This window comes from Biomphalaria glabrata, chromosome 3 (genome assembly GCF_947242115.1).
Source record: "Biomphalaria glabrata chromosome 3, xgBioGlab47.1, whole genome shotgun sequence".
Taxonomy (NCBI): Eukaryota; Metazoa; Mollusca; class Gastropoda; family Planorbidae; genus Biomphalaria; species Biomphalaria glabrata.
The window spans coordinates 34,312,582-34,434,477 of NC_074713.1; the positions used below are offsets into that span (position 1 = coordinate 34,312,582).

Here is a 121,896-nt window from a genome sequence, read left to right on the forward strand (position 1 = left end):
ATTAACTCCAACTCTCCAAGAATATATCAATATTTTAATATCCAATATTGCTCAAGTAAATATTAATAAACAAAACACCAGTCCATCAACTTATAAATATATAAATGCATACATACCAGTCCAGGAAGTAAACGTCCAACCTTCCTGGACCGGGAGCAAGACCTTACTGACTAACACATTCTCTCGCACATTCAACATAGACTTAATCACTCAGTTCACAACACGTGCATAACTTCGCATTCATAACAAGGGGATATAACAATCATATCAAACTAGCATTCATTCTCGCCATACCTCTCCCTGTCACCCCCACCCTCCAAAAACTAAAGCAAAACTATAGATACCATTTTCTACCTGGCGCTGGACTCCATTAAAGAAGTCCAGTAAATAGCTGATTTGGTTTTTGAATTTTTTAGCGGAAGAATAGCAAGGTAGATACCTCAGAATATGTAGATACCTCAGAATATGCATTTTTTAAAGCTTAAAGTAACGGAAATAGCCTCGGACTCAGCTGGGGGAACTCACAGTGCTCCCCCAGACTCCCTAGCTGCCCTTGGCGGTGTGTACTGTCCTTCCACTAAGAAGAACCTATTCTAGGCTAAAAACGCCCGAAAGAATGAAGGTCAGAATGTAATGAAGATTATAATTACATACACATACACACTCATCTCTCTCTCTCTATATATATATATATATATATATATATATATATATATATTGCAGAGGGGGGTAAAAAAATCTCCCCCCCCCCCAACCCAAAAAATCCTGGATACGCATAGGCCTATGATATGACATGCCATTTGTTGGCCGCTTTATATGGTAATGCCCAGGCCGATATTTTGATACCCAGTCCGCCCCTGTGGTAACCCCAACCTAACCTGAGACAGCATACTCAAATGTAATTGTAGGCTGCCTTCTGGGGGTGGGGCACCTATGCAAGTAGTACACCAGTTACAAACAGTTGATTTTTAGGTCACCGATAAAGATTGGGATAAAACTATCATTGGCCCGTAAGATGTCGTTGTTAGCAACATGCTACTTCCGGTTTTATATGTTAGACTCTTCGTAATCTTCTTTCCAGAATAGTCGCGTAGTTTACTGCCTTGATAAACACATGCCGACCTGTGTCTATACAAAAGATTGGTTCGAAAGCACCGTCTGATTTTATAATTTCAATAAGATCTAGATCTACATCTATTTTAAAACGATATGGCCAAGTGGGGCGAAGGAGATCCCAGATGGATAGTAGAGGATCGACCTGATGCTACTAATGTTAATAACTGGCACTGGTATGCGATCTGGGATCTATTCAATAAAATTATTTATTATAATTATATAATATAGATCTAGATCTACATCTATAGTCTAGATCTAGATCTAGACTGTCTAGAGTCTAATTTTAAAAAAAAAATCAATTGATAATTTTATATTAAATATAAAAATTAAATTATTATAGACTCTACATTCTTCTATTTCTAGTCATCTACTCACTAGAATTCACTAGATCTAGATCTATAATTTTAAAATTAAATTTTAATTATCATTGTTATTTAGATCTATATCTAAAATGAAAAATCATTTCAAATTTCATGACACTGACTTGACTGACAGTTGTCTGAGTTGATAGATTATAGAATCTACATCATCATCATATGATCATCTATTCATCAATAATCAATAATAATCAATTCTATTTGGACTAGACTATTCTAAGTGTAGTATTACATATTAGTTATTAGAATGATTAGTAAATTTAGTATAGTCAGTATAGACCGAGACTCCACTAGATCTTTAATTATACTAATTATAGTATAGATCTAGAATCTAGACTTCAGACTATTCTAGAATATTCTAGATCTAGACTAGTAATGTAGATCTAACTATTTAGAGAGAGAGTAACAACTAGACTAACTAGTAACTAGATTCTTCAAGATCTAGATATTTAGTCTTCTTATCTTATATAATAGTGATGAATATTACAGATGTTACTTAAAAAGAGAAGTTGATTACATGCATTTAACCAATGACTTAAATTCTGCCAAGTCACTGGCTTTCCTGGCTGGCTCAGGCAACCCATTCCATGCTTTAATAGCGCTAGGGAAGAAGGAGCATTTACAAAAATTCTATTAGTATTAGAGAGATAGTAACTAGATCTACTTCAATATATATAACTCCATCATCAAAGAGAAGCACATTAGTCTCATTTAATTTGAACTGAAAGATGACAGTAAAGTCCATTCCTCGATTTAAAAAGTCGGCCACACACATGACATAAGTAAGTTGGGTTTTCTGCAGATAGGCCTGCTTTTACTCTCTTTGTTGGCTATGTGCTCTTTCATGCTGGCCACTCTCCTTGCCTTGTGTCTCGAAACTCCAACACTCCAGGCTTCATGCCATGAGGAGAGATTAAGCGCTAGTGTTTCCCAGCCATGAATGTCAGTCTTTGTATTGCTTGTGTTGACGCCCGCTGAGAGCACATAGCTCCCCATAAAGAAGTTATTTGGACAGATCTGGTAAAAAAATTCTGTTTAGAATATTCTATATAATAGAATAATAGATTTAGAATCTAATACTAGTAGTCTTTAGGTCTAGGACTAGTAATCTTAGGTCTAGTACTAGAATCTAAATATATCTAGACTAGATCTAGGCTATGTTACTATGTTTCATTGTTTGTAGTGTGCAGCTTTTAACCTACAAATTTCTAGTCTAGATCTAGAAATCTAGACTACTTCTAGGTATTGTAGATAGATGCTAGACATAGATCTCCTCTACTTATCCTCTAATAATCTTCTGAAATGTGCATATATATAGAACCTGGCTAGCCTCATATCTTAATCATTATTGACTCTTTTGTTGTTTGATTTTGATGAAAATTATCTTCATTTTTTTTAAATCTTTATAATTTAAAAAAAATGCACTATTTTGCTTATTTAAACTTAAAAGAATACTTTTTATTGACTTGTTAATTATTTTATGTTAGTGTATAGATACAGATATGGCTGCCTGGTCATGCAGTATTCGCTTTGGACTGTCAGCCTGCTGCCATCACTGTCTTTATTGAGGACTTTTGCGCTATAATGTACATTATGATATCTTTAACTCTGAAGGAACATCCTGCATTATACTGATAACCAGCTAATAGAGTATATTAATGCATTAAGATTTTTAAAGATGAACCACTATTTTACTGCACAAAAAAGCAGGCCTATCTGCATGTGTATAACGCGTAGGACATAATCATCTTCTTTTTTGAAGTATTGTCTGTATTATATAAGATAAGTAGATATAATATCTCAATGTATTTAATGACACATTTTCTGTTATTAAAGTAACAATTAATATATTTAGCTTAGCTCTCAACTGCCTGGCTTTTATAGAGATGTAGATTCATTTAATTTCATATTATCATCTATACTCTATATATTACAATGTTGTTAAATTAACTAAATTTTAATTGGTATTCCTAATGCCCATCAAAATTGTGGTTTCAGAAAGTGGCAAATAAGTAATTCTCACATAGCTATTTAATAAATATTAATATCTGATGTAGACCTAGATAGAATTGCTGTTGGTTACAATTAAAAAGCCTTTGATGAACTATATTATAAATGTTGGTATCTTGTATCTTTCTTTTTCAGGGTAGAAAAAAATGCTACTAATTGGTCAAAAGACAGAATTAAAGAATTACTGCTAAATTTAAAAGTTGAACATGAAAAAGGTTAGTTGTCTGTCTTATAAAACAATATCCAGTCTAACATCCACACCATATAAATAAATATTGTCTGTATAACATAGTTAGCAAGTTCAGCCTTTTACCATATTTTTCTTCCCATATCTTTTTTTTAAAAACCTCTTTAAAAAAGTCAACCCAATGAAAGCTGGTGGGCCTGATGGAATAAAAGGGCGAATCTTAAAAGAATGTGCTGAACAACTAGCTGAACCTTTCCAAGATATTTTTTCTACTTCATTACTAAACCATGAGATACCACCTGTGTGGAAGTCATCTATAATTGTAGTTGTGCCAAAGGTTTCCAAACCGAAAGAAATGAATGACTATAAACCTGTTTTACTTACTTCCATTGTGTCTAAATGTTTAGAAAAATTGGTTAAAATGTTTCTTCTGAATGATCTTTGTAATAAGTTAGACCCTTTACAATTTGCTTACCAAAAGGGTAAAGGTGTAGACGATGCCATCCTAAATATTTTAAACTGTGTCTACAAAAAAACATCTGGACTTACCGAACACTTATGTAAAATTGTTCTTTATTGATTTCTCATCAGCTTTTAACACTATACAATTTCATTTACTAATTGAAAAGATGAAAGCGTTGAAGATTAGTCCATACATAATACTATGGGCTAATGAATTTTTGACCCAGAGATCTCAGAGGGTTAGGGTAAACAATGTTATTTCAAATGAACGCATAGTTAACACAGGGGCCTGTGACATCGCCATTGTGGTTCATTTTGTACACCAATGATTTTCAATCCGATAGTCCTTTTTGCTCCTTCACAAAATTCGCTGATGATGCGGCTCTTCTTGCCCTGCTCTCAGAGAGCTCAGACATAAATGAGTATTTCAAAGAAATGGAACACATTGAAAAATACAGTAAAGATAATTTTTTATTATTAAATGTAAAAAAAACCCCCAAAGAAATGATAATCGATTTTCGTAGGGAAAATAAGGAAAATGATATTGTTTCTGTAGCTGGAGAGACTATTGAAATTGTGCAAACCTTTAAATACCTTGGTACTATCCTAGACAATAAACTAAATTTTACTGCAAATACTGATTATATCAGCAAAAAAAGGGCAGCAAAGATTACGATTACTAAGAAAACTGTCCTCGTTTAATGTTAGCGAAAAGGCCTTGGCTATGTTTTATCACGCTCATATCTGCAATATTTTACGTTTCAATATCACTGCCTGGTATGGCAATCTGAGCATTAAAAATAAAAATAAACTTTATAGAATCCTAAATGCTGCTGGTACAATCATTGGCAAAAAACAAACCCCATTTGGGCAGTTGTTTGAGACAAACATCTATAAAAAAGCTAACAAGATCCTCGAAATAAAGAATCACCCTTTGTGTCAGGATTTTGTGAATTTACCATCACAAAAGAGATACAAGACACAGATAGCAAAGACAAACAGACACAAACACTCTTTTGTTTCCCTGGCAATCAAATCATTAAATAAGAACAATCTGGTATAAACTTTGTCACATGTAAATTTTGAGTGAGTCTGGTGTGAATGTACACTTTGGTTTTTTATAGTTATAATGTTTTTTGTTTGGTGTAATGCACAAATTGTAAGACAAATTTCCATATGGACAATAAACATTATTATTATTAAAATTTTGTTTTTCCTTTGGGTACTTGTGAAATCAAAGGGTTAAAACCTCTTAAAATTTTTTTTTTCTTTTAGGTACTTGTGAAATCAAAGAAATAACAAGCATTGAAGGAGAGGCAAGTGCTAATAATAGAAAAGCCAAACTGATATTTTTTTATGAATTTGAAATCAAAGGAGTCTGGTCAGGTAAGGTTCCACATTACATTTGGTGTTCTTCAAAAAGTTGTGGCCTAAAGAGGAAAAATGGCAAATTTTATTTGTTTTGTTAGTTTGTAGTAATCTATTCAATTTTGTAAAAAGATCACAGCAGTACTTGCAAAACTCAAAATAATATGGAAAGACAAAGGCATAGCCCTTGACTCCAAAATCAGACTGATGTGCTCACCCTGGTCATGGCCACATTCTTATATGCTTGCAAGTCTTGGACGCTGACTGCAGAGCTATAGAGGAGGATCCTAGCAATGGGATTGAGATGCTACAGAAGGATCCTAGGAAAAAAACAACACAAACTAAAACTTTATGGCTACATTACAAGATCTTCAGGGCTTACACAGACCATTTTTTCAGGGAACAGTACCAGGAAAAAGAAGAAGAGGCAGACATAAAGAAAACAAAAGAATGGATAGGCATGCCAATGAAAGAGGTTCTATTCAAGACAAAAAGACAGAGAAGAACGGAGAATGATGGTTAACGAACATATTTTTCCTGGTGCCTAACAGTCCATCAGACTAAGGGATAGGTGAAGGTGAAAAATATCTTAGTCTTTTTTAAAGGGAAAATTGAAAATTGCTTTCATTCTCTTAAAATTTTGACAGGACTCCTCAAATTTCTTCCCAATTTTTTATATAGTTTTGTTTCCTGCTAAAAAAGATTTTAAAAGCTTTGTGTCTCTGGGCATTGGGATGGTATTATTGGCTGGCCAGTCTCTCGTGTACTGCTATCCCATATTTCACCTAGTAGTGTTCTCTAGCCAGCAGTTCACATGGTAGTATTGTTTAGGTTTTAAGAGTATAAAACATTACTTCAATGCACATTCCCAACACAGAGAATATAAATTATCATTGGTCAGTGTATAGGAAGGAATCTCTAAGAATGTGTCTTATTGAAAAAAAATGGAATAGCAACCATTTGCAATGCTCTTACATACATTTTTTAATTTAAAAAATGTGAAGTTTGAGGTTTTGGAATTACAGTCAAGTTTTTACTTGGTTTTAGGATATCTTTCATTACATTTTCTGTGAACATACTACCCCTGATGACATTGTTTCTGTTCTGGGTGGAATATGATCTCCACATTCAAATATCAGTAATTATGCATTCAAAAGCAGCCTTCACTTGGGTGTGTGTCAGGCTATTCTTTCTACTTCAGGGAGATACTAAGTGAACTGCTCTAACATATGTCTTTTGTCATCATTCCTAGAAGAAATACATCTGAATAGATCAGTAGTCATCCTTCCAATGTATTTATACAAAATAATGATTTCAGTCAACTTTTGTCCATTATTTCATTGTTTATGGCATGATCTCAAGGTTTATTCTCTTGTTAATGACTATTGCATTTGTTTGACTTGTCTTCATTTAGTGTGATAGTTTTTGTCTCCAGCCTGTGAGATTTTGAAATCCTAGTTAAGTCTATGCATGGCATCAAAAGAAATTGTTTCAGTGCTACCAAAAAGCAGTAAAGTAAATGTTAGCACACCAATGAACTAAATGCTGGTCATAGTACCAATAGAAATGAAGAAAGAGATTGACTAGCAGCAGCTGCATTTATTCCATGAACATTTCAGAGCAGCCATATAAGTTAGAACCAATATAGGATGTTTTAAACAGATCTTAATAACAAAATTAATGCAATAGATTCAGACTACTTCTTTTGTATATATTTAAATTTATGATATAATTTGGATTAAACAAATAGATTTTACCTACACTTAATTAATATTAGTATTTAATTTCCTAATTTGTTTTTACTTTTTTCCCCCAGGTATATTAAAAGATGATGTTAAATCCTACAAAGGTCAATTTGTGATACCTAACTTAAGTGAAGAGAATGATGCTAGTGAAATTGATGTTAGTTTTTTGTTGTTGTTGTTGTTGTTTTCATTTTTATCTCATTTTATCAGGATATTTATCCTGTTTCAAAAATTAATATTGATGATTGCAGAAATTTAGTGAACTTGAAAATATTTATTGTTCATGAGTTTTGTTTTTTGTGTAAGTCATTTTAAGAACATGCTCTTGTATTTTATTACAAAGCTTATATCAACTCACTCTGTCTGTCTGGCAAAAAGTTTGTACAAGTTATTTCTCCCACACCCATTCTTGGATTAAGCTGAAATTTTGCTAAATTATTTCTTTTACCTGACAACACAGGAAATGATAAAAATAAATAATTAAAAAAAAAAACAAACAATTAGTTAAGTAACTATTGGTAATTAATTATTTTGTTTGGTACCTTGAACAAGGGAAAGAAATAGTACTTGATAAATGTGGTGGTATAAGTTAAATTAGTCCCCTTGAGGACTCTTTTAATTCTAAGTGAACATTTATTTGTATGCATTTAAAAAACAACAATGTAACCCATTTCCCAATATACCCTCTTCTTCTCCTTCTCTTTCCCAACTGGTCCAGCAGACACGGGAGTAGGTTTGGAGAATGGAACAAAAACAATCAAAAATATTTCTAAGCGCACAGATTTATTGTGTCCAAGTCAGCCGGAAACGTAATTACATGACTATTCCAAACTAATTGATACAATTATACTTAATATAAGCGTCGTTTTTTTTTTAAAAATATTTGTATGTTTTTCTTGTTTCGATAAGTTTGTCATTTTTACTTTCATTTAGTGTCTGTAAAATTGTCATACAGCCTTGAGCCTACTTTATGTTTAGGAACAGCACTAGACTATATATTGATTTTTTTTTTTGTCAAGGTTAACGTTACTGCTGATAAAAGCTGTAATGAAGCCCATGAGCTGAAAGATATATTTAGGGTAGAAGGTGCTAAACTCATCAGAACTCAGCTAGAAAAATACATCACAGATCTCAAAACAGGTGATTCGTCTGTTTTTGTATTTGTCTTTATGATAAGAATTCTGTAGTAGACAGTTGTTGCTCAAAGATCCAAGATAACAAAGCACACAAGCTGTAAGTTCAATTAGTTCACTTCAATTGAAGCATAGGATAATTGACTTTTGTGGTAAGGTTGCAAAATAAAGACATTAGAATTAGTGCTTGATAAATTGTGCACTATGTCCTCACTTATTAAAATGTTATCTTCAGTACTACATTGGTCAATAGTGTATTGTACAGGACCATTCTCAGATGTCCTTTAACATAGTGTACTGATAAGTTACTAATAATTTAACATTAACAATTGTCTTTGCAGAGTATGGTCAAAATATAATTCTCCCAACAAAAAACAGTGATCAAACAAAAACACAAACTGCACAGTCAGTCAGCAATAAAGAAGTGAGTCTCTTTGTCCTTGTTAACATACATTAGATGTCACGTCACAGTAGGTCATGTTGAGTGAAACAATTCTTTATCACAGTAGGTTATGTTGAGTGAAACAATTCTTTATCACAGTAGGTTATGTTGAGTGAAACAATTCTTTATCACAGTAGGTTATGTTGAGTGAAACAATTCTTTATCACAGTAGGTTATGTTGAGTGAAACAATTCTTTATCACAGTAGGTTATGTTGAGTGAAACAATTCTTTATCACAGTAGGTTATGTTGAGTGAAACAATTCTTTATCACAGTAGGTTATGTTGAGTGAAACAATTCTTTATCACAGTAGGTTATGTTGAGTGAAACAATTCTTTATCACAGTAGGTCATGTTGAGTGAAACAATTCTTTATCACAGTAGGTCATGTTGAGTGAAACAATTCTTTATCTTTGTTTCAGATTAAACCAAAAGTGGAGCTGAATAAATTTGTCACATCAGAGACTAGTAAACCCTCAGATGTTGGTGTTCGTATTCATACGAAGACTTTAACAATGACAGAAACATTTCAGTGTCAATCTTCAGATCTTTATCGAGCATTAACATTTAAGCCTGTAAGCTATTATGTATTATCATTTTAGAATAGTTTATTCCCTTGATATTTGTGTAGATTTAAGTAGCTTCCTGGGTAAACATTGGTTCATGGTTTGACCTCTTTTTATCACCAGAACTAATGTCATATAGCTAAGTGAAAGCAAATTTTTTTTTTTAAATGTTGATTTACATAAATGTTTGATGCATATATTTGCCACATGACTTGTATGATACTGTGATGTAAAAATGGGGTAAAAAAGAAATATCCTCCATTAAAGAATGCTTTTGAGTTGTATGAAATACTTTCACTCTGTACAGTTAATTCTGTTTGTATGCTCTGTGGAGACAGCTTCTCCTAAGTATCAGACTACTTTAAGTGCCTTCCACTTCTAAAGCAAACTACAAGCTTTTAAAAATTGAAGATTAGTCTTGCATTTTTTTAACTTTAAAAAAATGTAAAATGCTTAGTTGCATGCATAGAACTTGAAAAAGGCATTCACTGATAAAGATGAATATTATTTAGTGATGGAAACTACTTCTAATAAAGGATGACCTAGGTCATTGCCAAATCTACAATGTTACTATGTCTGCATTGCAATTATCAAAAGCTAACTTTAAGAGAAGAGACATCAATAAAAAATAGTGGAGTATTTTTGCAAATCAAAAACTGTTAAAATAAAATGGCTGTTGCACCTAAAATTCCTCAGACTTCAGTCTCACCATTCATAACAAGAAGCACAAGCTAGTCATAATGCAAAGTCTACACCCCATTGAAGCACAAGCTAGTCATAATGCACTACACTAATGTCTACACCCCATTGAAGCACAAGCTAGTCATAATGCACTACACTAATGTCTACACCCCATTGAAGCACAAGCTAGTCATAATGCATCACAAGTCTACACCCCATTGAAGCACAAGCTAGTCATAATGCACTACACTAATGTCTACACCCCATTGAAGCACAAGCTAGTCATAATGCACTACACTAATGTCTACACCCCATTGAAGCACAAGCTAGTCATAATGCATCACAAGTCTACACCCCATTGAAGCACAAGCTAGTCATAATGCACTACACTAATGTCTACACCCCATTGAAGCACAAGTTAGTCATAATGCACTACACTAATGTCTACACCCCATTGAAGCACAAGCTAGTCATAATGCATCACAAGTCTACACCCCATTGAAGCACAAGCTAGTCATAATGCACTACACTAATGTCTACACCCCATTGAAGCACAAGCTAGTCATAATGCACTACACTAATGTCTACACCCCATTGAAGCACAAGCTAGTCATAATGCATCACAAGTCTACACCCCATTGAAGCACAAGCTAGTCATAATGCATCACAAGTCTACACCCCATTGAAGCACAAGCTAGTCATAATGCACTACACTAATGTCTACACCCCATTGAAGCACAAGCTAGTCATAATGCACTACACTAATGTCTACACCCCATTGAAGCACAAGCTAGTCATAATGCATCACAAGTCTACACCCCATTGAAGCACAAGCTAGTCATAATGCATCACAAGTCTACACCCCATTGAAGCACAAGCTAGTCATAATGCATCACAAGTCTACACCCCATTGAAGCACAAGCTAGTCATAATGCACTACACTAATGTCTACACCCCATTGAAGCACAAGCTAGTCATAATGCATCACAAGTCTACACCCCATTGAAGCACAAGCTAGTCATAATGCACTACACTAATGTCTACACCCAATTGAAGCACATCACAAGTCTACACCCCATTGAAGCACATGCAAGTCTAAACTACTGTGAATTACATGCAAAAGTCTACATGCCAGTGAATCAAATGCAAGTCTACATGCCAGTGAATCAAATGCAAGTCTACACCCCTGTGAATCACATGCAAGTCTACACCTCTGTGAATCACATGGAAATCTACATGCCAGTGAATCACATGCAAGTCTACACTCCTGTGAATCACATGCAAGTCTACACCTCTGTGAATCACATGGAAGTCTACATGCCAGTAAATCACATGCAAAAGTCTACACTCCAGTGAAGCACATGCAAGACTACGCCTCTGTGATTTGCGGGCTAATTGGCATACTTAGATTCTAATTATGTATTAAATGGAAGATTATTTTATGTTTCTTCGATGTGGTGCTATTTTGCAAAACTTTATTCAATCTCAGATTTTTTCTAAATTTTCATTTCATAATGAATATTTTGTAGCAGTAAATATACAAAAAAAAAGTATGTAATTGAAATTGTGCATTTGTTTTTTTGCTAAATTTTGAACTGAGGAATTGTAATCAGCAGATTTGAAAGTTTGTGTACTTCTATTTCAAGGTTGATTACAAAGAATACATGTTGAGTTTCAGTTTTTTTTTTAAACTAAGTTGCACTCCTGTTTGATAGGCTCATCTTGAAATAAGATTAATAATCCTTTTGAATTGGTCATAATAAATGTAATCATTTTTCAGTCAACTTTAACACAATAATATTTGATGGGTGGTTGCATTATAAAAGTGTTTCATTATTTTTTAAACCTTGATGCATATTTTTTAATCAAATTTTATTTGATGGATTTTTTTTTTTTTTTTTTCTGTTTGGTTATCAACTTTTGTTTGTTCATTGTCTGTTAAGTCTGTGTATTGATTTATTGTTTACTTCTATAGATGGTTGAAGCTTACATGGGATCTGGCATAACATTTGATGCGACTAAAGGAGAAAGGTTTTCTTTAGCTGGAGGAAATATTGTGGGAGATTTTGTTGAATTAGTAAGTCCTAAGTCTTTCACTTTTTTTAAGAAACATTGCTTTCATGTCTTACTATCAAGTAACCTACACAACACTGGCGGATCCGGGGGGGAGGGGCGGACCCCCCCCCCCCCCCACCCCACCCTGAAAAGGGGGGGGGGGGCGAATTTTAGTATAGAATTCACACAATTTGTATACGAATTTATTACTTATGTTAATAATATATACTAATTATTTATATTTCAACCTATTTTTAGATTATTTCGCCCCCCCCCCCCCCTCTAGTATTTTGGCCGATTTGGTAGGGTCGGGAGGGGGTGATGGCATCAATCCGCCCCCCCCCCCCCCCACCACCACCACCACCACCATAAGCTTTCGAGTGGGGGGGGGCGGTCCTATTTATTTGTAGAAATCACAGCTTGCTAACAGAATCAATTAAATATCTATATGATTAAAACTTGTCATTGGTATTTTAACCGGTCTTTATATTATGTTGTTCACCTGTTGGCCGATTGGAAGGGGAGGAGCGAATACCTCTACTGCCCTTCCCATCTAAACCCTTTGAGTGGGGGGGGCGGTCCTACATTAATGGAGAAATCATAGTATGTGAACAAAATTAGTCGAATATCTATATAATATAAACAGGTGGAAGTGCGATACATGCAATCACCTTCTCCCCATCGGACAAACCAATACTTTTTCTTTTTGTATTATGGTAAGAAATTACAAAATAAAAAAATCTGTCACTAATATAATTTATATATGCTATAAAGTAAATTCTTATATCGAGTCGCCCAAAATGCAATCATTAGCAGAAATTATAAAAAGGAGCGAGGATTAATCGTTTTCATTTAACCCCTTTCCAGACAGAGTTTGTGTAATTTCACATTAATTTATCATAACTATTTTAAGAAAGACTTTGCTTTGGAAAAGTTATAATTCAAACGAAATTTTTCAATATAACAGTCACGGTTGAGATGAGTTCAAAAGCCAGATAATCTTTTCCTAGTCGACTTTTTCCAACCTTTACTTTATCTCATATTTTTCTAGTTAAATAAATTTAGGACTATAACTCACAATTTATACTTGAATTCTATTGAATATTATTAATCGAATTTTTTTTCGGCGGCAATCCTCAAAGCCTTAATCTAAATATGTGGGGTATCTTATCTTTTCAAAGAACAAATCGGTTGTATTAGCAATGTATTAAGGGACTTTAAATTCATATTAGAATATTATTCAAAAGGTCCTTTATAATAGAATGAATAATGAGCTGTAGATGTCAGGAGAATGCATTTCTGCAGTGAAGAATGCAAGAAAACGCTTTTGGAGTCGGGGCTCCGAACCCAACTGAGGAAGCTTACAGCGCTTTCCGAGACCCCCAAGCTTGCAAGAGAAAGGCCTCAACATGACAGGTTTTTTATTCTTTTTTTTTTTCGCCAAAGATTGAGAAACAATCTTATTTTATTCTGATATATCGAATATATATATGTTAGGGTTTGGGTTTGGAAAAAATTGCCCCCCCCCCCCCCCCCCCCCACTCCAAAGTTCTGGATCCGCCAATGCTACACAATGCATTGTAAATAAAGAAATTACAACTCTGAGAACTACACTGTTCTGTGTGGCCCTGCAACAGGTTCACTGCTCTGTTCTGTGTGACCCTTCAACAGGTTCTGTGTGACCCTGTTGTTAACAGGTTTACTACTTCACTGTTCTGTGTGACCCTGTTGTTTACAGGTTTACTACTTCACTGTTCTGTGTGACCCTGTTGTTAACAGGTTTACTACTTCACTGTTCTGTGTGACCCTGTTGTTTACAGGTTTACTACTTCACTGTTCTGCGTGACCCTGTTGTTAACAGGTTTACTACTTCACTGTTCTGTGTGACCCTGTTGTTAACAGGTTTACTACTTCACTGTTCTGTGTGACCCTGTTGTTTACAGGTTTACTACTTCACTGTTCTGTGTGACCCTGTTGTTAACAGGTTTACTACTTCACTGTTCTGTGTGACCCTGTTGTTAACAGGTTTACTACTTCACTGTTCTGTGTGACCCTGTTGTTAACAGGTTTACTACTTCACTGTTCTGTGTGACCCTGTTGTTAACAGGTTTACTACTTCACTGTTCTGTAGGTCTACTACTTCACTGTTCTGTGTGACCCTGTTGTTAACAGGTTTACTACTTCATTGTTCTGTGTGACCCTGTTGTTAACAGGTTTACTACTTCACTGTTCTGTAGGTTTACTACTTCACTGTTCTGTGTGACCCTGTTGTTAACAGGTTTACTACTTCACTGTTCTGTGTGACCCTGTTGTTAACAGGTTTACTACTTCACTGTTCTGTGTGACCCTGTTGTTTACAGGTTTACTACCTCACTGTTCTGTGTGACCCTGTTGTTTACAGGTTTACTACCTCACTGTTCTGTGTGACCCTGTTGTTTACAGGTTTACTACCTCACTGTTCTGTGTGACCCTGTTGTTTACAGGTTTACTACTACACTGTTCTGTGTGACTCTTGTTAACAGGTTTACTACTACACTGTTCTGTGTGACTCTTGTTAACAGGTTTACTACTACACTGTTCTGTGTGACTCTTAACGGGTTTACTACTTCACTGTTCTGTGTGACCCTGTTGTTAACAGGTTTACTACTTCACTGTTCTGTGTGACCCTGTTGTTAACGGTTTACTACACTGTGTTTAGTACATGAATGGGAGATATTGGTGTAAATGACTACATTGAAATAAATGAAGAAATCATAGTAACTTAACAATTAAGTATAAACTTGTTGACATCAATGGTGTTTCTAAAGGCAGACTTACCTTCTTTTCCATTTCCAGATACCAGATCAAAAGTTAGTGATGAGATGGCGTGTAAAAACCTGGCCACCAGAACATTATTCACAAGTAACAATAGAACTTAGTGATAAAGAAGGAACCACAACTCTTAACCTCAAACAAACTGGTGTTCCAGAAGCAGAAGTCACAAAAACAAAAGAAGGATGGAAAGAAAATTATTGGAATCGTATGCGTCAAATATTTGGTTTTGGGGGTAGAATATTTTGATATTTGTATCAACATGCTTTTTGTTATTTCCATTAAACATTTTAGTACCTGCCCAGTTCAGAGAAATCAATCTGTGTTCAGTTAGTATTTATAGTGAAAATGTTTGTATGAGTCTGTCTAGCCACTAATTGTTTTTAATAGGGGACAATATTCAGGAAGATTCCAAAAACTCCAATTGTTATGCTTGGGTTTGAAGCACAATTCTGGTGTACAAATGTTTTTCTAAATTGATTATAAATAAACTTGTGGCAACACTCTCTCTGTTTACTTGTTTTGATTCCTAAGATTTAATGATTTAAGTAATAAAGCTCAGGCCCAGCTCTGGTAAAACCATACAGGTTCATTTGAAATTTCCACAAATGTAATAGTTTGGGTATATTTCTGAAATGGACATAAAAGACAATTTCTAGATAAAGGTTACTTGGTAACCATTTAGGTTGGCTATTCAAGTTTCAACCTGCTTCAACCATAGTATTGGGGATTTTGACAAAAATTTCCCAGTCATCTGTTCTTTGTTTACACTGATTGTAATATTCTGTACACTTTCTTTTAGCAATCCATTCAGTAAGAGAAACAATCAGGAAATGTGTTAAAATAATGGAACCTTTAAAAAAAATAGAAATTGAACAGAGTAAACAATGTCAAGGATGCCAGTTTGTTATCAATTTAGCACTTAGTATTTGCAAACACTTGTCAGTTTCCCTATGGGCCTTGCTTAGAGACATGGTACATGTAAGAATTGTTGTTGACCTGCATGGGATTAGTCTAAGTTTAATCTGTTATGGGACAATAGTTTAGTTAATAAATGTATTATTTATAGGTACTTTATTTATACCCATACCTTTTCAATACCTGTAATTAGTTAATTAACTATTGGTAATTCAAGGGAAGTTGATAACCATCTGGCCAGGGCCAGTTGCGCTTTTGGACGCCTTCAGGTGAGAGTTTGGCGGAACAAATCGCTCCGCCTGCCTACAAAAATCAATGTCTACCAGGGCGGAGGTTCTCTCAACCCTTCTATATGGCTCTGAGACATGGACACTATATAAAAAGCAACTAAGGCTTCTTGAGCGTTTTCACCAAAGATGCTTGCGCTGCATCATGGACATACGGGGGCAGGACAGCACTACAAACAGCGATGTCCTTGCAAACGCCGGTGTGGACAGTATAGAGGGACTTCTTATGGTCCGACAGCTACACTGGGCAGGGCACGTATCCCATCTGCCAAAGGCAGTCCTTTTTGGTGAGCTAAAAGGTGGTCGACGTAACAGAGGCGCCCCACGGAAACGCTTCAAAGACCAGCTTAGGCGTCAACTTTCCTTGGCTGAGATAGAAGAGAGCACCTGGCTGCATGCGGCGTCAGAACGAGACAGCTGGATGTCACTCACGAAGGCCGCAGGATACACATTAGAGACCAAAAGAAAATCTGCTGCCGAGGACAAACGCAGATGACAAAAAGAATATCTAAATTGACCACCTGCGGACAATGGTTATGCTTGCCATGGATGTGGCTGCGCAGCCACTGGAAATACTGTATTCCTCACTAATCTTCCGACTCGAAGACAAGCCTTATATTGGTAATTTATAATTTTGTTTGGTATCTCGAACAAGAAAAGAAATTGTATTTGAATGAAGTGGTGGTACATGCTGAATTAGTCACCTTTATAGTTCGTCATCTTGAGGCTTAGTGAACACTAACATGAAATAGGACAATAGAGAAGATAACTATACAATCCTCCCAGTTCAGAAGCTCTTCAGTAGCAGAGTGGTTACCATGTTGGCTTGAGAAGCCTTTAGTCTACTAGTTCAGGGGTCGGCAACCTTTTGAGTCGGAAGAGCCAAAAATTACAATTTTCAAAATTTCAACGTTTTTAAGGAGCCACATTTTTTTCCCTCCAAACAATAAATAGTACTCGCATAAATAAAGTTTATTTTGATTAAAAAAAAAAGAATCTATAAGAAAATGTATCAATTTATCTTCATATAAATAGTGTTTTTCACAACAAATTACATATATTTTAGATAATTACTTATTATTTAAGTATAAAATGTAAACAATTAAACATTTACATACAACACAAACATGTACTTCACTTGTACTTCAGTAGCAAAACTTTTTTAAACCAATTCAGAGGGAACTATGGCTTTGCATGGTTTTAGAAAGTTTGGATACATTAGGCTCATAACTTGTTGTTTTTAGTTTCAAGCAAGACACTTAATTTTCAATTGTTAGTTGACTTCTTACTTTACTTTTAATTATATTTGTGCAAGAGAACGCTTGCTTGCACGAATATGTCGATCCGAATATAGTCAGCCTTCCAAATACCAACTTTTTCACTTGACTGTAGCAATCTGGAAGACTATTCTATGCATCGAATTTAAATAAGCACCTCAATTTCGGCATTTTTTTAAAGCTGTCCACTTTTGTTGCGTTAGGTGCATAGGGTACTTTTCTGGTCCTTCAATTCTTCCAACTTGATTTTCAACTCTATAAATTTTCCTATCCACAAAGCTTTACTTTTTAAATCGATCCATTACATGTCTAGAGATCCAGTATCAACATCTAATGGATCAATGTGGATTTCGTTATTATTTGTGTTGAGAGGATTTTTTATAAATGCTACAATCGTTTTGTTAGCGAAAGGGGAAAAGACGCTATTAGTTTTGTGCGAAATGTCTGTCCGTCTGTCCCGTTTAGATCTCGTAAACTAGAAAAGATATTGAAAATCCGACATCACAATATTTTAGACCATTCAAAGTTCTGATGCAACGGCTACTTTTTTTTTCCTGAAAGCGAAAAATCTAATTTTTAAAATCAGATATGCAAGCAGTTTTTTTTAAAGAGAAAAGCTAATTAGTATGCATTATAAGTTAGACCTAATTTAAAACGAATAGTAATCTTGTCAACCACATTTTCCTAAATATTTTTGTTTTGGTGATTTTTTTTTTTTTTTTTTTGAGGATTCGAATAAGAGATTATGACAGAGATTATCAACAAAGATTGAGCCTTTTCAAAACAATGAGATCAATATAAGACATCAGTTAGGCATGGGGATGCGCGGTGGCTGAGCGGTAGAGCGCTTGGCTTCCGAACCGGGGGTCCCGGGTTCGAATCCTGGTGAAGACTGGGATTTTCAACTTTGGAATCTTTTTCACCCAGCTCTAATGGGTACCTGACATTAGTTGGGGAAAAGTAAAGGCGGTTGGTCGTTGTGCTGGCTACATGACACCCTCGTTAACCATAGGCCACAAAAACATGAACTTTACATCATCTGCCCTATAGACCACAAGGTCTAAAAGGGGAACTAGTTAGGCCAGGTTCACATCTAACTTTATATTCACTTTCACCTATCCTTTGATCTGCGGGACCGTTGGGGCACTACACAAGATCTGTTAACTTTACATCATCTGCCCTATAGACCACAAGGTCTAAAAGGGGAACTAGTTAGGCCAGGTTCACATCTAACTTTATATTCACTTTCACCAATCCTTTGATCTGCGGGACCGTTGGGGCACTACACAAGATCTGTTAACCTTCTTTCTCCATTCTTATCTCTCGTTTGTCTTTGATATAATTTCATTTGGATGTTCTTTCTGAAAATATTGAAGCCTGCCTGGGTGGACCACTTCGGGGGCCGATTTTGAGTTTGTGTTTCCACACAAACTGTCTTTTGTAACATAGCTTGTTTTGAATTACTCAAATCTTTCAGCAAATTCAAATTTAATTTTTATTTATAACTATGCTGAAGTAACTCGTGTCAACAGTTGCGCTGGTTTTATCACTATATTGCTTTACAAATTGAAAATGAATTGACCGCTCTGAATATCTTCTGCAAAAATTTTTTTTTTCTCAGAACAAACCAATTCTTCTACCAAAACATAGGCTGGCTTTCCCTTTCCCTGCAGTTTTAAATTCGGCTCAATTTATTTAGTTGTTATATCCACCATAAAGTAAAATTTGTGCAACCACTTATCGTGATTAATGTTTTTTTTTTCTTTAGAAATGTATGTAGATCTAATTCATTCAAGCACAAAGCTAAGCGTTTCAATACCATACCTTTGGAAAGCCATCGCACTTTATTGTAAAGAATGAAGTTGGAATACTGAGTCTCCATTTTGTTCAAAATACTTTAAACTGACGATGGTAGAGAGCTTTTGACAAAATGCTGTTAAAAATCTTGATTACCAAATTCATGACCTCAACTATTTTGGACGGTAATTTTTGAACACTAAATGCTTCTTGGTGTATTATGCAGTGAAACGTAAGAATTTAGTGGTTTATTTTGCGCAAAGAAACGTAATTGCTATTGAAAAGATTTTATTTATATTAATAATATTGTCTAAAAGGTATTTTTGCACGACTTTAGCTGTATCTTCTCCTCTTGTTTGTCACGATAGCGGTAGCAATCCAAGAAGTAGTTCTTCTGGACCTTCGGAAGACATATCTGACAACTTGTGACGTGTCTTGTATGTCACAAGACTCATATATATATCTAGTGATAAGGCAGAATAAAAGATGAATATCTTCCACCAACAAATATGATACATTTGAATACATGGGGAAGGGTGAAAAGCGAGTACAAGTAACTGAGAGATGGTGCCTAAAACTCGTTAATCGAATCAGAAAATTATTTTTTTTTCGATAAAATAAATAATATTTGCGCACGGAACTAAAGAGCCGCAGCTTAACATCCAAAGAGCCGCATGTGGCTCGCGAGTCGCAGGTTGCCGACCCCTGTACTAGTTTGAATTAGATCGCTCACTTTAAAAAAAAAAATACATTTAAAAAGCCATCACCCAGATACCACATTCTTTCTCTCCCCATCCATTTTCCACTGGTCCAGACAAGTGATAGGATCATAGCATATTAGGAAAGCTAGTCTAGATCTAATACAAATTTAATTACGACTAATCCAAACTAATTGTAAGATTGTAATATTTACATACTGGTACAATATTTGACAAAAAAAAAAAAAAAAAGAGAACAGCTCAATAAATGTTTTCTTTTATTGAAAATTACTAAGTATGAAAAAACATTTGTGTTGAGTTATTCATTTAATAAGTAGCCATTTTCACAATCAGTTGACCAACACACTGCAATGGTATTGAGACAAAGTCTTGGTCCCACAATGACACCTGTACAGATCTATGATACACTGGCAATAAGTTAGCTCTACATTCCAACATTTTGTACAACAATAGGACCTCTGATGAAAACAAATGCTGATATGGTAGCATTAAAAATGCCTCTAATGACAGAAAAAAAAATGTTTTGAGACACAAGTCACTGAACTAAAATATAAGGCACCACAACTCCAAGCAGGCAACAAAACAAAAACGTGTGGTACAAAGAGCCTGCATGAACCAGTGCTTGACAACATCAAGACAAAGTTTGTTTAAAGCACAATTTTGTACATGGTCTAAATGTCTTTCACTATCACTTGGTCAAATGAAGTTTTTTTAATGCAATTTTTGTAATATTCAGTGATATGGTTTTCTTTTTTTTTCAATGAGCGATGGCTTCAGGGAGACACTAGCGCCATCACAGCATCAGCACTTTTCACAACCTTCTCATAAATGTCAGCACCTTGAGAGCGAACACATGGTCCTAAACCTTCACTGGAACTGGTCCTGTGAACTGCTAAGGAAGAAGTCTGGCCTCTTGACTTTGGTCTGGGGCCAGCCTCCTCAGTACTGGATGTGATGTCCACTAATGTGGCTTTGCTAGAACTGCCCTTTGGTTCCTCCAAATGTTCCTCTATAGCTAACGAGGATGAAGTGCAGGGCTGAGGAGAGACAGGCTGGCCAGCACATTCCAATTGGTTGCTTTTACCTGCATTGGTTTTGCTGCTGTCCAGATGTTGACAAGGTGAGGCAGGGGCTGAGGGTGTGGGAACTAAAGTGTTCTCATGTTTGGACTGGATGAGAGATTTGTCCATGGGACTGCTGCCTATAGAATTAGCCTCAGATGAAGTAGATGGCTCTGATTGACTACAAATTGGCATGCCTGTGCTTGATGAACCAACTTTATCATCAGCTTCTAGTTCATTGGGGCGCCTCTTTTTCACTTGATCATCTGAAAACCAAAAATGTTGAAAAGGTTTTACTGATTAACTCTAAGCTACTTTGAAAGTGAACTAAAACAATGCTGTGTATTGAGATGTCTTTAAGTGCAGTCACATCTTTCTCATAAGATCAGAACTTAAGAAAATATGGGAGGCACAGTGGCTGAGCAGTAAAGCACTTGGCTTCTGAACCAGGCATCCTAGGTTCAAATCTTGGTGAAGACTGGGATTTTTAATTTCATGATCTTTGGGCGCCTCTGAGTCAACCCATCTCTAATGGGTACCTGACATTAGTTGGGGAAAGGTAAAGGAAGTTGGTCTTTGTGCTGGCCACACGACACCCTCGTTAACCGTGGGCCACAGAAACAGATGACCTTTACATCAGCTGCCCTATAGATTGCAAGGTCTGAAAGGGGAACTTATAAGCAAATATAGGGAAATATTTGAAATGAAGGTTTTAATCTTAGTGAGATTCAAAATAATTTATTGCTAGGAAAAAATTATTCTATATATAGTTTTGTATGTATTAACTTTTTACAAAGTTAAACCTTCAGCTCTAATTTGCTTATCAGTTTTATATATAATATGAGTCACTTATAAACCCCTGACATTGTCATGAGAGACTAAAATCTTAAAGAAATTATAAAGCAAGCTGGGTAATAACATTTCTTAGATTTACAACAGATTTGAATCATACAGTTTGACTTTCTAAATGAATAAGGCTTATCTTCAAGTCATTCCTAGCTGTGATCTACATATTTTGTTCTTTTCAAAGGGTGTTGGGGATGGGAGAGGGGAGGGTATTACGCCAACCACCTTTCAGCTCACCAAAATAGACTGCCTTGGGAATACAGTCATCTGCTACATTTCTATCTAAAAGTAACTAAAACAAACCTTGTGTAGACTGAGGACTGCTACATTTCTATCTAAAAGAAACTAAAACAAACCTTGTGTAGACTGAGGACTGCTACATTTCTATCTAAAAGAAACTAAAACAAACCTTGTGTAGACTGAGGACTGCTACATTTCTATATAAAAGTAACTAAAACAAACCTATATTTCCATATAAAAGTAATTAAAACAAACCTACATTTCTATCTAAAAGAAACTAAAACAAACCTTGTGTAGACTGAGGACTGCTACATTTCTATTTAAAAGTAACTAAAACAAACCTACATTTCCATATAAAAGTAATTAAAACAAACCTACATTTCTATCTAAAAGAAACTAAAACAAACCTTGTGTAGACTGAGGACTGCTACATTTCTATATAAAAGTAACTAAAACAAACCTACATTTCCATATAAAAGTAACTAAAACAAACCTACATTTCTATCTAAAAGAAACTAAAACAAACCTTGTGTAGACTGAGGACTGCTACATTTCTATTTAAAAGTAACTAAAACAAACCTACATTTCCATATAAAAGTAATTAAAACAAACCTACATTTCTATCTAAAAGAAACTAAAACAAACCTTGTGTAGACTGAGGACTGCTACATTTCTATATAAAAGTAACTAAAACAAACCTACATTTCCATATAAAAGTAACTAAAACAAACCTACATTTCTATCTAAAAGAAACTAAAACAAACCTTGTGTAGACTGAGGACTGCTACATTTCTATCTAAAAGAAACTAAAACAAACCTTGTGTAGACTGAGGACTGCTACATTTCTATCTAAAAGAAACTAAAACAAACCTTGTGTAGACTGAGGACTGCTAGATTTCCTTCTTCTTGTGACTAGTTGAGAATGCGTGTCCTCCTCCTCCTTGTCCTCACCTTCCTGGTTTTTCTTTAGGACTTCGTCTCTTTTCTTTCTCTCTTCTCTTTCTTTCCTGGCTGCCTCTGCATCAGCTCTGGCCTGTGCAGCAACTAGCATGTCAGCTCTCTGCTGCTGGTGTGAACGACAAAGTCGTATGATTGATTTGAGAGCTTTGGGAAGCAGTTCACTGGGATGCTGTTCAGGATGCACTGTTAGGATGAGTTGAATCGCTCTCAATTCCTAATGACACAAATGTGACAATGGTTAGATTAGGTTTTACTCAAGTAGGTCAAACTGTTGTACAATCAAGTTATTAAAACAAAACATCATGGTAAATTATATCAAGGTCTCAAAGAAGGAAACCTAACTCTTGGTTTCCTTGTATTTTATTGGCTGGTTGTACCAGTTTTCTCCCTGTATTTGAACTTACCCCTAACAATCTATTTAAGACAGGTAACACATCACGCTCAGATTCATTTCTCCGCAGGGAATCTGTTTCAGCCAAAATGGAGGCTACAAGGTTCATGAGAATATTTTGTCCACCATCAGCTATTATATGCTCATGAACCTAAGGCAAAAAAAACAAAAAAACTTGTACTGTGGAGACTTACAAACAACAGTAAAGAAAAAAAAAAGGTAAACAAAGATGACTTCAAATAACAAAAGAAAAATATCACACTTTTGCACAATTGTTAACACTAACAACTAAAATAGAATAGACACTTGGTTTACCTTAGGGAAAAAGTTTCTGAAAAACTGGTAAATGTGGTCATTGTTCAGAGATCTTCTTTCATCCATCAAGACAGTCTCAATGTAGTCAATAAAAGAATTGCATTTACATAAAGTATTGACAAGTGTATGATCAGGGTCTGTGGTCTGCAACATAAATAAAAAGATGTCTTAGTGTTATATCATGTTAAGTTTATTATGCCACATTTTAAAAATTAAGAATTTAGGTGAATACATCTGAGCATGTTATGTAGTCGCACTACATTCTAACATGTTAAGCAGGCAGTCACACTTTATCACTTAATTAGTCACACTACATTCAAACAGTTAAGTAAGTAGTCACACTACATTTTAAGAAAGTAAATAATCAAACTATATTCTAACATCACTAAACTAGACAGTCACACTACATCAAAACATCAATTAAGTAAATAATCCCACTCTATTCTAGAAGACACTTAAGTAAGTAGTCCCACTACATTTGAACATAACTAAAGTTATTACTTGAGAAGTCTCCATGATTTCATTCCACATTTTGGCAAACAAAGGAATATGAAGTGGAACACCTTCATAAGCTACCATAGCATCTATAACAGCAACAACAAAAAAAAAAAAAAAAAAGGAAATATTTTGTAAAAGCATCTTGGACAAAACTTCAACACAAGTTGACAACAAAAAATAACTCTACTGAACTAAGAAACTTTATGACAAATCTAAACTCTGATGATCTTAAAGAAAGGCAACAAAATGGTGCAGATACATACATAAATTAATCAGATCAGAATTAAGAATCTTGAGATTGATGGCCATTCTGCACATTCTGTCTATCAGTCTATGGTAGGGTTCATAATAGTTGAGCAAAGACTTATCATAGTCTTCATCAGTGCCCTGTAAACTCAGAACAAGTTGACATTGTCATGTAACATTTGTAGACAACAAGAATCTCAGTAAACACTGAACCAATAACAAGTGCAGTAGTACTTCAACTCAACTCTCAACTGCAGTAGTACTTCAACTCTCAACAGATAACAAGCAGAGTAATACCTAAGCACTAACTGACAGTATTCACCATAATTGGTACAGACACTAGTAATAATTTAATGTATAGAGCTCTGTTAACAAACATAATGCAGGCAGAAGGCTTTATAACAACATAACAGACATAAGCACAAGAATTAAAATGACAAACTAGTCTATACCTTGCTGACTTCCACCTGGCCTGCATGTAAGTACATTTGAAACTGAGGTCTGGAAGGTCTCACATTGGCCTTGTTGCTCAAACCTTGATAGGAACGAGTTGGGAAGAATGGGCCCACACTCACTGAAACAGAGTTAGTTTAAATAGTCTGAGATAGTATTGAAAAGAATCAAAGAATTCACTGAGCAAAAAAATTGACTAATTTAATATGCAGTCGCACTGATGAGAAGAAGTCAATACAAATCGCAGACACACAAAATGTATGAAAATGAAAGAGTCACTTACTGGCAGCATTGGAATTCTGGAATACTGTGTGTGCATTGAACAAAGTAGAAGTTAACAACTGAGTGATGTCTTTTTGTATAACTAATACCATCTTTTGTAGGACATCTGGGGAATGAGGAATTCATTAAAAATCTCAATCAGGACCAAAGTAAAGTATGGCATATCATTACAGTGATGTCACTAGAGACATGTTTGAAGCAATGATTTTTTGTAATGCAAGTACCTAAAGCTATGCTTCGCAAGTTGTTTGGAACAAAAGAGTTCAACAGAGTGAGTAACTTCTTAGCCACATCATTTCTTTCCTTCCACTGACTGATCATAGTTCTGATTTCAGCTAGAGATATACAAATAGTGGAACATATTAGTGTTAGTTATAATAAAATGAACAGAACAATAATAATATGTTTGAAACAAATGGACAGCTTAGAGTTAATTTGATATTGTAGGTCAATTAACCTAATGCTTACATACACAATACGATGTTAAAATGAATATCTTTAGCATACTATTATTTTGATGGCCTAATGAGACATTATATTTTTGGATATTCTTTCAAATTTTGTAACTGCTTTTAGAAATAAGTTGATCATCAAGAATTGAAATGCAAAACTATGAACCCTGAGTGTATGAAATAGATTCTCTTAGTTTCACTTCCAATTCCCTAACCCTATTCCCTTGCTAACATAAGATGTGCTATTATTTCTGGGTTTACCTTTTCTCTCTCCATCTTTGGCAGCTATCAAGAGAGAGTGAATCAACTGAAGCACATCAATGAGATCACTGTTCATGTGACAAGCTGTTGCTTCATGAAACATTGTGTAGATGATGGCAAATGACTGGAACAGAGTTATCATTTTATGTCAGTGTCTAACAAAACCAATCATTCTGTTATCTATGTGTGTCAGTGTCTAACAAAACCAATCATTCTGTTATCTATGTGTGTCAGTGTCTAACAAAACCAATCATTCTGTTATCTATGTGTGTCAGTGTCTAACAAAACCAATCATTCTGTTATCTATGTGTGTCAGTGTCTAACAAAACCAATCATTCTGTTATCTATGTGTGTCAGTGTCTGACAAAAACACTTTTTTATTTCCAGCTAGTATAGACTGATCTTTCATAAAATTAATATTTTTTTATTGATCACTATGCACTACTGCTCTGAGTGGAAAAAGTAAAGGCAGCTGGTTGTTATACCACATGACCTGGCAGCAATTAAGGTCTAGATCTTGGTCAATAGTTTTAAAATTAAAGAATCTAGATCTAGATCCAGAAATCTTATCTATCTAGACTGATTCAAATCACTATAGATCATTTACTACAAGACTGTTTAATAACTACAGAGGCCTGTCAGAAAATGGTGCTGTGTAATTCAAGACCTATCTAGTTTCTGTGTTACCTGGCTGAGAACTGAGAGCCCATTTTGATACAATAAGGTCATATAATCATCAGGAGTGATGACAAGAATTTTGAACATTCTGAAATAGAAACATTTCCTTTAGGTCATTGATTGGAAGTGAAGAAACTTGTTAGTATTTTTAAAATCTGAGTGACTAAAGTAAACATTTAGTTTCTTTTTAACTAGTCAATGGGCTACTGAAAAGAGAATTTATTATCAAAATAGTTTAGTTTAGTACATAAAATCTTATCAGAGAATAATTTGTACTCGCCAGATATCTAAACTGAAGTCAAAGCTACGTTTATAATCTAACTAAACAACAGAGAATATCAGAGAATAATTTGTACTCGCCAGATATCTAAACTGAAGTCAAAGCTACGTTTATAATCTAACTAAACAACATACGAGCAAAGTGTCTGCCACATAACCCTTGGATCTAGACTTTGTATTGACATCACTAATGTGGATTTACGGAAATTTTCAACTGCAGCAGCTTCTTCAGGAGTATGCTCCCTTTTCCTTTCTGCCATCATCTTCATCATAAGCATCAACTCTTCTGTGGCCTATTCATCAATACAACCAGAAACATAGTAGATTCAACCAAAAATGGGTATAGAGAACACAATGCTGTTTTTTTTTTTTTTTTTTGGTATTTCTACAACCATTAGCTAAAGAGACATTACAACAGCTACATTACATTGAATTTTTTTTTTTAATTTTCTTTGAGTCCTCAAGCTAAATAGGCAAAAAATCTATTTCATGACAAGGATATAAGAAACCAGCACTAAACCTACTCCTTTCACTTTGCCTGGCTGATGCCAGAATAAACTTAAAAATGTCAGTTAGGTAAAGATGTTGAGTTTTTAATGAATTTAAATTCAGATCCTTAGCCATGTGCAAGTTTAGCACTGGCATGTTTTATAAATCCGATAAACATTGTTCCAATTTACTAACTAATTTTTTTTTAATAGGGTTTAAACATTTTAAACTTACGCTCACATTCAAATTCTCTCCACACAGACACAAACCAGTCACAAGCTAGCTATTTATCAGGTATCTATCATACATAGCCAAACACAAGCTAGCTATTTACCAGATGTCAGTTTTATAAAACCAGTCACAAGCTAGCTATTTATCAGGTATCTATCATACATAGCCAAACACAAGCTAGCTATTTACCAGATGTCAGTTTTATAAAACCAGTCACAAGCTAGCTATTTATCAGGTATCTATCATACATAGCCAAACACAAGCTAGCTATTTACCAGATATCAGTTTTATATAACCAGACACAAGCTAGCTATTTATCAGGTATCTATCATACATAGCCAAACACAAGCTAGGTATTTACCAGATATCAATTATATATAACCAGACACATGCTAACTATTTATCAAGATATCAGTTATACATAACTAGTCACAGGCTGGCTATTTACCAGGTATTATCATTTATACATAACCAGACACAAGCTAGCAATATGGAGATAGAATAATTTTCTAACCCAAAAAATAATAATGAATAAAACAAGACTTAGAAACTACATATTAGGTGTTTATATAAGTCCTATAATGGAGGCTGTTTTAGTTTACTACAATTATCTATTAAGTTTCTTTACCTGGACATATTGATGAGGATATGGCAAGATATTCTTAAAAGCCCATTGCAAGTTCTGGTGATTGGCCAGTGACCTCATAAACTGAGGCGAATACTCACAAGCCATTCTAAGAAGACCATAATATGCTGGCAGCATACCACGGTTAAAAATGATGTTGTGTTCATCATCATGGTCAGCTCTGGATAGGCAGAAATATTAAAACATTAATCAGCGCTAACATTCTACAGCACTATTCAATAATTGAAAAGTAAATACATTATACAAAATAATTCAATCATTGAAAAGTAAATAAATTATACAATTCAATCATGGTAAAGTAAAATACATTTTACAGTACAATTCAAATTTTGAAAGGTAAATACATTTTACAGTAATTCAATAATTGAAAAGTAAATACAAGACACAAAACTAATGAGAACAGAATACTTACAGTATATAGTTGAAAGCTATATTTTTGCAAACATGTGGGTTAGAGACCATCTGTTGTAGATTTTCAGGACAGTCTTGACTCACAGTGAACCAAAACATCAGCAATGCCTAGCAAATGAGAGTTTCAAAAAGTAATAGTACTTGAATGTTGCTTTGGTGACTAGAAGAGTCAATTATGACTTGTTAAGTGTGTAATAGCAAACCTGTTTGTTGTGGTTGAGAGGAACTTGAGGCTCTAACATGAATGGATGAAACAGTTGCCAGAGATCCATGAAGTAAGGAGTAAACTGAAACATAACATGGCAGCCATCATCAGAACAAGTCTAAGAGAATTGAACATGGCAGCCATACATCAGAACAAGTCTAAGAGAATTGAACATGGCAGCCATACATCAGAACAAGTCTAAGAGAATTGAACATGGCAGCCATACATCAGAACAAGTCTAAGAGAATTGAACATGGCAGCCATACATCAGAACAAGTCTAAGAGAATTGAACATGGCAGCCATACATCAGAACAAGTCTAAGAGAATTGAACATGGCAGCCATACATCAGAACAAGTCTAAGAGAATTGAACATGACAGCCATACATCAGAACAAGTCTAAGAGAATTGAACATGGCAGCCATACATCAGAACAAGTCTAAGAGAATTGAACATGGCAGCCATACATCAGAACAAGTCTAAGAGAATTGAACATGGCAGCCATACATCAGAACAAGTCTAAGAGAATTGTTCTTTTGGACAAATATTAGCACCTACAAAACTGACTAAAGAAAATAATAGAGATCAAGAATGCTTAATTTAGCTCCACAAAATAATCAATGAATTGAAACCAAAATCAACTTAAAAAAACAGCAACAACATAATGTCATAAAGTATGATAAAGTTTTAAAACTCACCATTAATTTTTCTCTCCTTGAGTACAGACAATAATTTAATACAGAAAACAGAGACATGAGTTTGGCATGAGATGGTCCAACCAAATTGGTTTGATTGCTGTCATATGGAGCTATAATTAAAGATAAATAAAAATGTTGATCATATTTTTATTCAGCTAGCTTATAATTACCAAGAGTGCAAAATGAATGTTATAACAATTATTTACCTATATGAACATGGGCTCTCTTCAATAACAGAAGTAAATGTTGATAAATCTGAAGAAAAAAATAATTCTGTATTTTGTCTACACACAAGGAAGATAACTTGCCTAAAAAACTAAAAAAAAAACAATAAAAAACTTTATGACAACAGACCAACTCACCCTGTGCATGACTGACAAATCATCTTTACCCCACTGAAACAAAAAAAAAGAGCATACAATTATTACAAATATGATCCATGACTTATTTTAGAAGGTTTTTAAATGATGAAATGTATGATGTATCTCTATATAAATATATATATATATATACATACATATACATATATATGTGTGTGTGTGTCCCGCACGTTTGTGTGATACATTTGTAAAACATACACAAAACTATGCATTGGTATGCACTTATCAAATCATTTATTGTTACTTGATTTTGGGAATAATGAAAATCTTGCCAATTAACATCCCACTCAGAACAGAAACAATGTTATCAGCTGTGGTATGTCCACAGAAAATGTAATGAAAGTTATCTTTTAATCAAGTAACAACTTGACTGTCATACCAAAACCTCAAACAACCTTTATTTTTCAAAGATTTATTAAAGAACATTACAAATGGTTGCTGTTCATTTTTTTTTTTAAAAAGAAGAAACATTCTTAGAGATGCCTTCATAATGTTTGGTGGAAATGTACATATTTAGTTCCTGTGTGTATCTTATAGATACTAGAGTCATGGTGGACATTTGAGGTAATGTTTTATTCTTTTGTTAACTGTGCTAAAATCCTCCTCATGAACAGAGTCTGAAATATACAGGCCTATTTGTTATGTTTAGTTGACATTTGCTTACTAAATAATGGCTTTTGGATGGGATTTGGGGGGGGGGGGGGGGTATTAGACCTATTATTTTTTTTTTTTTTTTCAAACACAATTTCTGTTTCAAATATGTAGTTTCCATGTCTTTTATGACCGAAATAACTTTTACGGACTTTTCACAGCTGTGTGCGAAATATTTTCATTATATCTAGAATCATGATATGTCACTAACATTCGCAGACTTTTCATGGGTGTGTGAAAATTATCTTCACTAAATTCACAGTACATCTATACTATAGATCTAAGTCAATAAAATTTGTGGACTTTTCACGGCTGTGTGTGAATTATCTTCACGAATCTAGAGTCTAGATCTAAATTACTAAACTTGCTGAGTTTTGCACGGCTGTGAGAGAATTATCTTCACTAGATTCTAGTGATTTTAGCGTAAATCTAAAGCCTAGATCTAAATTACTAAATTCGCAGACTTTTCACGGCTGAATCTACCATAAAACTAGACTCTAGATGTAAGTCACTAAAATTTGTGGACTTTTCATGGCTGTGTGCGAATTATCTTCACTGAATCGACCGTAAATCTAGACTGTAGACTGTAGATCTAGATCTAAGTCACTAAAATTCACTGACTTTTCATGGCTGTGTGTGAATTATCTTCACTGAATCTACCGTAAATCTAGACTGTAGATCTAAGTCACTAAATTCACAGACTTTTCACGGCTGTGTGCGAATTATCTTCACAATTCTAGTGATTTCGTGTAAATCTAGAATCTAGTGTATTTCTAGAGTAATCTAGACATTAGATTATCGAGATCATTAAATTGACTAAAATTCACAGAGTTTTCAGGTTAGGTGCGAATTATCTTCACTCGATCTAAATTTAGATACTATTTCGAGCTAGATGATTTACGGGTTTTCCACATGAAGTCATTTTTACTGTTACTACTTAGAACTACAAGATTTTAGGTGAGGGCACGGAGGGGTGTAACCCACACATTAGGCTGGTGATTGCTCTAAATATAGACAATAGTCACTACAGACTAGATCTAGCGCATCTTCAGTCTTAACAATGAAAGGAAACAATCCTTTCTACGCTGCCTTCAGGTTAAATGCTTGCTTGAGCCAAGGTCGTCTTCAATCACGAAGTCGCACTTCACAAGTGGGTGAAAGGCGGTGTAGACGCGTCACTGGTCAGCTCATTAACACAACCAGCCCGAACGTCATGCAATCAGAATACCTAGTTATGCTATTTTTCCCCCCACATTTTTAGCAAGAAATAATCAAAATTATATTTTTTAAAAAATATTGGGTAAAAATTTTAGGAGAGTGGACAAAATTTTAGGAGAATTCTGACAATTTTTAGGAGAATATTAAGAGACTTCATTTTTTAGGAGATTTTAGGAGCACTACGAACCCTGAATGTTTTAACTCTAATTCATCTGCTCCATGACCTATTCATGACTAAATAACTCAAATGTAAGTAATTAGTCTTCTACCCTAAACAAAAAAAGAAGATACATGATCTCCAATAGAATGTAACAAAAAATGAATTGAGAGTTCATTGAGTAAGACCTAGAATAAACAAATGAAACTTACAATGATGTTACTAGGACAGGTAGTTATTGCCCTTGGCTTGTAACTGGATCTGAAGATTTCATTCGGTACCAGAGACACCAACAGCTGGGCACTTGCTGGAGACAACACAATACAAGCTGAGAGTCAATAACAACTAGTGCTATTTATCTGAGAGTCAATAACATGATTAAGCAAGAGATACTTAATTGACAGTCAGTAACAAGTGTAAACAACTGATTTTTTTGTATAGTCAGTAGCAATAGTCAACAAAAAAAGAGTTTATTTTACATGTTTAGAATATTCCTTCAGATCTGAAGATTATTACATCCAAGCCCCAACCTCTCACAGTACTAAGGAGTACAGTCCAGAGCACATACAACATGACCAGCAATTTATTAAAACATAGTCATTAACAATCATAACACTAGGAATTAAGAACTCAGCCTGTCACACCAAATTAAAACAATATAAATTAGACTTGCCCATTCTGACCAGATTGCTGTTGTATGCAACCATGTACAGCTCCACCCATCCATCCATGCTGTCCAATGTCCATTGTCTAGCCAGACGATTGTGCGTCACTTTGTGAGTTAGCCACTCAAGACATTGTCTAGGAGTGACTTTGGTCAACTAACAAAAAAACAACAACATAAAAATGAAGAACAGAAAATGTTAATATAAGAAAATGTTAAAAGTATTTAAAAACTATGCAGATAACATCTGTTGGGAACAATTTTAGTGTTCATTTCAGTAAGTTCAAGCACTCAGGTATTACTTCTGGGAAGACCAACATATTTGAATCATACAGTTTGACTTTGTAAATGAATAAGGCTTATCTTCAAGTCATTCCTAGCTGTGATCTACATATTTTGTTCTTTTCAAAGGGTGTTGGGGATGGGAGACGGGAGGGTATTCAATATTTGTTTACTATCAACCTTTAAAATTGTTTCACAATGCAATTATTAAACACAAAGATTTTTTGTTCTTCAAATGTGTAAAAAGAAAACAATGACGACAACTGTGGCCTGACAAAATATCAATGAGTAGATAATTCATTAAGTAAACAAGTAAAAGTCTTACATCCCACAGCCTGGAGACAATGAGTTGAGTAAATGGAGGGTAACCTTGAGTGCGCCCTGAGTATTCTGTCAAGTGGGTCAATAGATCAAAGAATGGCTTGGCTGCCTAAACAGTGATGGAGAATGACATTAAATCCATTTTGTTGGTAACATTGATTACAAAGAATCATATCATTTCAGGATATTTTAGTATACTTTGAATCAGCCACAAAAATTGGAAACTTTAGCAACTTGACATTCAATAAAATTTGTATATTTCTATTACACACACAAGTCACATGTTTACAACTAAATAAACAAATCCTTTAACAATTTGAATACTCACATCTCCCAACTTTTTAATGTTATTAAATATAGCTGTCACAATCTGTAAGATAAACAATGATAGTGTTACATTCAGTAGTAGAATAAATAAGCATTTCATGAGAAACTTCAAAGTAAAACAAACATAATTCTAGAGTCTCAATAAGTCTCTAGAGGACAAAGTTGTAAGAAGCTCAAATACTCACTGACACAGCTAAAGGTTCATTGAACATACACAGACTGACTATCAAATTACATGTGTGTTCAATGTTGATATTGTCTCGAATTTGATACATCAGAAAAGGGTGACCCTAGAAACAAAAGCAGTTTAGAAGTCATAGTCAATATGCTTGAATTCAATGTACTGGTCTAATAGTTGCTAAACTTAGTAATGTAAACAACATTTTTATTTTAGTAATAAACAAATTAATTACTGCAAGTACATACTCAGGATCTAATTATCTAAAGATAAGAAGTTAACAATGAACAAAGAAACAAATATTTACTCTTCCTCTGATGAGAAAATTCATGTCTGATTCACTCAGCTGGAGTATATGACCATCTCTAGAAGTCTCCACAAGGAAAGCTATTAATGAGATCATTTTACTCAAGGCAGTAGGTCGGCTCTCATCTGTAGCCATGACTAGTACTTCCTCCTCATCCTCTTCATCTGACAATATTTCCACCTGAACAAACAATTTTCAGTTCAAAGGTAAATAAAAACAAACACATCTAGCTCATTCAGTTTAATAATAAATAATAATAATTTTATTTATAAAGCGCTGTTAACAAACAAAATGTAGGCTCAAGGCGCTGTAATAACATTATAAACACAAACACGACAGCTAAAATGAAAATCTAATCTAAAAAAGTTATAAACAGATAGGTCTTAAAGTTCTTCTTAAAAGTGGTGTAGCATGTTGTCTGTCTGAGATCAATGGGGAGTGAGTTTCATTTTTATGGCTATTGGAAGCTGAATGGTTTAACTACTATTGGAAGCTGAATGGTTTAACTACTATTGGGAGCTGAGTGGTTAAACCACTACTGGGCGCTGAATGGTTAAACCTCTATTGGAAGCTGAATGGTTAAATCACTAGTCAGCAGAAACAAGACTAGAATTAAAATCATTGCGGACAATGAAATGTTCAATGTATATGCATGCCTCTTAAGGAGAGGAGTAAATGTGATTGGCAACATTCAACCCTAATAAAGTATTGTCCAGTAGATCAACAAAACTTCAACTGTCCTAATGTTCCTCAGATTCCAATGGATTTTTAAACAAATTGGTTTTATTTCTTATGTCTCTCACCTTTTTGTTTTAAACAGTTCATTACATTTTTTAGGCATATTATATAGCATAAAGATAAAATGATTTCTCTATTGATGTTATGTTCTTTATGATATTGAAGTACTATAACTCACATAGTCTGGCTGTGAAGATTTACTTCCCATGTAGAACCTGACCACCATACTAATTGTGTTAATAGAATTAAGAAATGAAGCTGAGGGGAAGTCTGTGTTGGAGTCTTGAAGCTTAGCAAATTCAAACAGGAAAGTGAAGTATTCCATCAGATATTTATTGGTGGGCCTCATGCCACACTCCAACTGTTGACACAAGAGAACAAACAAATCAAGAATGCTATTACTTCTAGTTTCATGTTTATGACTAAGAATATTAAATGAAGTTTAACTTACACTTACATTGGACAGAAGTTTGGTAATGAATCTGGTCAAACAGCTGTGGCCACATATGTCTGAGGGATCCATATCATTACTTGAACAAAAATAGTAAAGTCATTATAGCCAATGTGAACTTAAGATGTTTGAAGTATTGATTCCTAAATGAATTAGATAACAAAGCCATAACTGTGTAAACACTTACCCATGAACCAAATACTTGTTGGAGGCCTTACTAAGCTGATTGATCATCAATATGAGAAGACGCTGGAACATTTGTCGGATCATGTTGTTGGGGCACTTGATGAGTATGTGCTGGACCCACCAATCATCTTCAGCCATGTGATCAAGAAGCCACTAAGTGGTCAAACATTATGATTATTAGTCATATAGTAGTCATGAAATAGTTAAATAGTATCATTGAAAGATATAGTAGCACAAAATGTTATTATAATAAAATATCATTCTTATCATTTTCATAAGAACTGGACATGAAATATTGAGGCTAGTTTGTGTACTCCTTACCTCACATGGAACTAAACAGCTGCTGAATTTCTTCATCAGATAATCAATCCAGTTAGGCATGGATTTCTAAGGGAGATAATCAAACAGTGTTAATAGTGTAATATTACTTTGTGGGTAACAAAAACATGTATGATAACTTGAACAAAAGTAAGTTTCACACTATGAGTTAGCCTTATTGAATACTGAAACATTGGTTGCAATATCATTGTTTACCTTCTCCTTGGCATGAATAAAAGACTCCAGAAAAAAACAGGATGCAAGAATGACTGCTTTATGATTGGCTGCTTCAGTATCATCAATGTGTAATGTGCTAGGAATGTGAGAGCACATCTGCCAGATGTGACTGAAATACAAGCATTCAAAATAAAACCACAAGATCTACAATCAAATACATTCACCCATCAACTAAATCAAATTCTTTGGTTTTATCTATCAAAATACTATGTTCAAAAACTCCAAGATGTCAAAACCTGTGTGAAACTCTTTAACTTCTGCCCACATTTGTTCACCAACTGACTTCCCACACTTCTTATATTTGCTTACAGATGTGTGCAATGGATGTTTCATTTACAGTAATTATAGAAGTATCAGAAACAGGAACAGCATGAGAGTTTATCATTTGTTAGTTGGGCACTAATATAACTACTAAACATCTCTAGAAGACTTTACTTGAAAAAACAAACTAAAAAACAATGACTTGTATGAAGTCAAGAAAAGTCTAGTTATTACTTACTCAAAATACATTCGGTCAAATATACTTCTGTCTTTCAAAAACTGTGTATTATCCGTCCATATCCACTGTCAGGAAAATTCAGTTGTTATTATTGTAAATTATACATAATTTATCATAAGTAGTTTAACAAAAAAAAATTACATTAGAATCAGTTGATGCATTTAAAATTATTATTTTGAATAAACCAACTTACATTGGCTAAATCAGGGTTTAACTCAAAATTGTATTCCTCTTTCATTTCTGGTTGTTTTGATACTACTCTCTGATAGAACAACATGTAGGCACTGTTAGTCTGAGAATAGAGAACAAACGTTAATTTGTGGTCAATTCTTTTTTTTTTAAAGACATTTTTAACAACTTACTATGCAGGCATTGTCTATATAAATCTTTACCTTTTCAATGGGGAAGTCCAAATACTTTTCAGAGACCGTGTCATATGTTTTTCCCTAAAAATAACAAATAGTTTATGAATGACTTTTTACATCAGCATAGTTTGATTGAATTAGATACAATAGAAGTCCATTGCAATGTGGAATGAACAGAAAATAGCTTACATTCATCTCCCCACCAAAAGCTTCATTCGGGATATTACTGGCATCAAAAGGCTTCACATCAGCATCATTGAAATGGTACCTGAAATAGATGACAGTGTACTTTTGGTTTGACTTTTAATAAGTAAATAATTTAAACTTTTTTTCAACAAAATATGAATTACTTAATATGTTATAGTACTTACAAAATCAATTGATTAACTAAATGTACCATTTGTTGGTCTGTGTGTCTTTGATCAGGTTGTAGTAGTGACCACCTTCTGCACTACCCACATGAACTGTAACCCCAATCAATCTGTACTCATGGGACTGGTTCTCCTGGGATGATACTTCTACATCTAGAGAAAGATTTGTTTTGTTGTTGCATAGAGTGCACAAGACAAGTTTTAATACTACAACATTCTTACAATTCTACTTGAAGTGAGTTGACAAAAAGCAGGAACCTTTGATTTTATCTTTGCCAATGAGATTATGTTCCATGTAGCGAGACATGTCCAAAGTGTCAGGGAAGGAAAAGTGGGTGTTCACTTTCTCTTTCATCATAGTCAGCATGTTAAAAGAATACCTGAGAGTGTTGAAACACAAGATCTGGGGCAACTTACGAAAACATGTCCTGTTAAAAAAAAAAAAAAAATTAATTTTGTTTGATCTCAAATGGAAAAAAAAAGTGAGCAGTAACTTAGACATACGATGAAAGAGTAGGACTCACCTTTTTTCAGCTCTGACCTTTTTGTGACATTGGGAACATGTGTACATGTTGTCCCCTTCAAGCATGTCTTTGACTGTCACTTCATCTAATGATTCCTAAACATAAACATTCAGTACTTGTGATAGTATGATCATAAGATCAACAACTAAAAAATTGAATATTTTCTAAACACATCTTAGTGACCTATTGAAAGTCAGCTCAAAAACACACATAACTCAACTTACATATAAATCTTTCATGTGAGCCACACCACAGCGTACAGTATAGAATTCCTCAAATGTACGACTCACATGACTACAGTCCTGCTCAAATATAAGTAATGTTCATAGTATAAATGTTTAAAATGCTGATTGAAATTCTTCTACTAGTGTCAATATTAAAAAAAGATTCCATTGACTCACCAGAGACACAACATTGTTTGTTGTTTCACCACCAAACATTTCTTTAATCACAGTTTTCTGCAGTAAAAAAAACAAAAACAAAGTTTAACACAATACAATCATAAACAAACACACAACAGATAGCATCACATGAAAGTACTCCAGTACCACAACACTGCCTACCATTTCTGAAGAAGTTTCCTCCAACTTTGTAATGATGTCAGTGAAAAATTCTTGCATATCTTTTTGTTCTCCTGTGTTGAGTGGACACCTGTCCATGGTGTAAGTCTTACAAAAACTCTTGGGATTATAAGCTCTGCGTTCGCTCTCCTGATGGGAACAATGTTATGAAAACTTTGTGGCTTCAAATTTAGAAATGTTTCAATGCTTTCAAATGTTACTGTATTAAAAATGAACAGATTCAATGTATTCTAGTACATCTTTGAACAAAATTCAATGTATTCTAGTACATCTTTGAATAAGTCTTTTCAAAAAAAAGGTAATCACCTGAAGGTAAGCAAACATACGTTGTAATTCCATCATCATGGCAGCATGAGGTCCAGAGTCATCAGCCTAGTTGAAAAAAAAAAAAGATTTTATTGCATGACCTTGCATTCTAAAATAATCTCATTTAATGTGTAGTACTAATTGTTTGAACTCAAACCTGAAACTGAAGTATTGACTGTCTCAGCCTAGGAATCATAAACAACTGTTGTATAGCTGTAGCCATATAACAAGTGGCTCCCAAATTTGTCAGACCTACATAGCCACATTTTGCTCTACCATCCTCCTGAGGCCAATAGTCCCAAGGGTAAGAAACATGAGATTCTGAGAGAGAAACAAAATACTTTCTGACTAAATGTATATATATATATATATATATATATATATATATATATATATATATATATATATATATATATATATATATATATATAAATACATCTTTATGTCTTTTAAAAAAAAATTTAATTAAGAACCAATTAAAAGAAAATGTGTTTTTGAAGATAAGATTCAAGTTAGTTTTATGTATAAAAAAAAAACAACAACACTTTGTTTTAATTCAGTATAAAGTGGAGTTTAAGGAATTTATTTTTGTTGCCACTTAGAATAACAAAGCAAAACTAGGGAAGTAGCAAACCTCTGGAATTCTGTTTCCTGAATGTATCCACAGCTTTGGAGTAGTTTCTCATATTTCCACTACACATCTCAGCCACAAGGTCATAGGCAGCTTGCCTTGGTCTTCTGACTTTTACATTTAGGAAAATGTGGAAACTTGGGACTTGGCACCAGGAAAAGGAAGTCAAACAGTGCATCAAGAAAGCGCTGGAGAAAAAAAGGATTATCTCAACAATTCTTTGCTAAAGTTAGCAGTTAAGTGTAGTATAAAGAGGACACAAAAATAATCTCTGATCTGAAGCCGATTCTCAATGTCTCCACCAGGATTGCAAAGAGTTCATTGGACAAGATATTTAAAGTTCAAGACTAAATTAACAATTAACAATGACATTATCAAATAATATATAGTAAAAAAAAATATTTTAAAGCGCTTATGTTTAAAACACACTACTTGGATATTTTAAAAAAGACCATAAACAAAGCATTGGGTGTGTTTAGTATGAGTTAAGTAAAAAATACACACCTAACACTTTGATTTTTTTCTATTTTATGTACTACTTTAAAGTGCGTTTCAGTATAAGCATTTCTTTTTTGTTTTTTTTTTTTAGTCTTAAAACTTTTACTACCATTTTTGACCACTCTACTACTCAGAAAATGTAACAGTCAAATAAGAACTTACGTGTGTCACACTAAGGCCTTTACCATTCACCAATGCATAGAGGTGTGTAGTGTTATTGTTTAAGTGCCACCTACCACTTATCTCCACTTAGCTATTTTCTATATAAATAGCAAAATTAATTAATTGGGACAACTTTATTGACTAATTGGTGGATTTTTTTTATTGATTCATGTGTTTGTCATCTAGCTTGAGCTTGTATGCAAAATTCACTGATGATTGAATGAGAAATGGTCAAAAAATTTATTGCAAAATTCCAACCATACAAGAAACATACACTTAATAAAAAAAATAAATAAAGCTTACAAAGTTCTCTTCAGATAAAACAAATGCTGGATTGTGTCTGTAGAGAGCAGCTGCCACGTTAAGGAGCCCTATCAGTCCTTCATCTTCTTCATAGCCTTTATGGGTCTCATAGTAAGGTCTGTTGAGTATGTCATCTGTCACTTGTTTAAGCAGTACATTCATATTGATGTTGGGCTGCACAGACAAATTTTTCTTATAACAATACAACATCACTAGATCTATATTTTAAGCTAAAAGTATGTAGTTCATCATCTAATGTAAACTAAAGAAGTAGGAAAAAAAAAAACAACTAAGAAAGTTAAGTAAGAAATGAAAGTCTAACCTGTTGTGAGTCTAATTCATCAAGACACATTGGAATAAATAAAAAGTAGTCATGACAACCAGCACCATAGATTTCTTTTTCTTCTCTGGTGAAATCCATCTAATCAATATAAAATATCATTGCAATTAAAACTAATATCAAACTGTAATAAAAAAGAAATGAAACTAGGTTAAGCCTGATATTTTCTAATGAATTGGCTGTGGACAGACCTCATATTTTTTAGGCTTAAACAATTCTGTATCAGACAAAAAACTCAACAGCTGTTCAAGGACTGGTGCTAGAAAAGGTGTTCCTTTCTTCTCTTGCTTGGTTTTTCCTAAACACAATCTGTGCAAACCCAAGCAAGACTGTTTACGCACATGTGCCTGCAGAGTAAAAACAACAAAGTTAGATATGAGAATAAACAATTTTCATAAAAAATTCACCAGTGCAAGTAAACTGATCAAAAGTAACACTTTGCAATGAAATGAAAGTTCTAATAATCTGTATGAACATTCCTTTATTTGATCTATGTACAAGTGTGACTCTCATATATTTGTCATGCTGAGTGGCATATATCTATTTATAGATTTAAACAAATAATAGTAATGGCAAATCATGAACTCAAAAACAGATGAATACCTCTGGAGCCTCCAGTGTTAGACGTTTAAGCCAAGAATGAAAATTGTCAGCATTACACAGATAATTTAACACTTGATCACAAGAAAATGCCAATGACACCAAGAATGACATGGCATATTGCACAACTGAAATGTTAAAGACATAGATATTTTGGTTCCACAAAAGATGACCAGATCAAACATTAATTGAGCTATGAAATACAACAATGAAGTTCTTACCTTCCCGTCTACCCCAAGTACCACAATACAACTGATTGGAATCACTAGAATACAAATAACAACAACAACATTAAATACAAATTCATATTATTCTCTTAGCCATCCTTATAAAGCTAAACTAAAATTAGCTTAAAAAGTGAGTGTACCAATATTTACTAATAATAGGACATTTGCCTGGGAATGAGACATTGTCATTTCTTAAAATGCTTAGGATTTGATGACAGCACTTTTAAATCAAGTAATGTACTTTCAGTTGTAAACTTACACTGGCATTGCAGCATCATATAAAATTTGCATGAGTATTTGCACAACAGCTTGAACATCTAACTTGTCTAAGATGGACTGAAAGAACACAATACATACATTTAGTCTTCAGCAACTACAGTTTATATTTTCTATTGAGACCTGGCACTAAACAAAGTCAGCTTTGTACCTGTGAGATTGTTGAAATAACAAAAGAATTTCCCTTTTTGTTCATAGCTCTTTTGTTACGAGGACTAGTGCTACCTTCTCCATCTTGTGTAGGCTCATCAACTGAGAACTGAGAGATGAGCCGTAACAAGTAGCCCAGACATTCTTGATTCCACTAAAATACAAATACATTAAGACAATATTTTAAGCCTGCACAATTCAGATCGTTTCCAATGATGGTGTGAAACCATTATTTATAAAATCTGCTTACAAGAAATTATCATTTTTCAGGTTAAGAATGCACAACAAACCTGGCTCCATATATTGCCTTCTTTACACTGCAGAGATCCATTCATGAATATATCCATCATGTGACTCAATCCTCCTTTAGAGATAAACTAAATAGAAGAGTTCAAGTATTAGTTATGTCCTATAGAGATTCACTTAAATAGAAGAGTTCAACTATTAGTCATGTCCTATATAGAGATACAATTAAATAGAACAGTTCATGTATTAGTCATGTCCTATAGAGAGATATACTTAAATACATGAGTTCAAGTATTAGTCATGTCCTATAGAGAGATACACTTAAATACATGAGTTCAAGTATTAGTTATGTCCTATAGAGAGATACACTTAAATAGAAGAGTTCATGTATTAGTCATGTTCTATAGAGAGATACACTTAAATAGAAGAGTTCATGTATTAGTCATGTTCTATAGAGAGATACACTTAAATAGAAGAACAACTATTAACATGCTTGGTACTAGGAATGTAATGTGTATAAAATATTATTTCCTAAAAAGAAACTCTTCAATAACAAAGTCACCTTAATACACCACTGGGACTTGCTGATTGCCTGGGATTTCTTGTCTTCAGTAGCATCACCACTTCCTGTACGCGTCTACAGAAGAGTTAGAATCATAATTAAGCATGTATCACTATACAGTAATATGTTTAAAAACAAACATATTCCTTAGCTTATTAAAATCCTATTGTTCAGATAAAAGTACAAGTAACAGACATGTTTATATCAATCAATATTAGTTACTTCATTCATAACTTTATATTAGCAATAGGACATTTTTTGCATGCCCCCTCTTAAGTGTGTAGTACAGCTTGAAGACTTTCTGAGAGACTTTAGCTTACCAAATGTTTCTGAGAGACTTTAGCTTACCAAATGTTTCTGAGAGACTTTAGCTTACCAAATGTTTCTGAGAGACTTTAGCTTACCAACTGTTCCTGAGATACTTATCCTTACCAACTGTTTCTGAGAGACTTTAGCTTACCAACTGTTTCTGAGAGACTTTGGATTACCAACTGTTTCTGAGAGACTTTGGCTTACCAACTGTTTCTGAGAGACTTTGGCTTACCAACTGTTTCTGAGAGACTTTGGATTACCACAATTGTTTCTGAGACTTTAGCTTACCAACTGTTTCTGAGAGGCTTTAGCTTACCAACTGTTTCTGGGAGGCTTTAGCTTACCAACTGTTTCTGAGAGGCTTTAGCTCCATGTGCCAAGAACTCCACTGTCTGTAGTGAATAGTAAAGTCTATGGGGACTGTTGGGTGGTAACAGCTGTTTCCATTCTTCCTGAGTTACAACCTGAAATACAAAGACAGATCCACTTCTAGTATATAAGGAAAACAGCGCTATATCCATATGGTTAATTATATTAATAGTTTGGGAGCACAGTTGCTATGAGAGAGCAAATAATTCTTTATGGTTAAAGTTGTCATTGTAACAACAGCTAATCAAAATAATGGTGTCTTTAAGTCTTAGTGAGTATTACTGTTTCCCAATCAATAAATTTACCTGATCAGTTGAAATATTCATAAAACCATTCAAGAGACTTTCATTAGTTGGCAGCATCATCAAAAGCTCCCAAACATCACGAGATAGTCTTCTAGCCTCGGCTTGTATACTAGCTTTCCTTTCTCTTTCCTAAACAGACAAACTACAGTGGATGAAACAGCTTTAATGAGCATAGTTTAAAACTATTAGTGCATACGATTGAGTAAGCATGCCAGAGCTTCATCTGCAAAATTTAACAGTGCCTACAATAATTCACAAAAAAACTAAATCCAGCTAGGGGCATGAGCCATTGCTTGAATCTACATACCACATTCTCCAGTTGGGCACTTGGGTCACTCAGCTGTTCTAACAACTTAAACAGATGATCAAAATGTGGCTCAGCAATCAAAAGATTCATGGGTAATTTCTTCCTGTCTGGAACAGACAGACCAGAGGAGGGAATAGAACCATCACTTTTACGTTGCTGTCTGTTGGCCCCAATAGAAACAAAGACATGCTGAAAGACAATACAAATATATTTCACATTTATTCCTCATATTTCAACCAATGAACATACACTAAAAGTAATGAACAGTTACACAGTTAGTTTTGAGACATTTAACAGGCTTTACAATCCAAGCAGCAGAAAAGTTCTGTTAATTTAATCCAAGTTGAAAACAGGAGATTTAGATATACAAGAAAAGGGTATCGAAAAAATTAGCCAACAGAAAGCCAAATAAAGCATCAGGACCTGATGGTGTCCCAGCTAGATTGTCCAAAGAAGCCACAAGCTAGCACCAGTGTTAAAAATACATTTTCAAGTATCAGTTAAAAAGAGTAGAGTACTGAGGACTGGAATGAAGCTAACATCACTCCTTTATTCAAAAAAGGGAGAAAAATCTGATCCAGGAAACTACAGGCCAGTATCACTCACCAGCATCATTTTGTAAAAATACTAGAACACATAATAACTGTAGTAATAAATGGCTCTAAATCAACACCAATAACAGTAAACTCAGGTGTACCCCAAGGAACTAGGGCCACTACTGTTTCTAATTTACCTAACTGCATTAGCTCAGAAACAAAGGTTGGATTATTTGCAGATGATTGCATAATATATGGAACAAAAAAAACAACAACACAAGATACTGAAATGTTACCAAAAGAATTAGAAGAATTACAGAAATGAGAATCATATTGGAGCATGTCTTTCCACCCAGAAAAAATGCCAAGTAAAAACTACTTATTTTACTCATGGTAAACAAGTCTATCAGACTAAATAATCAAAATATCTAGGTGTAATAATAAATAAAAAGTTATCATGAAACCCCCATATTGTCAAAATTATTAACAAAGCATTAGGATTTATAACCCCTATATTGAAAAAAATTATTACCTTATCAAACAAAGCATTGGGGTTTTTTAAAAGCAATTTTTAGAAATTAAACAAGTACATAATACTAAAAAGAGTTTGATCTTGGTTAGGCCAATATTAGAATATGGTCCTCTATTTGAGACACCTCAATTCAAGAAAACATAAAAAAAGAAACTTAAATTTAGAGACACTTCAGAGCAGAAGAATAAAAAGTAAAGTAGCAGTAATATATACAACACCGAACCATAATTCACAAATACAAAAACAAACTCTAATAAAATACTCAGAAAGACACAAGGATAAAGGCACATTTCTGATTAGGACAAATTCATATAAGTGCTCCATTCTTCCTTAGTTATTAGAGCATGAAATGGATTGCCTGAATCAACCTGGAAAACCTAGGACTAAGCACTAACAAATATGTATCGTGAAAATTATGACATCCTGCTTTGAGACACAATATGAGTTACAAAAAAGTGTTGCTGACCTGTCCATCACTCATATGAAGATCTCCAAGAGTTCTTTCATCCATATCTACAAAAAGCTCTTGTCCAGAACTGATCATTCGCAGTGGCCCCTCGCCCAACATATGACCAAGTAGGGGGGACATGATTCCAGAGGTGGCTGTCTGTTTGGGCTGCTGTTTCTGAATGTCTTCCCACCAATGAGTTACTTCAGCTCTTAGTTCAGACACTAAATTGCTAGGATGCATCTCTATTTGAGCCTAAAAAAGGTTAGAAAAAGATACAAGTTTGCTGCGTAAGTAACCTTACTACTTAGGGCTTAAAATAATGCACACATTCTACAAATCTTAATACAAGAAGAAAAAAAGCCAACCCTAAACAAACAAAAAATAAACTCACCTTGTCAGACATGTCAGTATTCTGCAGAAAAATATTGATTGTCTGTTGCTTGTTAGCAGGCAGATGACTAGATATACCCACATTGTCTAACTGCCACATATGAAGGTGGTAAGCATAGCGTTGTCGAAAGGCATCTAGATGATGCTTGAAAAGAACTAGACCACGTTGAATTACTGATAACTTGGAAACAGGATCCTGAAATAAATAGTTCCACATAATTTATTTTCTGATCAATACCAATAGTACAATGAAGACTAGAACACTAGCACTCCTGATGTTAAACCTAACTGTGTACCCTTGAAGAAATGTTTTTCTCTTCTTTCATTTATGTATTCATTGAACAATGCCAAAAACATTTCATGGGGAAAAAAGTTAATTACCATTTAGAATTTGACAAAGAAAAAAATAAGACCAAAAGGATATGCTCCAACTGTCTTAGATTCCCCCAAATTGTGTATAGTAGTCTGATCTCTATTAGTCACACATATCTTCATAATACTTACATCTTTTAATGTGTCCATAGCCTGAATCAAACTATTCATACATCTTTCAACAAATTCTTCTTCTTTATCTAAAGTCCCTCCTCCATAGTTGATGTAGTAATTGTTTAAGATGTGAATGGCTTCAGTTGAAACAGATTTAGTATTGGCCTTTAAAGCTATTTCCCACAACTGATCCATACCACAAGTCTGAAATGATGTAATGACAAATTGAATGTGAAATCAAGTCACCAGCCTTAAACTAGGTGATGAAAACCAAATGTATATCTTGATGTTCCAACATACACTATACAAGTGTACACTGGGTCATACAAAATGGACCTACATCTATATGTATAACTTAAAACACAGAAATAAATATTAAATGAAATTTTAAAACTCCTCTATGCTGTCATTTTTTCAAATTAAAAATAAATTTTTAAATAGATATTCTTAGATACATAGCCATCAAATTAGTTCAAATTGTCAGCACTACAAACTAGCAATACAAAAATCCCATAAACTTTAGTTTCATTTATTGTCTTTCTTTTATACTTGCTAATACCCATGCTACGCTAAGGTTTAAATAGTTGTAAATATGTTTCTCTTGCCTTGAACACTCTTAAACCCATCAATAAAACAACCTGCATTATAATGCTTCCCCACCCGCTCAAATTCTGTCCTTTTTTTGTGTCTCTTTCATACTACAAACAAAAGGCCTGCAACCCCTTATTATAGATTATGCACAAACTCTTCTTAGGCCCATAAATTGTAGCCTTCCATCTCCATGTACTACAATACCCCCCCCCCCAACCAATTTACACACAATTTTCAAATGAAACGCCCCTTCCTGAGGAACAGTTAGAAAGAATAAACATTAATATTTGCAACTAGTCCACTATTTATAATTGTTATTATTATTTTGTCAGTCATATATCTACACCTTAATTAGAATACCCGATCTTCGCAAACTGTATTATATGCCCCCCCCCCAAAAAAAAAAAAAAAAACATGCACACACACTCACTTATATTCACTGTGACAATTTTTATGACTTTTAAATTTTGCTTTATAATAGAGGCATAATTGCAGATCTAGATCTAGTTGTTTTAAAATTGTTCTACACATTATCATTAGCTACAGTCTTTCAATTGAACAAAAGAAAGTTACACACCAAAAGTGTTAGTAAGTGCTTAAGCGGAAAGAATTATTGTTTTTGTACTTTATGACATTAAAAAGATGGCTTTCAAATACATAGTTGGTAGAAATTGTGAACAAAAATTATTTGTGGTAAATCTAACAGCTGCAGTTTTGATTTTGAAAATGGCTTAGCTGTCCGAGGCTTGCGTTAAGAAAAAACGTTAAATTTTTATATTTTATAGTCATTGGCTATTGGGAGAATTAGCGATTAATCAGTCAGTAGTCAGGACCTTTGTGTGTACCTGTTCATCTGGCAGAAGAGATTTTCCATGGACAGACATACAGGTAATGTTAGATAGCTGCTGGAAAAGATTTAAACCAATCATTGGCATTGTCTCAGCCTTCAGTTTAGGCATCTGAAATAGATATGTCAATTTGTTAACAAAAAAAAACAACATCTTACAATTACAAAGATCATGTAAACAATAAAAGTCTATAGTTGAAAACTTTCTAGAGTTAAGAATAAATTTGAATTTAAAGAAGAAATTCAAAGAGCAATGCTATAAATCTACTGATGCTGGAAACAATGAATGATGAGCTGTACATCATGAAAGGAGACAAAATCAATTACCTTAACAATAAAAATATGTTTCAGTGTGTCCAAATCAAGGGCATGATTTTCTTTACCACGAGCTTGGTCATAGAACCAACTGAGACAGTCCTCACAACTTTCTGGGTTGGTTGCTAGACACTCCCAGAGTTGATCAGTCTGTTCCTGGCTGAGCCCTACATAATATAAAGAATGTTACATAAAAATTGTGTACATTAAGTACATAGATGATGCTAACAAATATTTACAAGAACCACTTATTTTCTAGTTGTGTTGAGTCACTTTCTAGTCAAACTTTATTATATGGCATTGTTTTCTAAGGTGAAGACTATTAAAGAAAGAAGGTATAACATTTAGCTATATTTGTAAGGTGAAGATTATTAAAGAAAGAAGGTATAACATGTAGCTATATTTCTAAGGTGAAGATTATTAAAGAAAGAAGGTACAACATTTAGCTATATTTCTAAGGTGAAGATCATTAAAGAAAGAAGGTATAACATTTAGCTATATTTCTAAGGTGAAGATTATTAAAGAAAGAAGGTATAACATGTAGCTATACTATCTTCAATAAACCATTGGTGACTGAGGGCAAGCGCTATATCAGTGACCAGCTGAGCAGACAGACTGGTAGATGGTAACTCAGATTTAATATTTAAAATTATCAGTAGTCTGCAGCCCTATTAGAATTATGAGGATGACATATTGACATGCACAATCAAATCTACCTTACAGAAAATCTTGCAGTAATTTACACCTATTTTTACTTTTTTCTCTTTTTAAAAAACCTTTGTTTACTATTTGATTAACTTTTTGTGTGTTTTTTTTCTAGATCTATATACAATTGCTTGTTTATAAAATACACATCACCATGACTACACTAGAAGTGAAACTTGTAAGTAATTCAAAGGAGGATAAGGCCTTACATAAAGGAGTAAAAAAAAAAGGCATAGGCCTAAAATTGTAATGACTGAAACATGTTAGTACATTTAAAGCTGTAAAACTACTCTATTTAGAATTAGATTACTCAAAGGAAGTGACTTCAGCCAGTAGTTTAGTATTGTTCTAGATTATGAGACACTGTAAAGTCTTTTTCTCTCTTTTGTCCACTATGCATTGATCAATGCCAATGTTCTTGCATTATGGTCAGGAATACAAAAGATAAATTCAATGATCTTGAAAGGGGTTTGATTAACATCTGTATTATTGGACTCTACAAACATGTTTATGAAGGAGGTTATTATCTTCCTGCTATTGAATAATTTGTGTATTTAAACCAGAAGATATATGGAGGACTAAATTTGATTGATGGATGAAAATATTCAATTGCAAGATGACAAGAGTGAAAGATTTCACACTGTAAGTTAGAAGTTGGAACACTAAATATTGCTCTGCCAGGACAGATGACTGAAGACATTGACATCATTCACAAAGCAAAGAAGGAAAATATTGAGAAGGAAATAGAGACAAATAATCAATGGCTTAAGCAAGAGAAGTAGTAATTAGTGTTCTGATCCCAAATGTGTTTCATCTCACGTGTAAAAAGAAATTAAGAAATAATACAGTTGAATAATAAAAAAAAGTTTTTAAAATATATTTTCTTTGATTCAGTTATGTAGTCAGGAAACAAATATTTTCTGTCTTTGAACATAGCAAGGCCCCATCTTGACATCCAATTAAATTTTAAATAGAGAAACATTAAAACATCTATACTGTCAAATTAATGAGGTGCTATTGATATTTCCTTAAGGCCATTATGCCATGTTCACAGTACTTCCCAATTAATAAAGTGTCAAGAAAAAATATAGCAAAATGATGAGGTCAAGATCAGCTGAAGTCAAATAAGTTCTAGAAATTTTCATGAATGACAAATTATTTGCTCAAGGTTACTACAGCCAGCGGACCTCACAATTAAGTGGAGTTGCTGGCTTTATATAGTAGCCCTTTAGAAGAAAATTTAATTGAAAGTTTTGAAACATTTTAATATTTTTCACCAAATAAATTTATTTAAAACTCAAAATTTTAAATTTTAAAAATTAAAACATAAAACACTTACAGGGGAATAAAGTATATATAATTATAACTATAACAATTCAGTTTACTTTATGAACTAAGTTGATACTGTTCAGTTTTTATTTTTTCTTATTACGTAGAATTAACTCCCCATAGTTGTTTTTTAAATTAGATAGATTTTCATTGTTATTGCCCTTAGTTGGTAAAAAAAAAAATACACTATCATAAAGTAGTTTATATAACTCTAGGTAACGACCTCCCATGTGCTTAAAAGAGTGTGGCTTTAAAAAGGCTCTATTTTCTTAAGATTGATGTTCCAGAAAGTAGTGATGTGGGATAATGAGCTTAATACAATCTGTTCATGTTTTTGTAAATGTTATATATCTGAAAATATAATAAATATGGCAAGAAAAATATTTTTTTTATTAATTTGGCTCTTATCTTATCTTATATAATACAGACGTTACTTCAAAAAAAAAAAGAAGATGATTACGTCCTACGCGTCATGCATTTAGTCATGCATATTAACCAATGACTTAAATTCTGCCAAGTCACTGGTTTTCCTGGCTAGCTCAGGCAACCCATTCCATGCTCTAATAGCACTAGGGAAGAAGGAGTATTTGTACAAATTTGTCCTAGCATATGGGACGAGGAATGTGCCTTTATCTTTGTGTCTTTCAGAGTATTTTATTAAATTTTGTTTTTGTATTTGAAGATTATGGTTCAGTGTTTTATGTATGATTGCTACTTTACTTTTGAGCCTTCTGTCCTGAAGGCTTTCTAAATTTAGTGATTTTACTAAAGGTGTTACTCTAGTCAAATGTGAATATTCGTTTGTTCGTTTGTTATGAATCGCACTGCTCTATTTTGTGTCTGTTCTAGTTTCTTAATGTTTTCTTGAGTTGAGGGGTCCCAAACGGAGGATGCATATTCTATTATTGGCCTAACCAAGGTTAAATAACATTTTAGTTTTATGTTCTTATTTGATTTATAGAAATTTCTTTTAATAAATCCTAATGCTTTGTTTGATTTTTTTGTAGTTTCATCAATATGTGGATTCCATGACAGTTTTTCATTTATTATAACACCTAGGTATTTTGCGTTTTTAGCCTGTGTTACTGGTTTGCCATGAATAAGATAAGTGGAATTAATTTGTTTTAGTTTTTTTGTTACTCTTAACAACTGACATTTTTCTGGGTGGAAAGACATGCTCCAATTTGATTCCCATTTCTGTAATTCATCTAATTCTCTTTGTAAAATATCTGTGTCTTGTGTTGCTTTTATTGTTCTATATATTATGCAATCGTCTGCAAATAATCTGACTTTTGTTCCTGAAGTAATGCAATTTGGTAAGTCATTTATGTAAATTAAAAATAGTAGTGGACCCAAGACTGTTCCTTGAGGTACACCTGAGTTTACTGTTATCGGTGTTGATTTAGAGCCATTTATTATTACAGTTTGTTCTCTCCCTATCAGAAAATCTTTAATCCACTGATGCAGTGGACCATTAATGCCGAAATATTTTAATTTTTTAAGCAAACTATGGTGGTGAACTTTGTCAAAAGCCTTAGAAAAATCTAGTAAGATAGCATCTATTTGTTCACTATTATCTAAACCTTTGAAAAATCATCAATTAGTCCTATTAGTTGTGTTTCACATGATCTATATTTCCTAAAGCCATGTTGGTATGGTGTGAGGACATTATGTTTGTCTAAGTGGTTTATAATATTGCTACATATTATGTGTTCTAGGATTTTACATGTGATGCTGGTAAGTGATACTGGTCTGTAGTTTCCTGGGTCAGATTTTTCTCCTTTTTTAAATAGGGGGGTGACATTAGCTTCTTTCCAGTCCTTTGGTACTCTGCCCTGGTTAAGTGAAGCCTGAAAGAGTATTTTGAACACTGGGGCTAGCTCATTGCTTAGTTCTTTGAGTAATCTAGCTGGAATACCATCAGGTCCAGAAGCTTTATTTGGTTTGGTGTTGGCTAATAGTTTTTGAATTCCATTTTCTTGTACTACTATATCTTCTATGTTGTCTACTTGGTTCAAATTCAGTAATATGTCTTTGTCTCCTGGGGCTGAGAATGCTGATGCAAAGTATTTGTTTAGGATGTTTGCTTTAGTTTCATTATCATTATGTATTATGTTATGTTCATCTTTTAATGGCGCTATGCCTGTTGTTTCCATTTTCTTTGACTTAATGTATGACCATAGGTTTTTGTTGTTATCTTTAGATATTACATTGTTTATGTATTCACTCTACAGCTGTCTGCTTACTTTTTGGGTTAAGTGTTTAATTTTTATATACTTTTTGTAAACTCTTTCTGCATTAGTTTCTTTAAATTTTCTATATAGGTTTTCCTTCTGTTTACAAAGCTTCTTTAGTCTATTATTAAACCAGCATTTATTTATTTTGTTTGATGTGTATTTAGTTGGTATATGATTTTCTATAATGCTTTTAAGATGGTTTTTAATGAAATTCCAGAGGTCATCGACTGGTTGGTTAATGTCTTTTTCTAATAAGAATGTTTGTTGAAAGTTTAATGCAGCTTGGTGTAGTTGTATTAGGTTACATTTATTCCAAAGTAAGATTTTTCTTTTGGGTTTTGTATTGGCTACTGCTTTTATCTGACTGTGTATTTTTATGATCTCATGGTCTGATAGACCAGGGATAATATCATAATCAACTACTAATCCAGGTCTGTTGGTTAAGAAGAGATCTAATGTGTTGTTTAATCTAGTTGGCTTTTTAATGATTTGATCTAAACTTAGGTTGTGTAAAGTTTCTATGAAAAGCTCATTTATGTCCTTAAGGTTTTGGTGTTTATCTATGGTTAGTGTTTTCCAATTTATATCAGGTAGGTTGAAATCACCCATAATCCAAAAAACTGCATTTTTATTTGTCTCTTTAAGTGTAGTAATCTGATTACATAGTTCCTGCATGTATTCTAAACTAGAATTTGGTGGTCTGTAAATGCTGCCTATTATTAGGGATGTTGAGGTGGTATTAATTTTACAAAATGTTGATTCTATATTTTTTGAGTTAGGTAAGGTAATTTCTTCTGCTATAAGAGTGTTTTTTTATTGCTAAAAGAACTCCTCCATGATTATCAGCCCTATCTTTTCTAAAAATTTCATAATTACTATTGAAAATTTCTGCATTATAAATTATATCATAATATATCTTCTAGATATAGTGCTACAGCTATTGACTTGCTTTTAATGGTCAGTTTTAATTTTGTTATATAATAGTTACATTGGTAATTAGCTCAATAGCCACATGAAATATATATATATATATATATATATATATATATATATATATATATATATATATATATATATATATATATATATATATATATATATATAGTGCTTTTTTTGTAAAAAAAAAAAAAAAAAAAAAAAAATAGGTGCCGGTACTCAGTAATTAGGTGCCAAACTTTTAACTACTAATATATTAATAATAAACGTTAAAATACAAGAAAAGTAATAATTTTTTCCCCACATTGATAAAGGTACCAGTTGTGACAAGTCAAAAGCTTGCTGTCAGAGTCACTCTATTTTATCACAGCATTAATTATATTTTACTATTATTTATTTATTTTATTTTAATTAGTTCCCCGTCCTATCCCCAATTCTTCACCCGCCCCACCTTTTTCCTCGTCTCACTAGACTGAGTCCACCACCTTGGCCGCTTTTCCCTTATCTTCCCTTGACCGGGGTAAAGATAAACACACAGTCTCTTTTATCTTACCTGCCGGATGTCTGACGGCCGCAGTTGACACCAACTTGGGTGGAATACAAGCCAATCTTTCTTCCCCCTCCCCTACGTCTCTCTTTGATCAAAGAGATTACTCGGGTCAACACGCCTCGTGACACTCCAAGGTGCGACTCTTGTCGGATTCACCCACGTGTAAGATAATTCTTAGCCTAGGACATTTCCTATCCCCGCCCATATCTCCCGGCCTATATAAGGTAGAATAAGGCGGAATAAACACTCTCTCATTTCTCATTTTATTTCCTTTATCTCGGCTGACCGCCTTGATAATTTTACTATCGCACTAATACTGCGCTTAGAAAAGAGATATGAGTTATCTGCCCTGTAGTTTTCTACTTTGACTAGAGTTGCGCCCCTTGAACGGACACTCTCCTTTCAAGCGCACTCCACTGTTCTCGGCCGACGGCCATGTGTAAACAAACTGTCATGGTCGCTGACCACCGCCCATTCCGCCCCCCCCCCCCTTTTCACTTTCCAACTTGTGTTGTTTTTTTAAGATAATTATTTCCCCTTTTATGTACATTTTTATATTAGTATTTCCTATTCTACGTTCATTTTATATTGCTACTATCAGCCATCTATTTTCCAAATTGTATTCTAAAGCAATTTTCCAATCTGACGAATGCACCTCAGTCGAGGGCATCAATAAGATGCATGAGAGACATGTCCTAACTTGTCTTTATTTATCCGCAGCCTCCCTCAGATGTTTGCTTATTTTCTATTTGTTTGGCATTGTCTGCCTAGTCAATTGCCTACTTGCTATTGAGTATCACCTACTGCCTACGTGGATCTACTCAACTTTACTACTTGGCGCTATCGGATCTACTTGCCCGTCTATTCGACAGCCCACCTGTCAACTTATTAGGTGCGACGTCCCTATAGACCCAGAGTCTGTGCGAGACGTCATAGCTACGCCAACCCTCTGCAACTCACTGGACATATCCTGCTCACTACGCTGCCCACGGCAGATCCGCTCTGCCCGCAGTACACTTGTGCCCACGGTAGCCGGCCACCCGCCCTACTGTGCCCACTACAGATATCAGGACTTTGGATTGAGACTCCACAAGAACTGTGTCACCGGCATCCCTCTATCCGCTAGAACGCCACCTCCAGCTGCAGAACCTCAAGCTAGGACAGCCAGCTGCGACCCAAGCAGGACAACCAGCTAAGTTCATTAAGACAAAGACACTCTCTTATTAAGTGCACGAGTGATGATTAAATATATTATTGGAGCTAAAAAATAGTTAATCGACTTAATTAAGATTTGTAAGTTTTCTGTTCGGCACATGCGTGACTTTTCTAATGTAATAAGAGCGCAACATCAAGCTATTGGACTAAATCGCAGCTATAGCGAATGAATGTATGTAAAAATGCTTTAGAAAAACAAATTTGAAGGTTAATTTGATTAAAATATGAAATAAATGGACTATATTTAGTATGTTCATGTGTTAAAGTATAAAAATATCTTTGCGAAGAGTAGGTCTATCAACTTAGACTTGAATTAGATGTTGTAGATCTAGGGTTTGAGAGATTTTTAATAACCTTTTGGTTGCACGATGAATGGATATAAAGTACGTCAGGACAGTCAGGACATCTAAATTCGCAGAAATAATGAATGAACTTATGTAAAAAATGCTTATGAAACACAAATTTGAAGTTTAGTTTTATTAAATAATGAAATGAATGGACAATAATTTGCATTTTCATGTATCAACATAAAAAACTATCTTTGCAAAGTGTAGTTCTTAAAATTAGATCTAGATCTACATCCTTTTGGTCGTCTCATGTAAGCATGGCTATATTACCCAGATCCTTGAAATAGTAATACTTTCATAGAGTTGGGCAACTTTTTTTTTTTGAGGGTCTTAAGCTTATTTAGGGATACTTTATATACGGTCATACCATTTTGAATTCTGAGGGATATAGACACCTAAATACATACATGCGTCTTACTTTCTGCTTTATAGTGTATATATTATTATATTATAGAGGGCCTTAGTTTGTGCATTACTATTATAGAGGTCTTAGTTTGTGTATTACTAATCTAGTGGATTGGATTTAGATATGTCAAACTTAGCTAATGTTCCTTTCAAGTTTTTTCACTTTCGCCACTGAAATAAAAGTAGTTTTGCAAAAATGGGTTTACCCGTTATATGAAATACAAAATACTTTGCAAACACCTTTACCTGATTTGTTAAAATATCTTTAATAGATAAATTTAGCTATTAAAATGAATGAAGTGTGCAATGAATAGGTTATAAAGTATGTCAGGATGTCTAAATTCGCAGATATAAGGAACGAATTTATTTAAAATGCTTTTGAAACACAAATTTGAAGGTTAATTTTATTAAATAATTAAATCAATGGAATATAATTTGTATTTTCATGTGTCAAAGTAAAAAACTATCTGTGCAAAGTGTAGTTCTTAAAATTAGATCTAGATCCTTTTGATCTTGCCTCATGTAAACATGGCCTAGATCCAAGAAATAATAATACTTTCATAGAGTTAGGAAACTTTTTTTTAGGGTCTTAAGTTTGTTTTAGGGCTACTATACCTAAGTTACAGTTACAGTTAGAACCCAAGGAACATTTATGCCAAGTTTTATCAAGATTGGTCAAACAGTTTTGATTTATATGAATACTCCTTTGATTCAATACCAAATATATATTTCTAGGAACTAACAAAAAAGTTTAAAAAATTCAATCAAAGCATTTTTTGCACACTCCAGAAAAGGGGGGGGGGGGAATAATTATTTCCCTGAGTCATATAGTTAATTAAACAGGTCTGCCGATAAAAAATGAATGAAAAGAAATCTGAAAATAATTTAGGCAAGTATTTTGAACTATTAGGTGTACACCCATTTTGAAGGATACTTCTCAACTTACTGAAAGTCTCTGGTGAATACTGGCAAGAAAAAACACAAGACAAAAACACCAATCTAGAGGAAACTTCTTCCTTGAAGCCATGACTGAAATAGATTTAGGATTAATATATTCATAATGTGATGCAATGAAGGCAAATACATCCATTAATCATTCCAATAAACATGGATTTAGAGCTTAGAACTAAAGCTTTTTTATTTTCATAAAAAAACATTTTGAGATTGTATCCTCATGATATGCCAGTTATTCTGTTATGGGAACAGACCAAAATTTTCTTTTGTCTAGATTAAAACTAAATACTAAAGTCTTGAACACACAAATATCAAATTAATATAATCACAATACAAGATTGAAAAGTAAAGGTTTCTATGTGACTGTAGTATTTAGACTAGATAAATAAAGGTTCCTATGTGGTATTTAGACTAGCTAAGTTTGAGTCTCTATGTGACAGTGGTATTTTGACTAATACTAATATAGTATGAGTTTCTATCTGACTGTGATCTTTATCTAGATCTAAATTTAAACAATCAATTTTAGATCTAATAAAAATGAAACTTGGAATATGTGCATATTGGGGAAAACAATGAATAGTTTTAGTTGGCATCCTTCTGAAAAGTAAAACAAATTTTTTGGGTCACTAAATTGGAAATGAAAATTCAGAATTTTTTATCAACATCTAATTTTTTTAAATCCTGATTGTTTTTGTTTTTTTAGCGGCCCCCGTAAGGGGAAAAAGCCGCTATTAGGTTTGTGCAAAATGTCCGTCTGTCCGTCTGTCACACTCAGATCTCGAAAACTAGAAGAGATATGAAAAATATTATTTCATCATTAAATCCGGCTTGAAAAGTTTAGGTGCAACGGCTACTTTTGGTTTTCTAAAAGCAAACCGTTTAATTTATAAAATTAATTATGCAAGCGATTTTTTCATAAAAATACACCAATTCTAAAACAATTACGTAAATGTAAGGGAGGCAATGTTACAATATGCTAACAAAGATGGACAATTTTTGTGTATTTTCAGTATCACTAAGTCAAATATATTTTTAAAATGTACAGGAAATGTTTACAACAAATACAAATAATAGTTAAAGACGTTTTTTCTGGTCAACTAGCTGCTAAAATTAAAAGAAAACATTTCTGTTTGTTTATAAGGGCTAATAATGCACTTTGTATGTAAATATCACGCACATTTTTTTAAATGGACTTTTTATGCAGCGATTTTCGTGCAGTAGCGTAACGTCGCAACATGATCAGGTGCTAAACCAATTCCTTAAACTTTTTTTAAAAATCAGATTTTATTTATTTTTTGTTTAGTGCCCCCATCCGAATAAAAGAAGCTTATTTTTGTGCGTTTTGTCTGTTGGTCGGTCTGTCCGTCACGATTAGATTTAAAAAACTAGAACTCTAAAAGCTATTGAAAATCTGATTTACCCTTTAATGTTCCTCCCATAACATCTCAATAGTTTTAAGTATCTAAAATTGATTGTTCCGGATTTTTTTGTGCAAAACTAATCAACGCCAACAAATGTTTGTTTGCTCTTCTAACTTATATTACATTCAATTTCCATGCTTAAACGTTGCAAAAACACATTATCAATAATATGTTGTTCCGTTTTTTATGTAAATAGCATATTAATGCTAAATCATAATCTCTATACTGACTTATATTTCATTAAGTGTAAAAATGTTCCGGATATTGTTTTATAAAACATGAATTATGCCTAATGATTGTTTGAAATCGCATAAGGCTTTTAAAAAAAAGTAATTTACTAGAATTGATTACTGAAAATTACTTTTTAGATATTTAATTTTCTTGTAAAACATAACATAGAAGTTTTGTAATCGATAAAGAAAGTTCCGGATTTTGTTTCTTACAAATCGTCGCCAGAAATTTCCGAATTTATTTAAAAATCTACTAACGCCAAATAATTGTTTGAACTCCCTCTTCTAATTAATAAACAAATAATCTTCTCATTTACGAAATAATGTTTTTACGGATTTTTATGAAAAATATTTTAACTCACTACTCTCTTACAGTACATTTAACTTTCTACCTAAAACATTAAAAAATCTAATTATCGTTAATATTATGTTCCGATTTTTAAGGAAAACAGAATCCAAACACCAAAGTAAGGTATGAAAATCTCTCCACGTGGCTGTAGTACATCTAATTTTTATACGAGACCATCCAAAAAAATTAATTAACGGTATTACATTTATCTGAAATTCTCTTTTTCTTTTACTATTTATACAAACATCAGGAACAATCTATTATATAAACTTTTCAATTGTGTTCATACCTAAAAATTATTGCGATGTTTTGAAACGTAAAATAAAGGTTAATCAATTTTTAATAACTTTTAGTTGTTTTTTTTATATCAAGATAACGGACAGACCGACTGACAGACAAAACGCAAAAACAATGTGGCTTTGATCCTTTTAAAATAATATCTATTAGAACTCAGTGCACCAATGTCTATGAACTATCGTTAAATATCTCGTGTAAATAAAGACATTTTTTTTTATGGTACCGGTACTAGCCTATTGTGAGGTAATGGAATTTTTTTTCTTTGACGTCATATGAATGGACTCTTTAAATGTAATGTTAAAAGAACGCACTCGGTGCACCAATGTCTATTAACCCTCGAAAAAATTGCTTGTATTAATGAAAACATATTTTAGTCTAACTAAGCCGTGTGACGTAGTGTTTTTTTTTTCCTTTGACGTCACATGGAATGAATTCTTTAAATGAAATGCTAAAAGAACGCACTCGGTGCACCAATGTCTATGAACACTCGAGAAATGGCTCGTGTTGATAAAGGTGATTTTTAGTCTAGCTAGGCCTTGTGACGTAGTGTTTTTTTTTCCTTTGACGTCATATGGAATGAATTCTTTAAATGAAATGCTAAAAGAACGCACTCGGTGCACCAAAGTCAATAAACACTCGGATAAATGGCTCGTAATGATGAAGGCGATTTTTAGTCTAGCTAGGCCGTGTGACGTAGTGTTTTTTTTTCCCTCTGACGTTATATGGAATTAATTCTTCAAATGAAATGAAAAAAGAACTCGGTATAGTAATGTTTATTAAGCCTCGTTATGTGACTCGCGTTTAAAAAAGGAATGATATCTTGATTTAGATCTAATCTAGATTTTTTAAACTAGATCTAGATTTTTATCACAGTATATCTAGATCTGGATTTATATTCTAATTAAAATTATTTTAGAGTCTAGATCTAGAATTTCTAGATCTAGTTTAGACTAAAATAGACTAGATTAAGATGTAGAATTTCAATTTCTAAACTTAAAGTGTAAAAAAAAATTTTCATTTCCAAACGTTTTGATCAATATTGTAATGTTTTAATATACTAAAACTAATCTACTATTTTTTTATTAAATTTAAATTTAAATTTACGGCAAATGAATCTTTAAAACATTATTACTTTTGACCATCGGATGGCTGCCTGGTCGAGCGGTTTGCGCGCTGGACTGTCGTTCAGATTTATGGATGGCCCAGGGTTCAAACCCTGCCCGCTCCCATCCCCCGTCGTCCTGCGGGAGGTTTGGACTAGGAAGTAATTATCTTCAACTCTGAAGGAACATCCGAAACGTGTAAAACATTTTACATCAAAATTAAATCACCTCTTGAATATTATTTGCGAATATGCAGATCCGACAGGGATCCGACTTCGACGGGGGCCGCCTCTGAGTTTGTGTAACACAAACTCTCTTTGTAATCTTGTTATTAAATGAGAAAATGTTCAAATTTCCATACATTTTCTAAAAATTCCCATCCCTGAAATTCTTGGCACTACCAGTCTACAGATAATACAAGATAAAAAAAAACATTAATAATCTATTTCTTTTGATTGCACTAAGACGAATGTCAACAATTTGTAAATTATGGTTTAGTGTTGTATGCATTATAGCTACTTTAATTTATATTTTTCAGTTCTGATGTGTATCTAGATTTTGTGATTTTACAATCGAATGTGAATATTTGTTTGTTATAAATCTCACTGCTATATTTTGTGTTTCTTCTAGTTTCTTTATTTTTTCTTTAGTTGAGAGAGGTCTCAAACAGAGGATGCATATTCTAATATTAGCCTAACTAAGGTTAAATAGCATATTAGTATTATGTTCCTGTTAGGTTTGTAAAAATTTCTTTTAATAAAACTTAATACTTTGATTTTTTTAATAATATGATAATGTTTAATTTATGATTACACATAGATATTTTGGGTTTTTAGTCTGTGTAATTAGTTTAATGTGAATAAATGTATATTTTTTATTTGTTTGTAACTTTATAACTGGCATTTTCAGGGTGGAAAGATATGATTGCCATTTCTGAAATTCTGATTCTTTTGTAAAATTGTTTTGTTTTTATATTTCTATATATATTATGCAATCATCTACAAATAATCTATCTAATATATTATGCAATCAAAAAAAATAATCTATCTGTCCTATCTTTTTTAAAAATTTCATAATCACAATTGAAAATTTCTCAGTTATAAATTTTAGGATTCAGCCAAGCTTTTATTCCTGCAATTATGTCTAGCTTCTCAAGTTCTAATATAAATCAACAAGCTTAAACTAGTTAATAATTTCCAAAGGTGCGACACTTAATGAGACTTACTGTGAAGTCCATGTTGTTCTATCCTTGGCCTGTTCTGTAAAATAAACCAAATTATTGAAGAAATGGATCATCATGGACAATGTTTTCTCAGCCCATCTGAAAGAAAAAAGTTGAATAATTAATACTTTGAAAAAAAAACAATCAACTATTTAAGTGGTGTAAAATAAAGTATACTCACAGTACAATTTTATAAGATCCACCAATGGGTCTCATACTGTTGAAGGAACTGAAGAGTTTAGTCAAGAGACGCAATGAGACCACTACAGATCTGAAAATACATTTGTACATGTTCTTAATAGCTAAATATTACATGATTAATGAATATTATTAATATGTCATGCTCTAAACAGTGCAGCTGAATCATTAGCCAAGTCAATTAAAATGAAGACTTTTCTTGTTAGTTCCATGTAACTAATAATGCATGTCCAAACTGTTCTAAGAGTTCAATGTTTGTATGATTCAATGTTTAACAAACAAACACATTTAAAACAATCATGTTTCATTTCAGCTAAAACTTGTTATATTAAACATAATTTTATCAAACAGTTTTATCAAATTCTTATTAGTTTGGTCAAGAAGGGCTTTTTTTTAGTTACATTAATTTTAGTATTAAATTGAAAGAGGCATCAGGACTGGAAGTAAACACCCAATATAAAGGATGGAGAAAATAAACCTAACATAAAGTAAAAAGGCTTCATAGCAAATAAAGGTTCAAATAAATAGGCAATGTGGAAACAGATGTAAGATGGCTTGGATTCCACGCTGTAAAAAAAAATGGCCTGAATGAAGATGTAACACCCACAAGGATGGACATCTATTACATAGACTAACAGTTTGATATAAGGTGACCAAATTTAAAAATATCAATATACTTAATCAACACATTTCATACTTACTTGTTTCTTGCCAGGTTCTCTATTATGGCTTCAATAAACTTAGTTCTAATCTGACGATCATTAGAGCAACATAATAAATTGGTTAGCGCTTTTTCAGCTTCACTTGCAATGCCTTCGGGCAACTGATCCTGAAAAGAAACAAAATTTAAAGCTAACATAAATCTTTAGCCCATTCACCAGCTACTTAAAGATGTTTAAATTATTAATAATATTTTTTTTAACATTATTTAATTTAACACTAAACATAAACTATAATATAGTTTAAAATAAATCTGTTTACCGCCATATTGTCTTGCACCAAATCCCACAGCAATGTATGACCAGGCTTACAAACATCGCTTATGCTGAAATCTGATGCTGGGCTTTTTATCTTTAATCTGGGCCGTCGAACACCATGACCTAATTTCAAACATGTATGAAAATGGTTATGGTTACATAGTTTGCAGAAGATATTTCCTGTGAATCAAAAATGAAGGTTCTAAAGATGTGATGACTAACCTCTATGTGGATGATACAGTGCAGTTATGTGTGGACTAGTCTGATTGAATCTGACATGAGCATTGATTTGAGCCAGCTCTTCTTCACTCAAACCTTCTTCCCCATCAAAGTCTGCCATGTTTTTCTCTGATTTGTTACTGAGTCTAGAACTGTGACAGCTCCCTTCTTCATCATCAGGACTGAGAATACTAAGACCATAATTGCTGAGAAGAAATTTAATATGTGTTCAAGAATTATAATTGTATACATTTTAACATGATCATGGCAAAATAATGGACCACCAGTTAAGTAGGATGTTTGAGCACAATTAATATTGACCACAAAGTTAGAAAGAACAATGTCAGGATCTTTTTGTACACAAATAATATAGACCAGTTACAAAGAACAATGTCAGAAATAGGTTGGAAATAACAATGGCAGAACACTGGTTAGAAAGAACAATGGCAGAACACTGGTTAGAAAGAACAATGGCAGAACACTGGTTGGAAAGAACAATGGCAGAAAACTGGTTAGAAAGAACAATGGCAGAACACCAATTGGTAAGAACAATGGCAGAACACCGGTTAGAAAGAACAATGGCAGAACACCAGTTGGTAAGAACAATGGCAGAACACCGGTTAGAAAGAACAATGGCAGAACACTGGTTGGAAAGAACAATGGCAGAAAACCGGTTAGAAAGAACAATGGCAGAACACCAGTTGGTAAGAACAATGGCAGAACACTGGTTAGAAAGAACAATGGCAGAACACCAGTTGGTAAGAACAATGGCAGAACACCGGTTAGAAAAAACAATGGCAGAATGTTTGTATATAATTATAATATAGACACAAGTTAGAAAAAAAAAAGAATGTCTGTACCCAATTGAAATAGGTTTGAGAGAATACAAATACTGTAGCAGAACTTGTGCAATGACTTATTATGATTGCCAAAGATCAACATTTAACAAGTTTTGTATAAAACTACTGGATGCTACATCAGGTGGTCTAGCACAAAGTGAAATTAACAATCTTGGTTCTGAACATCGTATTCCAAGGGTCAAGTCAAATATTAGTAAAAGATGGTGACTACTTTTATATGTAAATATACAATGGGCTTTTGAATCGAGAATTTTTAATTATTTTTTAAACCAGTTTACACTTTTTTTTTGGAATTAAGTATATGAAATTATGGATAACAAACTAAAAATTCCTGTTTTAAGACAATTGAATTTTACTTCATGACACTCTAAAAAAAAAGAGGAAAATGGTTCTACCAACTTCACAAAACACCGCCCCAGATGCTAGTAAATTCAACATGCATTATGAGGATATCAACACTTTAAAAGAACATATCTAACTTTTTCCTTAGGCAAACATTACTGAAATCTACACACACATATCTTCATTCCAAAAACATGAATGATTTACAAAAAATTGGGTAAAACTTTGAAAGCAAGTATATATCTAAATAATTGTATGATTTTGGCTAATGATATGAAGCTCTAAGGTTCCAATCCTAATCAGATTAGTATTGAATTTACTGTAAAGGATATTTAAAAAATTACCCTGGTTTTAGATCCTTAGTTGAAAGATTTCTCATGAGTGCCTCATCTTCCTCTTCAAGCATCATGTGATGGCTTGGAGCTCTCCCACCAGCTCCATGGATGTTGTTCATTGCCTGCCACTCTTCATCACTCATACTGCTGTTGTGTTTCTCATCCCCTTTTCCATGAGCTGGAGCCTAGAAGAAATAGTTCATACAAGACATGGTTAATCATTTCTAAAATAGAATTTTGTTTTTAAAATTCCTATTTTTGCTTGCAAACTCTTCATGGGTTCAGTTATACTTCTTGGGCTCAGGAATTAACAAAAAGTTGGGAGTTTTTCTAGAATTTCGACAGTTTTTGTATATCTTTGGGGGGAAAAATCCCTTTTCAGAATATGCAATCAATGGGGCAGATGATGTAAAAGATCATATATAATATGTCTAACAAATAGTCATCGGCTTCATGAAGAAGGAAATGTCTTTTTAAAAAAAAACAACACTTTTTTATGTTACTTTTTATAAATTTAATTTGATAAAAAAAAACTTCAACCAGATTCTGTCCATATTGAAACTCTAGAATGTTAACATCTTTTGAACTATTATTTTTACAGAATAAAAATCAAATTTCCAAACTATACATTAAAAAAAAATTATAAACTATAAAGAGCCTCCAGTAGACAATATATGTAATCACAAGTGGCTCTGTGTAGCCACACAAAATATATCACTTTTTTTTAATCTTAAAGTTTCAAAGAAAATGCTTTACTTTCATTTAAATTTTATTATTTTGATGACAAAGACGGCAGAATCTTAAAAACACATGACATTCCAAGACAATATTTCATATTAGTACTTGGTTAGCATTTATTTTCCCCATGTAATACAAGCTTTGAAATTCAAAGCCAGTAAAAGTAAATATAAAATCTCAAAGTAAATGCTCATTTTATTTACCTTAGTTGGAAGAACTTCTTTAGCATCCTCCATATCTTCTTCTTCATCCTCTTCATCATCTTCATCCTCTTCTTCCTCCTCATCCTCAACTTCATGAACTTCAACCAGGGTTTGATCCTCAGAGCCAGATACCAGCAGCTGCCTCGCTAGCCTCTGCTGTCGAATGACTTTCTCAGCCTCCATTTGAAGATGCCTCTCCTGCTCTTTAGTGCGAATTATATTCTGGAGGTGGGCATCACTGCCATTGTCAGAGCTCACCTCCTCGTCCTCATCCTCTTCATCCTCCTCATCTTCATCCTCTTCATCTGTGCCAGTGCTGACCACACTTACCAAAGGATCAACACCCACTTCATTTATTTCTGGCTTCCTGGCAAATCCTTCCCCCTTCCTAGTGATGCGACCTCTGACTGTCCTAGGAAGGGGAATCCCCTCTTTGTTAACTACAACATCAGCTCCTCCATCTTCTTCGCTGGATTCCCCACCATCATCCATTTCATTGGACTTTTGCATATTTCTGGCCATGACACTTTGTACAACTGCCCTCAGCTTAGGATTTTCCTCTTCCTCATCATCTTCAAAGCTTAAGTCAGACTGACCTGTGCATGTTAAGAGAAATGTGTTTATTTCTTATAGATAGCATTAATATTGAACAGCATAAGATGACAAGGAATATGTCACAATCAAATTTGTTAATCATTGACCAAAGAATATTTATTTTTGTTTTCCTTTTCTAAGAAACTCTTTCATAAGAACTTTTTGTCAAAGCTTATTTTTGAAATCACAATGACTTAATTAGATAATCTTTATTTAAAAAAAATAGTGCAATTAACTCTCATCTCCAGATAAATGATTCTGAACTTTGAGTTATAATTTGTATATTTTTTAAAATGAAAAGTAAAATTAAAGTAAGTTCCCTTTTTAGACCTTGTGATCTATGGGTCCTCTATTTCTGTGGCCCACAGTTAACAATGATGTCATGTGACTAGCACAATGACCAACAGCCATTACTTTTCCCCAACTAATGTCAATTACCCATTAGAGCTTGGTAGACACAGAGGCACCCTAAATCCCAGTCTTCACCAGGATTCAAACCCTGGACACCTCAGTTCAGTAGCTAAGCACTTTACCACTAAGCCACCGCACCTCCTCAAATGTAAAACTATAATAATTTTCCGGTACAGCTTGTAAATAAACCTAAATTCACTCAATTGAAATGCTGAAAATTTTGTATGTAAAGATTAAAGAAGTTTGTTGACTTTTATGAAAGTTCTTTTAATTTAACATAGCTCTATGGTGGTGCAATCATCAAGCTTGCCTAAAGAAATGTAAAAAGGAAGTTTTATACCTATCGGCTTCTGATAGCTTTCTACACAGAAAGAGTAAATAATGTAAGGGGAGACAATTAGTTTCTGGTATCAGAAAATGAGAGAACCTTTTCTGACCTTGTAGAAACTTGTTAGAATAGATGAGCTTATATCAAGGTCCATTCAGTTCCTAAGTTTCAACCTTTATAGTAAAGTCTAATTTTGTGAATCTTTTATTGATTTGATATTATAAATTGCATTATTGCTAGATAGATAGTTGTGTTCAATCACTTCATGACTTGTACTTGAAATTAAATCATTTCCTAAAGAGGAATTCTGTTGTTTTTTCCCCTAAACAAGGATATCCTGTGGATACTGGATCATCAGATTGAGCTTCTGAAACTACTAAGACATTAACCACTCAATGCCATTACTGATCTCCTGCAGACCAATGTGGATACTTCTGAAAGACATATTAACCACCCAATGCCATTAATGATTGTTATAAATGAAAAATAGCTACAAAATTAGGTAAATGTATCACAGCCAAGTTGGTGGTATGATCTATCCATGATCCTTATTTACAATTTAAAAAAAAAAATTTAACTAGAATGACAACATTCACTGGTATGTATTCAAGTGGTGTCTAGAAGTAGCTTAGAAAAAATGGTAACATCACTTCCTAATTCTAGGAAAATCAGGGAAAATGTAAATATATAAAACTGTGGGTTATTATTCTATGCTCTGTTCATTACGAATAGTGTTCCAGTGAAGACAAAAATCTAGAAAATATATCCTTACAACTGGAGATATGCACACAAAGAACACTATCTGATGGGTGGAATACAAAATACTTATCAATAAAAAAAAACGATATTCTTGAAAACAGAACAGTTCATGTAAACAGAAGATACCTTCCGTTGAGCTATGAGGCCACACCTAAACAGAAAATTTCATGTTAACAGATGATACCTTCCATTGAGCTGTCTGAGGCCACACCTCCATGATGAATAGTCAAGTGCTGCTGACGTTGCCCATGATGGTGATGCATCTGCCTATGCTGTTGCTGCAGGTGATGGTGATGCTGACCCAGGGCATGATGGGCCTGGGGGTGGTGGTGAATGGTATGCCTTGGTACACAGCCACTGCAACACAGACTATCCTCTGAGCCAAGAACACCAACAAGTTCATCTGCCACTGCACTAACATTTAGGTCAGGCAGCCTCTGCAAAATATTCATCAAATACTTTATTAAACAACAGAAATACAGTCAGAAACATCTTTCATCTAGTCCTAATTTTAAAAAATCAAAAGGGATAATTAATAAAAAGAATTTCCCTTGAGATTTTTTGCTTTAGATGTAATCTACTCTATAAAATTCATGGTCCTGACCATTCATTCACTTATCTATAATAATCACTAATTCTCCCTCTTGCAGTGGATGATAAACATATGAACATTTAACCTAGTCTCTCTTAACTCACGCATAAGCCATTTTCAAGATCAAAACGGCAGAAGTTAAATTTACCAAAAATGATATTTTATTCTCAAGTCTTACAAACTATGTATTTGACAGCTGACATTTTAATTCTAAGACTGTAGTTAATGATAATGTGTAGAACAATTTTAAAACAACTGGATGTAGATCTTTAAGTATACCTCTATTCTAAAGCATAAATTTAAAGTCCTAAAAATTGTCACAGTAAATATAAGGGCCTATTGAAGTGTGAGTATGTGTGCATGTTTTTTTATGGTGAATTCTTATGGGGGTATATAATACTTTTTTTGAAGATCTAGATCTATGACTAACTAAATAAAATAAAATATGTAAAGAGTGGACTTCTTTTGAAGATCTAGATCTATGACTAACTAAATAAAATAAAATATCTAGATCTATGACTAACTAAATAAAATAAAATATAAAGAGTGGACTTAGTTGTGAAAAGTGATGTTTCTATTTTGAAACTGTTTCACAAGATGGGGGGTGTCATTTGAAAATTTTGTGTTTATATGTGGTAAGCATTATATTGCAGGGAGATGGAAGGCTACACTTGATGGGCCTAAGAAGTGTTTGTACATACTTCATAATAGGGGTTTGAGGGCCATTCAATTGAAGGATGAAAGAGACAAGAATAAAGGGGACTTTAGTATTTGAGGGATAGAAAATTGTGTCAGCTGTGAGGAAATATTGTAATACAAGTCGTTTTAAGACAACTTAGAATTCAAGGAAGATACAATGGGTCATTCTAAATAAGGTGTCTTTATCAATCTAGATATGTAAAAATGAAAGTGTGAACACTTTTGTTCCAATTAGTTATTATGTATTTTCTTCACATAATCTTTCTCCTCTAGGTGTAGTGAGTGTCAGGGATTATCCTTTGTTATTATCAAATGTGTTTAGAAAATTGTTCACAAAAATGTCTAAGTTAAAAAAAAAATTTTGTCACCCGTTGTATTTTAGAAGGCGGAATTCCACCATCATCAGATTCACTTTCACTACTACTCATATGATGATCTGCTGATGTTTTTAAAGCCCCTAAAAGAAAAAAAATAGAAATTCAGTTTTTGTTTAAATGTTAATAAAATGGCAGTCTAGCTATTGAAACTGTCACTAGATGTAAACCTACTTCTGGCTCCAGTTACAGATGCTGTGAGAGCTAGTTTTCTTTTTTGGATTTCTTCAGACTGAAAAGCTTGCCACTGACTTCGTGTTAGGATAGATGAAAGACACAGCACCTAAAGAAGTAGTTTGAAAGATTATTCTTGCTTCAAGTAATACAAAACATGTTCACAAAATAATTGACTACGTCTTAACACCTAAACAAAGAAGTGCATTTATTGCACTTACAGATTCATTGAAACTAGCAGGATCCAACTTATCAATTAAATGTCGTAAATGTCTGTTCTGCTCTGGTTCAACAGATTTAATGAGTGGAAGTAAGACTTCATACACCTGCTTGCCACAATGCTTCAACTGAGGACAAAAAAAAATAAGATGAAATGTTAGCCTGACAGAGTAGTGACAATCATTGTAAGTAAATATATTAACCAAATCAAGATACCTGAGCAGCAGCCCAAATACAGTCTAAATGTTGATTGTTGATCTTCCCTTCAGCTCCCAGGAAATTCAAAATGATTTGACTCTGCTTGATAATCTGAAATAACACAATATATAAAGCTTGTGATAATGCAGAGAAACCTAAATAATATTTATTTAGCTAGACTTTGCAAAAATTTTAAGAATTTTCTACACAATTATGTGTGTGAGTCAGCATTTCGTAGTGACATAAGTAAAAAGTTGCAGTATTTTTCTTCATTATATAGAAATTAATTATATTTAGTATTTTCTTTAAATAATGAACTTTACTGCACACATAAACACAATTCATTCAAAGTACTATTGTTTGTAAATTCAGATAAGAAAACTGACAGATTTTCTTCTTTATAGTAAGTAAAGTAAAGTTTCCCACCTTGAGACTATATAGGGCAAATGATGTAAAGGTCATCTGTTTATGTGACCCATGATTAACGAGGGTGTCATGTGATCAACACAAGGACCAACCGCTTTTACTTGTCCCCAAGTAATGTAGGGTACCCATTAGAGTTGGGTAGACTCAGGTGTCCTAAAGATAAACAAAAATCCCAGTTCTTCACCAGGATTCAAACCTATACCCCCTGGTTCCAAAGCCAAATGCTTTACCACTCAGCCATCTTGATCTAGATTAAGTTTTACTACTAGATCTATTACATATCTAGATCTAGACCTCGATAAATCTATTCTTTAGCTCTATACCTAAGAAAAATCAAGAAAAATCACTGTTCCTTCAAATACGCATTTCAAATGTCAATCTAGTCATGCATGTTTATCAGTGAAGTAAACTCTGCTAAGTTGTTAATTTTCCAGATTGATTCAGGCAACCCATTCCATGCTCTAACCGCAATAGGGAAGAAGAGGCACTTGTACCAAAACTCCTGGAGGATGGCAAGGAATTAACAGGGACAGGGTTAAAATACTCAACCAGCCACTCATGATCTATATCTAGATCAAAAGTATTTAAATTAAAGAACAGCCATTCAAGGACTATATCTAGATCAAAAGTATTCAAATTAAAGAACAGCTAATCTAGAACTATATCTAGATCAAAAGTATTTAAATAAAAGAACAGCCATTCAAAGACTATATCTAGATCAAAAGTATTCAAATTAAAGAACAGCCATTCAAGGACTATATCTACATCAAAAGTATTCAAATTAAAGAACAGCCATCCAAGGACTATATCTAGATCAAAAGTATTTAAATTAAACAACAGCCATCCAAGGACTATATCTAGATCAAAAGTATTTAAATTAAAGAACAGCCAATCTAGGACTATATCTAGATCAAAAGTATTTAAATTAAAGAACAGCCATCCAAGGACTATATCTAGATCAAAAGTATTAAAATTAAAGAACAGCTAATCTAGGACTATATCTAGATCAAAAGTATTCAAATTAGAGAACAGCCATCCAAGGAATATATCTAGATCAAAAGTATTCAAATTAAAGAACAGCCATTCAATGACTATATCTAGATCAAAAGTATTCAAATTAAAGAACAGCTAATCTAGGACTATATCTAGATCAAAAGTATTTAAATTAAAGAACAGCCAATCTAGGACTATATCTAGATCAAAAGTATTCAAATTAAAGAACAGCCAATCTAGGACTATATCTAGATCAAAAGTATTCAAATTAGAGAACAGCCATCCAAGGACTATATCTAGATCAAAAGTATTCAAATTAAAGAACAGCCAATCTAGGACTATATCTAGATCAAAATATTCAAATTAAAGAACAGCCAATCTAGGACTATATCTAGATCAAAAGTATTCAAATTAAAGAACAGCTAATCTAGGACTATATCTAGATCAAAAGTATTCAAATTAAAAAACAGCCAATCTAGGACTATATCTAGATCAAAAGTATTCAAATTAAAGAACAGCCATTCAATGACTATATCTAGATCAAAAGTATCCAAATTAAAGAACAGCCATCCAAGGACTATATCTGGATCAAAAGTATTCACATTAAAGAACAGCCAATCTAGGACTATATCTAGATCAAAAGTATTCAAATTAAAGAACAGCTAATCTAGTACTATCTAGATCAAAATATTCAAATTAAAGAACAGCTAATCTAGGACTATATCTAGATCAAAAGTATTCAAATTAAAGAACAGCCATTCAAGGACTATATCTAGATCAAAAGTATTCAAATTAAAGAACAGCCATTCAAAGACTATATGTAGATCAAAAGTATTCAAATTAAAAAACAGCCAATCAGGAATATATCTAGATCAAAAGTATTAAAATTAAAGAACAACCACTCATGGTCTATATCTAGATCAAAAGTATTCAAATTAAAGAACAGCTAATCTAGGACTATATCTAGATCAAAAGTATTCAAATTAGAGAACAGCAATCCAAGGAATATATCTAGATCAAAAGTATTCAAATTAAAGAACAGCCATTCAATGACTATATCTAGATCAAAAGTATTCAAATTAAAGAACAGCTAATCTAGGACTATATCTAGATCAAAAGTATTTAAATTAAAGAACAGCCAATCTAGGACTATATCTAGATCAAAAGTATTCAAATTAAAGAACAGCCAATCTAGGACTATATCTAGATCAAAAGTATTCAAATTAGAGAACAGCCATCCAAGGACTATATCTAGATCAAAAGTATTCAAATTAAAGAACAGCCAATCTAGGACTATATCTAGATCAAAATATTCAAATTAAAGAACAGCCAATCTAGGACTATATCTAGATCAAAAGTATTCAAATTAAAGAACAGCTAATCTAGGACTATATCTAGATCAAAAGTATTCGAATTAAAAAACAGCCAATCTAGGACTATATCTAGATCAAAAGTATTCAAATTAAAGAACAGCCATTCAATGACTATATCTAGATCAAAAGTATCCAAATTAAAGAACAGCCATCCAAGGACTATATCTGGATCAAAAGTATTCACATTAAAGAACAGCCAATCTAGGACTATATCTAGATCAAAAGTATTCAAATTAAAGAACAGCTAATCTAGTACTATCTAGATCAAAATATTCAAATTAAAGAACAGCTAATCTAGGACTATATCTAGATCAAAAGTATTCAAATTAAAGAACAGCCATTCAAGGACTATATCTAGATCAAAAGTATTCAAATTAAAGAACAGCCATTCAAAGACTATATGTAGATCAAAAGTATTCAAATTAAAAAACAGCCAATCAGGAATATATCTAGATCAAAAGTATTAAAATTAAAGAACAACCACTCATGGTCTATATCTAGATCAAAAGTATTCAAATTAAAGAACAGCTAATCTAGGACTATATCTGGATCAAAAGTATTCAAATTAAAGAACAGCCAATCTAGGACTATATCTAGATCAAAAGTATTCAAATTAAAGAACAGCCAATCTAGGACTATATCTAGATCAAAAGTATTCAAATTAAAGAACAGCCATTCAATGACTATATCTAGATCAAAAGTATTCAAATTAAAGAACAGCCAATCTAGGACTATATCTAGATCAAAATATTCAAATTAAAGAACAGCCAATCTAGGACTATATCTAGATCAAAAGTATTCAAATTAAAGAACAGCTAATCTAGGACTATATCTAGATCAAAAGTATTCAAATTAAAAAACAGCCAATCTAGGACTATATCTAGATCAAAAGTATTCAAATTAAAGAACAGCCATTCAATGACTATATCTAGATCAAAAGTATCCAAATTAAAGAACAGCCATCCAAGGACTATATCTGGATCAAAAGTATTCACATTAAAGAACAGCCAATCTAGGACTATATCTAGATCAAAAGTATTCAAATTAAAGAACAGCTAATCTAGTACTATCTAGATCAAAATATTCAAATTAAAGAACAGCTAATCTAGGACTATATCTAGATCAAAAGTATTCAAATTAAAGAACAGCCAATCTAGGACTATATCTAGATCAAAAGTATTCAAATTAAAGAACAGCCAATCTAGGACTATATCTAGATCAAAAGTATTCAAATTAAAGAACAGCCATCCAAGGACTATATCTAGATCAAAAGTATTCAAATTAAAGAACAGCCAATCTAGGACTATATCTAGATCAAAATATTCAAATTAAAGAACAGCCAATCTAGGACTATATCTAGATCAAAAGTATTCAAATTAAAGAACAGCTAATCTAGGACTATATCTAGATCAAAAGTATTCAAATTAAAAAACAGCCAATCTAGGACTATATCTAGATCAAAAGTATTCAAATTAAAGAACAGCCATTCAATGACTATATCTAGATCAAAAGTATCCAAATTAAAGAACAGCCATCCAAGGACTATATCTGGATCAAAAGTATTCACATTAAAGAACAGCCAATCTAGGACTATATCTAGATCAAAAGTATTCAAATTAAAGAACAGCTAATCTAGTACTATCTAGATCAAAATATTCAAATTAAAGAACAGCTAATCTAGGACTATATCTAGATCAAAAGTATTCAAATTAAAGAACAGCCAATCTAGGACTATATCTAGATCAAAAGTATTCAAATTAAAGAACAGCCAATCTAGGACTATATCTAGATCAAAAGTATTCAAATTAAAGAACAGCCATTCAATGACTATATCTAGATCAAAAGTATTCAAATTAAAGAACAGCCATTCAAGGACTATATCTAGATCAAAAGTATTCAAATTAAAGAACATCCATTCAAAGACTATATGTAGATCAAAAGTATTCAAATTAAAAAACAGCCAATCAGGAATATATCTAGATCAAAAGTATTAAAATTAAAAAAAGAACAACCACTCATGGTCTATATCTAGATCAAAAGTATTCAAATTAAAGAACAGCCATTCAAGGACTATATCTAGATCAAAAGTATTCAAATTAAAGAACAGGCAATCTAGGACTATATCTAGATCAAAAGTATTCAAATTAAAGAACAGCTAATCTAGGACTATATCTGGATCAAAAGTATTCAAATTAAAGAACAGCCAATCTAGGACTATATCTAGATCAAAAGTATTCAAATTAAAGAACAGCCATTCAAGGACTATATCTAGATCAAAAGTATTCAAATTAAAGAACAGCCATTCAAAGACTATATGTAGATCAAAAGTATTCAAATTAAAAAACAGCCAATCAGGAATATATCTAGATCAAAAGTATTAAAATTAAAGAACAACCACTCATGGTCTATATCTAGATCAAAAGTATTCAAATTAAAGAACAGCTAATCTAGGACTATATCTGGATCAAAAGTATTCAAATTAAAGAACAGCCAATCTAGGACTATATCTAGATCAAAAGTATTCAAATTAGAGAACAGCCATCCAAGGACTATATCTAGATCAAAAGTATCCAAATTAAAGAACAGCCATCCAAGGACTATATCTGGATCAAAAGTATTCACATTAAAGAACAGCCAATCTAGGACTATATCTAGATCAAAAGTATTCAAATTAAAGAACAGATAATCTAGTACTATATCTAGATCAAAATATTCAAATTAAAGAACAGCCAATCTAGGACTATATCTAGATCAAAAGTATTCAAATTAAAGAACAGCCATCCAAGGACTATATCTAGATTAAAAGTATTCAAATTAAAGAACAGCCATCCAAGGACTATATCTAGATCAAAAGTATTCAAATTAAAGAACAGCTAATCTAGGACTATATCTAGATCAAAAGTATTCAAATTAAAGAACAGCCATTCAAAGACTATATCTAGATCAAAACAGCCATTCAAAGACTATATGTAGATCAAAAGTATTCAAATTAAAAAACAGCCAATCTAGGACTATATCTAGATCAAAAGTATTCAAATTAAAGAACAGCCATTCAATGACTATATCTAGATGAAAAGTATTCAAATTAGAGAACAGCCATCCAAGGACTATATCTAGATCAAAAGTATCCAAATTAAAGAACAGCCATCCAAAGACTATATCTGGATCAAAAGTATTCAAATTAAAGAACAGCCAATCTAGGACTATATCTAGATCAAAAGTATTCAAATTAGTGAACAGCCATCCAAGGACTATATCTAGATCAAAAGTATTCAAATTAAAGAACAGCCAATCTAGGACTATATCTAGATCAAAATATTCAAATTAAAGAACAGCCAATCTAGGACTATATCTAGATCAAAAGTATTCAAATTAAAGAACAGCCAATCTAGGACTATATCTAGATCAAAAGTAGTATCATTAATTAGAAAATAGGCTGATATTGGTTGTCTGCAAGTATAAAACAAAGTCTTAGTTCTTCTTCAGAAAATGGAAAAATAAAATTAGATTTTTTATGTTTTTCTGTCAGAAAAATTTCTGGAAAAAAAATCTTTTTTTTTTTTTTTTTGCGAGAAAAAAATGGATCAGACAAAATTTTCAGAATTCTGAAAATTTCCATCACTGATATTTTGTTAAATGAACTTTTTTTTTTATGGTAATATTAAAAGCAGGAAATAATATAAATAAGTATAGTAAAATATCCTATTAAATAAACTTTAAAAGAAAAACTAAATAAACTAATTACCTCTATATGTAAATTAGGTCCAAATATCTGCTCCACTATTTTATTCTCTAAAAGCCATCTTGCCATTTCTTCACCAAAGCTGCCAGCATAAAAAAAAAGTTTATATTGAGTGAAATTACATCAATTATTTTGAACCAATCATGTAATTAATTTTTAATACATCTAGACTAACAATAATAAAATTTGTGCGATAGGAAATATTTTTATTAATTAATTTTATTTATTAAGTTGTCTTTAAAATAAATAAATAATTTAATAACTTACTTTTCTACATCAATAACTGATTCATTTGTAATATTATCATTGTAAGTGTTGATCAGCGTCTGCAAAATACAATAGTATTAATACCGAAAGAGATAACTGCCCAAAGACAAAAGTATTGCTACTAAGAATTCAAGAAATATATGGAATAAGTGATTAGTATCAACTTACACTAATCTGACAAATGCTTCCCAAACGAATGGTTAAAGTTGTGCTAGTGAAACACTTGTATACAAGGGTCATAACCTCTCTGTCAAATGTCATCTGTGAGTCAACAGGCTCTTTAATGGCCTGCCACATCAGCTCCATAGTGTTGTGTGCAGCAGCAGCTCTCATGTCTGACTCTGACAAAGTGCACATGTAACGTATGATAGGCAATCTCAATGGAAGGATGCAGGACATTATCGTTGGTGTGTTCACCCACATTCTCAGCTGTCAATAAAAGTAAAATTTCTTATGTTTAGAGTAAGCCTTTTAAATGAATAAAAAAGAGAAAAGGAAGAGGTGGAATGGCTAAGAGTAGGAACATAGCCAGAAGATTGATCTGACAAGTTGAGGTTTTTATTCCCAATTTTTAGCCACTGTTCAATATTTAAAGAATCTAGCTTTTGAGCACAGAAATCATTTTTGTCAAAACGGCAAACTGCTGGTGTGCATCTATATGTGTTTACACTAAAATATAGTTGCAGCATTTAATCTTTTGAGGTTATTAAATAGAACTTTGTACTTTACAATAGTAATATTAAAAGCAGAAAATTATATAAATATCCGTTAAGTATAGTAGAACATAGTAGTAATATAGTAAAACTTTCTAAATTATTATTAGCATGTAGAAGCAATAGGCTACTCAATGCACCTTCTATAAACTGTTGCCCACAGATATGTGAGATTTACACAGATTAATTTTATATTGTTTTCCCTATGAACCATATTCAAACCAATGATACCATAGATTTTACTGTCTACTAAGCATTTGCATTAAAGCAAGGATTATGAAAGAACATTATTTTCATGAGGCATTTTTCTGTTTCTTGTTGACTTACATTTTGAATAATGGTGATGAGAGTATGAGCAAATGTTAATGGCACATTTTTGTTATTGGCTTTTTCAAAACACTGACTCATGGCACCTATACCATTGCTATCAATGAAAAAGCAGATGTTTCGAAGTAGTAAAAGAGGAGCATCAATGTCCTGAGGAAAAAATAATTTCACAAATTTAGTGCATCAAATATTAAATAATGGATATATATTTTTACAATGTTAAAAGAATAAGATCGAACCATAGGTATACAGTGGGATGATTATATCTATATAGGTCTAGTTTAACCCCCCCCCCCCCCCCTCCTAAAAAAAAAAGTTATGAAAAGTTTGTATAGTTTAATTAATTTTCTTTAGTTTAGTTTAACTATATTTTGAAATTCAAGATAAACTTTTAGTTTAACTAATTTATTTTAGTTGAAAACTAGTTTTAGTTTAACTTTTAAAAGTTAGTTTAGTTCCCATCACTATCGATTATCTAATTGGTCGTTTTCTAAAAGGCCAATCACTAGTTCAAGGCCTCATGGAAGAAACATTTCCCTTTATTAAATCTCCAAACTATGTTGCTCCGTGGTACATAGAACAGCAAGTACATATAATATGAAACACTGCTTAATAAATGATGTTTTAAATACATACTAAAAACATTCTTTCACTTTTAAAATAAAATTATACTTAAAAAAAGTACACACTTAATTTAGTAATACAAATATTTTTTTTTTAATTTATTAAAAAATAATAAAAAGGTTTGCATAAATATTTTTAAAAAATACATGAAAATGACTTCCCATATTAATATAGTTTCCTGTGTTGTTCACTAGTTGTAAAAATGGTGTATTTTTATGAAAAAACTGCTTCAATATTTACTTTTAAAAATTAATGATTCACTTTCAAAAAGGAAAAAAGTAGGATGAGTGCATCAGAACTTTAAAGTCTAAAATATCTTAATGTTGGATTTTCAATATCTTTTCTAGTTTCTGTGATCTAAACAGTATGGACGGACAGACAGACCAAATACAACTAATAGTGGCTATTCCCTTTTCAGGAGCCGGTAATAAATATTAAATAACAAAAATATTAAATATTAATGTAACTTGCTTACATTGATTTCACAGTAATTGTGTAGAGCTGTTGTTTCTGCTGAGGATAACTCCTAAAAACAAATTTAAAAAGATTTGATTAGAATTTTATATTAGTCCTGAGTAGCCTGACTTGACAATGGAAGTGCATTTTTCAATAGAAGCTAGGTTACCTCCATATTGTGAGCAGTCATCACTTTATGAGCCACATACACTGCAAAATTGGATAAAAAAAGTTGAGTCTGGAAATCAAGCAAACGTTTCAGCTCCTCCACACTCCAATCATTCCAAATGCTGTCAAACTCCAGTTCAGATGAAGACTCATCTTTGCCCTCAAACTCCACAGATTTGCTTTCATCAATGGCAGATTCACTATTGCCTCTGGATGGGTCATCATCAGCAGATGAATGTGAATGTGAAATTTCTCTGCCAACACTGTCAATGGTTTTTGCTTTGAGTTTGTGAGGAAGTATCTCTGGCAGGCATTGAATCAACTCCATACCCATGTTTAGGATCACCTGAACAAGATTGGTGAGCTTGTCAAAGTTTTTGAAATCTTTGTAAATACAAAGGCATCTCCTATAAGAAGATATGACAAAAAAAAAAATATTAAAGAACAATAAAAAGATTTTAAATCACACACAGTTAAATTTTAAAAAATATATAGCTAGAGTAGTATTACAGCAACTATTGCATTAATTTTTTATCATTTTGTTATTACTGAGATTTAAATATTTTAGTCCTGTCATTTTTTTAAATTAATTCTATATTTTTTATTGTTACATTAAAACATATCTATTAAGATAAGAGCACAGCAAGAAAAATATAAAAATACTAAAAAAAAAAAAAAAACAACTGCATCTCTCAATAAATTATTATCTTTTTTATATCAAACAAAAATTAATTACCAATAATTAATTGACTAATTGGTTAATTTCTTTATTCCTGTTTTGTAACATACAATAAATAATTGTTTAACTTGATCTGAGAATGGGCGTGGGAGAAGTAATATGTGTACAATTATCTAAGTGGACAAAACTCCAAATATTTAGCCACTGAATACTGAAGAATCAATTTCCCTTGTCAGTATCAAACAAAATAATTAATTACCAATAATTAATTGACTAATTGGTAATTTTTTTTTTATTGATTCATGTACTGTCTTTGTTAATGAATAATTGTGAAAAGTTTCAACTTAACATCTAAGAATGGAAGTGGGAGAAATAACATGTTCAAATGTTTTACAAGACATACAGACCTATCTATAAAAAAGTAATTTAAATGTAGTGACTCCAGAAATATCAAAATATGCTTTCTTAAATAGGACAAACTTTGGACCAGTGGTTGTGTAAAATAAATACACTCATTACTACAATAAAAAAAAAAGGCTAATTAAAAATCTAAGTGGGGAGACATTATAGTTTGGTTATGATTATATATCAGTAATACCAAATGTTACCAAATGTTAAGTTTTAGACAGCTCATTTAAAGTTATCAACTTACTGCAAAAAAGTTTACCCAACTTACTTATTATTCCAAGAAATAGCATATCTAATGAAAATTTCAACTTCAGCCCTATTAAGTTGAGGAGAACCACCAGATACATGTCGACTGTGGTCTGAAAAAAGAAAAAGGTTTCTTTATATCTAATTAATCTATATCTCTTAATATCTAATAATTTACTAAATCTCAATTTTTGTGACATGTTGCAGTTGCAATAGAAAAAGTCACATTACTTCTCACACAGTTATAAGTCAGTTATGCCCAACCTTCTTTGGCTTGCATGCCAAATAAATTTCCCACACTTTCATCACAAATCACATTCCCACAAAAATAGAAATGAAATAAAGAAGACACCATTTTTAGTACAAACATGTTGTGTCCAACATTATCTCTATAGTAAATTCTATAAGGATCTAAATTTGACCAGAGCAGTTGACTTGTCCACAGTGGTCAGTTTTCATTTTTCCAATAGTAGTGACGGATAATTAGCTCAAAATTTGCATTTTATGTGTTTTAGATGTTTTTTCTATATAAAGTTTTGTGCCAATATGGATAAATATGATAAAAAATATTTGTTTTCAATATGGATCATACATTTTTTCCAAGATCAGGTCTAGATCTAGATCCTGGAGGCTTTTTCGCAGTCGGTAAGTTTTTATTTTGCTTTGTGCTATATAAAAAGGGCAAGCATTTATTTTTAATTCTATACTAAATATATCATTTTCTAATAAAAAACAAAAAATTTATAAAAGTTTAATCGAAGCATTCTTTTCACTCCGAAAGGTCAAAAAAATTAATTCCGCCCAAGTGAGGAAAATAATTCCAGAGTCAAAGAGTTAATGCCTTGTTAAGCATAAAATTTATTCTGTATTACTATTTTGATGACTATGATGTTTATAAAACTGTCAACATCAAATTACTCAAATACTATCCTGAGATATCAGTATGGCATGTGACTGTAAAGTAGTATTATAGAAATATAAATCTTTTCTAATCTAAACTAAAATATGATTAACATAATAGATCTGGATATTTTGTAACATGAACAACATGAATCATTAAATTCTATTAAATAATCAAATGATGGAAGTTTCAGAAGTATGATCATAATGGATGAAGTAAACATCATTATTTAAGATTATCAACAGCCAATGGTATCACAAGGGTCAGTTTCACACAGTGCAGAACACTCAGGTTAGTTTTTCTTTGACTTAATAATTACATCTGTAAGATAATTAAGTCCTACACATTTTGTGTGTCAATCTAGTCATGCATGTTAATATGTAAACTAATTAATTAATTGCACTGGAAAATGATTGTTGGTTCAATTCAAAAATTCATTGCTTATGATAATTTATCAAGTTATTACATTGATTAAAAGTTTAAAATTATTGAAATTAGAAACATTGAATTTGAAATATTTACTTTACTAAAGGTATTTAAAGAGCTTCTTACAGGATACATTTTAAATTATAATACTAGTGTTTCTAAACTGCTTCCAAAGAGGCAGATCAGGCACTGAAAAGATTTTCGTCCTGCAAAATATAGTCAAGCAAAACCTGGAATATTAACAAAGGCTGATGATAAAATTTTTTAGATCTTAAAAAAGCCTTTGATAGAACCCATCAAGAAACACTCAGGAAAAAAGGAGGAGAATATGGTATCCCGCAAAAATGTATGCAGTTTCTACAAAATTTCAACAGCAAATCAAGCTGAACAGACAATGGATAAACATAGCTCTTCGGCATTGAAACATGAGTTAACTCTTTGACTGCTGTGTTTTTTTTTCAAAAAAATGCTACTTTTTTTTTAAAAAAAAGAAAATGTTCCAAATATGGCTAAAACAAAAATTTATTGCTTAAGTACCAATGATGCTATAATAGCATATTTGGTATCAAAGTAAAGGTAAATGAATGGAGAATGTGAAAATGTAAACATCTTTCTATTTAAATATAAGATACAAATTATAATCTAAATAATATGACACTCAGAAAAAAAAATGGATGCCAACTTTAGATTTTTTGAGACCTAAATTTAGATTTTGTTCTTTGTATTACTGTTGAAACAGCATATTTAGACTATTTACAGCATTTTCAAAAAGAAATGTGATAAAACAGTCAATAAAAGATGATGAATCATTGATTATATTATTATTTTTACCTGTTTTTTTCGTCAGAAAAAAAGTGAAAATTATTGCGCTTTTCATTACTACCAATAACAATAGATACCAGTACTAAATCTATCAACCAAATGCACTCAAATATTATGTACATTTGAATCAATGGGATATAGATCTAGATTTGTCTTCTTTTTATTTGCCTAGAACATCTTTCATTCTAATACTAAATATAAGATACAAATTATAATCTAAATAATATGACACTCAGAAAAAAAAATGAATGCCAACTTTTGATTTTTTGAGACCTAAATTTAGATTTTGTTCTTTGTATTACTGTTGAAACAGCATATTTAGACTATTTACAGCATTTTCAAAAAGAAATGTGATAAAACAGTCAATAAAAGATGATGAATCATTGATTATATTATTATTTTTACCTGTTTTTTTAGTCAGAAAAAAAGTGAAAATTATTGCGCTTTTCATTACTACCAATAACAATAGATACCAGTACTAAATCTATCAACCAAATGCACTCAAATATTATGTACATTTGAATCAATGGGATATAGATCTAGATTTGTCTTCTTTTTATTTGCCTAGAACATCTTTCATTCTAATACTAAATATAAGATACAAATTATAATCTAAATAATATGACACTCAGAAAAAAAAATGAATGCCAACTTTTGATTTTTTGAGACCTAAATTTAGATTTTGTTCTTTGTATTACTGTTGAAACAGCATATTTAGACTATTTACAGCATTTTCAAAAAGAAATGTGATAAAACAGTCAATAAAAGATGATGAATCATTGATTATATTATTATTTTTACCTGTTTTTTTAGTCAGAAAAAAAGTGAAAATTATTGCGCTTTTCATTACTACCAATAACAATAGATACCAGTACTAAATCTATCAACCAAATGCACTCAAATATTATGTACATTTGAATCAATGGGATATAGATCTAGATTTGTCTTCTTTTTATTTGCCTAGAACATCTTTCATTCTAATACTAAATATAAGATACAAATTATAATCTAAATAATATGACACTCAGAAAAAAAAATGAATGCCAACTTTTGATTTTTTGAGACCTAAATTTAGATTTTGTTCTTTGTATTACTGTTGAAACAGCATATTTAGACTATTTCAGACCTGCCTACCAAAAAAAATCCAAATGCGTAACGCTGATGGTCAAAATGCGTATTTTGGAACAAGAATGCGTAACACTTACGAGATCCACTACTTTGTCATATATATATATATATATATATATATATATATATATATATATATATATATATATATATATATATATAATATTAGATCTAGATGTCATGTTTAAATCTACAATCTAAATCTAGATCAATACGACAATAGAGATGATATCTAGACTAGATCTATGTCTATATAATGAATATAATCTACTCGAGATCTGGGCTCGAGAGTGTTACCGATGCCGTGGATCCGCTACAAACGTAGGTCTACTCCAAACTTACGTAGGCCTACCTTCATCCTTGATCTATTCTATACTAAGACTAAGAATCTAGTCTAGATCTAGACTAGATGGTAGTAGATGTTATAGATCTAGATCTAGTCAATCTAAATCATACTACAACTAAATTGGATCTAGATTGTTGAGTAATGTAGAGAATCATGACTAACGTAATGACTAGCTAGATCTATTCATGTATAACAAGTGTTCTAGATCTAGAATCCAGATCTAGACTAGATATCTACAATGTCACTCAATGTGTTTTGAATCGATAGCACTTCGATATTTTTTTCTATACAAATGAATACGGGAATCAGGGATTCAACATAATTAATTTCTACTAATGAACTTACAAAAAAAAAAGTCACGTTGGTGTATCAGCTAACTGACGGTACCAACCCGCCACTCCCTCACTCTCGCGTTCTTCATTTCTAGACTAAATCTAATTGCCTTTAAGAACCAATCAACGTATAGATCTGGACACAATGTGTTCCCCCACCTTTTCTGTCCCCCCCCCCCGGCCAACAAAACGGCTTAGCGTGACCTCCGTGACCGCTCGTAAGCTAGTCAAGAGAGGGGGGGGGGGGGAAAGGATACGAAAAGCGTAACGCGACGGGTTCAATGCGTATTTGCGTACTGACGGTCATTTTTGGGAGATTTTGCGTAACGAATACGCATTTTGCGTAACGGTAGGCAGGTCTGCTATTTACAGCATTTTCAAAAAGAAATGTGATAAAACAGTCAATAAAAGATGATGAATCATTGATTATATTAATATTTTTACCTGTTTTTTTAGTCAGAAAAAAAGTGAAAATTATTGCGCTTTTCATTACTACCAATAACAATAGATACCAGTACTAAATCTATCAACCAAATGCACTCAAATATTATGTACATTTGAATCAATGGGATATAGATCTAGATTTGTCTTCTTTTTATTTGCCTAGAACATCTTTCATTCTAATACTAGACCAGTGCAAAACATAGGCTAGCGAGAGATCAAAGCCTAAATCTCTAACTAGATGAAGGACAATAAAAATCCTAATTCATTTTACCTAAGATTTAGACATCTAATAGATCATTATTACTGTTCCTTTGAGATAAATAATGGATCTAGAATAGTTTCATATTTTACTTTTATTTAGTAGTAAACCTTTAGGAGTGCAACTTGAACCAGTATAGTGATGGTGATGATTTTTACCAAAAAATGATTCTAAAAAAAAATGCTAGAAAATATACCAAGAAAAGGCCCAGCATGGTGGATGAATACTGGATTTAGATCTGCCATTTCTGTTGTTTTCATTTATCTTAGGCTTAGATCTATAGGAATCTACAAAGGTGTAAAGATAAAAGCATAGATCTAGTCAACCTTGATCTACATTCAAGACCTAGCCCTAGTCTAAGGCTAAGGCCTAAGCATAATAAGGTAATACTAGATCTAAATCTAAATGCTAATAATGTCCAAGTCTGCTTCATCCTATGCTAAATCTTGATCAAGATCTTCATTATCACAATTCATAGAAGTATAAATAAAACAATAATAAAGCTTCTTCAGTAGTAAACATTGTGGGTGTGTCTTGGACAAGCATAGCCATGATGTTGTAGATTTTTACAGATAAACAATACTAACAAAAAAAAAAAAAAAAAAAAAAAAATGGGCAAAAAATGCCCACAGTGGATGATTATTTGATGTAGATCTGGCATTTCCTTTCTTTTTATTTACCAGAAGCTTAGATCTAAAGATATATCTAGATCTAGAGTCCAAGTCTAGAGATAAAAGCTTAGATCTAATCAATCTCGATCTACAGCCTACACCTAGCCTACTGACAATAATAGATTTAGATCTAAATACTAATAATATACTATAAATACGCTAAATTTAGACCTACCTGAATCTAATCTATATATCTAGATCAAATTCTTCATTATTACTATTTATTTGTGATAAATTTTAGAATAATTATAAAGTCTCTTTGGTAGTCAACATTGTGGGTGTGTCTTGGACTAGCGTAGTCATGGCGACGTTTTTTTACATTGTAAAAAAAGTAATAAATAAATGTCTAAATAAAGCCAAAAGCTTCTAATTTCTATGTAAACAAAGGATGAAGAACTCTTTTATAAAGTAAAAATAGTTCCACTGTTGTTAGTTAAAAATTTTAATTTAAAAATGCAACGAAACAAAGGTAGGGTAAGAACGTCTATGGGATAGACGTTCCGTGCGTTTAGGGCAGACAGACCGTCTATGGGATAGACGCTCCGCACTCATTGAGTTAAACAAGGGTGTATCTTATCCCCATTTTTTGTCCTACTAGTCATCAAGGATGTCATTTAAAAAATCAGGTGCTTTCGGTATCCTTTGGCATGAACCAAACCGACTGACAGACCTGGATGGTGCAGATGATATAGCGTTACTTGGTAATACAATTAAATGTACATATAAGAAATGATAAGAGCCTTGATATAGACACACTCAAATTATTTGTATTGGTTGTAGGTAACCAAGTATCGCAGTCAACATTGGTCGTACAGATCTTGAACAAATAGAAAAGTTCACCTATTTAGGGAGGTTTATCCCAATCAATGGAGATCTATGCAGACCTCGATGTTGCACATCATATAAGGAAAGCAGGAGTAGCCTTTTAAAAAGTATGGCATAACTGAACAAACTAATCAATTAGACAGGAAAGAAGACAATACAATCATTGTTCCAACGGCCACCTACACTTCGGTTGAAAATATGCTTAACTTGGCACAGCAATGATTGCTGAAAAAAAATTAGAAGTAGCAACAATACAGAAAACACTGAACCATAATTTACACACACATAAAAAAAAAACCTATTAAAATACTGAGAAAGACACAGAGATAGAGGCACATTTCTTATTCCATATATTATAATTTATGCTAGAACCAAGTGCTCTTTCTTCCCTAGTGCCATTAGTGATTAGAGAATGGAATGGGTTGCCTAAATCAGAGAGCAGGAAAACTAACGACTTAGCAGAGTTTAAGTCACAGATTAACATGTATGACTAGATTGACACATGGAATGCATAGGATGTAATTTATCTTCTCTTTTGAATTACATATATATATATATCTGTAATATTCTAGAAAATTCTTAATTCTAAAAAATCTAATAATTTAATGAATAATAGATCATATCTACTATCGTAGTTCATACTATTATTCTACTCTAGATTCTATTTAATAATAGATCTATAGACTTATAGAGCTATTCTAGATCTTATCTTATATAATACAGACGTTACTTCAAAAAAGAAGATGATTACGTCCTATGCGTCATGCATGTTAACAAATTCTGCCAAGTCACTGGTTTTCCTGGCTGGCTTAAGCAACCCATTCCATGCTCTAATAGCACTAGGGAGAAGGAGCATTTGTACAAATTTGTCCTAGCATATAGAACGAGGAATGTGCCTTTATCTTTGTGTCTTTCTGAGTATTGTATTAGATTTTGTTTTGGTATTTGAAGATTATGGTTCAGTGTTTTATGTATAATTGCTACTTTACTTTTGAGACTTCTCTCCTGGAGGCTTTCTAAATTAGATTGATTTTACTAAAGGTATTACTCTAGTCCAGTGATGCCCAAGATACGACCCACGGGCCGGACGTGCTTCCATCTGGCCCGTTGAAATGTTGACACAAAATATCCACTTAAAAGAAAATTGACGCCCCCCCCATCTCCCCCTAAAAAAAGTTTCAAAATGTATCTTTATATACGTTAGGGCCCTAACTTTTTTTCTAATGGATTACTACCAAGGCAGTTAACATTTGTGCTTTCATGATTTAGGACTATAGAATCCACTAGGCAAAGTGAACGGATCCTTACTTTTTTGTAGAACATGATACCATTGCTAGCCAACATGTTAGTTTTTATAAAGAAAGTGAGGCTGTTTTAAAAACACAAGAACAACAAAACAGAACTTACGCCATTTTTTGAAGTGTAAAGAGAAAATTCAACTCTCCCAATAATTCAATGTAAATACTAGATCCTTGGGTTTGAAATAAAATAGTTTCAGGTCAATTTCATTCAGTTTTTGTATCTTTTCCATCATGTGGCCCGCGACACTAGTGTTGGAATTTAAAATGGCCCGCAGATTGAATTAGGTTGGTCATCACTGCTCTAGTCAAATGTGAATATTCATTAGTTATGAATCTCACTGCTCTATTTTGTGTCTGTTCCAGTTTCTTAATGTTTTCTTGAGTTGAGGGATCCCAAACAGAGGATGCATATTCTATAAATAACATTTACTTTTATGTTCTTATTTGATTTATAGGAATTTCTTTTAATAAACACTAATGCTTTGTTTGATTTTTTTTATAGTTTCATCAAAATGGGGATTCCATGACAGTTTTTCATTTATTATAACACCTAGATATTTTGCGTAACTATAAGTCTGTGTTACTGGTTTACCAAGAATAAGATAAGTGGAATTTATTTGTTTAAGTTTTTTGTTACTCTTAATAACTGACATTTTTCTGGGTGGAAAGACAGGCTCTAATTTGATTCCTATTTCTGTAATTCATCTTTATATAATTCGCTTTGTCTTTGTAAAATTTCTGTATCTTGCGTTGTTTTTATTGTTCTATATATTATGCAATCATCTGCAAATAATCTGACTTTTGTTCCTGAACTAATGCAATTTGGTAAATCGTTTATGTAAATTAATAATAGTAGTGGACCTAAAACTGTTCCTTGAGGTACACATGAGTTTACTGTTATTGGTGTTGATTTAGACTATTTTTAACCATTTATTATTACAGTTACAGTTTGTTCTCACCAATCAGTATCAGAAAATCCTTAATCCACTGATGCAATGGACCATCTAGAATAGAATAATCTAGATTATTAGATTAGATCTATAATTAAGTATACTGTTACGTTCGCAGCATAGCTAAATGCGGAATGGTGTGAATGCATATTGAAAGAGTTAGAGAGAACTTTAGAAATGGAGTAATGAAAACGAAGATCTAATTGACATATTATTATTTGTTGTATCAAGATTAGAGTCCTCTTTATATACTATATATAAACGATTCTGTTTGGTGTATGATTAAGAGTCTCATCTGCTCGTAACAAGTGGCGACCAACGTAAAGGTAAAACCCACGTATTACTCTATACATAGTTGATCTCCTGTCAGCAGACAGTAGACTAGAGATATTAAGCATAAATCTAGCGAAGGATATTATTCAGCTATTGATAATAGACAATGGCAGACAAGGCTGAGGTAGCAGCGTTGAAGGAAGAGGGTAGGTTGTTGGATCTTGAAGGATCGGAACTAAGGAAATAAGTTCAAGAAAGGTTGATGGAGAGAGATTAGCCATAGAAAAGGATAGATTAGCCATGGAGAAATAAAAGAGAAAACAAAAAGATTGCTATTAAAAGGGAAAAGAAAAATTAATTAAATAAAATTAATTGCCATGGAAAGAGAAAAAGAAAAGGATAGATTAGCCATGGAAAGAGAAAAAGAAAAGGATAGATTAGCCATGGAGGAAAAAAGAGAAAACGAAAAGATTGCAGTTGAAAGGGAAAAGAAAAACAAATTAGTTTCCATTGAAAGAGAGAGATTGGCATTGGAAAAAGAGACGGCAGAGAAAAAGTTAAAAAACACACCAAGAAAAAGAGAGCGATAAAAGAAAAGGGGAAACTACAGGGAATAAACTGGCAAAGTATAAAGGTGCGATATTTGAAGAAGCTAAAATGGACATAGACATTTTTTTGAAGAAATTTGAAATTGAAATGAGGGAACTGAAATACCTTGAAGACAAATGGTCATTCTTATTATCGAGGTCATTTGTAGCAGTGGTTCCATCAAAGATATGTATGAACCAGAGCAACTACAATGTTGTAATAGAGCAACTACATCGTACTTTCAGGAAAACATAGGCTTTCTATCGTCAACAGTTTGTTAACTGTGAGATAGAACCAGAGGATGACCCTCAGACATTCCTGGACAGAATGATAAGCCATTTTGATAACTGGATAGAAACCGCTGAGGTAGAAAAGACCTTTGACAGCCTTAAGACATTTCTAATGTTGAGGAATTTAAAATATTTCTGTTAGAGAGGAAACCGAAATCCATAGAAGACATAGTAAGACTAATAAGGGCTTATAAAGTAGCACATCCGAGAAGAAATTATCTAGAGGCAGTGATATCGAAAAAATAGTTGCCTTTAACAGAACATGTGAGACACAGAATAACAGAACAAGGGAGAAACAAGATAGGCACAATAGATGTGATACATATGAAAGACAATATGATAACTGCAATGGAAGATATCAAAGAAACCAACAGGAAAGAAAGGACTGGGAGAAAGGTGGAATAGAACAAAGTTTATCATTGTCATCTGATACTGGAACATTGGAGGTTTTCCAGACATTCGTAGGGAACAAGACAGCCAAGACCATTAGAGATACGGGATCACTATTATTGGAGTGAATAAGAAATTAGTGGAAGACTATGAATATACAGGCGAGAATCTAGAAAATGTGTTATGTTCAAAGGGAATATTGTACAATTACTGATTGCTAGAGTTAACATTTACACACCATATTTTATGGGGACAGTGGAAGCTTGTGTTGTAGATCAGGGTGAGATAGATTTAATTATTGGGAACATTCATGGGGTGAAAAGGTGTTTAGAGATGGTAATAGAGAATTGGAAGAAATATTATGGGATAAAGTCTATTCGATGTAGAAATGGGGATGTAGAGGAAGACACAAGATCCCATCAATCAGATGATATGGGTAGCAGAGATCATGAGAAGAAAGAATTAACAGATAAGGTAGAAAAAAATGCAATTGGAATGGGTCAAAATAAAAAAAAAAGTAAGACAATCAGGGATATGGGGAAAACAATATAAACCCACATACAGACGTACAAATTCATACATCATATGCTTTAATTGTGGGAGAAGGGGACACACTAGGAGACAGTGTCAACAGTTAAGCAGAGTTAAGGAATTAAAGTACAATTGTGGAGAGGTGTATAAGAGAAAAGAAAGGGCTATTGGCAGGCTAGAAAACAATACAGAGAGACAATACTGTAGTGGGATCACGATGGGAGATCACTGCAAGGGAGGGAAATGGAAAGGATGGCATGTAAATAATGTTAGAATTATATAGAAGATAGGATTAAGAAAAGTGGTAATGATGGATACTAATTATTGTGCTAATACAATGAATCAATATATTTGTAATGAATCGGATGTCATTGTTTTATATACATATATGTTAAGGTTACTACATTAATGAAGTTTTGTAAAGGCTAGATAGAAAATGTAGTAGAAAGTAGATACATAGATTGTGTACAATGTATTTTGTTTTGATTTTGTTGATTTTAATACTCCTATTAAAATTACATTTTTTTTAAATACTGAAATGGTGTAGTAGAAATATCTAAAAGAAATGTCAAGATTACAATCATTTTATAGGTCTGATGATACTAAGAAGTTAATAGACATGGTGTTTAAATCTCTAGAGGGTATTAGGAGGGTGATGAGTAGTCATATGCAGGGTCATGTTGTTGATACAAGAAACAATGAGATTGAGACAAATCTGTAGATAAAGGAATTGTATAGAGCAAGATAGCCTTGGTTGATTAACTATGTGATTGCGGCTGGAATGAGGGTGTTTTGTATAGGCATAATAGAAGAATGTATATAATATGTTGTTGGTATAATTAATAGGTACTGTGTTAGGATTCTTGTGTTTCTTAGTACATGTTATTGAATATTTAGAATTTCCAATTGTTAACTATTATGTTTAGAAAATGGGCTGATAGACGTTCGACATACATCACACTTGTCGAACAAGGGGGATGTTACGTGCGCAGCATAGGGTGAATGCAGAATGCTGCGAAAGCCTGTTGAAAGAGTTAGAGAGAACTTTAGAAATGGAGTAATGTAAACGAAGATCTAATTGACATATTATTATTTGTTGTATCAAGATTAAAGTCCTCAATATATACTATATATATACGATTCTGTTTGGTGTATGATTAAGAGTCTCATCTGCTCGTAACATATACTAAACTAAGAATAAGATAGTTAGACTAACAATCTAGTAAGTATGATATTTTATAACTATAACATTAACTCATTAAATTTTCAATCTAGAGTCTAGATTCTAGATCTAGCTAGATATCTAGAGTCTAGATCTAGGAGTCTAGTCTAGATATAAGATAGATATATCTAAATCTATATTCTTTGATTCTTGATCTAGAATCTAGAGTAGTTTTTATATTATATTATGCTATTCTTTGACAGCGCATTATTTGACAATGGTTAGACATAGAAAAGAAAATGAAGCATCAAAATCTTCTTTAGTTTAAGGAAAATAAGGATGACTACTAATATTTGTACCTGTAACCTATATTTGTTATTATATTTAAGGTCAAAGAGGCCATGTATTTTCAATTAATTCAGACAATTTTGACCCACATTATTTGATTCCGGACACCATAATTTATTTCAAACATTCTCTATATTCAGGCATCAGATTTTAATTCTATATTAACATAATAATGTTAAACATTAACTAAATTTTAAGATCCCAAGGCATAGCCAGTGTAAATATGAGTTAAAAGACATTCTACACACTTAGCTAGCGTATCTTTCTAAGATATATATTATAATATTATATACATATATGCGGCCCGCCATTCCCAGACTTTTTTTTTATGCGGCCAGCAATACGAAAAGGGTGCCCACCCCTGCTCTATTATATTCTCTCTCTATAAATCTAGAATCTAGATCTATATAGTAAGTCTAGCTAGATCTAGGCATTTAACTTCATAAGTTCATTCAAAATGTACCAAGGCTCACTCCGAACATTTGCCAATTTATTCTCTATAAAAAAAACAACAAACAAACAAATAAAATATAAGATCATTAACATTGATGTCTAAATTTTAGTAAGAAAATCATAATTTAATTCAAACACCTGATTAATACTCTAATAATAATAATACTAATATTTTTTTATGGAATCAAACAACTTGGCTTATGAATCAAATAAATTAGCTCCAAAAACAGAATAAATATTGCTGGGCTCATTAGCATTTATATAATTATAAACTTAGCCGACCAAAAAATATAGTTTTACAACTGTCTTAACCCTAAGACTCTTAGTCTTAACATAGGAAAAAAACCTGACTTACACATTTGAAAAATTCTTTTTTCTTACATAAAAAGCTAAATGATAGTAAATACTAGATATAAATGGAAGGAAATTGGGTCAGAATAATTGGAAAATGGATACACGCATAATCCGCAAATTAATATTAGAGATCTATAATACAGCATCTGAGCATGCTAGTTTCATATTAAATATCAAAATTATGAAAATAAAGATGTAATGACCACAAAAACAGCAAGCTGCTGCTGCAAGGTGAGAAGGTGTACCGTGTGTTACATCTCTATGATCTAATGTCCGGAATAAATAAACTACTCTGTCTCTAGTCTACTAGATCTAGAATAATCTAGATCTAGCTCTAGATTCTAATAATTCTACTAATAGTATTCTAGATCAGTACTGAGAGTAGAGATACTTAGGATACTAGATCTAGATTCTAATCAAATCTAATCTAATCAATGTTATCAATAATATCAATCTAATTTTTAAGTAATTTTAAATCTACTACTCTAGTAGATCTAAATTTCTAGTACGTAACAACTCTAAAAGAACTTACGGTTGTTAATCAGAACTAAAACCTCACTGCACTGGTCACACATTGTGACAGTGATACAGTAAAATTTATAAAAGTGTACACTAGTTCTAGATCTAGAAAATCATTGTGACATTGTGTGTTTTTATCCCAATAATCCCATTCTAGACACTTAGATTCTCTAATTCCCGCAACATTATGAAGAGAAAAAATTGTCAACCCATTAATGCGCATGCGTAGATACAGGTACGTAAAACTAAAGGCTTAGATCTATATTATATAGATCTAGTCTAGATCTATAGATTCTACCCAAAAACGAAACAACAAATATAAACTATTTTATTTTTTTAATATGATATTCTTAAACGTTGTTGTGCTTATACATTTTTTAAATTTAGAACTATGTTTAAGGATTTTTTTATCATAAAGGACATTTATTATAAACGGGTTGTGGGACTTTTCATTTACTGCATGATGTAAGTTCTATTTTTAGAATATCTTTTACAGCATTTATGAAGTTTTGGACTTTATCTTACTACTAATAGATCTATATATAATAGACAATCGAAACTAACAAAGAAAAAAAATATGAAGAAAGACTCAAAGTTTAAAGCACATTTTTAATTCAATATTCAGTGGGTCTCAGGAGCAAAATGGAAATCCACAAAATGGCAATTTTCTTGGTGTCATTGAATTGCTTGAAAAAAAAAATGGTCCAGTACGTCATGCAGGATCATATAGGCCTACAGAAAAATATTAACAAAGACTTTACGAACAGTAGTTAGACAAGAACATTCAAAATGAAATTATTGATACTATGGGTCAAGCTTTTCTACAGGAAATTGTTGCTAGAGTCAAATCAGTACAATATTTTGCAGTGATTGTTGACTGTACTCCAGATATCAGATGTCATAATGGTGCTAAAGTAGGTCAATGATGGCACACACTCAGATCATTTGAGAGCAGTACTGGTGAAAATTTCTTCAACACCCTTATAAGAGAACTAGAAACCTGGGACTGGGTGTTTAAAACATCAGAGGACAAGGATATGGCAATGGGGCTAAAAGGAAGGGGCCCAATTCTGGTGTGCAGGCACGACTCTGGGAATGAAATTCACGAGCTTTCTAAAGCAAACTGCAGTCAATAAATTCTATAAACTTAGCTAAGGGGGATTTGAGTTTGTTTAAAAAAAAAATTCAGAGATTTTTTAGCTTAAAACCCCCAAACAGATTGTTTTGACGATAAAATCTAAAGCTTGATCACCATCATTTTTGTTACGACTGCGCGCCAACGTATTTTTTTCTTTGCTACTTTGTTCTAGCATTAAAAAATTAAGACATTCAATGCGCTACCATTGGACGTTCTCAACCACGCTGACAGTGTGACACATGCTTATAAGCAGTGGCGTCAGTAGGCAGGTGCGAGGGTGTGATCCGCACCGGGTGACACCCACCAGGCGGTGACTCCCCAGTGGAAGAGAATTGTACTTTGGAAAAAGCAGATAACTTAGACGAAAATAAGTGTTTAGCTAGATAGTAGATACCCAAATAAACATACCTTGATATGTATATTTATTTATTTTTGGTAGGCCAAAAAGTTAAGTGTTGAAAATGGGGACGCAAAGGTGGTCTTCTTTTTCAGGAAAAGTCTGCTGTATTTGCATTGTAATTGTTACATATTTTATTATTAATCAAGTATAAACGGCAATTAACGGCATTATTGCCAAAATTTAAAAATTAAATTATTATAACTAAAATCTTTCCCCATTAACTACAAGATCGATGTTCCGCAAGGTTGTCATTCCCGAAAGTGGTAATGGATGTAAGCACTCCACTACCTATAAAATGCTTCTTAATGGCATGCGTCTCAAATAGCCTCTGGCAACCAGTCCAACTCCTGGCCTTCACGTATAGCTCAGATATTGAGTTCGGCGAAACTGTGAGTAACTGGCGCCTTAACCAGTAAGCTTCGGGCAGGAGGGGCTCGTTCGCCATGGTTGGCTACCCACCTAGGAGAAGGAAAATTCAAAACTCTGTTGTCTTGCAGCTATATCCAATAATTGGAAAGGCTTCGGGAGTCAACCTTGAGGGAAAATCCTTTCTAACCCTAACCCCGACCCTAAGGCAGTTTGCAGCACCCAGTGCTACACCCTGGAAGAACCTGCGAGGTCGCTAACCCCAAACTGTATCGGCACTGCATTTCCTTTGGATACATCAGCTGCGTGGAGAGGGGGGAACTGATGCGTGAGCGACATCGTTCCGACCACAGCTAATGCCCAGGCATTCGTCTCTTTTCCATGAGATGATGAAGAAGACCATAGACAAGATCGTTTCAATTTTTTGTTGTTGTTGTTTTTTTTTCACTGTTTCCTCAACAACGCGATTCTAATGGCGTCTACCTTCTTATTGCAGGACTGATAAATTTCTCTCCACTGAGGTACTACTATTGACCTATGTTACGTGAACAGAAAAGGCCTGCTACAAGGCCTCTTGCTAAGTAAGAATATGATGAAATGACGATCAAGCCAATTTAAAAACTTGCATGTTATATTGCAGTATTTCTCAAACTGTTGGGGGTATGACAAATGTGGATGGGGCGAAGCCTTTTAAATTATTTTTCAAGGGTAAAATTAAAAAGTTGTACTTTTTTTGTAGTTATTAATCATTGTCTTAATATTAATCCAGTCAAATGTCTTTCTTAGGCCAGAAATTCTCGCAACTGTTGAATGTCGTAATTTGGACGACTTTTATGTGACAAAAAATAAATGCAACGCAGCGTAAATTCTTACTGAACAAGAAAATTATCTTACGACCATCACGCCCACTACAGACATACGTGCGCTATGTGTAGTTAGAATATCCCTCGCATAACAGTATTGACCAAGGTTTACTCCTTTTTATAAGACTTAGCTTGACTTGCCACTTTTACTCTTTTTTTTTTATTGAATCATGATTGAATGAATAATGCGCTCTGATTGCAAGAAAACACTTCAATATCGGAACGTCCTTGCCTGTTATTGTTAACCGGATTTCGCGGGCCAAGTTTGGGTAGGGAAGCGGATAATAAGTGAAGTTTAAGAGTTTGTATTAGAAAATAAATTCCTCTATGCATTTTATTCATTATTTACTACGTACAGAATTACTTTACGAGTCTTGCGTGTAGCAAAGTCATACAGTATATCACATGGGCGTAGCCAGGGGGGGGGGTAAGGGTTCAACCCCCCCCCCGAAAAGAAATCCCCCTCCCACGGGGGGGGGGCGGACTTTAGTGATTGATTTTTTGCTTTGATTTTCTTTATTTTAGGTGAGATTTTAATACTAAACCATCACATGCCCCAGCGCAGCCAAAGGGGGTTTGAGTTTAAAACCCCTACCAGGGGGTTTTGAGTTTTAAACTTCCTACTGTGGGGTTTTGAGTTTAAAACCCCTACCAGAGTTTTTTTTAGTTTGAAACCCCCTACCAGGGGTTTTTGCAGTTAAACCCCCCTCTTCTATAAAACAAAACAAAAAAAAAATGCAAACGACAATCCCCAAATTCCAAGAACACAGTTAAGGAAGATTTTGATTTTAAAACCCCCTCCAAAATTTATGATAAACCCCCTCTTTAATATGAAAAAAAAAAAAGCAAATTATGCACTCAAAATGTTATGAGCGTAGCTAAATGGGTTTTGACTTAGTTTTAAGTTTTAACTCCCCTCCAGTGGAGTTTGAAGCTAAGAAATACATCTTCAATAAAAAAAAAAAGCAAATTACACACTCTAAAATCTATGAGCGTAGCCAAAGGGGTTTTGAGTTTAAACCCCCCGCCAGCGGTGTTTGAAGCTAAAAATACATCTTCAATGTAAAAAAAATGCAAATTACACACTCAAAATGCTATGAGCGTTGCCAAAAGGGGTTTTGAATTTAAATCCCCCTTCAGAAGAGTTTGATACTAAAAAAATACCTCTTCAATATAAAAAAAAATTACACACTAAAATTATTTGAGCGTAGCCAAGCCAATTGGGGGTTTTGAGTTTAAACTCCTCTCCTCTAGATGATTTTGAGTTTAAAATCCCTCTACAGAGCGTTTTGAGGTGGAAAACCTCTATCTTTAATATTATTCTAAAGCAAACTGCAGTTACCAATTTCTATGATCGTAGCTAAATGGGGCTTTGAATTAAAAAAAAAACAACAACAACAAAGTGAGATTTTTTAGTTTAAAACCCCCAACAGATGATTTTGACGATAAAACTTCCCTTTTCGATATAAAATCTAAAGCAAACTACAGTCACTTAATTCCAAGAGCGTATTCAAGAGAGGTTACACATTTCTACCAGTGGCGGGGCTCAATTAATAAAGTGCAGTGAATAGTCATCTGCCGAAATTGAAAAACACTAAATGTGGATCAACAAAGATGGCTAAGACAGATTTTAGGAGTCAGTTATAGAGATCGGGTGTAAATCAAGGAAATCCTATGCCAAACTGGGAATCGACCCCTTAGTAAGATTGTGACAGAGCGTCACATGAGGTTTGAGGGACATGTTCTCCGACAAAATGAATTAGGCATAAGAAGAGTTGCAATGACATCCTAGTACAAGTTGGCGCCACACATTCATGGAGGTCCTCAGAGCAGGTGGGAACAGGGCTTCAGACATTACAAGTGACAGATTTTTGTGGAAACAGCTTGACGGCAAATGCGCCGAACGGCGCGGGAGGGTGTAAGTCAGTAAGAATAACACTTTTTAATAGCAGGAAAATGCACTGTAGATACCTCAGAATAAGCAGTTTGTTGGCTTTCAATATCAGAAATAGTACTTGGCGGCGGGCATCCGCCCCGCGCTGGGGGAGCTCCTAGCGATCCCCCAGACCCCCTTGCTAGCAATGGCGCAAGTCTACAATTTTTACACTAACTTCAGGAAGAAGCTATTCTAGGGCACAATAAGCGTCTGCCGAAATGATGGGTCAGAATGTAATAAAGATTATATACACACACACATACATACATATAAATATATTTTTTTCGCTGGGAGGGGGGGCGGGGGAGAACCCCCCCAAACCCCCCTTCCCCCCAAAAAAAAATCCTGGCTACGGCCATGCGACTCGATATAAGAATTTAATTTATTGCACATATAAAGTATATTAGCGACAGATTTTTCTTATAATTTTGTAATTTCTTAACTATAATTCAAAAAGAAAAAGTATTGGTTTGTCCGATGGGCGGAAGGCCATTGCAAGTATCGCCCCTCCCACCTGGTACAACCCTTTTTCATTTTATATTTACTAATGATAAAATTTGAGATTAGAGTGTGTGTGCGACATGATATACAAATGGGTTCACATATCAATACGTAGCTTATATTTTATAGATATTCAACTAATTTTGTTCACAAACTTATATTTTCCCTTAAAATTAGGACCGCCCCCCCCCACACTCAAAGGGTTTAGGTGGGAATGGCAGTAGATGTATTCGCCCCCCCCCCCCCACCCAATCGGAAAACAGGGGAACGATTAAAACACCAATAACACGTTTTAATCATACAGATATTTAATTGATTCTGTTAGAAAGCTGTGATTTCTACAAATTTATTGGACCGCCCCCCCCCACTCGAAAGTTTATGAGGTAGGGAGGCGGGATTGATGCCATCGCCCCCTCCCGACCCCACCAAATTCGTCCGCCCTCGGGGGAAGGGGTCGGCCGAGTGGGGAGCGGGGGCGATCGCCCCTACCGCCCCCCCCCCTCAGGATCCGCCAGTGCCTAAGGCAGGCCCTGCAAAAAAGCGGCGTATGCTACGCCGCCGGTCAACTAGTATAATTTAATGTTTAGATCTAAACCTATCTTTTAACAAACATTCACTACGTACATTTCGATTCTAAACATGATGTGAATATTTATACGAAATAAAAATGTTGTCATAATTATATGTCTTAAAGTATGTTTTCTTTTTCATTATATTCTTAAAAGCCAACCGAAACCTATAGTGTTAGCTATCGGCGGTTCCCACTATTAGGTACCCTGCTTACTAAGGGTGTGCGATAAAAAAAAATTGTCTTGCGAAAAAAAAATGTAAAAGTTTGAGAAACACTGCCTCCAATGTTTCTCACACTTCAGATTCAGCCCGTCCACCTTTTCTTATAATTAATTTTTTAAACCTGTGATTTCTGACTATGTGAAATGATGCTATCTAAAACCAAAGAAAATGAATTTCGGAAGCTCAGAAACACTGAAAAAGCTTGACAAATAAATGACTAATGGGAAGACGAACATTTTTTCGGTCTAGATTCTAAAATATTTGAGATGAATAAGATTAGCATAATGTTAAATAGTTTCCGTAATGTGTAAACGTTTTTAAAGTCCAAGTTGATCTTAAGTCTGTTTCTTATTTAATAAACTTACATTTTAAATTTTAATATATGAAATAATCATGGGGGAAAATGTCATAATCAATCACATTTAAAATAGAATAGATACTGATTTTACATTCTCGTAACAATATTGGGAAAAGTTTGTAGACTGTTGTTGGGAAGTTTGACACTCTGAGCTTACCACTGCTTATACGTATGGATGGCTGCATGGCTGTGCGGTATGCGCGGTCCCGGGTTCATAACCTGCTCGCTGCCATCAACCGTCGTCATGCGAAAGATTTGAACTAGGAAGTAGATTAATATCTTCAACTCTGAAGGAACATCCGAAACATTTAAAACATTTTACAAACATTTGAACGTGAAACCTCGTGCAGCTGAATTTTATTATCAAGTTTCAGTCGCAGCAGCTTTCGTTTGGCTAATTGACATCCAGTAGCTATCGTGCCAAATTGACTTTCAAAGATCCGTCCTTCTGATGAAAAAATACGTCAGTGTTGTTGTTTTTTTAAACTGAAACACTGGCTTTCACACGGCCGCCCAATATAGATATAGCCTATATATATGCACAGTGGCCTATTGGAGAAAAAAAAGAATACATTATCGTCAAACTTTCTGGATGCTGATTGGCCGAAATAACTTTACGAGCTCGGCCACACTACAAAACACCATCGTCCCTTTTTCTCTATAGCGGACTTAAGTAACAGCATATTTAATATTTACTGTATACGTACCAATTCTTTTTATACTGAAATGCGACATAACAGATGACTCTGTATGACTCTTTATTTACGAAATAAACGATTTTTTATGCCATGGAGAACTGTTAAACTGTGATAACCGCTAAGATATAATGTACAGGTCATAAGATGTTGTCTTTGTCGCAACTGAACGGTATTTCGAAACCAAAAATGTCGTGTTATGAGCTTACATGGTAATTGGTATCATATAGATGGCAGGAAATATTGAGCAACAAATCCTAGTTTATGAGAATTGGTCTGGTTTTCGAACCTGACGGTGACAAGAGAATCTCCTATCGCGGGGACCCCCTCGGGCGCGGGGCTAGCTGGGATATATGGTTTCCCCACTTGCCACCCGCTATAAGGCCGCTACTGATCTACAATTATATGTAGGCCCTATATATCTACTCAGAACATTAGCATAACTCTATTATGGCTTTAAGGAAAACAAGAAGCATTTTCATCCACACCCCTCCATGCCCAAAATCTAAATAGTCTGATTGATGTTAACGACCTGGTCAGATATACGTAGGCTACTTAATTAATGATTTCTGACGTCACATAGAAACCCATTAACAATCTGATCATCCGTCAGGCATTGACAAAGGACATAAGATGTAAAAAATGTCGGGCTTTTTTATTAGGTCTACTCTGTTAGGGGGTTATTTAGGCCTACTGCAACGGCATCGTATCCAGCAATCAACTAGTCCATCCTTCATATCTTCTGGTTTAAACATGTAAACAATTTCATGACAGTATGAATTTGGTAGGCTTAATACTAATGTAGGCCTTTGTATGAGTGGCCTGTAAAAATATAATAGCACGTTGAAATCATTTGATAAAATCTTTCTAGTACAGTGGTGTCCGGAGGTGTCCAATACTGGAGGAAGGAATATATGATATTATTACTATGTTGCTATGTACGCCTCTGGGTCTGTTATAAGGCAATGAATTTGATACATATACTTTCGGTACTAGAGTAGTAGATCTAGATCTAATATTTCGAAACTTTCAAAGCTGTATATTTTCTAATAGATTTAGATTATTCTAGATCTAGATATATTCTATATATAGAGAGAGAGATAGTAGAAGAATGTAGATTTAATTCAAACGTGTAGTTTTTTTACAAAGTGTCAAAGAAAATAAACATAGGGAACAAAATAAATTGTTTCAATAGAGCATTTTATAAAATGGAAATATTTTTTTAAATCTAGATTCTGGGTATCCTTTTCTTGTTGGGGGGAAAACTCAGAGGCTAGATCTATGTTAGTGCAATTGTGTGAACTTCAAGCAATAGAAATTAGATCTAGATCTAGATATCTACACATCTAGATCTACAAGTTATCTAGATCTACAATCTACATATTCTAGATCTACTCTAGTCTAAACTCTATATATAGTCTACTCTACAGATCAACTCTAGTCTAAACTCTACATACTATCTAGCGACTACTCTATAGTAACTCTTGAATGACTTGAATCTAGATTCTAGATCTATGTACTATGTCAACACTAGAGTAGAGTCTAGATCTAGATAGATTTCGAGACAGTGTCACACAGTTCACACATCTACTGACAGTCACATACGTGAGTGATACTGATACTGTGACTCACTGTGACCTAGTCATAGTCATAGATCTAGTCGTCGTAGATTAAATGACAATGAATTTAATGATCATTATTAATCATTAGATTTAGATCAAAATTAAACATCAACTCAAACTCAAAACTCAAAACAGTTTGCTGAGTTTCTATTAGATAAAACAGTGAGCAATTACTTCAATTAGATCACTGATTTAGACTTAATATAAAAAAGGCTAGATCTAGTCTAAATTCTAAATCTATGTTATTACTATCAGTATCTTCTTATCATGCATGACGCGTAGGACGTAATCAGATAATCATCTTCTTTTTTGAACTAACGTCTGTATCATATAACTATAGTATAAAAAGTATAAGATAAGAAGAAGATAGATCATTAGTGACATTAGTCATCACTCCACAGGCTTTTGACAAAGTTCACCACCATAGTCCATCTAGTTTGCTTAAAAAAATTAAAGTATTTTGGCATTGATGGTCCATTGCATCAGACACAGTGGATTTTATGATATTATAGAGAGAGAACAAACTATAATAATAAATTTAATGGCTCTCTAAATGAGTAAATCAACACTAAAAATAACAGTAAAAACTCAACTCAAGTGAGAAGTGTACCTCAAGGAACAGTCTTAGGTCCATTACTATTTTTAACTTACATTTACGTGATTTACCAAATTGCATTAAAGAACAAAAGTCACATTATTTGCAGATGAATGCATAATATTAATATATAGAACAATAAAATCGACACAAGATACAGAAATTTTACAAAGAGAAATTTATGGGAATCAAATTGGAGCATGTCTTTCCACCTAGAAAAATGTCAGTTATTAGGAGCAACAAGAAAAATAAAACATATAAATTCCACTTATCTTATTCACAGTAAACTAGTAACATAGATAAAAACACAAAAATAGCTAGAGAGGGGTGGAGAGAAAAATGAAAAACACACGGAATCCCCATATTGATGAAACTATTAAAAAATCAAAACATTAGGGTTTATTAAAAGAAATTTCTATAAATTAAATAAAGCATACAACTAAAATGTTGTTTAACCTTGGTTAGGCCAATAATAGAATATATGCATCCTCTGTTTGGGACCCTTCAACTCAAGAAAACATTAAGAAACTAGAACAGACACCAAATAGAGCAGTGAGATTCATAACTAACAAATATTCACAATTTACTAGAGTGACACCTTTAGTAAAATAACTAAATTTTGAAGGCCTTCAGGATAGAAGACTTAAAAGTAAAGTAGCAATTATACATAAAACACTGAACTTTAATATCTATACTATTGTTTCAGATGCTTGTTAAATCAAAAAATGGATTCTTTAGAAAATAAGGAAATGAGAAGTAAAGAAGATTCCTATGAACAATCTGCACAAGATTGGTTGGAAATGAAAAACAAACTTGAAAATGAATTGCAACGCCTCCTGGTGGCACGCACAGCAGGTAAATAAACTTTTTTTCCACTCAAGCTCAGCTATTTTATATAGCTTAAATATCAACTCACTTTGTCTGGTAAAAAGTTTGTACACACGTCATTTCTCCCACACCCAATTTTGGATCAAGCTGCAATTTTGCTTAATTATTCATTTTACACAAGAATCAGTAAAAAAAAAAACACTAATAGAACCAATTTGTTAAATAATCATTGGTAATTAATTATTTTGTTTAGTATCTCAACTAATGGGTACCTGACATTTGTTTGGGAAAAGTAGAGGCGGTTGGTAATTGTGCTGGCCACATAACACCCTCGTTAACCATGAGCCACAGAAACAGATGACCTTTACATCATCTGCCTTAGCCTATAGATCGCAAGGTCTCAAAGGGGAACTTTTTTTTTTTAAACTATCTCAAACAAGGGAAAGATTTTGTACTTGACTGAATTGGTGGTATAAGCTGAATTAGTCCTCTTTATAATTTGTTGTCTGAGTCTTAGTGAGTACAACATGAAAAATAGGACAAGACTATAGAAACAATAGATAAGTAGTTACTATACCATCTTCCATGTTCATAGGCTCTCCACTAGCTGAGTGGTTACCACGTTGTATTGAGAAGCCTTAGAAGGCTTGAGCCATGAGCTTTTTTTATTAGTCTAGATTTAATACAAATGTACTTACATGACTGATCCTAAGTAATTGATACAACTATGCTTAATATTTAATAAGCTTTGTTTTTAAAAAAAGTTGTTTTTTTTTCTTTGCATTATTGTTAAGAGAGATTAGGAAGCTGATTAAGGATTAAATTAAGTCTATTAAGCACAGTATATATACTGTATTAAAATTGCTAAATTCATTTAGTTTAGAAATTTAACAAAAAATAATATTCTGCTAGAAGGAAATATAAGAAACTTAAGAATTGTGTACTCTAATCTAGGCTATTTCAATACAATGCAAACAAAATATATTTATAGACTTATATAATTATTATTATATAATTAAAATATTTTTTTTGGGTAAAGTTTAGGTTAAGATTTAAGGTTTAAAATTTTGACATAATTATTGTTCTTTTCAGTTATTCAAGAAAGTTCTTCACAAAATTTTGATGAACTAGTCAGCAAGTGAGTTAGAATTTTTACAATATCCTGAATATATATATATATATAATAAATAATTGTCCTGAATAATTATACAGACTTTTGAATGTGTGAAATTATGTACACTTGTTTTATTTTATAAACATTTTTTTAAAATATATATACATTTTTATACTATTTTTTCTTTTAAGGGTTATGGACTTGAAGGAAGCAATGTTAGAGACATCTGCCAAAAAATCCAGAAATGAACTTGTTTTAAAAAGGTTTTTATTTTTTAAATATTTTTACTAAAATTCTCAAGAACCCTATTTAGTTATTAAAATCTCTCTCTCTCTCCCTCTGTTTTTGCTATTTAATTAATAACATCAAAACCATTAAGTTTCTAGCAATCTAAATGTGCTCACAAATATTGACTTTTATGAGGTTTGCAAATACCTTTTCCTAAAAAAAAAAAAAAAAAAAACTGAAAGAAAAAAACTCCCAACTTAAGATATAAAAATAATCAGAAATATGATGAGACAGCAATACAATGAAGCAAGAAGAAGGGCCACAAAAGTTGTAAGAAAAATATAAAGCACAACCAATCTCTTTAGCAAAATGTAATAAACATTTATTTGTGCACATGAAAAAAGATTTAAATGTCTTTATGGGATAGATGTAGATCTTAATAGAATCACTAGAATGATACTATTATAGAAAGAAATTAGAAGTAATTGTCCAAGTTCTAATATAAGTTACCTTTAGAAGTAATGATAAAACTGCATGTTGACTCTCTAACTGTACTAGACTCTAGATTCTAGAATATTCTGGATCTAATATCTTCTACAAACGAAATGATCAGAAATATAATCTGGATCTAGAATTAGATCTAGCTACTAGACCTAGATCAAATAATTAATATTTTAATCTAAAAATAATCTAAGAAATACTAGTTACTACTACTACTACTAGTTACTAGATCTAAAATCAAGATAGAGTCTAGTAGATACCTTAGTAACTCTAGATTAGTCTAGATCTAGAGATTTTAGATTATTATAATTATGATTATAACTAGATTGTTACTAGATATGGGTATTTAGATCTATATACTCTAGAGTCTAGTAGATAATTATAACAGAAGTAGATGTAGATGTAGTCTAGATTTGGTTAATTTAGTATATTAGATCTAGTAATATTCTAGTATAGTGACGACTATTATTAGAATTAGTCATTATAGTCATTATAGATCTATCATCTATGCATCTTAGGTCTTAGTATATGCCTAATAAGTAATCTAGGACTAGATATATCTAGACTCTAATTCTAGAATAGTAGAATCTCTAAACTAATAGATTTAAATAGATCTAGTCTAATAAAGACATAAAGTAAAGTAATATAGATTTCAATTAATAGATCTATGTTATTGACTTATAATTTTAAATTTACATTTAGATCTAAGACTACTAAGAGTTAGACTCTACTTAAGACTAAGAGACTAAAATAATTAAATGTAGACTATTATGACTATAGATCTAATAGTAGTAATAGACTAATACTAATAGACTAGACGTCACTAGACTCTAACTCTAGATCTATCTAGTAAAAAGTTTTAAAATAAAAAGAGTCGACATTTCTTTTAGATCTATAGTAAAGCAAAATTCTTTGCCTGCAGCTATACAGGAACACACTGGTCTGGTGTTTAATTAAAAAGCAGCAAAATGTAGATCTATAGAAGCAAAAAATTATCAGGATTTATCAAGCAGCGAAACTTGCTAGAAATATAATGAACACATTTATTTTTCTCGCCTTTCAAATACCTTGAATTGGCGGGAATAGTGACCATTATAGGGTAAAGGTCAAAAGGCTTTCTAGTAACCTGTGCACCCTCTAGTTTATTCTCTATTATTCGTTATATATATTCTCCAAATTACATAGAGTCATAGATCTAAATATTTATTGGTATGTATGTTAAAAAAGTTTGTAAAATTTGTAATTAAACTTTTTAGTTTGTTACTAAAAAAAAATAATTAAACTAGGATTTTAACTAAACTTTTTTTTTTAATTAAACTTTGGCCTTAACTAATTTTTTTTAGTTAAACTAAAAGTTAGCAACTTTTTAGTTAACTTTTGCCCATCACTAACTATACTTTCTATGTTCATTTCAACAGGCTCCAGCTAGGTAAAGTCTTGTGTGATGAAATATTTAATAATGATGACAGCTCTAATCCTTATTTACAAAACAGGTATGATATTTGTAAGGGTACAGACAGGGAGTTAGCTACTTAACATTCTTTTTAACAATATGCCTTAGAATGAGACACATTTTTTCTATGGTTACTTGAACCCTAATTATATTATTGTTAGTCTAGATCTATTACAAATTTAATTAGATGACTGATCCAAACTAATTGATACTATTATACTTAATATAAGCTTTGTTTTTATTAAGTATTTTGTATGTTTTGTTGTTTAAAAACTTTGATTACATTGAATATCAGATAGATGCAGTCAGATTTATAAATACAAGGAGGATCTAATGGATCAAGTTTGCTATTGATGTACTTAAGCATAAATATAAGTTAAAGGATTTAACAAAATTATTTTTTTTTAAATCAAAAAGTACCTTTTTTTTGACAGCTTAAAACAGTTAGACCTTGCTGTTCAGATTTTGAGAATTCACAAGGTGAGCATTTGTTTATTAATAGATTTGTTTCATTTTCAAAAATTTTTTATATTCGTAAACTTTAAAAAAAAAACAAAAAAAACATTAAGATATTTCTACCTTTCATTATTGTGTGTCTGTTTTCCAAACTTTAAATGTGAACTGGTATTTGGCTTGCAGATAGAACCCCCTGAGACCTAGCAGTACCATCTCTAAATAATAAATAATTATATTAAATTACGCTAGTGAGGCACTAGTGTTCCTCAAACCCCAAAAAACACTAGCTGAGACACTAGAGTTACCGGGTTAGGGTTAGGTTAATTCCATATGAACACTTATTTTTTTCATAATAAGTTATGTAAATCCCTAAGGATTTTTTCCCCTTTATGTAACAATTTAACTTGTAGAAATGTTACAGGAGACCAAAGAATATGAAGAAAAGTTACAAGCTGTTAAGATGACAAATGTTAGTAAGTACCATTTTTTTTTAAATTTTGTCTTTTCTCTCTTTCAATGATTTTCCAGAAGTATTCTTGTTTTCATGACTTTTAGTTGGCTTGGACAAGGTCAAAGCTTCTGGCTTGAGTGTAGGGATGATGGCTATAATGTTTCTGCGACTATCAACTCCTTGTGCTTAGGAGGTTGCTTCACACATCTGCTTTTCTTAGTTTAATTTAAAAGTAAGCCTACTGGTACATACAGTGTTTGATTCCCCTTAACACACACTCATAAATTGTTAGAGTTAAATAAAATTACAAAATGTTCTATACCTTTACTGAACTTATCCCTAAGATATTTTGGTCAATATATTTTCACTTAATACAGAATTTGTAATTAAAACATTCTTAGTAGTATGGGTGTAGTTTAAAAAAAAAAGATGGCATGATTGACATAGAAATGTCTCATCTTTATCAAAACCTGAGCAGAGCAAGAGTTTAAGATTTCTATACGGTATAATATTTCTCTAATTCTTTAACTACCTTTTTGTTTTTCACATTTTGTTTCAGAGTTGAATAAAGAAAATCTTGAGATGATGACAAAACTAACAAATTGGAATGAGAAGAAACAGAAATTGTCTTTTGAGGCTGAAGGCAATGAAGACTATAAAAGGCAAGATTGTTTGTAGTTGAACATTTTTTTTATTAATTTGTTTTTTCATGTTACAAATAATGAATGCAAGCTTTGATAATTTAAAAGAAGCAGTTCTATTTAACTATTTTTAATCTAGTAAATAAAGAACTCTTTGGAAACAGATATTTTTTGTTTCACTATTCTACAGTCACTGAGTTCTGAAAGTTTTATGACAACTTTGTCAGACTGTTGTTCATTGTTACTGGTTATAGTCTTCACAACTTGGATTTTAATTATTTCATATACCAGTTTATTGGTTGTCATTATTAGCGTTGAAATTACATCTCTTGAGGCTTTAGGCTAATAAGGCTCCCTTCCACTGGCTTGTACGAAAGCAAACTTTTTCTTTCATATAGTTTCATGCAGAAGCAAAGTCATTAAATCTGTTCATTACTTAGAGCCTGGGGTCTACAGAGCATTGATGAAGGCAGGACCCCATCATTTAACTGCCCTTTAGAGGAACAGTGTGGATAGTAAGATGGTTGCTGCTGTTTTTTTTTTTGTTGTTTTTCTTTTGTAAATCCCCATTAAGTGAAAGGAATTTGGTTCTATATGGTACCTCACCTGAGGCTCTGTTTTGCTTTTTAATTTGACTATTAGTCCCTTCTCATGAATGTTTTCACCCAGGTGTCATGTTGTGGCATAGAAACATTTTTAATGCTTCATATATTACTCAGTTTTAGAATTGACAATACATCAGGGTGTAACAAAAACCTATATTTCTTTATCTACCAGCTTTCTCTTAATAATAATTATAATTTAATTTATAAAGCCCAGTTCACAAACAAGGCGCTATGATAACATAAAAAAACTTAAACACAAGATTTAAAATGAAAAACTAATCTTAAAACTTGAACACATAGGTCTTAATGTTCTTCTTGAATGTAGTGAAGCATGTTGATTAATGGGGAGAGAGTTCCAATTCTGTGATCCATGCACTGAAACTAATTTTTGAGGGAGAAGGAGAAACGAGAGGAACTCCCTGAAGGACATACAGATGACCAGTTCACTAAAGTACAAGGACATTTCTTTGTTGTAGATGCACTGATGTAGTCAATTCTTGCATTCACTGGAACCCAATGGAGTGTACACTGCAACTTAGCAAATCTAATATAGGTTTAGGTATATAATGAATATAAGGGCTACCCCAAGAAACTTGTTCCCAATACACATGTTGCAGTGATTGATGATAGTTGTGAACAACCTTCATAGAACTAGCTATTGAATGGTTGCAATTTTAACTTATTTATTTACAGCTAAGTAATTACAAAATTTCCATGGAGGGTATTGTTCTAATAATTTATTGTTTTCCTTATTTCAGACTCAAGCAACAGATTGAGATGAAATGTCAGTCTATTGAGGTGTGCAGGAACATTATCAAAATTCTCATTGTGGGGCTGGGTTTAGACTGGAGTGAAAGTCCAGAACTCACAGACCTCTTGCTACAATGTGGAGAACATGTTAGTTCCTACATGTAAAGAGAATATGGCTTTTCATTGTGTGGGTATTTGTATATTTCTTGTACATATGTACACAAATATTGATAAATGTAAATAAATGTTTTTAAAAACAACAAAAAAAATATTTTTTTAAAAATAAAATCATTCGTTGAGTGTCTGGTTCTTTCCCATTCTTTTTATTTAGTGTAAGTAGTATGGGCATCTTCCTTCCTGATTGTCCTTAACATATTTCTTTGATTTGTCTGCTGCTGTGTGTGTGTATATTATTTTGTTAGTTATTACATCCTAGCCAGAACCTCTTCTGGGTGACGGCAGGGTTTGAACCTAGGACTCAGACAAGTTTAAAGCACATTCCACACAACCATTGTGTGCTGCTATTCTTTCCTAGATAACATCATTTATATAGAGCTGATTAGTATTTGTGATTAGACGAGGGAGACAAAAATAAAAAGCCTATCCTAGAGGAAAAACTCCACATTTACAGCCACACACACAAACACATATATATATATATATATACTGAATATATATCAGCACTGTAATATGTACTTCCGTTTCAGTAACAAATAAAAATAATGAATAGCCACTATTTAATTAACTGATTGGTTGATTTTTTCTTAATTTGTGTTTTGTTAGGATCTATGAATAATTGTGCAAAGTTTCAACTTGATCCGTGAATGGGAAGTGGGAGAAATAGTGCTCTAAATTTGTAAGCTTTGTAAATAGACCTAACGAAGTCTGTAACAAATTGCAATGACCAAATTTGAGGATTCCTGTCAGAACATAGCACAGTGTGCTGCAATTTGTCGATGAGTCGCCAGCTCCAGATTTTTGTTGTCTGGGTCGACTCCCATAAGAACTAATGAAGATTTCTGTGCTATGTAGCACTTTTGGAAACTCAAATACTTCTAGACTACCTTGTTGAGTAACACTTTTGGAAACTCAAATACTTCTAGACTTCCTTGTGCTGAGTAACACTTTTGGAAACTCAAATACTTCTAGACTACCGTGTGCTGAGTAACACTTTTGGAAACTCAAATACTTCTAGACTACCTTGCTGAGTAACACTTTTGGAAACTCAAATACTTCTAGACTACCTTGCTGAGTAACACTTTTGGAAACTCAAATACTTCTAGACTACCGTGTGCTGAGTAACACTTTTGGAAACTCAAATACTTCTATTCTACCCTGTGCTGAGTAACACTTTTGGAAACTCAAATACTTCTAGACTACCGTGTGCTGAGTAACACTTTTGGAAACTCAAATACTTCTAGACTACCTTGCTGAGTAACACTTTTGGAAACTCAAATACTTCTAGACTACCTTGCTGAGTAACACTTTTGGAAACTCAAATACTTCTAGACTACCGTGTGCTGAGTAACACTTTTGGAAACTCAAATACTTTTAGACTACCTTGCTGAGTAACACTTTTGGAAACTCAAATACTTCTAGACTACCTTGTGCTGAGTAACACTTTTGGAAACTCAAATACTTCTAGACTACCTTGCTGAGTAACACTTTTGGAAACTCAAATACTTCTAGACTTCCTTGTGCTGAGTAACACTTTTGGAAACTCAAATACTTCTAGACTACCTTGCTGAGTAACACTTTTGGAAACTCAAATACTTCTAGACTACCTTGCTGAGTAACACTTTTGGAAACTCAAATACTTCTAGACTACCTTGTGCTGAGTAACACTTTTGGAAACTCAAATACTTTTAGACTACCTTGCTGAGTAACACTTTTGGAAACTCAAATACTTTTAGACTACCTTGTGCTGAGTAACACTTTTGGAAACTCAAATACTTTTAGACTACCTTGCTGAGTAACACTTTTGGAAACTCAAATACTTCTAGACTACCTTGTGCTGAGTAACACTTTTGGAAACTCAAATACTTTTAGACTACCTTGCTGAGTAACACTTTTGGAAACTCAAATACTTTTAGACTACCTTGTGCTGAGTAACACTTTTGGAAACTCAAATACTTTTAGACTACCTTGCTGAGTAACACTTTTGGAAACTCAAATACTTCTAGACTACCTTGTGCTGAGTAACACTTTTGGAAACTCAAATACTTCTAGACTACCTTGCTGAGTAACACTTTTGGAAACTCAAATACTTTTAGACTACCTTGCTGAGTAACACTTTTGGAAACTCAAATACTTCTAGACTACCTTGTGCTGAGTAACACTTTTGGAAACTCAAATACTTCTAGACTACCTTGCTGAGTAACACTTTTGGAAACTCAAATACTTTTAGACTACCTTGTGCTGAGTAACACTTTTGGAAACTCAAATACTTTTAGACTACCCTGTGCTGAGTAACACTTTTGGAAACTCAAATACTTTTAGACTACCGTGTGCTGAGTAACACTTTTGGAAACTCAAATACTTCTAGACTTCCTTGTGCTGAGTAACACTTTTGGAAACTCAAATACTTCTAGACTACCTTGTGCTGAGTAACACTTTTGGAAACTCAAATACTTCTAGACTACCGTGTGCTGAGTAACACTTTTGGAAACTCAAATACTTCTAGACTACCTTGCTGAGTAACACTTTTGGAAACTCAAATACTTCTAGACTACCTTGCTGAGTAACACTTTTGGAAACTCAAATACTTTTAGACTACCTTGTTGAGTAACACTTTTGGAAACTCAAATACTTCTAGACTACCTTGCTGAGTAACACTTTTGGAAACTCAAATACTTCTAGACTACCTTGCTGAGTAACACTTTTGGAAACTCAAATACTTTTAGACTACCTTGCTGAGTAACACTTTTGGAAACTCAAATACTTCTAGACTACCTTGCTGAGTAACACTTTTGGAAACTCAAATACTTCTAGACTACCTTGCTGAGTAACACTTTTGGAAACTCAAATACTTTTAGACTACCTTGCTGAGTAACACTTTTGGAAACTCAAATACTTCTAGACTACCTTGCTGAGTAACACTTTTGGAAACTCAAATACTTTTAGACTACCCTGTGCTGAGTAACACTTTTGGAAACTCAAATACTTTTAGACTACCGTGTGCTGAGTAACACTTTTGGAAACTCAAATACTTCTAGACTTCCTTGTGCTGAGTAACACTTTTGGAAACTCAAATACTTCTAGACTACCGTGTGCTGAGTAACACTTTTGGAAACTCAAATACTTCTAGACTACCTTGCTGAGTAACACTTTTGGAAACTCAAATACTTCTAGACTACCGTGTGCTGAGTAACACTTTTGGAAACTCAAATACTTCTAGACTACCTTGCTGAGTAACACTTTTGGAAACTCAAATACTTCTAGACTACCCTGTGCTGAGTAACACTTTTGGAAACTCAAATACTTCTAGACTACCTTGTGCTGAGTAACACTTTTGGAAACTCAAATACTTTTAGACTACCTTGTGCTGAGTAACACTTTTGGAAACTCAAATACTTCTAGACTACCGTGTGCTGAGTAACACTTTTGGAAACTCAAATACTTTTAGACTACCTTGCTGAGTAACACTTTTGGAAACTCAAATACTTTTAGACTACCTTGCTGAGTAACACTTTTGGAAACTCAAATACTTCTAGACTACCTTGCTGAGTAACACTTTTGGAAACTCAAATACTTCTAGACTACCTTGCTGAGTAACACTTTTGGAAACTCAAATACTTCTAGACTTCCTTGTGCTGAGTAACACTTTTGGAAACTCAAATACTTCTAGACTACCTTGCTGAGTAACACTTTTGGAAACTCAAATACTTCTAGACTACCTTGTGCTGAGTAACACTTTTGGAAACTCAAATACTTCTAGACTACCGTGTGCTGAGTAACACTTTTGGAAACTCAAATACTTCTAGACTACCTTGCTGAGTAACACTTTTGGAAACTCAAATACTTCTAGACTACCTTGCTGAGTAACACTTTTGGAAACTCAAATACTTTTAGACTACCTTGCTGAGTAACACTTTTGGAAACTCAAATACTTCTAGACTACCTTGCTGAGTAACACTTTTGGAAACTCAAATACTTCTAGACTACCTTGCTGAGTAACACTTTTGGAAACTCAAATACTTCTAGACTACCTTGCTGAGTAACACTTTTGGAAACTCAAATACTTCTAGACTACCTTGCTGAGTAACACTTTTGGAAACTCAAATACTTCTAGACTACCTTGCTGAGTAACACTTTTGGAAACTCAAATACTTCTAGACTTCCTTGTGCTGAGTAACACTTTTGGAAACTCAAATACTTCTAGACTACCTTGCTGAGTAACACTTTTGGAAACTCAAATACTTCTAGACTACCTTGTGCTGAGTAACACTTTTGGAAACTCAAATACTTCTAGACTACCGTGTGCTGAGTAACACTTTTGGAAACTCAAATACTTCTAGACTACCTTGCTGAGTAACACTTTTGGAAACTCAAATACTTCTAGACTTCCTTGTGCTGAGTAACACTTTTGGAAACTCAAATACTTCTAGACTACCTTGTGCTGAGTAACACTTTTGGAAACTCAAATACTTCTAGACTACCGTGTGCTGAGTAACACTTTTGGAAACTCAAATACTTCTAGACTACCTTGCTGAGTAACACTTTTGGAAACTCAAATACTTCTAGACTACCCTGTGCTGAGTAACACTTTTGGAAACTCAAATACTTTTAGACTACCTTGTGCTGAGTAACACTTTTGGAAACTCAAATACTTCTAGACTACCTTGTGCTGAGTAACACTTTTGGAAACTCAAATACTTCTAGACTACCTTGCTGAGTAACACTTTTGGAAACTCAAATACTTCTAGACTACCGTGTGCTGAGTAACACTTTTGGAAACTAAAATACTTCTAGACTACCTTGTGCTGAGTAACACTTTTGGAAACTCAAATACTTCTAGACTACCTTGTGCTGAGTAACACATTAGTTCTGTTGGCCTAACAACGCAGATATTTCATACATTGGCTTTAATTTACTTTAAATGACGAATCTGTATAGGCTACTTGGCCTAAGTCAAATAGAGATTGTCTGTTTTCATACACTTGCCAATAAAATAGACGTACACCAATTCTTGTATTTGTGACCAGGCTTCTGGTTGGACACAGGCCTACTATTGTACACATTAGTAGCCGTTAATTTGTGTTTCATGAATATGGTACATTAATTTCGGAAACTTCTTGAGGCTGGGCCTATGTGAGTCTTTATTAGATACTGTTTTAAAAAAATCAAATTAAAATAGTCTTAATGCTTTATTACTTGTATTTTGTTAGCTACACTCGTTATAAAGCTTAAATCAACTCACTATAGTAAGAAGTTTGTCAAGGGTATTTCCCTGACACCTATCTGGGATCAAGATGAAAATTTGCAAAATTATTTCTTTTACCTGACAACACAAGAATCAATTTTTAAAAAGTCAATTAGTTAATTAGCTATTGGTAATTATTTTGTTTGGTATCTCGAACAAGAGAAAGAAATTGTACTTGACTGAAGAAGTGGTATAAGCTGAATTAGTCCCCTTTATATGTCGTCGTCTGAGTCTTGGTGAATACAAACATGAAATATAACGAGACTATTGAAACAACACATAACTATGCAATATTCTATGTTCAAAAGAGCTTCAGGAGAAGAGTGGTTACAATGTCGGCTTGAACCATTAGTTCGAATTCAGGTCGTTCTCTCTCCCCCCCCTTTTTTTTGTATAAATGTTTTTTTCTATTGTTAGTCTATATCTACTACAAATTTAATTACATGACTGATCCAAATTACTCGATACACATATCATACACACGTGCTTAATATAGGCCTAAGCATAGACATAAATAAATATAGACTGGCCGATTAAAGAGTTTTATGAAACGAAAATTTGTGACTTGCAATTTTGTGTACTTTATTATACAGCATTTATGAGCAGTATAAAAGTTAAGTGCTTTTTTAACTTTGTTTTTAATAAACACAATGATATTGTAAATAAGGAGGCAGTGTAGTTTTGTTTAATCTCTAAGAATGAAGATCATGCAACTTTTCATAATTCGGAAATCCGAATACAATAGATATACATGTTTTCAAGTTACATGAAGTTACTTCCTTCGGCCAGTCTATATTTATTTATGTCTATGGGCCTAAGCTTTTTTTTTTTCTTGTCTTATTGTCTAGGGTGTAATCCGTGTGTGTGCGCGCGTAGCATTAGCAGACAGGTTATATTCAATTGCGTAAAATCTAAATTACCTATTTTAATTTTTTTTAAAAGAAACTTGAGTTACGTAATGTTTTATTTTTAACGATAGCCGCATGTGCTCCTGAAACTATGCGCGTGAGTGTGTAAAGGAATGTAGTGGGGACGTGCGCACACAGGTAGAGATATATTCTGTTACTGTTAGCAGACTTGAGACGGGTTACTTCCCCTCTTCCCTTTGCCTTGACATCATATAAAAGTGTAAAAAGGCAAGCTACCCGCCTGTAGACGTTTTACCGTTTCCATTTTGTTCTTGGTCAAGTAGGCCTACTCTTTTCTTCTTTTTTTTTTTTTTAACATTGCTTATAAAAGAATATATTATTGTCTCCGGTATCAGTTCTTGTTTTACACACTGACATTGAAATCTCATTTGTTATTTGATACCTTTCTTTAAAAAAATGCCTGCCTATTCGTTCACTATTGGAATAATTTAGGCCTAATGGATGCATATACCGGTACCTTCGTTTTTTCATGACTCCCGTGTCTGTGTTTTTCGCTGCGGAAACACAATCAAGATAAGCCATCGCGTTTCTGATAGGACGAGAGGTAGGTGTAGGCACTAGTAACGTTAATGAACAGTTTCTACACAACGCTAATTGGAAACGTGGCTTTATATTAACCAAGCTTGAAATGTCGAGGAGTACTATGGATTGTAGTAATATATAGACCTACAGCATAATATAGGCCTACATCACAATCTTAGGGTAATATTCGGTCGGCCTAATTAACACAAATAACAAAGGTAGTAGACCCTATATGCACACGTATACTTGGAGGCTACGATTATTCTAGTTATCACAATTGTCTAAACATCAACAAGTTTGATTCAGATTATCATAGTAGAAATAAAACAACTGTTGTTATTCACATGTCTAGCTCCGAGCTGCTGGTGACCCCACCAAAGATGTATAATCCTGAACTGAAAGTGATCCCAGCCACAAAGTCTAGCCCTGAGCTGCTGGTGACCCCACCAAAGATGTCTAATCCTGAACTGAAAGTGACCCCAGCCACAAAGTCTAGCTCTGAGTTGCTTGTGACCCCATACGTCGATTGTTTACAATCTACTCCCACAGAGGCACTCACCACGCAATCACAGAAGGGTGGTGCTTCATGTACCTCTATCTCAGCGTCGGACCTTTCGAACGGTAACGTAGCGGCCGAGGTGGGAAAACAGAGTTTAACCCTGCTGGAAGTACCGGTACCTGGCATCAACATCTCTACAAGCAGCGAAGACGAGGAGGAAATAACAGAAACCAAAATTATTGGCGTCACTGAGACTGGAGTGATTCGAAAGAGAAGTTTTAAGGTCAGTGACGTTGTAACATTTAGCACCAATTAATGGTCCTTCGCCGCCTTCCTGTTTATTTATTTAATATGACTTTTATAATATAATGCATGGGCGTAGCCAGGGGGGGGGGTTCTTGGGGTTCAACCCCCCCCCCCCCCCCGAAATGAAATCCCCCCCCCGGGGGGGGCGGAATTAAGTGACTGATTTTTGCTTTCATTTTGTTTATTTTAGGTGAGATTTTAATACTAAATCATCACTTACCACAGCACAGCCGAGGCAGTTTTGAGTTGAAAACCCTCTACCAGGGGGTTTTGAGTTTAAATCCCCCTACCAGGGGGTTTTGAGATTTAAAAAACCCCTATCAGGGGGTTTTGAGATACAAATCCCTCTACCAGGGGGCTTTGAGTTTAAAACCCCCTACAGGGGGTTTTGAATTTTAAACCCCCTACCAGAGGTTTTTGCAGTTAAATCCCCCTCTTCTATAAAACAAAACAAAAAAAATGCAAACAACAATCCCCAAATTCCAACAACACAGTTGAGGAAGATTTTGATTTTAAAACCCCATCCAAAATTTACGATAAACTCCATCTTCAATATAAAAAAGCAAATTACACACTCAAAATTCTATGAGCGTAGCCAAAGGGGTTTTGAGTTTAAACCCCCCCCCCCTTTCCAGTTGGGGTTTGAAGCTAAAAAGTATCTCTTCAATATAAAAAAAAGCAAATTACACACTATAAAATCTATGAGCGTAGCCAAAGGGGTTTTGAGTTTAAATCCTCCTCCTCCAGATGGCTTTTTCTTTAAAGTTTAAAACCCCTCCAGATGGTTTTGAGTTTAAAATTCCCCTACAGAGCGTTTAGAGTTGAAAACCTCTCTCTTCAATATTATTTTAAAGCAAACTACAGTCACCAAATTCTATGATCGTAGCTAAATGGGGTTTTGAATTAAAAACAAAACAAAAAAAAAAACAAACCCAGAGATCTGATTTGACGAAAAAACTTTCCTTTCCGATATAAAATCTAAAACGAAATACAGGCATGTAATTCCAAGAGCGTAGTCAAGAAAGGTTACAAATTTCTACCAGTGGCTTGGGCTCCATTAATTAAGTGTGAATAGTCTTCTGCCGAAATTGAAAATCATTAAATGTGTCTCAACAAAGATGGCTAAGACAGATTTTAGGAGTCAGTCATAGAGATCGGGTCTAAATCAAAGAAATCATATGCCGAACTGGGAGTCGAATCCTTAGTAAGGTTGTGACAGAGCGTCGCATGAGGTTTTGCGGGACATGTTTTCCGACAAAATGAATTACGCAAAATAAGAGTTGCGGAAACAGCTTGCCGGAAAATGCGCCGAACGGCGCAAGAGGGTCTAAGTCAGTAAGAATAGCACATTAGGTTTTTGAAATAAAACTTTTTAATAGCAAGATAATGCACTGTAGATACCTCAGACTATGCATTTTGTTGGCTTTCAATACCAGAAATAGTGCTCGGCGGCGGGGCTTCGCCCCGCGCTGGGGGAGCGCTGCGAACTCCCCCAGACCCCCTTGCTAGCAAGGGCGGGGAGTCTACAATAAACAATAAACGTCTTCCGAAAGGGTCAGAATGTAATAAAGATTAATTATGTACACACACACACACATATTTTTTTTCGCGGGGGGGGGGGGGGGGGGAAGGTCGGGGGGGATCCCCCCCAAAACCCTCCCCGAAAAAAAATCCTGGCTACGCCCATGATATAATGTCATTGTTTTTTTTTCATCGCGTATATCGGATCCCACATTTCCAATATGTAGACCCTTAATACAGATAGGCATACTCGTCCTCAATAAGGTTACCAGACACCTGCAACATGGCCAGCCTTAGATAGTTGCCAAGTTTCTCTGATTCATTTTTCATCATTAAAAAATGCAGAGCCTCAGCATAAATTTAAAAACAAACAAAAAGTCGAAGATGGAATAATGGGAGTTCTTAAAATGTGTAATACAATAGACCTTCCCCCTCCCGTTCTAATTACGGTAACTTTTTTTTTTTTTGCATGTTAATGTATATGCGCGCGCATCTGTGTGTGTGTAGTGAATAAATTTGTGGCTAAAAAAAAATCACGTAAAATGTAACCTCCAAAACCTAGTCAACCATGACCACTGCTCCCCTCAATAAAAGAAGGACTTTGATCCTAATGTAAACTGTGTGCTAATTAGACAGTGTTACTACACAGAACATGAACAACTTTCTACAACTTGTAAGTTGATCTTGGTCTAATTTTGTGTTTTAGTTTTGACTTCCAATGTTTACACTCTCACGTAGACACACGTTGAGTATTGTCTGAGCTATCTTCCCCATGTTTCTTCATTCACAGCGCAAGTTAACGCTGGAAGAAAAGCTGAAGAGACAATTCGGCAACGACAAAGTGGACTATGAAAAGATCTATGACAGTGTTCTCACCGACCGTTTCATTGTCGGTGCTGTGGAGATGTTGCAGGAGAGATGGAAAATGCTGCGTATGATGCATGACGACTGCCAGGAAATGATGTCCCACTGGGAGAGAAGATGTCAGGAGAAGAGACATGCTCACCAAGTGAAGAGGGACGTTGATACAATCATAGCTGTAGCCATTCTCTCCTTTCTGCTTCTATTTCTGGCATTTATAATTCATCTCGTTTTATGGTGACCGGGTATTGTACCGATTCACCAAGAGTGAAGCTAACCATTTGGTGCCACTAGAAATGAGTGGTGTGGCCTTCACATTGGGATCAGCTCTGAAATGTATTCTTCAGTTTTCCACAAGGACAGATGATGATTCGGCTAATTAGCCTATTCGGTGAGACAGCCAAGGACAGGGTTACATCTGTAGAGAGCCTTTACATCTCGATCTGCCTTAGCTATGTACTTCTAGGGGGCCATCAAAGTCAAAGGCATTGAGAGCTGTGAGCAATAAATGTATTCTCTTTGTTAAATAACACATTCTCCTCACATACCATCAGATTAAGACATTTCTGTATGACAGTATTGATGTTAACTAATTGACTAAACACTTGATTAAAAAAAAAAAATTCTCTTCTTTATTTGTATTTGTATGATGTTTAAGTTGCAGAGTCACAGGAACTCACTCTTCTTGTTACTTCTGCATTCTATTTGTTCTTTTTCTCTTGATCAGTAAAAATAAAAACCATTCTGCCCTTGGATAAATGCCCAGGGATCATTGAGTATTTTATAGAGAGTTCAGGGATGATTGAGTATTTTATAGAGAGTTCAGGGATCATTGAGTATTTTATATAGAGTTCAGGGCAAAGTGGATGTAAGAGGAAATATCTCAGGCCAACTCTCTAGGACTCTGGTAGACAAAGTCTGGCTATAATGATAATACATTGTAAAACATCATACAATTCATTGCATTGTCAAGTGTATTGAGATTGTCTCTTATAGATAATTGTATTGGTCCAAACAAAAGGAAATTCAGTTTGACTACTATTGTCAACCTCAGCATTGCTACTACAAAAATGATGATGATGTTTCAATAATATGAAATGCAGCTACATCTTCATAACTGTAAAAAAAGGTTTTTTGATGTAAATTGTGTACTTTTATTACTAGTTCTCACACCTTATCATGAAATATTTTCAGTAAAATATTCAATGAATTTTTTTTGGAGTACATATAAAAAAACAATTTTTGGAATATAAACCATAGATTAGATCCCACTTGCCTTGGTTCAAACCTGACTTCACATTTTCTTAAGGCATCACCACTAGTGATCTAGATCCACCCAACATGAAGTAACAACAAGAATGCATTTTAGAGGATGAAATATTTATTGTTAACATTTTTACAGAACCAATGGATTTATGTCAAGGCCACTAAGACCAACAAGTAAATATTTCTATAATGCATCCAATAGTATACTGTCTGTACACTCACACTTTTATTTAATCCTACAGGCTTTCAGTGGTTATTAAAATACATTTGTACACACAGGTCATCCACAGTGAACAAAATATCAGTTCTATGCAGCTGTACACACTAACTAAGGACCTGTAGCAACACTGACATAAAATGTACACACAGCTCAAACACATCAGTCTTGATGATTGTAAACATTTAAATAGAGGAAAACACATTACATTAACAGTAAACAAATATATATATATCATTTTTCAAGTAAATAAAAGATGGCAACAACCAATAATCACCAAACAGATGAACAAAAACTTTAAAAATATTTTAGTACAACTAAGCTAACCAGAATAAAGTCAAGTTACAAGAATTTAAAACAGCACAAACTAATACTGAAATGAATCAGTCAGTAGTACTGATCATTAAAATGTTATAGCTAGTTATAGACTTGATTTAAATAAAATAAACATAACTTTTAGAACATTTTAGATAGTCAACCCTTCAGTGACTACACAAACAATGGTGGTCACAATAAACCATAGCTATATGAAAAAAATTAAGTTATAATACCTGTCTAATCAATAAGTGACTCATTGGTATAATGAAGTAACACATTGAACAGCTTGACATATATATATAAAAAAAAAAAAAGATGGTATAAAGTTTGAATAATAGACATGTAACAAAGAGAAAAATGGTTGTCACCTATCAAGATTGTTTAAACCTCAACACCTTTT

General features: G+C 33.3%; 3 protein-coding genes and 1 pseudogene across 7 annotated transcripts; 3 read left to right on the forward strand and 1 right to left on the reverse strand.

The window, feature by feature from the left end:
• Positions 1 to 1,052: 1,052 nt before the first annotated feature.
• Positions 1,053 to 15,457, forward strand: LOC106065880 (activator of 90 kDa heat shock protein ATPase homolog 1-like). The gene is made up of 9 exons (XM_056024657.1): positions 1,053 to 1,289; positions 3,639 to 3,718; positions 5,428 to 5,538; positions 7,337 to 7,422; positions 8,285 to 8,405; positions 8,740 to 8,822; positions 9,261 to 9,413; positions 12,061 to 12,162; positions 14,976 to 15,457. The coding sequence occupies exons 1-9, from the start codon at positions 1,210 to 1,212 to the stop codon at positions 15,198 to 15,200; spliced, it is 1,041 nt and encodes a 346-aa protein (XP_055880632.1). The 5' UTR covers positions 1,053 to 1,209; the 3' UTR covers positions 15,201 to 15,457.
• Positions 15,458 to 20,193: 4,736 nt separating this feature from the next.
• LOC106065879 (ubiquitin carboxyl-terminal hydrolase 34-like) lies at positions 20,194 to 93,552 on the reverse strand (annotated as a pseudogene).
• An 8,409-nt stretch (positions 93,553 to 101,961) lies between these two features.
• LOC106075005 (uncharacterized) lies at positions 101,962 to 109,937 on the forward strand. Of its 3 annotated transcripts, none has more exons than XM_056024660.1 (9): positions 101,962 to 102,014; positions 103,315 to 103,463; positions 104,529 to 104,574; positions 104,742 to 104,813; positions 106,698 to 106,772; positions 107,167 to 107,212; positions 107,610 to 107,661; positions 108,199 to 108,301; positions 109,644 to 109,937. In XM_056024660.1, the coding sequence occupies exons 2-9, from the start codon at positions 103,334 to 103,336 to the stop codon at positions 109,798 to 109,800; spliced, it is 681 nt and encodes a 226-aa protein (XP_055880635.1). In that variant the 5' UTR covers positions 101,962 to 102,014; positions 103,315 to 103,333; the 3' UTR covers positions 109,801 to 109,937. The 3 variants fall into 3 exon arrangements, with proteins under 3 accessions (XP_055880635.1, XP_055880634.1, XP_055880636.1); XM_056024659.1 differs by lacking the exon at positions 101,962 to 102,014 and adding an exon at positions 102,252 to 103,160; XM_056024661.1 differs by lacking the exon at positions 101,962 to 102,014 and adding an exon at positions 102,253 to 103,160 and having other exon boundaries at positions 103,355 to 103,463.
• LOC106075004 (uncharacterized) lies at positions 109,691 to 120,496 on the forward strand. 3 transcript variants are annotated; one of them, XM_013235916.2, is made up of 3 exons: positions 109,691 to 109,822; positions 116,861 to 117,290; positions 119,625 to 120,496. In XM_013235916.2, exons 2-3 carry the CDS (start codon positions 116,889 to 116,891, stop codon positions 119,934 to 119,936), a joined length of 714 nt encoding a protein of 237 aa, XP_013091370.2. In that variant the 5' UTR covers positions 109,691 to 109,822; positions 116,861 to 116,888; the 3' UTR covers positions 119,937 to 120,496. The 3 variants fall into 3 exon arrangements, with proteins under 3 accessions (XP_013091370.2, XP_013091372.2, XP_013091371.2); XM_013235918.2 differs by lacking the exon at positions 109,691 to 109,822 and adding an exon at positions 115,929 to 116,245; XM_013235917.2 differs by lacking the exon at positions 109,691 to 109,822 and adding an exon at positions 116,252 to 116,530.
• Positions 120,497 to 121,896: the final 1,400 nt, after the last annotated feature.

Coding starts and splice junctions, on each gene's coding strand:
- LOC106065880 (XM_056024657.1), top strand. CDS start 1,210: ATGGCCAAGTGGGGCGAAGGAGATCCCAGATGGATAGTAGAGGATCGA. Junction 1,290..3,638: donor AATGTTAATAACTGGCACTG/GTATGCGATCTG, acceptor TTTCTTTTTCAG/GGTAGAAAAAAATGCTACTA. Junction 8,823..9,260: donor AGTCAGTCAGCAATAAAGAA/GTGAGTCTCTTT, acceptor TCTTTGTTTCAG/ATTAAACCAAAAGTGGAGCT.
- LOC106075005 (XM_056024660.1), top strand. CDS start 103,334: ATGGATTCTTTAGAAAATAAGGAAATGAGAAGTAAAGAAGATTCCTAT. Junction 104,575..104,741: donor TTTGATGAACTAGTCAGCAA/GTGAGTTAGAAT, acceptor TTTTCTTTTAAG/GGTTATGGACTTGAAGGAAG. Junction 108,302..109,643: donor GGCAATGAAGACTATAAAAG/GCAAGATTGTTT, acceptor TCCTTATTTCAG/ACTCAAGCAACAGATTGAGA.
- LOC106075004 (XM_013235916.2), top strand. CDS start 116,889: ATGTATAATCCTGAACTGAAAGTGATCCCAGCCACAAAGTCTAGCCCT. Junction 117,291..119,624: donor TTCGAAAGAGAAGTTTTAAG/GTCAGTGACGTT, acceptor CTTCATTCACAG/CGCAAGTTAACGCTGGAAGA.